Below are 144179 nucleotides of genomic sequence, written 5' to 3'. Positions count from 1 at the left end.
CAACCTGTGATTTAGTCAAGAAATACTACAAGTGGTAACAATATGTTCATGAAGAAACTAGTGCCAGCAGAGAGAAACAAGGGGAATACCACGGGCTATAAATTAGTAACAATAACATAGTTACAAAGTTGAAAAGGTTAATAAAAGACAAGAGTCCATCAAGTTCAACCTATATTCCTACTGTGTTGATCCAGAGGAAGGAAATAAAATGTTATTAAGGCAGATACCAATAGCTCCATACCAGGGGGGGGGGGGGAATCTTTCCTTACTCCAAATACTGTATGGCGATGGAAATAAATCCCTAGATTAACATCCTATCTGGAGAAATCTAGCGCCCATAATTTAATACAGTGTCAAAAGTCTCAGGACACCCTTTTGTTTCAGAAACCAAAGGGAAAACAATGTATCTGAATATAAATAATGGAAAAGGGGGTCTATTTTTAAAGCTATGTTCGGAACATGGCCGCCAACATGGTCATGTAGCATATTAAAGACAAGACCTGAATTGTCTCAGAAATTGATCACCGCAATCAAATTTCAAATATCTCTTGTGGTCAAAAAGTTATCAACACTGAAATGCGCATTAATAATCAAAACACCCCCTGTAATGCACAGCTGTTTAACCTGTTCAATGTGTTGTCCATGGTACTAAAAACAGAGCTGAAGGCACTGAATCAAAAGACAGAAATATAGCAAAAAATTGTCAGAACCCCAATGCTTCTGTTCACAGATAAAAAAAAAACAAAAAACAAGTAGTGCAACAGCAACCTACAGGTGCAAGTGCTTACCCTGCATACTTACATACTCCCCCCCCCCCCCGCATACAAACAACAAAAACCTGCTCTATAGATATTTAAAAATGAGAATCTTAGCAAACCATTTGATCAAACAGAGTGTGCCATGTCACCACGTTAAGGTAACCTGGACACTACTGTGTGCACTTGCACCTGAAGGTTGCTGTTGCACTTCTTGTTTTTTGTTGGATGCAAACGTTATGAACCTGTATGAGAACTTTCTATGTTGACAACTTTTGAACCACAAGAGATATTGCAAATCTGATTGCAGTAATCCTCTTTAACCCCTTAACTCCACGTTTGGTGTTAAGTACTAAGGCTTGTTTTTTAAATCGGACCTGTCTTGTTTCATGTTATAATAACTATGTGAAGCTTTAACTTATCCAAGTTATTCTGCGTTTGCTTTAAGTTGGCATTGTTTGGTAAAGGTCCTTTTACTGTTTAGGATGTTATAAAGCTTAGAAGTTTAGCAGCAATATTCGTGTCCAGTATTAGATGGCCTGATGCACTGGGTAAATGATCTGCAAGATTGGTGCTCGTTTACAGAGCCTAATATACAGCTCGATGATCATGTGGCAAAGTCTGAACCCGTTAGCAGCCCTTCTTTTATCAGCTGTTAGCTGCACATTTCCCATTAATTCGGGAGATGCACAACTGATAGCTGACAGGAGATGGGGTGACAATCAGTTACAGCAACAGGGACAGGGACAACGATTAGTTACAGCCACACGGGCATTAGAGCCTTAAAAAGGATGTACCATCAGGTACACGCTTTAAAATTAAACATGAATCGAACTGCGCCGGTGCCGTGGTCCCTATTTTTAACCGCGGACCGATTCCCGTGTATGGTGCCATTCTATTCATGGTTTCCAGGCGAGGTTGAAGCACTGGAGGCGGGCCTTCAGTGCTTCAACCTGACCTGCTAGAACGAAGGGGCAGATGCGTTCAGCAGCGCGCGCTCTGCCCCTTCATCTCCGCGCTCACTGCTGAAGTATCAGTGGACAAGGAGCAGAGGGTCAGAGCATGCGCTTCTAAGCTTGTCTGCCCCTTTGTTCTAGCAAACGTCTCAACAATACAAACTTATGACATTTGTCTGTAACATGTCAGAAGCTTGTTTAAATGATAGGTACCCTTTCAGCATTAAAGGGGTTATCCGGGTAACAAAAACAATATTCTAAACGATCCCAATATCACCCTATGTCTAGTAAATATGTATAACTTATCTTTAACCCCTTTTCCTTTTTTTTTTTTTTACTAGTAGTTACCCGCTCTGGAGGTCTAAAATCATCTTCTCTGTGTCTACTCTGACAATGTGCTGCTTCCTTTTCCCCACTTCTTTTGTAGACGCAGGACATGTGATCTCCTCTTTTGGGGCCGGGTTAGCTGTCTATTGACTTGGAGACATCATCTCCATGCACCTGTTCACTTCTTGTGAATGTGTTTCTTCCATAGACCTATTTGTGTCCTTGAACCTAGGTTTCTGTAATATGAAAAGTTATAGTTTTATCTCTGCTTGCTGTCAGTGAATGCAGACATATGTAACTGTCTTTGTGTCACAGCTCTGTATATTGTAAGTTTCATGGATATTCTTAGAGTCTGGATAGAACTAGAATTTTTCCTTTCACAATCAGCAAGCAGAGATCTAAACCTACACTACACCCCCAGTAAACAGATGCCCGTTTTGCAGCACATAGCTACACCATGATCGCGTCAGCTCTGCTCCTGTGTTTACTGTGCAGTAGCAATGACAGCAGTAGGCAGGAAAGAAAGCTAAGGGGGCAAGTACGTAAATGGACCAATCAGGGAGATGCATGATGGGAAATGTGGTTTCCTGGCTGCTGCCATCTTGGATATAGATTGGCTTTTAGAAAAATTAGTTACTCAAGAATGGCAGCAGCTAGAAAGACAGGAGATGGCTCAAAATACTCAGGGGCACTTGGTGAGTAAGACCGGGGCACATTTTATTTGTTAGCTCTTAGGTGGATAACCCCTTTAAGGATTTACAGGATAACCTCTTAATATACCCCAAAATAAACCTCCTGTCCCTAAATGGCATCTATCTTATATTTTATAAGTGTGCCTGTATTACACTTGTGTGCAACCGTCCCAGTCATATAATCTTTTGACACTTGGCTGCTTTGAGTTGCTTACCATGCATTAGAATTAACCTGAATTTGAGACGGCAGAGACTTGTTATGTTTACTTTCCTATCGTCTTCGGTGATCCTCCTATTGTGCGTATCCTTTGTCCTGCGATGTCCACATTCTGGTAATTCCTTCTGGTGTTGTGTACGCAGCTGTCAGATTACATTTATTAATGCTGTATCTTAGTAATAGGATGTTTCTAAAACAATGCAGCTTATTCTCTGTTAGTATGGAGTTAGTGTGGAGCTAATACACCAGCGGTACAGTATTTTTTTATAATCCTTATCACTACACTGAACAGCAACAGCTAAGTCTAATACAGTCAAACCATATCAAATTCCAAAGTGTGAATAAGCTTAGATTACAGTTGGTTAAAGAATTAAAATCTCAGGATGGTCTGGGCAATGTCCTGCCGGGAATCCTCGCAAAACATGGAATCAAGTATGGCTGGACTGCAGGCAGCAGCCTAGGGGGAGGCCTACATGACAGGATTTGGAGGGACTAGTAGTTGATTGGTTGCTGGGGTCAGGGTGGATTATCCAGGGGCACAATAATAGAGAAGGAAGGATATTGGGGACTGTAGTTGTGAGGCCAAAGGGGGATTGGTTGGAAAGGGGGAGGTGTAGGAATGGGCCATGGGGGCTGAAGGTGCAGGGAAGGAACCAAGAAGATTCTAGACTCCCTTATTAAGCAATTATGGTTTTGGCTGGTGGTTGGGGTAAAAAAAAAAGCACTTGGGTTCATGGGGCATTAGCCCATGTCATTAACAATAAAATGGTTTACACAGGTGTTAATGGGATGCAGTAAGCAAGGGGAAACTGGCTGAAGGTAAATCCTGTTTTAGGAGAAGGACCATGGGGAAACTGACAGGGTATAAGGGCTTTGAGGACCACCTAAGTCTCAAGATTGTAAAGTGGTTGATACGTTCATATGGGGGCAATTGGTAAAGGTTGGCGAACCTCATTGGTATTGTTCAAAACTTTGTTTGTATTGTTAAAGGAGAAGTCCGTCGAGGAACTAAAAATGTCAGTGACTGGGGTGGGAAACCGCTGCAGTCACTGATTGGTTGAGTGGGCTAAATCTCCACAGCCTGTGACGTTGATGCCGGGTTGTGACGTACCCAGAACTGCGAAGAAAATGACAGCTAACTGGGTCCAGGAGTTCTGACGTACAGCGCAGCACAGGCTCGGGGAGCGGTAAGCAGATTTGTTATTTCAACTTCCCCCACCTCTTGCCCATACTGATTTTTTAACCCTTGCCAGACTTCCTCTTTAACAAAATAGTGTGGTCTCTGGTCTTTACTCGAAGGGAATTGTGGGAAACTAGGTATTGAAGTAGTTCCCCCTTCACGGCATTGCGACCCCCTAATGGCAATGGCCTCTTTCAGCAGAACAATGCCTGGTCACACAGCAGAAATTGTTTAGGAATGAAGAACATGACAAGAGATCAAGAAAATGACTTGGCCTCCAACTTGGCTTCCAACAAGTCCGATTCATGGAGGCCGAACCTACCAACGTACAGGACCTGAAGGATCTGCTGCAAAACACTACATATCTACCACTCTATCCTTTATATCTAGTACTATCTGGTACATGGTCAGTGTATGTGCCCTACTTCTCTTTGAACTTGATTGCTCAAGCTCTATCTCTGTAATAGACGCCGTTACATCATACAGGATTGCTTTTCTTTTCATTTGATACCACTATTAGCTTCCTGCTCAGTTTTAACTTTGTAGCAGTCTATCAGGGAATCGATTTTCCTTTATTATTACGTTGCGGTGGACAATATGATCCTGGAGCTTTGACATTTTATCTCTTTGTGATGTGAGACCTTTTATATTTTAGATGTGACTGTGTCCCTTCCAAGCCATCAAACTATCAGTGCAGCACAAATGCCAGCACGACTGTATGCACAGGAGACTGGAATTCAGCTTCTTGTCTTGTAACGTCTAAAGCTGTTGTAGAAGCATCTCACAAGGAATAAGAAGACGTGAGACCGTGATATAATGTACATGACCCTGTAGGATCATAGGGCTTTCTTGGATATGGACCCCTCACAGTTGTTCTTTGACGGCCAATCATAAGGATAGGTCATCATCTGCAGATCCCTTACAACCACATTAAAGAGAACGGGGCAGAGGGGGTCTTTAAGTATGTTAAAGGACTAAATAAGGTTCAGGAGGGAAGTGTTTTTAGTAAAAAAACTGAGCTCAAGAACAAGAGGACACAGTGAGAGGTTAGTTGGGGGAAAGATCAGAAGCAATGTGAGAGAAAATATTATTTTACTGAAAGAGTAGTAGATACCTGGAACAAACTTCCAGCAGAGGTGGTTGGTAAATCTACAATAACAGAATTTAAACACGCCTGGGATAGACATATATCTATCCTAAGATAATAAGAAAGAAAATACTAAAAGGGCAGACTAGATGGACCCAGTGGTCTTTTTCTGCCGACAATCTTCTATGTTTCTATGAATTGTCTATTATGCCCATTGTGCCAGATCCCTACCAGTTATAAACTGATGATCTTAAGGATACACCATCATCTGAGAAGTATAGAGTTATCTCTCATGGTCCTCCCATACAAATGCATACTTGGCATACTTTTTCGCCTCCAACATCTGCCATTAGATAAGAGTTGGGAGGACCTCATACACACTAGATGGTCAACCAGTCCCACCAATTGACAGGTTTGGTCAACAAGAGTACATATTGCATCATGTATAAGTCTAGAAAGTCTCCAGAACAGTTCTATTGGAGCTAAATGAACTTCAAGCCCTGCAGACAGCCCAATGGAACCCCGGAATGTGTGGATGGTTAAGAAAAATTGGGAAAAATCCTCACAAATACTACCTTCTCCTAAGCTGCTTTGCATGTATATTGCTGTTGGATGTTACTGTTAGCATGCACAAGTGCTTGTGCATATTAAAATGGACCTGTCAGCAGTTCTTTGCTGACTAAAGTGAAGGTAGTGTACAATAAAGATCATCGCTCTGAATCAGGAGATTTAGAACTCTTGTATCAATCCGTTGCTCCAGCGCTGAGATATAAGCTTAAGAAGTTTAATGCATATTAGGTGATAAAGCCCACAGGGAATTCCCTGGGCTGCAAAAGCTGAACACTGCTGGGCTTCTGCAGCCAAGGAAATTCCCCATGTGCTTTAGCTCCTCATTTGCATAAAAGTTATAAAGCTTATATCTCAGTGCTGAAGCCACAAATTGAACTAAGAGTTATATCTTCTAATTCAGGGTGAGAAGCTCTATTGAACACTTACAAAAAAATTAAAATTATTTAAGGTGCAATGCTGCTGGCTGTAGATATAAATAAAGGATACCTGTTACTGTCTATAAAATGCTCAATTATGGTGAAATCTATGGATCATCTTGCCTCCACTTAACAAATTGAAAAATTGTGAACAACTCACCATCTTGTGAATACAGCTTTAGTTATAGACTTGTTCTCAGTATGTGCAGAAATAGAAATATTGCACTTAATATCAAGGGTATAACAAATTGAGCTAAGTCCGCTATTGATTCTGCAGCACTATTATTTTGCAGACTATACAGAGAGCTCCACAATTCTTTTGATATCGATTCATTCAGCAACATGAAAAGTCTATATGACTTAACAATGACAGCACATTACTGCGGCTTTATTAATGTATTACAGCACATGAGCTGGAAAACCATATCTGCCTCGGTCCTCCGGTGCCAGTAATTCACTATGTTGTGGTTGAAAAAAAAAAGAGAAAGTGGTGTGAGTGCTGTGAATGTTCAAAGAGCTTCCCAGTTATACTGATAGGGTCTTCTAGAATTTAGAAAAGACCAAAGTCCTTCAGCTCTTTTAAAATTCATGTATTTTATTGTAACAAATTCATAAAATCACCAACGCGTTTCGAACCAACTGGTTCTTAATCATGGTATCTTGTTTTGAATGTATGAAAAGTATGCCTGCACACTTCCTCCTCAGAGATGTCCTGCAAGAGCTTTATTTTCCTTATGGTGATGTCATTCTGAACACATACTTTTCATATATTCAGAACAAGATACCATGATTAAGAACCAGTTGGTTCGAAATGCGTCAGTATTTTATGAATTTGTTACAATAAAATACATGAATTTTAAAAGAGCTGAAGGACTTTGGTCTTTTCTCTTGTGAACACCCCAGTATCCAGGGTCTGTGGCTTCGTGCTCAACATTTACTATATGAGAAGTACCTGTATATTGGTTGGGCGCTGACCACACCATATGATTTTCTTAATCTAGAATTTAGACTGGAATGAGGAAAGTATGTGGCAAGTACACATGCAAGTTAAGGGGAAACTCAGGGCACGCTGGGAAAAATGACTAAGCACACTGTCCCAACACTCATTTCAGTAATGCCTTCATCTGGACCAGACCATCATTAAAGGAGTTGTTCACCAAATGACGACTTAGCCAACAAGTGTAGTCATTACGGCAAGCGCTCATCAGGAGTGGTTGAAGTTAAAGGAACATTTGCAGAATCCAGGAGACCTGCTCAGCTACTGGGTGCTGCAAATGATGACGGCTCAGGGGGCACCGTGTCCTGTAAGGTGGGCCACCAGGCCCCCTGATGTGGTGGGCACCAGTTACGCCCCTGATCTAAAGCCCTTGTGGTACTGTTGTCAATGTCAAGGTGTGATAAGGGAGTCAACCTCTTAACGTTGCAGAATTTTTTTTTCTCCTTTTAAGGGCTTTTACTCCTTTATGATGTTAACAAAGCTTCATGGGGGCTTGTTTATTGCAGGGCCAGTTGTACTTTTGAATAGTCTGTCAGATACAGAGATACATTGAGTGACTATGTCTCTTGTAAAACGTTACACAAGTTGCTTTCTAATTGTTAGTCCAGCAGATCAAACACAGATCGAGACCTTTTATCCTGTAAGGGAAGGGTGTACAAGTGCTTCATTCATATCCAAGTAATTCTGTGAATAGAAGCATATTGAAAGTTACTGTTTAACCTCCTGGCATCTTGCTCATCTCAACTCAACTCTATCAAACTTTCCATGTCACTAAGCGACCTCTGTTCCCTACATATATCTTATAAAGTAACCTAATGGGTCGAGTCCCTTTTAAGTACATGGTACTGGTTGCTAAGTCCTGTTGTGTAATTGCCGTGTCCTCCCTTTTCATGAGAAGCTTAGAGCTTTACTTATGTAATGCCCGTAATGCATTGTCACTTACCACCGCCCCCACTGGTCTCTGGCTTCTCCCCCCACCGGTTTCTTGACCTCTCGTGGCTCCTGGTGGGTCAGTGCTCTATTCTCTGTCCACTGATCTGTGCAATGATCTCTCCCAGCTGCCGCCATGCTTCATCTGCTGTCACCTCATGTTGTGGACTTTAGGGCTTCATGCAGCCAGTGCACACCTCCAATTATTTCTTTCCCTTTCCCCTTTCAGCAATAGATATTTAAGGGTCCTATTCCACGGGCCCATGGGGGCCCAATCAATAATGTAAACAAGCCCTAGATCGTTTACTGAGCCTATTCCACGACCCAATAATCGTTTAGCGAGGGCTGCAGGGACATCGTTACCGATGTCCTTGCAGCCCTTATTAAACACCATACATTACCTACACCTACTGCAGGTCTTCTCCTCCACTCCTTCTTCCTCCCGGTCCCACGCGCAGCACCAGCTTTGGTGCGGTCTGTCCTAGCTGACAGACTGCTCAGCCAATCACTGGCCGCATATTCATGTTTCCCAGGGTGCAATGCACCTAGGACTTCACTGCATTGAGCGCTTTCACTAGCAGCCGGCAGTGTTGTCGTTTGGTTGGTCTCCCTGAGTTCAGCAATTTGTTTCTCTTATGGCTCTACTAGGCATTGTTCCCACCTGGCCAGGATCCTAATCCACACTGATGAGGGGCAACACCCCGAAACAGCTGTATGTGGCTGGTTACCTAGCCTTGGTATATCCCTTGTCATTACACTGACTTATAGGGCCACTTAATATGGTGGATTTGGTGGTTTCCTAACAGGAGCTGCCCCTTTGGCTGGGTCCTTCCCGGAGGGATATCTGGCTAGTCCTGTGTTTTGAGACTCTTCAATGAGGCTCCACGGGCTCCTCTTTTGCATATTCATGTTTCCCAGGGGGCAATGCACCTAGGACTTCACTGTATTGAGCGCTTTCACTAGCAGCCGGCAGTGTTGTCGTTTGGCTGATCTCCCTGAGTTCAGCAATCTGTTTCTCTTAATCACTTGCCGCGGCGGTCCTGGTCATTGTTTGGCTGAGCGGTCTGTCAGCTAAGATAAGCTACACGGAAGCTGCTGCTGCGCGCGGGACTGGGAAGAAGAAGGAGCGTTGGAGAAGACCTGCAACATGTGTAGGTAATGTACGGTGTTTGTGAGATTGTTGGTCGCCTGCCGCGCATTGCTATTCCAAGCAGTGATGTGCGGTCGGTGTCGGTTGATTTTAGGTTTGCACCTAAATAAACGATCAGCCAATGACACGATCAACGGCTGATCGTTGTCTCTATTCCACAGAGCAATAATCGGCCGAATCGATTATTGCTCCGTGGAATAGGCTCCTAAGAGTGTTCTGCCTCAGGCAGACTCTATAAGAAGAGCACCGATAATAATACTGATAAATGCTGTGCATGTGTATTTGGTGAGTAAGATCAGCTTGGGAGCATTTCATTGTTTATCCCTTAGGTGGAATGCCCCTTTAAATCACTTCCTTTCCAATTATACAAATAAAAACATGTAAATAAAAAATGTAAAATGGATAAAGATATTTGGTATCACAGCATGCAGAATTGTTTAATCTATTAAAATATAACAATATTGTTCCCACACAGTGAACAGCGAAAAAGAAAAAAAGGAAGAAAAAAACGCCACAATTGCTGCTTTTTTTATATATATAATTTTTTTTTATAAGAAGTACCATAACATAGTACCATACAATACCATAACAAACTATAGATCATGTCACAAAAAATGAGCCCCCAACCAACCCTTTAGGTGGAAAAACGAAAGCAGTATGGCTCTCAAAAGGCGAGGAAGAACTCTCCTTCATTGTGACCTGGACATCCGTACATCAAAGACATTTGGTCATGAAGGGGTTAAACATATTTAAGTTTACGATATTTAATACAGCAGCTTTTCTATAATAACTCTTCCTATAGTGAGTGATACATAATTTCATTTACACAAAATATTTTCTACAGATGTAAAAAAAAAAAAAAGTTCCTAATATTACCAGAAGGTGGTGCTAGTGTTATAGAAATCTAGTTCCCTCCGATGCCAGCAGGAGGCCTCCAGCAATTCAATACCACATTTGAATGATCAGGAAAAGCAGGTTTAATTTTTCCATTTCTAAACATAACATTCATTTATAATACCAGGTTATTTTTGCTGTAAATGTTGGGCTAAGCTGTAATTTCTAGTAGAGTTTGAGAGTTCATGCTTGTTATATAGAAGATCACTGCATTTTGTCATTGCACTGGGGGTGGATGTACTACCTCTGCAGGTGGTTCAGCTTCATAGAGGCCCAGAGGGGATGGTGACCTGGTCAGGAAGCTGATTCCATACTGATTATTTGCCACTTAATGTATTTCCCCTTAGAATTCTCCTGGTCACTGCTTCCTTTCTGTCCACTTGCAAATTGGGGAAGAAAAGGCAAAAAGGCATATGCTGAGATGCCAGCTATCCCTGGCAGCTCTCATAGACAATGAATGTCCAACAGTTGGATTTACTGAACCCATTCACTTGTAATGTCCCAGAACAAATGCATATGTAGTCCTGCACTGCAGGCCCTAGGTTATGCGTTCTGTGGATGGTAAAAGTGTTTTCTGTATTTTGACCACTAGGTGTCACCCTGTATTTTTCTACCTTACAAAGCACAGCTGAAGGTATGTACGGTTTCACTTGTTTGCCACCAGCTGAAAGTTGGTTAGCTGACCTATCACTGTAGAGGGTACCTCACAGTAGTGAATCTTAGCGGATGACAATGCTTTCTGAATAATAAAGGGAATATTCTGTTACATTACTTCTAGTGAATAAGGATTGAGAAGAGTGTAAAACGCTTTGTACAGGTCACATTTATAACCATGTAAAAATTAAAGGGGTCATCCAGGATTAGAAAAACCCTGAAACAGCGCCACTCTCCTCCTTAGTGTAGTATTGCAGCTCAGTGCCACTAACGTGAATGGAGCCTAGTTATAATACCACAGACAGCCAAGGACAGGAGTGGCGCTGTTTTTGAAAGAAAGCAACTATGTGTTTTTAAATCATGGAGAACCCCTTTAACCAGACTAAATCTGCCTACATATAAAGGTGGTATAGGTAATAAGCTTTTAGTTATTAAAAGGTGTCAGCTGGTTGTGATCTTATGTTGGGATCGTACATGTATGTGTAAGATACATCATGATCTGCTAGATATCTATTTTCTACTATATCTCATATCTCTAGATCATCATCTCTATTTATCTAGCCATCAAAAAGGGCGTCTTCTCTGTGTGTTACATTTAAACAAAACATATGTTTAAAGAGGACCTATCACCCCCCGTGCCGGGGTGACAGGCTCCTGCCCCCCCGCTGGAGCACCCTATATTCATCTGATCCCGCCGGGTCCCGCTTCTGGAGGTGGTCGGGTGACTGAGATATGAGGGCCCGAAGCCCGGCGCGCGCGCTCCTCAGAGTCCGAAGCTCATAGAGAATGACGGAGCGTCGGACTCGCCTGTCATTCTCTATGAGCGTTGGACTCATCTGAGGAGTGCGCGCGCCGGGCTTCGGGCGCTGATATCTCAGTCACCCGACCGGCTCAAGAAGCGGGACCCGGCAGGATCAGGTGAGTATAGGGTGCTCCAGCGGGGGGTCGGGAGCCTGTCAGCCCGGCATGGGGGGTGACAGGTTCCCTTTAAATAGGACAAGTGCAATCTATGATAAGAAATCTGCAGATCACAGCTGACTAATACATTGGTGGAGAAAGAGTCCAAGGAAGTTCGACACCTGGGGGTATGCCCTGTGTCCTGTACTTGTTTTAGAAACAGGATGTGCAGCCCCCCCCCCCTAAATTTGCAGTACAGGCAAGGTATATCCCATGCATTCACACAAAAATACATATAACACACACATGCAGTTCCATAATCTGACATACTATACAGAGTCTCTTTACACAATTATATACAGTAACAGAGAAAGACACACACACACATTTTAAAGTGTTGATTTCCTTAATATGCTCAGAAGAAGGGTATTACAGCAGCTATGGTTTCCTTGGAGGTTTCCTCCACCGAGGGTTTTGCTGTCCTGAGTGTTAATGAGTGATGGGATGTAAGAATGTAAGAATCATAACATGTACACACACCTGGAATTCACATACAGATGTGCCCATTCTTAAAGGGGTATTCTGGTCATTTAACTTTGATGGCCTTTCTTCAGTGTCTGGTGCCATGCAGGAACCTGGCACCCCTGCTGATCAACTGTTTGCCAGAGCCATGAACATCCAGAAGCCTCAGCTTCATTCACTGTGCAGTGGTTGTGCCATGTTATTGCAACTCAGCTCCCACTCACTTCATTGACAGCACTGGAGAAGTAAACTGAGACTGTGCATGAGGGATGGCAACTTACCGTAGATATTTTCGAGAGTTATCAACAAAAGGCAAGAAGAAAGAAGAATATTCACAAGCCAAGGAATAAATGCATTTATTGGTTGTGGATGGGACTCATGTAGAAAAGGTGCCATGAAAATTCTCAATGGTCAATTTTAGGATTTCTTTGAATAGACGTTCTAAATTCTTAGTTTTTTTTCCCATTGATTAAGCAATATATGTCTCTTGGCATGTATTGTGCAGTTTAATAACAGCAAAAATATAAGAATATATATGTATATATAAATGATCCTCCATGAATTCTAATCCTATTTTATAGTCTATGGATCCAGTTTGGTTATTACATATTGATTTCAATCTCTGAAGAAGAACATTAGAATTTTTATTTGACCGTACGATATATGATCTATATAGAAGGTGCCCTTGTCATTTCACTGTCCATATGGTTCTGTTCAGTTTTAAATCAACCAATAGTCATTTCTAACAAAATACTCAACAGATGTGATACTACATTTCCATACTACATGTACCCACATTTCCAAAATCTAACTATTATTAATCCAGATATAGAACAACAAAAATAAGAAATCTGCACTATAGACACATTTACCTGGCTGGGTTTGGTTCAGGCTATGTTCACACTGCGTATGAGTCCGGACGCATTTCGTACGCCACCGTACATGTGCGGCTGAAACTACAGGCGTGGGAAAAATCGACATGAGCCGGATGCGTATGAACCACGAACATACGCCCGTAGTACAGTTATGCTTCCTAGCTTGTTTCGTAGCGATCTGAAGCAGGTCATTTACTTGGAAATCTTCGCCCAGCCCCGTAAACCACACAGAACCTTTTGGATCGAAAAATCAAGTTCAATTTGGCTGAAATAAGTACTCCGTAGTGTGCATTGTGCGGCCGTATATCGTATACTTTCAAGCGAACAAATCAACCTCAAAGCTACGTGTGTATATTCGCGGTTCGCACTACGGCCAGACTCATTCGCAGTGTGAACATAGCCTTAGAGACAACCACTTCTGAAGTTCCTCAACCATGATCTCCATGGCCTGTGAACCCTTCATACTGCAAGGATTCTAAGCTTCAACGACAGTTCAGTCTTGTACATATGTAACACAATACAACTGGTGTATATAATAATAATAATAGCAGATTCTGTAGCACAGTGTGTATATATAATTATATATACTCCATGGTATACATTTGTAGGTAACATTTTTGCTTTTATGTATTTAAACTATAATAATGCCGAACCCGAACCCGAACTTTCGGCATTTGATTAGCGGTGGCTGCTGAACGTGGATAAAGCTCTGAGGTTGTCTGGAAAACATGGATACAGCCAATGACTATATCCATGTTTTCCACATAGCCTTAGGGCTTTATCCAACTTCAGCAGCCACCGCTAATCAAATGCCGAAAGTTCAGGTTTGGATCGACTCGAGCATGCTCCAGGTTCGCTCATCTCTAATAGTGACATATCTGACTGTGAGTGTTAGATGTTTCTGGATGGGTTTGTCTGTACTAGCTGCTTCCCTATAGGAGGTAGTTTTCCTCATAGGGCAACGGCACCTAGTAGCGTCCAACCAATGCAGCAGGGTCTTATATGGGTGGTGAGATTTAAGAGCTGGGCCACCCTTTATAGAGCGATCATGGGTTCCCTTACCATACCCTATATCCTGGTTATCCTCATGCGAAGGCTTGTTGTATATTGTCATATTGAATGCCTTTTACCCATAGGTGCATATGGCTACTCTTTATCATGTCTATCTCATTTCTATCAGAATTTTGATTGCTGCTCCATATTGATAGTCCTGCCATGTTTTGCTGGTCCTTTTGGGACACCCATTCTGGTAACTGTAGGGGGGGGCGTTCTCATCTTACAATTATTACCTAATCTATGCACAGGGGGCCAATGTTCTTCATGAGATTGTCCCTTTAAAGTAGAAGGAAAATAATGCCAACCAAAATCCACTGTTCTTTTATGTGTTTGTTTTCAACCAGACGCAGCTATTTTCCGTCCGGCACCCACCTCTGTGCACTATAATTGAAAACAATCAAATTTACATTGGTTACAAATAAGAGCAGCCACTTGTTAGACCTGAAAGTTATTTTTTGCACTGACAGAGGTTCCTGTAGCATTTACTTAACGCAACACATTGTAAATTATTTCCCACTGTACAATGAATTTTATTTATTTTAAGCAGAATTTTGGAGTATTATTCTCCCTGTGTTAAATTATACAGCCTTAAAGGGACAGTGTTCTCAAAAGAATCATAGGAATAATCAAGGATTTCCTCCAGTCTATAACTGGTACAATAGAATGTGTGAATTGTCCACATGGACAATGTTAGTAGTATAGAATTTAAAGGAACAGATCCTTCTTCTTGAAGCCAGAAGCTGGATGTGGCCGGGACAGTGTGGCACTGCAAACACGTTATTAGAGGAGGTAGAGGAACTCTAACACGTTCTTAGAGGAAGTGAGGAATTATATTGTGTTACAGCTGATGACAATGAGCAAGATACCTTCAATTACATTGTAGAACCAGACAGAGGACGGTAAGGCAGTAATAATATATGGAGAACCGGGCATGGATGAAGAAAGAACCAATGTTCCTTGGCCGTCTCCAAGCATTGAGACAAAAATTCTAAAAATATTGATCCAGTACACTTTATTATATTAAGATGATCCCCCTCCATTAAAATATGGCAAGTGGAAAGCTATCAATAAGATCATAAAACATTATATACTTCCTAGACTCCCCATAAGTGATTGTCTCCAAAGTCACCCCCAAATGGGGTTGTCTTCTTCTGGACCTCTAAATCCAAAGATGAATGTTTCAGTCTGGAAATACAGATAAGAGCAGGAAAAGAACAGAGGCCACCCTACCTCTAGGTAGCAACACTCCATGCGTGTGTAGCAGCCAAAGTGCTGAAGATGTCCATAGACTCTATAGACCTGAGAGATGAAACAATAACATATATATATATATATATATATATATATATATATATATATATATATATATTTTTTTTTTTGTAATCTGTGCTGCACAGCTTCTAAAGGGGTATTCCAGTGTGTCAATTTTTTTTAAAAACGAATGTGCCACCAGGTAGATTACTCTTTGTACATTAACAGACCAGCCCCGGTGTGGGGATGCCGGTGGTATGGTCCTCATATTGAACTGTTGCCCAGTTCCCGTGCATGTCGCCAGTCTATTCCCAAGCACCGGCACGCCCCAAACACTGGGGGCAGACCTGCCGTTTGTGATGATCTGCCCTCCTCTCTGTGACGCGGTCCCTTGATTGTAATGGAGAGAGGAGAGGGTTTCGTCACACTAGGGGCTGGCAGGCCTGCCCCCAGTGCTCCGGGGTGGGGCGGTGCTAGGGAATAGACAGGCACCGCACATGAGAACTGGGCAGTGGTTTAAAAAAAGGACTGCACCACTGGCAAACCCTGCGCTGGCGCCTGTCTGTTGTACCTGTTGGTACAATGGCTTTAATAGAGTCAGGGTGATTTAAAAATAAAGCATACTTACCAGTCCCAATCCCCCACCACTGCTGTTCTGATGGTGCTGGCTTCCCACTGCTCTCTATTTCCTCTGACGTGATGACCCTACTGGAAATGTCCGCTCAGTGATTGATTAAGGTGGTTCACATCAGAGGAAGCGGGAATCGCCATTGGATTGGCAGTGTTGGGGGACCAGGGCAGGAGAGTATGATTTGTTTGTCATTTTTAAAGCTCCTAATGCTACTGCAAAAAAGTAGTCACACTGGAATACCCCTAAAAAGAATACCATTGTATTATATACATCTGTAAAACTATCAACAAAGATATAGTATACTGTTATGTATGAGCCCTCTCTTGGAGATGCTAAAACCCTACTGTTCTGTGACCTCTATATACGAATAGATGAAGTATATGGAAATCAGTAAATACAGGTATATAATATTTTAGATTTTAATACCAACCTAATATGCTATATTACATTCTATGGAAAAGCAGCCATCAGCGCACACATTGTTTAAATAAAAGTCAGTAATTCCAGTGGCTATTAAAATAATCAGCATGTTCATTATATGTGGCCCTTAGCAAAAGGAAATAGCCTGAATCACACAAACCGTCCATAAAACTGTAAAAATCAGCTGTAAAGATGTCAAATAATCATCTATATTCTTAAAGGGGTTATCCAGGTTTAGAAAACGGAAAAAACAGCATCACTGCCATCCTCAGGTTGTATGTGATATTACAGTTCAGCTTCATCCACTATAATGGAATTGAGCTGCCATATCACACTCAAACTGAGAACAGGAGAGGTGCTGTTTCTGGAAGAAAGTGACCATGATTATCTAAGACTTTAACCAATAGCAACTTTGCTTTTCTTAGAAAAAATCCAAAAAAAGGGGCAAAAAAGGCATGTGACTATAGACCAGGGATATGAAACCTTGGCCCTCCAGCTGTTGCAAAACTACAACTCCCATCATGCCTGGACAGCCAAAGCTTTAGCTCCCTATACCTGCTATAGACCTATCCTTTACAGTAAATTTGTCTTTCCTAATTTTCAGTTCTTTTCCTGCTTTGCTCTCACCAGCCAATGGCAGCTTCCAGCACCCTGCCACTTATTCAGATTGATGGCTTCAGGATCGAGAGGGATACATGAAAAGCAGTCCAGAGGAAATAACTTTAAAGATGATAGCAGACTGTACATTTTATGGTAACTCTCTTACAGCTGTGTCCCGGCAGAGGGCCGCAGACATAATTCAGCCTCTATCGGATGTTACAATTTGCCGGTTTATAGATAATGAATGCACAAGTTATACAGTCGTTATTCTAATCTAATTTCGGGGGACAGAGAATAAAAAATATAATATGCGGACAGTGTGCTGGGGCCGAGGGCTGGTAAATGAGGTTTAAAACTGATAAATGTAGGGTTACTCACATAGAGGGGGGAATCTATTCCAAGGCTACTTACTGGGTAAAATGGACATTGAAAAAGTAAATTAAAGGGGTACTCTGGTGAAAATCTTTTTCTTTCAACTGGTGTCAGAAAGTTATATAAATTTGTAATTTACTTCTATTTAAAAATCTCCAGTCTTCCGGTACTTATCAACTGCTGTATGTCCTGAAGGAAGTGGTGTATTCTTTCCAGTCTGATACAGTGCTCTCTGCTGCCACCTCTGTCCATATCAGGAACCGTCCAGAGCAGTAGCAAATCTCCATTGAAAAATATATTGAAACAGAAAACCTCTCCTGCTCTGGACAGTTCCTGACATGGACAGAGGTGGCAGCAGAGAGCATTGTATCAGACTGGAAAGAATACACCACTTCCTTCAGGACATACAGCAGTTGATAAGTACCGGAAGACTGGAGATTTTTAAAGAGAGCACTGAAAGAATACACCCCTTGAGACTTGAGTTGTTTTTTTAAATAGAAGTAATTTACAAATTTGTATAACTTTCTGACACTAATTAATGTGTGTGTGTGTGTGTGTGTGGGGGGGGGGGTTATATATATATATATATATATTTTTTTTTTTTATTATTATTATTTTTTTTTTTGCTGGAGTACCCCTTTAACAAGACTTATGACCCAGTTTTTCCTGTCCTGAAAGACCAATAAGTTTAGGCTTTGTTCACATTACAGTATGTTCATGGTATACCGCAGCACGTTAGCAACAAAAAAGCTGCACTTTTTTCCTTCACAGTAGATTTTACTGCAGAGAACTTGCGTTCCCTTCATAATGTATAATGGCCACCACCTTGGCATAAAGAGCACGGCTGCATATTAGAGATTATAAGTTATTCACAGCAGATTGATATCTTTTTATTCTTCCTGCTGTGAATAATGAATTTCCCATCATGATGACATTGTCTCTGGCAGTGACATTAAGAAAAGTGATAGCAATTGTCATTCTCTCCTCAGCTTCACTAATTTATCACGCTGTAAAAGAAGTGCGGGAGCCGGCGCTTATAATGGAGGGATTTTGTGTGCATTAAAGTCAGTACTTAGGAGCGAGAGACTAACTGGGTGCTCAGACTTATCTCACTGATGAAAGCTTTTTAGCTTCAGAGCTAAGCCTAAATAACTATATAAAGATACGTCGTAATACAGAAACCACTGAGCAGATTTCATTCTGTATGTTAAAGCAGTCCTCCAATGGGGAAGTATATATGCAAGGCTATGGTATAGACACACACACACTCACACTGGTTTGCACTCTGTGCACCAAATGGGCACAGAACATAGTAACATAGTAACATAGTAAACAAGGTTGAAAGAAGACAAGAGTCCATCAGGTTCAACCTAGGAAAATCCTACTGTGTTGATCCAGGAAGGCGAAAAACCCCTACGGGGCAGAAGACAAACGCCCCACCACAGGGAGAAACTCCCCCCCCCTCCCCCGACTGCAATGGCAACCAGAACAATCCCCGGACCAACGTATCACCAGAAATCTAATGCCCATAACTTGTAATATTATATTTTTCAAGAAAAGCATCCAGGCCTCCCTTGAACTTATTTAATGAATCAGCCATGACAACATCATGTGGCAGAGAGTTCCACAGTCTTACCGCTCGTACAGTAAAGAACCCGCGTCGATGCTGATGATGAAATCTTCTTTCCTCTAGACGTAGAGGATGCCCCCTTGTCATTGTTACAGACCTAGGAGTAAAAAGACCACTACAAAAATCTCTGTACTGTCCATTCATATATTTGTACATTGTGATCAGATCGCCCCTAAGACGTCTTTTTTCTAGCGTAAATAACCCCAAGCGTGATAACCTGTCCTGGTACTGTAACCCACCCATTCCCTTAATGACCTTTGTTGCCTTCCTCTGCACCCACTCCAGTTCAGCTGTGTCCTTCTTATATACCGGTGCCCAAAACTGTACACAGTATTCCATATGTGGTCTGACTAGTGATTTATAAAGAGGCAAAACTATGTTCTCATCTTTAGCATCTATTCCTCTTTTGATGCATCCCATTATTTTATTAGCCTTGGCAGCTGCTGCCTGGCACTGATCACTAAAGTTGAGTTTACTGTCCACCAATACCCCCAGGTCCTTTTCGGAAGTAGTTTTACCCAGTGTTTTATTATTTAGCACATAACTGTACTTATTATTTCTATGGCCCAAATGCATAACCTTACATTTATCCACATTAAACTTCATTTGCCATTTCTCCGCCCAAGCCTCTAGCTTCTCCAAATCCCTCTGTAATATGATATTATCCTCCTCTGTACTGATTACTTTACCCAGTTTAGTATCATCTGCAAAAATGGAGATTCTACTCTGTAGCCCCTCTACAAGATCATTAATAAAAATATTAAAAAGGAGTGGACCCAACACTGACCCCTGTGGTACCCCACTAGTAACTAAAACCCAATCTGAATATGTTCCATCAATGACCACCCTCTGTTTTCTATCACACAACCAGTTACTTACCCATTTGCATACGTTTTCCCCGAGTCCCAGTATCCTCATTTTGTAGATCAACCTTTCATGCGGCACAGTATCAAATGCCTTTGAAAAGTCCAGATACACAACATCCACAGCCTCCCCCAGGTCCAGTCTATAACTTACCTCTTCATAGATTAGTCTGACAGGATCGATCCCTCATAAATCCATGCTGCTGCTGCGTCATAAGATTATTTTCATTAAGATACTCCAGTATAGCATCTCTTACAATCCCCTCAAATACTTTACCTACTATAGATGTTAGACTTACGGGCCTGTAGTTTCCAGGATCACTCCTTGACCCCTTCTTGAATATTGGTACCACATTAGCTATGCGCCAGTCCTGTGGAACAATCCCTGTCGTAATAGAATCTTTAAATAATAGGAATAACGGTCTGTCCAACACAGTATTTAATTCTTGCTAAACTCTAGGATGGATACCTTCTGGGCCCGGTGACTTATGGATTTTAATGTTTTTAAGGCGTTTCCCCACTTCTTGTTGTGTTAGGCAGGTGAGATTTATGGGAGGATTAACATTATCCCTAGTCATATCGACTGTTATGGGATTCTCCTCTGTGAATACAGTAGAGAAGAATGTATTTAGTAGATTGGCCTTTTCCTCTTCCCCCTCCACCATTACACCCAGATTATTTTTGAGGGGACCAACATTTTCGGTTTTAAGTCTTTTGTTATTTATATAGGTGAAGAACATTTTGGGATTTGTTTTACTTTCTGTGGCTATCCTTCTTTCTGTTGCTATTTTTGCTTCTTTTGTTTGCGTTTTACACATTCTATTCTTCTGTCTATAGTTGCTCAATGCTTCCCCACTACCTTCTTGTTTTAGTTGTCTGAATGCTTGTTTCTTATCATTTATTGCACCCCTTACAGCTGTAGTTAACCACATTGGATTTCTCTTATTTCTACTACGTTTATTCCCATATGGTATGTGTCGTTCACACGATTTACCCAGGATGCTCTTAAATATGTCCCATTTCTCTTGTGTACTTTTATTTCTGAAGGCATTGTCCCAGTCTATGTTCCCAAGGTCCTCTCTTAGTTTTTGGAAATTAGCCTTCCTGAAATTTAATGTTTTTGTAGCCCCTCTGCTAATCATTTTATTGAAGGATAATTGAAAACTTACTATGTTATGGTCACTATTACCTAGGTGACCCCCCACCTCTATTTTTGATATTCTGTCTGGCCTATTGGTTAAGATCAGGTCCAGAAGGGCCCCCCCTCTTGTTGGTTCCTCTACTAGTTGGGAAAGGTAATTATCTTTTACTATTTCCAAAAACACGCTTCCCTTCCTGGAGCTGCAGGTTTCTGCTTTCCAGTTGATATTTGGGTAGTTAAAGTCCCCCATAATAATGACTTCCCCCTGCTTCGCTGCCGCATCTATTTGTCTTATAAGAAGATTTTCTGATTCTTCCACTATACTTGGAGGTTTATAACTCACTCCTATAAGAATTTTATTATTCTTCGTCCCTCCCCTTATTTCTACCCAAAGAGACTCCACATTATCATCACATATATCCTCCCGCAGAATAGGCTTAAGGCATGATTTAACATATAGACAGACCCCTCCCCCTTTCTTATTTTTACGGTCATTTCTGAATAGACTATAACCCTGGATATTAACAGCCCAGTCATAACTCTCATCCAGCCATGTCTTGCTTATCCCCACTATATCATATTTCTCTTCAACCATTATGAGTTCTAATTCCTCAGCTTTATTAGTGAGGCTTCGAGCATTAGTATACATACATTTAATATATTTGTCCATATTCCCTTTCCTTTTATCACTAGTGACTATTCCAACCCCTCCCGCCGCTCCACCCCCAGTTCCATAATCTAGGCCCAGCTCTCCATCTACTCTGTCTTTACTTACTATATTGTAGTTGCCCTCCCCCCCGGTCCCTAGTTTAAACACTCCTCCAACCTCTTAGCCATCTCCTCCCCCAGCACGGCTGCACCCTCCCCATTGAGATGCAGCCCGTCCCTACCGTAGAGCCTGTAACCGACCGAGAAGTCGGCCCAGTTCTCCATGAACCCAAACCCCTCTATCCTACACCAGCTCTTGAGCCATTTATTTACCTCCCTAATCTCCCGCTGTCTCTCAGGTGTGGCTCGTGGAACTGGTAATATTTCGGAAAAAATCACCTTGGAGGTCCTAGTTTTAAGCTTCCTGCCTAAGTCCCTGAAATCATTTTTAAGGACCCGCCACCTACCTCTAACTTTATCATTGGTGCCAATGTGCACCATGACTGCTGGGTCATCGCCAGCCCCTCCCAGTAATCTGTCAGCCCGATCCGCGATGTGACGAACTCGAGCGCCAGGAAGGCAACACACTGTTCGACGATCCCGGTCTTTGTGACAGATTGCCCTGTCTGTCCCCCTAATAATTGAGTCCCCCACTACCAGTACCTGCCTGGCCTGCCCTGAACTCCTGTTTCCCACCTTACTGGAGCAGACACCCCCCTGGCTTTCAGAGGCAGTGTCCTGCTGCAGCAATGCCACCCCTGAATCAACATCCCCCTCATCCGCCAATTTGGCAAACTTGTTGGGGTGTGCCAGATCAGGACTGGCCTCCCTCACACTCTTCCCTCTACCCCTTTTTCTAACTGTGACCCAACTCTAACTGTGACCCAACTAGAAGGGGGCATAGTAAATTTTTTCAACATTTTCGCCCAGATTAGCCAAAAGTAGGCTAAAAGACTATGGGGGACATTTATTAAGAACTGTGTACACCAGTCATAAATTAGGCCCCACCCTCCTTTTCCCCGGCCGAATTCACTAAGAGGTGCACACCTCTTATTGAATCTGGCTGGCCATGTGCCTGACCCTGCGCCTGGCGTACTAAGTCTACGCCAGAGGTGCAATGTTGATAAATGGGCTTTTTAGCCATCTCCACCGCATGCACCTCTTGACAATCAGGGTTGTGCAAAAAAAAAAAGTGTCAGATACAAAAAGTGTTTTTTTTATTCTAATATTTTTCTATTTTCTCACCTTTTGTACATTGTTTCAGGGGCTGCCATCTTGCCTGGGCTATTCTTAACAGCATTTAGTGACATACTTTACAGCAAGCCTCATGGACATAGATGACAATAGACACCGGCACTATACAGAGTGTGCCCTTAGGGAACTACAACCAGTAACATCCACAGTGAAGCCTCCTGGTTTCTTTGCCAGCCCACTAAACATGGGAGATCCTTGTGGAAGATTTCAAGCCATTGTGATCATAGCATCCTCAGCTGTGACGGCAGCGGACTACAGGTCCCAGCAATCACAGGTGTCGCCCCCTGCTGCAACATTTCTTGGCTGCTCCACATCTCCGACACTCCCTGCCATAGCCGCAGCAATTGTAGCCAATGCAGGTGACCCAAGAATTGGGCCATGATGTCCTCCATGAATACATTGGTGTTCATTTCCCAGCAGGGCTCCATAATAGATAAATGAGTGATATTTCACCATGGCGGGGCACTCCATTTATTGATGACTTATTAATAAATTACAGTATTCAGCTGTACAGTGTCTCATTGCTGAGAACCATGTGTTATACATGAGGTCTTTCCTCTCGTTTCCCAGTCAGTCGATGTAATTATTATTTCATATGGGTTTTTTTTGGCCTCCATAGTCATCTGGAATGGAGCAAGCTTCAAAACACTAAATGTTTCATATGCTTAAAGAAGAGAGCCGTTTCTCCTGCCTGGCGTCCTTATCTTGGTCCTGTCCCTTTAAATCATAGTTTGGCCGTTCATTAGCTGTTACTGCAGCCACAGAAGACATATTAAGGATTGAGCCCCATAAAGTATGTTTTCACTTAGAGGGATAAAGATTGATACTCTATCATTTCCGCTGCTAGATGCAATGCAGTTTAGACATGGGCATGTAGGGATTATTCTCAGCTCGTGAATTGTAATGTGCTGCAGTCTGTTGTATACAAGCAAAAAAAAAATTACCATAGAGAAGTTCTTGATTTCTTTTTTTTTTTCTTACCAAAACTTGTTGATTTATAAATTAAACCAGAGACCTGAACTCTAGAAATGGCAAAGGTTTGCTGAAACTCCATACAAATGCGGTGGTTATTAGTGACAGTATAGTTAGTAAAGTGGTAAGTTAGTGGTTGTTAGTGGTCCATATTCATAATAAATCAAAGGAATTTGACCTGGCTCTATCTGCAAACTCCTCGGTTCGATGCCCTGCAGTTTCAGAGCGGCCTGTCTGGGCGCAGAACTGAGGAGGAAGCAGAGTGCAGGAGGAGACTGGGAAAGTGGACAGGTAATGTAAACTGTTTGGGTAAAGGCTGCACAGACATCGCTAAAGATGTCCGTGCAGCCCTTGCTAAACAATTATCGGGCCGTGTAATAACGAGTTTACAGTATTTATCTGGCCATCATCAGCCCATGTATTAGGACCCTTAGGGCCCTATTCCACCGGACGATTATCGTTCAGATTATCTAAACGATAATCATTCGGTTGAAATGCAGTTAACGATTTCCGACCGAACGAGAAATCGTTGATCGCTTTATAAGACCTGGACCTATTTTTATCGTTGCTCGTTCGCAAAAACGTTCGCAAATCGTTCACATTGAATAAGACGTCGTTCGGTCGTTTGCAGTAGATACGAACGCAACAGCGAAGAAATAGTGAAGAAGAAACGATCGCAAATACGATCATAAGTAACGATTATCGTTCCATGGAAATGACTGAACAATTTCAGGTCTTTCGCAATAGCGGTCGTTTGTGATCGTTAATCGTTAACGATTATGCGAACGATAATCGTCCGGTGGAATAGGACTCTTACACTAAGCTCCAAGCTGCTTAGAAAGATAAAGAAAGGAGAGGGGAGATTACACTGCATCACATACCGCAGTAGCTACACTAATGTTACACAAAGGACAGCTGCCCTGAGATTTCTGTGCCGCAAGAGATTAGAGGGAAGGTTTGATTTACTTTTGAGAAAGAGTGAGGATCATCATGCAGGTACATAGCCCAGGCTTCCTCTCTCTCACACACACACACACACACACACACACACAGAGCACATGGTAAACCCCGCCCCTGCTTCCTGTAATTTGTCCTGGTCTAGCTGTTAGAGACAAATTTCCCTTGACAACAGCAACTCAGAACTCAGAAAGTCAGGTGCTTTTATTTAAGTTGTTTTCCAGGATTATATTATATTTAACTATGCTGTTGGGGCTGCAGGGGAGATGTCAGTAACATATACTTACCTGTCCCATTCCATCGCTGCTGCCAGGTCACCAGATGCTTTGAAATTGCTGACAGCAGCGGAGAGCAGGTGGCCCACTAACTGGCAGCATAGTAAAATATTATATAGTCCCAGACAACCCCTTTAACTAGGCAACACCTCTAGCTAAATCAGCACAGACTAGTTATGCCTAGTGTGGTAGCCCTGGGGCTGAAGATGTTATAGCAGGAGCTAGGATGTTGCGGTGCCACTGCAGCACTTGTCACAGGGCTCTCCCTGGGTACAATCACATGCCTGTTAAGGTTTTCCTATTACCCCTCCTATGGTGCGATGGTGTAAGACACAAAGATTAAGGGATAACTGCATAACAATTAACTTTACTGAACAATATCTTAAAGATACAGCACTCGTAATACATGAGTATCAGTTTGGCAGCGAGTTCCCTTTAAGGTACCTGAGAAGACTGGAATAGCAGATAGACTGGGATAAAGAATACTTAAGGTTTAGAAAGTCTCTTAGGAGTTTCTTTAGGTAGACTTGGACTTATAGCAGGGGGGCTACCTGCAGGGTTGTCTAATACAAATGGCACTTTGATCTGGCGATCCTGGCAACCTCGACTGTGATTGATTGTGATTACTTTAGATATATAGAAGAATAACCCGTACTCACGGCTATGAGTGATCTGCCAATGCTGGGTAGGTGCACAGAGTGGCAAGTCCAGTTACACAGGTCCCAGGCTTGAACAACTGGGCGGACCTCACCCCTCAACATTAGTCAGGGAAGCCGAGCAAAAGACAAGAGGGCACGTTGGCATAAAGCAAACTTCTCCATCCACTTTTAGTTGTCTCTTTGTAGACTTGTAGGACTTAAGAAAAACTGTAGAATGATAGTCTCCTTAACGTGGACAGTCCTAAGTCCTTCCTAGGCAGTAGTCACCCCCATAGAGCTTTAGCAGGCCATAGCCTGGCTTTCAGGAACTTTGGACCACAGCCTACACTCCACTACTTCAGGCATTGGCTGGATGACCAGGCCCTGGAAAATATACCCTCTGACCTGGGTAGCTGGATACTTAGCAGCAAACAGACTTGACTAGAAACTGGAAGTAATCTGAGCACATGGCCTTTTCCACCTCTACTTATAGGCCTCTAAGTAGCTTCCTATTGGTGGAGAGGAGCCTGAGGTAACTTGACATAGGATAGGCCAGAACTGGAGGGAAACTTTTGCAGGGCTGTGATAGGCCCAGAGGTAGTGAGGTAACTGGCAAATTTCCTCTCAAGCACGTACAATCTGTCACATTAAAGGGGTAGTGTGACGTTTAACATTTATTCACTAAATAACACACATTACAAAGTTATACAACTTTGTTATGTGTATTATGTAAGCAAATGGCCCCCTTCCCCGTGTTCCCCCCACCCCGGAAGTGTAGTGCATTATTCTTACTCCATTGCTGTCAACCTCGGCCGCCATCTTGGGTCGATGACATTGTCTTCGGGAGGGCGGACGGACTGCTCCAGCTATCCCTCATGCCGGCCCGTATCTGCCCCGTCATCAGCTGCTCAGCCGCGAATGGCTGAGCATAGCTGTGCTCAGCCAATCGCAGCTGAGCGGCTGATGACGTGGCAGAGGGGGACCAGCATGAGGGAAGGCTGGAGCGGTCCAGCCGGCGTCTTGAAGACGACATCGTCGACCCAAGATGGCGGCAGGGGTCGAAAGCAATTAATTAAGTATACTGCACCACACTTCCGGGGTGGGGGGGACACGGGGAAGGAGGCCATTCACTTAAATAACACACATTACAAAGTTGTATAACTTTGTAATGTGTGTTATTTAGTGAATAAATAAAACGCCGCACTACCCTTTTAAGGGTATGTTCACGCTGAGCAAAAGCAGAGGAATTTCACGGCGGATATCTCCACCGCGGAATCCCGCTTGGCTCAGTGTCACACAGTGTCTCTATGGAAGGGCTTGCGCCTCCGCTCCCGTCGCTCTCCGCTCGATAGCCTTTTGCCTGTTTTCCCCGCTTACAGCGAGAATAGGCAACTATAAACTTTATTATTTTTAAGTGTCATTAGTAGAGATGAGCAAACCTGGAGCATGCTCGAGTCCATCCGAACCTGAACTTTCGGCATTTGATTAGCGGTGGCTGCTGAACTTGGATAAAGCCCTAAGGCTATGTGAAAATCATGGATATAGTCATTGGCTGTATCCATGTTTTACAGACAACCTTAGAGCTTTATCCAAGTTCAGCAGCCCCAGCTAATCAAATACTGAATGTTCGGGTTCGGATCGACTCGAACCCGAACCCGGTTCGCTCATCTCTAGTCATTAGCCATTGGCCGATGTGCAATGTAGCGACGTGCGTCCAGTGGGCGATGATTTGTAGGCAAGTTTAAATGACAATAATGAGGGCGATCGGCCCTTCGCCTGATCGCTGTCTTTATTACACGGAACAATAATCTGAAGAATCGGCCTGTTTTACCAGATTATTGCCTCATGTAATAGGGCCCTTAGGAGGGCACTAGGTTGAATTACCTAGATAAGTGCATGGGAATATGTGAAGTGCATTGGTTAACTCTTTTACAGCGTAAGGCTATGTGCACACTACGTATGAGACCGGCCGTTCCGTGACTCCGGCCGGGTCACGGAATGGCTGATCTCTGGCTGTATCATTTCTTTCCGGCCGCGGAGCTCTGATGCGGGCGCATCAGCGTGCGCCCGCATCAGAGCTTCCCATAGCACACAGCTCACTGTGTGAACTGACAGGTCTTTCTGGGGCCGGAATTCACTGAATTCCGGCAGCAGAACACTGACGTGTCAGTTTTTTCCGGCGCCGCACAGATCCCGGCCAGAGCGTGTACGATGTGTGTACGCTCCGGCCAGGATCCCATTGCACACAAGGCTATGTTCAACTCCGCAAAACTACGGCCGTAGTTCTGCGGCGAGAACTATAGCCGTAGTTTTACGTAGTGTGAACATAGCCTAAGGCTATGTACAATAGTGTAAAATCACACACAACATAGCACAAACATATATTAAATGACAGTATAAAGTACCATAATAACACTATTAAGGCATCATCATTATTATGTCCCACTCGTACATTATCACATCGGCAAGTGGGATATGGAACAAATTTGTAATAAAAGTAAAAAAACAAAACAAAATTGAAACACAGGATGAGGAACAGCTCGTATGGGGCTTTCATTTCTCATCAGAGCCTCTCGGATGTATTCTTTGTTCCGGCAATCCTCTCAATCTTTTGCGTATTATTTTTCATTAGATGCTTAATAAAGAGAATTCTGACTCCTGAAGTCATTAGGATGTTATGTGTTAATTTCAGCAGTCGTCAAAAAAAAAAAAAATAATAATTACCGCTTTCTCCCTCGTCTACGGGATTTGATCAAGAGGCATTATAATGAATGTCAATTAAATGGGCTAGCTGTGTAACATGGAAGGAATAAATGCAATGATAATACTGTTCATCACAGTCAGGGACCAAAAGCTCATCAACATCTCTTACCAAACGTTCTGCTGGTTTTGCATCTGAATGATGAAGTTGATGTCAGAAGCTGAGCTCAATGTATTCTGGCAGCTTTAGCATGATGCTGGCGGTCTAGAAGACAGCGGCGGCAGGCTGGGAAAGCATGGAAGTGACAATAGAACATCTGCGCCTGGAAGGAGAAAATGAACTAAAGCAGGAGGATACACATATACCTGCCATTGTTAGCATCTATATGGAAATACAGCTTCTTTAATGATAGAACTCAACCATGGGTGGGCTTTGAGGTCCCCATATCCGATTTAACGCTTTGTGTTGAAAAATGAGTCATGTCAAAGATTTTGTTAAGTTCTGGGTGTTCACACCTCCCACTGATTGCTAGAATTAGAGGGGAGAAGCACTCAATTAAAGGGGTAATCTGGCGATAAAAGTTTTCTTTCAAATCAACCGGTTTCAGAAAGTTATATAGAATTATCATTTACTTCTACTTAAAAATCGTAAATGTTCCTGTAATTATCAGCTGCTGCGTGTCCTGCAGGAAGTGGTGTATTCTTTCCAGTTTGGGGCTATGTTCACACTACGTAAGTTTCCGGACGTAGTGCGTTCCGTGAATAAGCGGCCGGAGATTTACGTAGTTTGCATACAATGGAAAGTATACGATCTACGGCTGCACAGTTCACACTACGTAAGAACTTACGCCCGGATCGTACGCGGCGCCGTAAAAAATGAACCAGACCATTGTTTAAGGACGAAAATGCCGTAACTTACGCCCGTAGCGTAACATGCGGTCCCGTACGGAGTGGTGATTTCTTCATTTTTGCACTTTTATTTGCCGATCCAAAAGGTTCTGTGGGGTGTCCGGGGCTAGCCGAAGATTTCCAAGTAAAAGACCGCTGTCAGATCGCTACGTAGGGCGCTCGGGAAGCGTAAGTAGACTACGGGCGTAAGTTCGCGGACCGTACGTAGCCGGCCACAACTTACGTAAATCCCCGGCGAAAATATGCGGCCGGACATATACGTAGTGTGAACATAGCCTGACATAGTACTCTCTGCTGCCACCTCTGTCCATAACAGGAACTGCCTAGACCAGTAGCAAATTCCCATAATAAACCTCTCCTGCTATGGACAGTTCCTGACATGAACAGAGGTGGCAGCAGAGAGCATTTTTTGTTTGCTGCAGCAGATGAGCGCCATAGACATCTAGTGATTGGTTGGAGTTTCTGCACCCAGACTTTAATACAAACTTTGATAGTAACACTATTAACACAGTTTTTATTCCGGGTTGAAGTGGTGCCGATGCTGCAGACTCCGCCTCTTTGACATTTCTGCCAGTAATTAAAAACACTATTTTATGCCTTCTTAAAGGTTCTCACCTTTAGAAAAGGTAATGTTAGTGATATTATACCATCATCTGGCAGTCATTGATGCAGTTATGGCATGAGTCATGAAGGATTATAATGGGGGCTCAGGGGCCAGGCCCGTATCCATAGTGACAGACGCTGAGATCACTCCAGTGTCAGTCATTTCACTGTTTAGTTGCTGTGATCAATAACAATCTCGGCATCTAAACAGCTGTAATTTTTGGCACAGCAGCCTGATTGGCACCTCCACGATGTACAGTAATTGCGGGTTGCCAACCAAATGTCACCGCAGTCTGAGGCTTCTGCTAGGCCTCGGGGCCTGTGACTGATCTGCCGATAAGGTCGGTGCCTGTGACAGACTCTATAAGCAGAGCGCCGATGTTCGCAAATTGTTCATTGTAAATCCACATTTGTTCACTAATCTGGTGAACGATTTCAGGTTATATCTCGTTTGCAATAGTTTATCATTAATCGCTAATCGTTAAAAAATCACTTTGTCTAATAGGATCCTTAGAAGGTGAGGAGGAAGAAGACATAAAGCAGAAATCTAAATTGGGGTCGGGAAAGTGTTAAAGAAGCCTATCCCCACAGGTGCGCATCACAGTAGAGCTAGTAGGGTCAGGATGAGCAGTCCTGCAGGTCTGGTCCTAGTTGATCTCCAGACGTTTTAGGGTCCTATAACATGGGACGATTATCGTGTGAAAAATCATTATATCGAATTTAAATGATAATCGTTTTGTGTAATTGCTGGCAACAATCCAAAAATCGTTCGTGACGTTGATCGTCCATATAGATCTGACCCTAAAATCATAGTTAATCGTTCGCTAATCGCTCACTGTAATTCCACATTAGTTCGCTGTAACTCCGTATTCGTTCACTAATCGTTCAGTGTAACTCCAAATTGGTCATTCTTTTGCTAGGTTCAGATGGAATAAACGATTGTAGTAAATAACGACTATCGTTCTGTGTAATACGATGAATGATTCAGGTTAATGATAAACAATCGCTAATAGTTAATAATCACTTTGTCTAATAGGATTCTTACAAGGTGAGAAGGAAGAAGACATAAGGCAAAAATCTAAATTGGGGTCGGGAAAGGGTTAAAGAAGCCTATCCCCAAGTGTGTATCCAGGGCTTACCCAGGCAAGTGCCAGGGCCTACAGCGTCTCTAGGGGCCCAGAGAGGGAGAGGAACCCGGTGTTCTAATGTTCAACCCTGTCACTGTAGTGCAGGCTGAGCGCTGAACATAAGAAGAAACAGGAGACAAAGCAGGACCTGCACAGAGAGAGAAAAGGGTAAAGAACCTGATCACATGACCCGCAGGTCCTCAACCTTACAGTGTGGAGATCAGCCCGGCAGAGAGGAAGAGGGATAACACTGAGTTATAAGGACTGTGTGTCTGTGTGTGTCAGTAAGCATGTGTGTTTGTGTATATTAGTGGTGTCTCATGTGCATAGTGAATGGATAAGGGGCCCACTGATGCTCTGTTGCCCAAGGGCCTACAAAAACCTGGAGCTGGCCCTGTGTGTATCACACGTTCACACGTTCCACACGTTTCAGGGCCCTATTAACCCCTTAGCGACCCATGACGTATCTGGTACGTCATGGTGCCGCGGGGGGTGTTCAGAGCGGGGTCCCGTCGGGACCCCGCTCTGAACGGCGCTGATCCCGGCTGACATGTGCAGCCGGGCAGTGCCTCTATTAGCCGGCGCGGGTCCCGTTGCCGCACCGGCTAATTAAGCCTCTAAGTGCAGCTGTCAAACCTGACAGCTGCACTTAGATGCTTAGGTAAACACATCCCTGGTGTCTAGTGGGACGGATCTCCCCCCCGCGATGCGATCACGGGGGGGGGGGAGATCCGTTCTTCTGCCCGGGCCTCAGCGTCGGAGTGACTGGCTCGGCAATAGATTGCTATGGCCTGCAGCAGGCCATAGCAATCTGTGACCGATCTAATGGATCTTTGCTGTGTATATACACAGCATTGATCTCTATGAGAGATCAGTGCTTTGTATATACAAGTCCCCCAGGGGGTCTTCTAGTTACAGTAAAAATAAAAGTAAAAATGTTTTTTTATTAATAAAAAATCCCCTCCCCCATTAAAAGTTCAAATCACCCCCCTTTTCCCATTTTATAAATATAAATAAACAAACAAATAAATAAACATATTTAGTATCGTCGTTCGCGTAATCGCCCGAACTATTAATTAATCACATTCCTGATCTCGCACGGTAAACGGCGTAAGCGCAAAAAAATTCCAAAGTGCAGAATTGTGCATTTTTGGTCACATCAAATCCAGAAAAAATGTAATAAAAAGTGATCAAAAAGTCGCATATGCGCAATCAAGGTACTGATAGAAATAACGCATGATGGCGCAAAAAATGACACCTGACACAGCCCCATAGACCAAAGGATAAAAGCGCTATAAGCCTGGGAATAGAGCGATTTTAAGGAACATATATCTGTTAACAATGGTTTGAATTTTTTACAAGCCATCAGATAATATAAAAGTTATACATGTTACATATCATTGTAATCGTAACAACTTGAGGAACATGCATAACCAGTCAGTTTTACCATAGGGCGAACGGCGTAAATGCAAAACTCCCCGAAATCCAAACAAATTCCTTTTTTTTTTCAATTTGACAGCGCAAATGATTTTTTTCCAGCTTTTCAGCATATTTTATGGAAAAATAATGCCTGTCATTGCAAAGTACAATTGGTTTCGCAAAAAATAAGCGCTCATATACGTCTTTAGGTGAAAAAATGCAAGCGCTATGGACTTTTAAACATAAAGTGGAAAAAGCAAAAGTGCAAAAACAAAATTTGGCTTTGACCTTAAGGGGTTAAGGCCCTGTTAAATGAACGATTACCGGTGGTATTTGGCTGATATCGGCCGTTACAGCTGATAACTGTCTTGTATAATAGAAGACAATGATGAGCCGATAGACAACGATAGGCTGATTGTTATCTATTGATGTCTTTCAACATGTTGAAAGACAAACGACTAAGATAGCACCAATCTGCTGCCGTCGCTCCGTGGAATAGGAGCGGCGGCAGCAGACCGCTGCTATCTCCTATGTGCTGCCTGGACGATCTAGCGATCACCCGGGTAGTCCCCCCCCTCTGCTGCTCTCAGCGGCCCCTCCGGCTCTTACCCGCTTGCTCCTGACACGTGTAATAGCAGCGGCAGCAAGCAGGGAACGAGGAGCAATTCGTTCACTGGAATTCTGCATATGTTCACTAATCGTTCAGTGTAGTTCCAAAACGCTCCTTCTTTTGCTGGGATCAGATGAAGTAAACGATCGTAACTAACGACTATTAGTCTGTGTAATATGGTAAACGATTTCAGGTTAATGGTTTATCGTCAGTCGTTAATCATTAAAAATTGCTTTGTCTAATAGGACCCTCAGATGGTGCCCCCCCCCCTGTTCAGTTCCCATCTAGCTAGAATAACATACTTGTTCATATGTATACCCAATGAATCCCTTAAATTGATATTGAATCCTCCACCCATTTCTAAACTGTTGCGCTCGGCCCAGTAGACACATTGCTGTCATGATTGACTGGCCCTTTGAAGTTTAGCAGGTTCATAAACTTGTCGGGGTTCATTTCCATAAGAAGCCACCGTGCCCTTAACTCTCTGGGTTGCGGCCTTGCGGTGGCTGCTCGGAGGCAGCAATCATTTTGCACATAACAGTATCTCCTTTATGAATAATGGATGGCATCAAGGATAAATAAAGCGAAACATCTCAGTCATTCTCCTAGGGGCAGCATAAAAATCCACTTCTCTAACACAATTGCTTTATGGAAATGAAATGGCAACAGAAGCTGTGTTAATAAATGTGTTTGAGTAAGACAAGGGATTGCGGCTTATGAAGGATGATGAGAAGGGTCTATGCTCTCTCATTTTCGGCAGAGTATCCTTTGCTGGCTATTATTGCCTGTGTTTGTCAGGTCCGGTAATCTGTGACAGCTGCATATTAGAGAAGAGACCTCTCAGCTTTCTACTCATTACTCTTCTGGGTTCTGGAGGTTGGCTTCTATTAAAGGGCCTCAGCAGATAGTAAACACCAGTTATTAGTTATTGGGAAGAACAATCCGCACAGGCCAGGCGGGGTACAGCAGCATTTCCTCCCAAAATATAAAAAAAAATTACCAAGAATATAAATGCTTGAGTCGTCCTCTTCTGTCCAAACGGATCTCAGTTATTCCCTTTAGTTTCTATGGCCAGGAACATAACCATACAGAGTCAGAATAACAAAAAGACCTTTGACCTCCTGCCATGCTTGTTAGGTATCAGGTCCCCACTGTGCAGTGCTTCCATCTTGGAGATAAAATCTGCTTAAAGGGGTTGTTCACCAATTTTTTTTTTCTCTTTTAAATTAACTGGTGCCAGAAAGTGCCAGAGATTTGTAATTTACCTTTATTAAAAAAAATATATATATCAGCAAGTCTTCCGGTACTTATCAGATGCTGTATGTCATACAACTAACCAGTATCATGCATAATACCACATAAAGCATATACAAGTCAAATATCATATATATGTATATATATATATATATATATATATATATATATATATATATATATTACCGATAAATCCTGTTCTTTCCCCCTTTCTTTTGGTTTGACATTCTTCCTATTAAGCATCAGTGAATGATTTTGTATTACACAGTATCCATTCAACTTAATGGTTAAACATGTACAACAAGACCATGCTCAAAGGTAGCCGTTCACCAAAGGTAGCCATTATTTTTTTTTATATATATATATTTTTTATTACATTTTTTCACAATTCTTTTTAATACAACAACAAACATTCTTTGCAGCAGCTCTTTGCTTTGGCTCATAAAGGTGGCTCAGACCACCCACTATGATGTAGAGCACACGGAAAGTGTTACTGTAGGACCAGAATAAATTATAAGAAAAGTCCCATCGACCACATTAGTAGAAACTGAGGCCACAACTGGATTATTGTGCCGTGTAATACAGCCTTAGGTGATGCTTGGACACTTTATGTATCCATGTGCCGTGGCCAGGGGGATTGGATGCAGATGTTGTGGCAGCTAGTGGGCTCTGGTGTTTTAGGGTTACTTAGTCACAGTGGCCAGGAGTGTCAATACCCAGCCGGACACGCAGCACCGGACCTTGAAGGAACAGTAGTGTTGCCCAAGGGTGCAGTTGTGGTGCAGGAAACTGCACCGCAACTGCACTGTTGTAACTTTACTGGTGGTAACTTCAGTGCAATACAATAAAATAGCAGGACCGCTCACAGGTGCTAGTGGAGATAATAAAAATACTTTGAAGTAGAGTTCAGGTAGAAGTAAGTAGAATAAGACTTGGTGTAACAAGAGTAGTGTAGGGGCCATATAGGGACCCGTGTCTAAGTAGTACAGTACTCTGCTGGGATTATAGTGTAGATACTTGACACTTGAAAGAACAAAATCATCGTACTCACGTATATATATATATCTGCTGTATATATGACCGCCTTCTGCCTAACCAGCTCGGAGGGTGCCAGGTTTGGAAGCAAGGTCCCAGGTCTCTGTCTTTGGGCGTAGCTAACTCCTCAAGATTTCCCAAGGTAGTGGAACATTTGTAGTATACCAGAGCATGGTTCCTGTGGCTGGGCTGAGGATGGCACCTGTAAACAAGTGTTTTATTGTCTAAACTGTTATTTGTATTTCTCTGTACCAGTAATTGGCAGGCAGAGATGGGTTACATGCTTTACACTGCACACAACACACTACAGCGACATCTACTGACCGTAGTGGGAACTGCTCTAGGTAGTGTGGTAAGCTTGGAAGTTGCTAGAAGGGGGTGTGGTTATGCAGATAGGCCCCCTATATAAGGCTAGCTGTTGCAGTGTTTAGCTGAGACAAGTGAGACAAGAGACAAGCTGAGACAAGAGACAGGAGACAAGAGACCAGCTGTAGAGGGGATAACATCACCTCAGGAGATCACCACAGAGAGAGAAGCTGCTGAGGGGAACAAGGAGAAAGATCTTACACAGAGCAGCAAGAGACCAGACAGCTGGAGGTGAGAGAAAGAGAGACCTTGAGAGACAGTTTGTCAGGTGCACCCTCAGGAAAGGGGCAGCACATATACAGTCAGTGGGAATCCTAAAGACAGACACCCAGTGGAGAGACTTGGCTGTAGGAGGGAGCCGAGTTAACTTAGCCTCGGCACCCATCTTCCTGACATTCGGGGGGTAGGATTGACTAGGACCCCTGGATCCTCTGGGAACCGAAAGTTGTGGCCTAAGGCCCGGCCCAGTAACTTTGCAGGAAGCTCCCTGGCAGACAGGGAGGGGAGAAGCAGACTCAAGCACCATTGGGAGAAGTCCACAGGATCACAGTGCTCACCAGCGTCCCACACGTACTGGCAGACCAGGACCTAAGGCAGGTCGTCTCTCTTCACACCACCAGGCTCTCACAAGCACAGTAGCTCAGTCAAAGCCGCCAGTATTCACCACTGTATGCTAAAGGACTGTATAACATCTGCAAGTCTTACAGTAAAGGAGTTGTTGTTACACTGCCTCCCTCCTTGTCTCCCTGTTGTCTGGTCCACCTGCACCACACCACCATCAAGGGCCATATTACCAGGCAGCAGTATTTTGGGGTTGGCCCCGGGGGAACTACAGGTCCACACCACCGACCACCTTACACACGGGTGCAGCCCCCCTACAGAAACCGCTGCAGCAGCCACAGAAGAGAGAGAGATACCAGGGAAGCGCCAGAGAGTCCCCCTGTACCTGCAGAAGCCCTCGTGCCCACCTGTGACCGTGACAAGTTCCAGCCATCCTGCAGGTATAGCACACTCTCCCCCTGCAGCCCTCAGTGCGTCCCCTCACAGAGGAGCTCAGCGCCACGCTACCAGGAGAGACTACCAACACCATCATCCTCTCCTCATTCCCCTCACTCTCTTCCCGTTACCCCGGCTCGCTGCATAGTTCTCTTTTGGCGTCACGAACAGGATAGGCTGTGTGCCTGTCACAAAGTACCAACACCTCAGCTGTGAGAAAACTGCCCTCAAGTGTGTGCTAACCGCAAAAGAGGGGGAACACTGTACCCACAGAGACTTTGACTGTATGCTGTTTGTGAGAAAGGACTGCTAAAGTGTTTCTGGTACTGTTTTACTGAACTGTTTCCCCTGAGAGGAACTTTGCTTAAAAGAGGGGGAAGATGGAACCCATATCCCTGTGTGTGGATTTACAGATGTACAGCATGGACCTTGCTTTATTGAAAGAGACTTTACAAGCCACCATGTTTGTTTCACTGTGCCACCTTTACTGTGCTCTCAGAGACTTTGCCACTATCCTAAAGAAGAAGGATTTGTTTGCTGCGTCACAGCCGCAGTGCACCGCCCCTCAAGGGGTTAACTACAGCTCCGCTGAAGCGCGGGAAAGAGTAAGTCCCGCCTCACCTCAGAGCAGCTACGCAGCACCACAACAGCAACGGTCGCCCGCCAAGTCTCCTAGAGGTCTGCACAGACAGCGCTTCCGGAGTCCACTGTGTGCCGCCATCTTGGGTGAGTCCCAGCCTCATAGGAAAAAGAGCGCCTCCGTCCCACACAGGAAGTGGGCGGAGCCTGGACCGCCCAGAAGAGGAGGGGGTTCAGTAGCGAGCAGCATGGCGAGCAAGCAGCAACCCGAGACCGGAGTTCCCGCATCCGCCATGTCCGCCAACCCGGACGGCATGCCTGAGCCGCAGCCTGCCCCTCACTCCTCGGAGCAGGTCTGCATTAGTATGCCTCCGGATGCAGCGCTCGAGACAACAGACCCAGATGAGGCAGGGGCGCTAGAGGCTCCACAGTGCCAAGTCCCCGTCATCCCCTGGGAAGAAGGGGCCGCGATACAACCCCGGTTGATGGACGGTCGGCCACCGAGCCAGGAGGAATCCGTGATCCCCAAATGGTGCTTTGGGGACGAAGGCTGCCTGCAGCAGATCCTCACAGAGATCCGGGAAGCTAACACAGTCCAGGGGACCCAGCCCCGACAGCGGCCAAGCACCGACACCGACCAAAAGTATCGGCAGTTTTACCAGGAGAGGATGGACCGAGAGCGGGAGATCCGCCAGAGGCTGAAGGAGCCCACCGAGAAGGACGCACGCCCCTTACGGCTGCAAGGGACAGTACGTGAGTTCAGCCGGGACCGGGGGTATGGGTTTATTGAGGACAACCACGGGCCCAAGTGGTATTTTGTAAACCGGGCTTCGGTGAAACGCCCTGACCTGCCGGAACACTTGCACTCCCTGTTCCCAGGAGAACAGGTGGAGTTTACCCCCATGCTGGGACCCCGAGGGTGGTGGGCAGCGGGTGTCACCAGGGTACCGCCCCCACCTTATAGCGGCCTAGATGAGGACTGGTCAGAAGACCCCCACAGACCCTCCGTAGCCCTCCGTGAGACCCCGGAGGGCCTACGCCTGTTGCCGCTACCGCCCCCAGACACTGATGGGAGTGCTCCCAGCTCCAAAATGGCTGAACCAGCGCCTTCTCCCCCTTCAGCCCCAGCAATAGCTGCAGAAGCGGCTCCGCCTGATCCGGTCCCCGCTGTCACAGCTCCAGCGGTACCCACCGTCACCCTAGAGGTACCACCCGCAACTACAGAGGCCACCCTGGTGGTTGCACAGCCTGTGACCACCGCAACCTGGTCCACAAGCCCTCCGGGTGTCCGGGACGTCGCCACCACCACCATTGTGGAGGCGAACGCCACCTGGCATATGCACTTAGCGCCAGGAGTGAAGGTGCTCAGCGGCCCTAGCACATCCACCGGAGAGGAGAAAGCGGTGCCTGCAGGGATCTCGGCCGAGTCCTCCACCCACACACCATCTGGAGTAGCAGCAGCACAGCTACCAGCGTTTCCGCCACTCCCACCAGGTGAAGAGCGACCACCCTTAACCAGCGCTAAGGGCAGAGCCGCCATCTTGGCTCTCTACAAGTTGCAGCAGCGCTGAGTTTGACTGAGGTACTTTTACCCACTGTTGGCAGGAATGCCCTAGTTACCTCAGGAACTACAAAGAGTTAACTGTTTATTGCAACGTTTAAGAACTGTGCCTGGCAGCTGCCATGATCCAAAATATGGTTTTATAAAGTTTTATGTGTGCTGCAACGTTCAAGTAAAAGTGCCTGGTCTTAGGACCATGAAAGTATTGCATCTAAAGTGCTATTGTTTGGGGGGGGGTTATGTTTTTGTTGGGGTTTAGTGTGTTAAAAAGACACACATATGCCATGGACTGCCTTTTTTCCGTGAAACTCTAATGGACGCTACCCAGGTCAAGTGCCAAAGAGTTTTATTTGCACTACTACACTGTTATTGCAGCCATGTGTATTGCTTATTCAAGAGGACCACTCTAATATGGACGCTGTGCTAAGTGCCAATAGAGAGACTTTAAGAGTTCCCTGTTGGGCAGGAGCCCACTATGTTTACAAAATTGTTTGCACTATATTTGCCTATGTGCCTAACCAAACTTTTACACTTTTACACAGGTATGGTGCCTTTTATTTGTGTTTCCAGCTTTCATCCTCGCCCCAGCCCGTCGCCGAGGCCGGCTTATTTTTAGAGGGGGAATTATGTAGTATACCAGAGCATGGTTCCTGTGGCTGGGCTGAGGATGGCACCTGTAAACAAGTGTTTTATTGTCTAAACTGTTATTTGTATTTCTCTGTACCAGTAATTGGCAGGCAGAGATGGGTTACATGCTTTACACTGCACACAACACACTACAGCGACATCTACTGACCGTAGTGGGAACTGCTCTAGGTAGTGTGGTAAGCTTGGAAGTTGCTAGAAGGGGGTGTGGTTATGCAGATAGGCCCCCTATATAAGGCTAGCTGTTGCAGTGTTTAGCTGAGACAAGTGAGACAAGAGACAAGCTGAGACAAGAGACAGGAGACAAGAGACCAGCTGTAGAGGGGATAACATCACCTCAGGAGATCACCACAGAGAGAGAAGCTGCTGAGGGGAACAAGGAGAAAGATCTTACACAGAGCAGCAAGAGACCAGACAGCTGGAGGTGAGAGAAAGAGAGACCTTGAGAGACAGTTTGTCAGGTGCCCCCTCAGGAAAGGGGCAGCACATATACAGTCAGTGGGAATCCTAAAGACAGACACCCAGTGGAGAGACTTGGCTGTAGGAGGGAGCCGAGTTAACTTAGCCTCGGCACCCATCTTCCTGACATTCGGGGGGTAGGATTGACTAGGACCCCTGGATCCTCTGGGAACCGAAAGTTGTGGCCTAAGGCCCGGCCCAGTAACTTTGCAGGAAGCTCCCTGGCAGACAGGGAGGGGAGAAGCAGACTCAAGCACCATTGGGAGAAGTCCACAGGATCACAGTGCTCACCAGCGTCCCACACGTACTGGCAGACCAGGACCTAAGGCAGGTCGTCTCTCTTCACACCACCAGGCTCTCACAAGCACAGTAGCTCAGTCAAAGCCGCCAGTATTCACCACTGTATGCTAAAGGACTGTATAACATCTGCAAGTCTTACAGTAAAGGAGTTGTTGTTACACTGCCTCCCTCCTTGTCTCCCTGTTGTCTGGTCCACCTGCACCACACCACCATCAAGGGCCATATTACCAGGCAGCAGTATTTTGGGGTTGGCCCCGGGGGAACTACAGGTCCACACCACCGACCACCTTACACACGGGTGCAGCCCCCCTACAGAAACCGCTGCAGCAGCCACAGAAGAGAGAGAGATACCAGGGAAGCGCCAGAGAGTCCCCCTGTACCTGCAGAAGCCCTCGTGCCCACCTGTGACCGTGACAAGTTCCAGCCATCCTGCAGGTATAGCACACTCTCCCCCTGCAGCCCTCAGTGCGTCCCCTCACAGAGGAGCTCAGCGCCACGCTACCAGGAGAGACTACCAACACCATCATCCTCTCCTCATTCCCCTCACTCTCTTCCCGTTACCCCGGCTCGCTGCACATTGTCAGTAGGATACTTTGGCACGTAGCAGCTTTGTCCTACTGGGGATCAATCTCTCTTCCTTTCCTTTGGGGGGGGGGGGGGGGTGACTGTCCTGACGTTAAGAAGGATCTCAGGTGTAGACAAGGGTTTACCAAATTACAGTTACCACACTTCTAAGGGTCTAGCACTGTGTACTGTTGTCTTTAGTCTCTCTCATATCAACTAGGACTCCTAGCAATCCCAACTGGATGACCACTAACTAAACAGGACCCCCTATCCCACATAGGGCTGTATCACAGGAAGGAATATAGAGAGAGTGTGTGAGGGTAGAAGGTTTACACCTGTGATTGGTCAATACAATTTCATATTCAACTAAACCTTTACATACTGCAGCTGTACACGGGGAAAAGTGAGACACCTAGCGGCTAAAGTAGAAATCACAGCTCCTAGCTCTTGGTGTGACACCTGACAGAGGTACTTTAACCTAGGTGGTAAATAACTTAGTGAACAACCTGTACTGGGACACTACACATGCATAACACACAGGTAAGGTGATGTAGAAGATAGGCCACCGATTTAAAGGAGCCCGGCTTGGTGAAGGATCCCAGTATTCAGCATTTAACTACATATTTCACTAGAACGGAAACTGTACAACTAATTTACATGTAATATTACAAAAGCTCAATTGAGTGAGCGTCCTCCAAATAACCCTCCACAGATTGCAAACCCTTATTAATGCAGACCAGTGCCAGATCCTCTTGTATTTTTAGTGAATCACATTGTTTGGATGAATTATTAATGAAGCAGCTACATTACCGACAGCTGAAGATGGTAGAGGGTGTATATATCGGGATGTAGAGGGTCGTCACTGCCACATGGTACCTTGATACTCTGGGTGAAAATAGAAAAGTGCACATGTAGGATTGCTCATGCCTTTCAATGGGAAACAGTTCTGGGCACATTTTTAGTTTTCTGAACACTGAAATGGTCGATTAATTATTCACATGTTTTCCTTGCCGGAGATACAGCCGAGCATCCAGCAGTTCTCTTGTGTAGCTTCTTTATAGACTGACAGCAGCAGAACAATGAACATATTTACGACTGTCACCGAGCGGAGAGACTGAAAGAGACTCTACAGGCAATGACATTTTATTATTTGCTTTTATTTGAACATCTCACATTTTTGCACATAAACTGAGCCATTAAACAACTTGACATGAATAGCTAACTAGCAGGACGCCTTGTGTAAACAGCTGCCCCCTCCACTCCCTTAGTGGACTATGTCTGCATACACCATCACATCGCAGGGGTGTAGTTGTCGTGGTGCAGAGGAAGCACTCATCATTACTGTTTGATGGAGCCCAAAACTCCTTTGCTTCATATAAAGAATAGTGTAGATGGGGGCCCCATGACAGATTTTACATAGCTTCTATCACAGAACATTGTACATGCAAATGCAAGAGCACACGTGTAGCATCAAAGATGTAGTGACACTTGGTCCACAAATCACTATCAATGGTGCATGTGCAAGATCTTTATGGTGAAAGGGGTGTTGCTGAAATGCAGAAAGGCGGAGGAAACACAAAAAAGGCATTGCAGACCTAGGCCCCACACCAACGCCACCCCTGTGTATTCCCCTTACATAGTAGATTGCACTCCTGTGCTGTCAACCATTAGATGGCCCCTGTGTAGTTCACCTATAGTAGATGGCTCCCTGTGTAGGTCCACCTTTGGTAGCTGGCCCCCTGTGTAGGTCCACCTTTGGTAGATGGCCCGCTGTGTAGTCCTCCTATAGTAGATGGCCCCTTGTGTAGGTCCCCCTTTGGTAGAAGGCCCCCTGTGTAGTCCTCCTATAGTTGATGGCCCATTGTTTAGGTCCCCCTTTGGTAGATGACCCCCTGTGTAGTCCTCCTATAGTAGATGGCCCCCTGTGTAGTCTTCCTATAATAGATGGCCCCCCTCTGTTCCCCCCTTATAGTAGCCTGTGTAGGCCCCCTGATAGCAGATAGCCCCCTGTGCAGCTCCCCTAAAGTAGATGGCCCCCCATGATGGCAATAAATGGTAAAACAAAAACAAAAAACCCTCACCTTCCAACTTCAACCTTCTTCAACTACTATATGAAAAATACTATCTCCATTCTTCTTGCATCTTGGACACTGGACTCTCAGCGGCTATATTCTCTTCATTATATAAATAAAGTCACCTCAACACGTGACCGCAGCAGCCAATCACTAACCATGTGGGGAACTTTTTTTCTGTTTCGTATAGCCAAATACTATAGCCTCCTGGTACGATAAGACCATCCAAGTCCAGGTCCCTTTCTCCAAGATCGCCATAGTAGCCACAATGTGTAACTCTATGCTATGTACCTGCATTGGGTAAAGGCCTAAGTCAGTGGTTATCAACACTCATTCAATTCATCTCTTTGAAGTAGCCACTGAGGACAACAATAGTCACATAGAAAGTTGTCTTTCCCTTTCCCCTTATAGTCAATAATAATGGTGTCCTTCTTGTAGATAATAGGATACACTGCGGCATTGTTTTTTTTGTCATTGTTTTTTTTAATTTTCTGGACATGATGTTTTTCATTTAGAACAAATCTCCTAATTGGAAAAGTGATGATAAGATCAAATGTATTTTATTTCGGAACACGAATCATTCATGTAATAAAGAATCAGTAATTGCCACGAGGATGACCCGATACCAGGTCTATCATCACAGCACTAACCACACTGCCATTTAATTTCCTTATTAAATCTAATTTGGGTTTGTTATTTGCCGGTTAATGGTCAGTAATAATCAGCAGCCGCTCATTATCCTATTACTTCCCTGACACACACTGTCCTGATCTTACCCTCCTGATGCAGCAGTAAGTGGAGGGGATTGGTATGATGAAGTGAGGACAATGTATATAATTCATTTAATAAGAAGATGGAAAGATGTGGAACACACGGCAGAAAACAGTGCACACCGCCTATAAATAATATTCGCTCATCCCCCACCCTTTAAATTTTTCATTCTCTGTTTACAATGTGGTTGTAGCTCACATTCAATGCATATACCAGGCAAATTTCCTGATGCACCGAACAAATGGAAATGTATGCCATAAAGCTGCAAGTTGCTTTTTCTTCATTTTTAGAGAGTGCCAACATATTCCACAGCGCTGTACAGAGCGTGTCATCACTTACATTGGTCCCTGTTCTCACAAACTAAATTCATGGTGTACACAGGGCCGGCGTTAGGGGGGGGCAAGCAGGGCAAATGCCCAGGGCCCCCATCCCCCAGGGGCCCCCTCCCGCAGTTCCAGTGGAGAGGAGAGCACAGGCAGCGTCCTGCAGCGTCTGGGAGTGATCCCCGGCTGCTGCTATCAGGGGTCACTCAGAGGCTGCAGGACGCTGGGCTCCGTGTCTGCTCCGTGTGTGTAGCTCCCCCTCCCCCTCCCTCCAGCTCCTCTCACTGCACGTGACTTCCTGCTCTGGTGTGGAGCTGTCGGGACGATGGAGGAGAGGGCTGCCGGGTGAGGATGACAGCTTGCTGCTGCTGCTGGGAACATGAGGGGGATTCACCACTACACCCAGCATGCTAGAGGGGGTAAGTATTCTGTACATGTAGTGTGTAATGTGTATGAATGTAGGTGTATAATGCATGAATGTAGTGTGTGTTACATGTCCTGTGTATAGTGTGTGGACTGGATGGTTTGTATCTGTATAATGTGTTTTCATGGGTGTGTGAGTGTGTGTGTGTATATATATATAGCTGTGTGTGTATATATATATATAATGGTGTGTGTGTATAAGCACTGCTGACTCCAAGTGTTGAGATGAATAGACTGTATATAGGAGCTGCAGCCATTCTCCGGCCTCATCAGTCCTATGTAATTGCTGCAGCTCCTATGTATAGTGTATGATGACATCACTAAGGCAATACGGTGTATTTTATTGAGAAAAAAATAAGGTGGTACTCAGTCCTTAGGTGGTGGTCACTGTATGGTGGTAATATTGGTCTGTATATAGTGTATATAGTGTCATTATGCAGTGGTCACTGTATGCTGGTAATATTGGTCTGTATATAGTGTATATAGTGTCATTATGCAGTGGTCACTGTATGCTGGTAATATTGGTCTGTATATAGTGTATATAGTGTATATAGTGTCATTATGCAGTGGTCAGTCTATGGCGATAATATTGGTCTGTATATAGTGTATATAGTGTATATAGTGTCATTATGCAGTGGTCACTCTTTGGCATTAATATTGGTCTGTATATAGCATATATATATACACTCATTACTGCCATAGATTGACTACCACATAATGACACTATATACAGACCAATATTACCGCCATACAGTGACCACCACATAATGACTCTATATACACACTATATACAGACCAATAGTACAACCATAGAGTGATCGCCCACATAATATTGGTCTGTATATAGTGTGTATATAGAGTCATTATACAGGGGTCAGTCTATGGCAGTAATTTTGGTCTGTATATAGAGTCATTATGCAGTGGTCACTCTATGGCGGTAATATTGGTCTGTATATAGTGTCATTATGCAGTGGTCACTCTTTGGCATTAATATTGGTCTGTATATAGCGTATATATAGAGTCATTATTGCCATAGATTGACTACCACATAATGACACTATATACAGTACAGCCACAGTACAGTATATATAGTACAGCCATAGAGTGATCGCCACATAATATTGGTCTGCATACAGTGTATATAGAGTCATTATACAGGGGTCAGTCTATGGCAGTAATATTGGTCTGTATATAGTGTATATAGGGTCATTATGCAGTGGTCACTCTATGGCGGTAATATTGGTCTGTATATAGTGTATATAGGGTCATTATGCAGTGGTCACTCTATGGCGGTAATATTGGTCTGTATATAGAGTGTATATAAAGTCATTATACAGGGGTCAGCCTATGGCAATAATATTGGTCTGTATATAGCGTATATAGCGTAGAGTCATTACTGCCATAGATTGACTGCCACATAATGACTCTATATATACACTATATACACCAATAGTACAGCCATAGGGTGACAGCCACATAATATTGGTCTGTATACAGTGTATATACAGTCATTTATTATACAGTGGTCAGTCTATAGCGGTAATATTGGTCTGTATATAGTGTATATAGAGTCATTATGCGGTGGTCACTCTATGGCGGTAATATTGGTCTGTATATAGTGTATATAGAGTCATTATGCGGTGGTCACTCTATGGCGGTAATATTGGTCTGTATATAGTGTATATAGAGTAATTATGCGGTGGTCACTCTATGGCGGTAATATTGGTCTGTATATAGTGTATATAGAGTCATTATGGGGCGGTCACTTTTATGGTGGTAATATTGGCCTATATATAGTGTGTTTTCTTCAATAACGGTATGGAGGTAATATTTGGTCCTGATTATAGTGATTTTTTTAAATTTATTTTTTTAAAGCAATTCATATAAATAGTTCTTGTATTTACACCACTAGGGGCAGTCCTGGCATTTAGCGGCAGTCCTGGCATGTAGGGGCAGTCCTGGCATTTAGCGGCATTCCTGGCATTTAGCGGCAGTCCTGGCATGTAGTGGCAGTCCCAGAATGTAGCGGCGGTCCTGACATGTAGGGGCAGTCCCAGAATGTAGCGGCGGTCCTGACATGTAGGGGCAGTCCCGACATGTAGAGGCAGTCCCAGAATGTAGCGGCGGTCCTGACATGTAGGGGCAGTCCCGACATGTAGGGGCGGTCCCGACATGTAGGGGCGGTCCCGACATGTAGGGGTGGTCCCGACATGTAGGGGCGGTCCCGACATGTAGCGGCGGTCCCGGCATGTAGCGGTAGTCCTGACATGTAGCGGCATGTAAACTTCTAAACTGAGTAAGGGCCCTAATACATGGAGCGAAAATTGTCCGAATCAGGACGCTATCGCTCTGTGAGGACACTGGGGAACATAATCAGGTAGTATATATCACAGACAAGGCCTGAGGGCATCGGGGAACATGATCAGGTAGTATATATCACAGACATGGCCTGAGGACACCGGGGAACGTGATCAGGTAGTATATATCACAGACAAGGCCTGAGGGCACCGGGGAACATGATCAGGTAGTATATATCACAGACATGGCCTGAGGACACCGGGGAACGTGATCAGGTAGTATATATCACAGACATGGCCTGAGGACACCGGTGAACGTGATCAGGTAGTATATATCACAGACAAGGCCTGAGGACACCGGGGAACGTGATCAGGTAGTATATATATCTTTATTGTTTACTATATACAGCAAGGATTGCACACACATCACTAATGATATACTGTATATATATATACACATAGGGGGAGATTTATCAAACATAGTGTAAAGTGAAACTGGCTCAGTTGCCCCTAGCAACCAATCAGATTCCACCTTTCATCACTCAGATTCTAAGATGGTGGAATCTGATTGGTTGCTAGGGGCAACTGAGCCAATTCTTCTTTACACCAGTTTGATAAATCTCCTCCATAGCTTTTGCTGTAGTCGGCTCTCTAAGCGAGCTCCATTCTACCAGATTGGCGCTCACTTCTGCAGAATATCAGGCCGTGTAATACGGCCTTAAAAGTGGCCGTACACTTCCAATAATTGCTGGCTGAACAATCCTTCAGCTGACAATTATCTCTCCCATCTGGTCCCGTCCTCCCCATACATAGAAATTTGGCACATCTGAGTTTTCCTGTGTTTTCTATGAGAGGGTAAAGCCATAGCCATACAGATCTGATGGCGGCTTATCTCTCTTAGAACAAAGAGGTTGGGCATTGATTTTCCATCAAGCTTGATCCCCTATGTCCACTGGTATCATCTATCAGAGGACTGTCCAGAGAGCCCCATACACCTTACACTGATGGCCGAACCCACCAGGAGCAACAGGTACCACCAACAAAAGAGTAAAATGTATGGGGACCTTAAATTGTTGCTAAAATATTTCAGCATTTGGGGCCCCACCTTCAACTTTGCCCAGGGCCACATCTAGTCTAAAACCGGCCCTGGGTGTACATGTACGTCAAATATCACGTCCAGGAGTATGTGGTCAATGACTGACACTGGAGTTCACTGCTTTGCAGGTCATTCAGTTCTGTAGATGTTGTGGTCAGTATGTCCTCTGTATTTATGATGATGTTGGTTTAGGAGGTCGGCATGGCAGCCAGGGGCACTCTACTCTAAAGGCCTCTGTGGCTGCAATGTCATATCTACTATTACAGCCTGTAATAGAAATCTGAAATGACTGCCATCCAAACTTTACAGCTGGCACAATGCAGTCAGGCAGGGAATATTCTCCTGGCATTCACCAAACCCAGATTTATCATTCATCAGATGCCAGATAGAAAAGCAAGATTCACCACTCCTTAGGGCCAGTTCACACTAAGAAAAATCGGTGGAATTCCGTGGTGAAGCTCTCTGCTGCGGAATCCCACCTGCCTCAGCGTCCCACAGTGTCTCTATGGAAGGTCTCGTGTGCCTCCACTTCCTCCGCTAAAAAAATTGACATGTCAATTCTTTGAGCGGAGAGCGGCGGAAGCAGAGGTGCACAAGCCATCCCATAGCAACACTGTTTGAGAGTTAGACTGGCGGGATTCCGACGAATTCCAGTGAATTCCGCCGATTTTGTTTAGTGTGAACTGGCCCTTTGTCCAGTGGCGGCGTGCTTTATATCACGCTTCTGATATTTAGCATTGTGCTCTGAAATATAAGCACAGTAACTTGAAGAAATAGATGTGGCACTCACCTGATTGTAGCAAGAAACAGTAATATCTTTTTTTTTTATTGAAAAAAACCAACAGGTTACATGGTGCAGAAAAGATTGGGCAACAGCTTTTTCACACATAATGTGAGGGGTTACTGAGATATTACTGTTTTTTTGCTACAATCGGGTGAGTGCCACGTCTATTTCTTCAAGTTACTGTGCTCACATTGGACTATATTGCTTTGAGTTGAGCATCCCCGGTAGCACGGACTCGAGAGACTATGTTCCACCTTAGCACCTGAGACTACCAGCGGTACGGGAGTGCCAAGGCTTTGTCTTTTTTGTTGACGGTGCTCTGAAATATAAGGCTTGCATGCAGCTGCTCAGCCATGGAAACCAAGGCCAAGAAGACCCCGCTACTGGTTTTGTGCAAATTTTAATGCCATAAGCATAGAACACTGCAGTTATTGGGTATAAATTTAATACATTTATACACATTGAGGGTATGTATCAATTGCTCAATAACATTTGCACAATAACTTTTGTAAACCAACCCCCCTCCAAGTGAAAACTTAAAAAAAAGGCACAGCTGACGTACACTGCTCAAAAATAGCGAAAGCTGCTTAATAAATGATGCATAAAATATTACGACGTGCGCAGAACCCCTAAATATTCCAGAATAATGGTGCAGAAACAATGCTGCATGCGCCTGAACACCCGGTGACGCTGCTCTGTGACTTTACATGGTCTCCTCCTTGTGGCTGAGCAATTCCACTTACAGCTGATGGTGGAAGATCTAGGAAGGAAGCCATTTCATGAGCTGACTTTTTGCAGCAGTGATGTCCTCGGATTACAGCATCATGCTGGTATCATTGAGCTCCCTACAGCGACCCATTCTTTCAGAAATGTTTGTCAAGACAGACTTCATTATATTTCTGTGACAATGGGACTGAATGAAACTCCTCAATTTAAATACATTTGGCCATATACATTGTATGTATTATGCATTTGTGCTATTTTTGAGCCTGGTTCGCCAATTTTCCTGACAGGTGTTAGGGTGGTGTTTAGCTGCAGTAAAGTAGCAGAGAGATCTATGAGACCAAAAAAGTTCATTATACAAAGATAAAAAATGTGAGCTAGAAAAGTGGAGTGAACAAGGCGCAGATGATAAGCTCTCCCTGTTGTGTCTGTCAGGAGCCGTAAAGCTCTCATCACTGGCGTGTCGCATGTATCTGCTCGGCTATTGTGATGTACATGGAATTTGCATAGTGATCCAAACCTTCATGATTTGTATAATGCTCCCATCTTGGCGCTTACATAGCAGACTGCAGGATGTGATAGATTCAGGCTCACTCAAAAGCTGAATGACATTTCCATTTTAATGATAGAAACCAGGTGCTTGGTTGTGCAGAGACAAGCCGACATAAAGCAGCATTGTATGGGGAAAAGAGTCTGATCATCACTGAGAAGGTGCACACTCGCTGTCAGTGTATGGGGTTACTGCTGACATTAGGTGGGGGCACTGTATAGTGAACACACCCTCCACAATAACATTCTGCAGCAGCTGAGAGAAGTATTATAGTGAGTACTATTAATTATTAGGTAAATCACTATCAGCCCAGTATGCCATATATAATTACAATGTTCGGACATTGGGAGTCTAACTGTGAAGTGAATTAGTCTTAGTCACCTTTACATATGGCAGCTGGTAGCCACGCAGGGTAACTCCTCCATGTCTCCAGTACTTACCCCCTACTCTTCCCTCCTTCCTGGCTCTGTCCTCTGCCGTAATGAGAATCTCACAATTATTACATCTTTGCAGCGGATGATCTGAAGAAGCTCTTCTTTCCCTTTATTAACATTTATCCCGGAACTATAGAACATCATTGTAATTTAGTTAACGTGAAAGTCCATCTATGCTGCTTACCTTTTATCTAAATCTTGATAGCGTTGGGAGTGTGAATTTTCTGATATAGAACAGTGTTAAAGCAAATGTACTCTTTCAGGTAATATATATATTTTTTCAATATGACCTGGTCCGTTTTTCAAACCGCTGCTCGGTTCCCACCATTTGAGCCGGTTTCTCTATATGCAACTATATGTACTGGAGGCGGGCTTAGTGCCCCTAGTCAGGCTCGGACTGGCCCACAGGGGAGCAGAGGAATCCCCTGGTGGGCCCTACCCTTTGGTGTGCCTCTCTGTCTAGCAGCTTCAGGATGACATATAGTCAGTAGAGGATCATAACAGGTCCGTTTCGGGCGGTAGCCCAGGGCCCTGAGCTCCTGGGGGTGCCCATGGCCACCCAAAAAGGCTTTCACTTTTAGTAGAGTATTGTCTCCTGGCTGCAGTTCTGCCATGATTTGCTAAAAATTGCTGCTTTTTTCCCGCAGTTTTGCACAAATCAGGGCATCATAGTGCTGCCATAGTTACAGTGGGATGGGGGGCCAGGCTTAGTGAACAGCCCGGGGCCTACGTTAAAGTTAATATGCCCCTGCATATAATCCCCAGGCCCGGCTGCCTCTATCTGCTCTATGTGCTGCTGCTGCCAGTCAGGACACAGGAAGAGAGGAGGGAGAGGGCCTTCAGCCTGCACAGTGTGGCCCTGGGGCTGAAAATCTGACACAGTATGTGAGCTGTACCTGGTGCTTTCCTTTACCAGAGGTAAATATTTGTGTGTGGACATGAAGTGCGTATTATGTGGGAGTCACTGGGTGTGGTGCATGTGTGTATATTATCTATGCGTATATGTAATGTGTATTTGTTTAGATGTGTGTATTGTGCGTGTGTGTGTATTCTTGAATATAGGTAATGTGCATTTTTTTTTTATATCTGTGTATGCATTGTGCATATTTGTATATAATTTATTTGTACACATTATGTGCAGTCGCTTGTAACTCTCCCTTCCACACCCAAACCTGCTGAGGCTTCCAGGTGTGAATTAAGCAGGGAGGGAGGAGAGAGGAGACTCTCTCTCCTGCACTGATTGGCAGACCGCCAAAGAATGCACAATCCCTGAAGGTCCCCATACACCTTTAATAACAGACGGCTTAACGTTCGTTCAGCTGTCAGTTATCTCTCCAGTCCTGCGACTGTCTGCCCTATACAAAGGAACATTCGGCACGGCCTAGCAATCCTGTTTACAATGGGTAGGGTAGGGTTAAGCTGCAGCCAGAGAGCTCTGGCTGCAGCTTATCTTTCTCAGAACAAAGGAGTTGGGCAAAGTTTTTGCATTATGCCCTATCCACTGAAATAATCTGTTGATAGTTGGTCACCATATACAAATGGGTACAGCCAACGAAAGCATAAGGTGTTTGGGAATCTTTAGCTATATAATCTGGCAGAAGCTTATTTCTTCCAGAACAATAAGTTCGAGAACATTTAGTGTCATATACAGTATTTTTTTAGATGCCATATTACAATGTCTTTATGTTAGCCCCTGCTCTTTGTTATGTACTATTCATGTTTCGGAGGTTTGGCTATAGATGTGCCTATTGATATTGTATGTTGGATGATGTTCGCCAGCAGTAGACATAAGAGAATAAAGCCGAAGACTAAGAGCTTCTTATACACACTGCATATCACAATGCCGTTACCACAGAAGAATCCCGACTTCCTCATCTTTGTTCCCCGGCTCCCAGGCTATACTTATTATCTTACATTCTCCTCTAAGTGAAACATTTTGGAACAGATTTGGTTTTTTAAGTCTTTTTGATCATCTCTCTCACTATATACTTCTCATTGCTTTCCGGCTTTTCTCGCTTTCTTTCACAGCGTCAAAGTTTTTGTCAAGTAAATCAGAATTTCTGAGCAGCTAGATTTAACTATGACAATGGAAATACTTTCTTTTCAAGGCACTTGGGGGTATTCCTTCATATACTGTATGCAAGCAGCTGCTGTCCCTCCAAGGAGAGGGTGAACTAGATAGAAATGTTCTGCTTTCACATGCCCCATAAGGCCAATGTCAGCTGTAATGTGGGAACACTACCCTGAGTATTACAGCCTGGCTGCTCACACCTCCTCAGGGGGGACTACTTGAGGTAGGCAGTAGATAATACAGCTTTGCCTTGATACAATACTTTACACTTGACAAGATACTTAATACTTTAGGATCCCGATCTGCACTGCGAGTATAGAAAGCGGTACAGTCGTGCTGACTGAGTTGCGTGATGAGAAGTAGAAGCGAGAATCAGAAGAGTAGAGAGGAGGATGTTGAGAGAGTCCCAACCCAAGTAGTAGTACCAACAATCAGTGGTTTGGCTGATAAATATATAACTATAGATTACATATTTATATATATTACACAGTATGTATACATTACATCTCCATACATCTATCTTATAGCTTTATACACACACCAGACAGACCACTGCTTTTAGAGCAGAGTGCTGGTCGGCAGTGCTGCTGCTGCCCTAGGCGCTAAACCTGAAGACGCCCCATTTCTTCCCATTCCCTTTCTGGTGCTGCCCCCCTGCAGGGTGCCCCCTTAGGCGCCGGACCATGGGTGCCTAGTGGTAAATACAGCCCTGGTGGTCAGTAGCCTAGACAATGAGTTGTCAACAGTGGGAGGTAAAGAGCGGCCTATCAGGTGAAGAAAACAAGCACTGCATGTGCCCCTGCCCGCCCTCTGTGCCTATGGTCACCCATGTGCATGAGGGAATGGTAATTAACATGGTAATATTTGTGGTCAATGTGATCCCCATCTATTTTAGGCCGACTATTAGGCCACATTCTACTTTTCCTTTTAGGAAATATTTTCCTGATCCTCCTAATGGGATTTGATCCTGCTCGCACAATAGACTGCCATCAAATACAGCCGAGTGAATGCAGCTTTAGTGGTGACGCCGCTATAACTTAGTCCTTGTAATCTGCTAAAAGCCGAGCGCCACAGATCCCATTTCAGATCTTTTACGTGGCCAGTTAATTTTATCATTATCTGGATGCATTAGCGGGGATATAAGCACTGCAGTGTCGGTTGAAAGGTGTCATTACTCTATTGTGAATGCGTATATAATAAACAGCTGCTGGATATTAAGCCCTGTGCCCGCACTGCGGGGCTCTGGTCTTCATGCATAATAACATGATATTTGGCGCTAGGTGAAAAGCTGTTTGTAGCATCGAGTCAGCCTTTTTCATGTCCGCTTTTGAGCCTCACACACCATTTAGTGCCAAGTTACATCTTGAGATATATCATTCAGAGTTGCATGGTGAGATTAGCCTCTCTCCAGCTAGCAAAACTTCATTTTCCTCACCGGGTCAATGTTCTTTTCTTAGTGAATAATTCACTCATGAAATGAGTTTAGAAAAAAAAAAGACTGTAGATAAAAGTCCAAATGTATTCCCATTTCCCACCAGTTGTGATATTATGATCGTCTCATCTGCAAAGCCACTAAATGTTATTGGCCTGTGATTATTCTGTTTGGATCTTGTTTTGTGGTATCCCTTTTATGTCTGGGTCCCTATGTAGTGTCCCAAAGCAGGTGTGCCGCTACTTCCTAGCACACCCTATCATCAGGTATTTTGTATGTATGTATATGCTCTGGACTGAAGGTTGCTTTCTACTCTTATACCACTAGATGTCTCACTTTCCTGTATGTATTGCACAGCTAAATGTATAAAAATGGTTAATGTTGCACTGGTTTGCTGTTCACTGTTGTAAAATCTTTAGACTGGGTACCACACAGTACAACCTATCAAACATTTAGGTTCAACTTGTTCTGGAATCTTCTGCACCAATGGGAGACAGGCCTATACTTTAAAAGCTCCCTGAGGGTCCCTAGGTGAGTCAGTCAATCCTGAGTTAGTTTATGTATAGAGAGTCTGTACAGATTTCTGTTCTTGCAGAAGTTCACTCCAGGGCCTGGCCTGGGGGCCAGGTCCCCTGACAGGGGTTCCATGCTGTTGATTCCTTTTTAAGTACTATTTCACAAGAGTTATTCAGTGCTAAAGTAAAGGTGGGGTAACTACCTTATAGGGAAAACCTTGTTTAGGTCAGGGTTGACAATTCTTATTAATCAGGATGTTTCAAAAGCTACAGGATCATCTGCAGTGGAGCAAAGTGCGACTAAAGTTGATGTACTCCATTGATCTTTGCTTGGTTATCTTGGGGAACCTTGAGTGGCTAGCATCGCCCAGTTGTGCAACTCACTTTATACCTAAGTACCCAGTCTAAGTATTCTATGTTGTCCACAAGAGGAAAGGAATGGTATATATATATATATATATATATATATATATATATATATATATATATATGGGAACACTCAAATAACACATCCTAGCTCTGAATGAATGAAATATTCTCATTGAATACTTTGTTCTGTACAGAGTTGAATGTGCTGACAACAAATCACACAAAAATCATCAATGGAGATCAAATTTATTAACCCATGGAGGGCGGTATTTGGAGTCACACAAAATTAAAGTGGAAAAACACACTCCAGGCTGATCCATCTTTGATGTTATGTCCTTAAAACAAGTCAAAATGAAGCTCAGTACTGTGTGTGTCCTCCACGTGCCTGTATGACCTCCCTACAACACCTGGGCATGCTCCTGATGAGGTGGCAGATGGTCTTCTGAGGGATCTCCTCCCAGACCTGAGCTAACTCCTGGACAGTCTGTGGGGCAACGCGACGTTGGTGGATGGAGCGAGACATGATGTCCCAGATGTGCTAAATCGGATTCAGGTCTGGGGAACGGGCGGGCCAGTCCATAGCTTCAATGCCTTCATCTTGCAGGAACTGCTGACACACTCCAACTACATGAAGTCTAGCATTGTCCTGCATTAGGAGGAACCCAGAGCCAACGGCACCAGCATATGGTCTCACAAGGTCTGAGGATCTCATCTCGGTACCTAATGGCAGTCAGGCCACCACTGGGAGGAGAGGGCACACTGTGCTTGTTGCTCAGGGCTACCAAGGAAAGAATGGTCATCTGTCTTCTTATTATACACAAATCATATTTTATGTATTATGTATTTATTATTAAGGCTTTTGCGTATTTGTAAAAGTAATAGAGCGCTCTCTCTCTCAATGTAAATGCTGCCGAGTCTGTCTTAAAATACCAGCATCCTCATGGCTCTGTTCACTTCTATAATGAATGTCGGCTTCTCCTACCAGGGCTCTGACTGTTCTTGTGTAGAAAACTCTGTGGTTAAGTCTCATAAAATGTTTTTTCCTTGTGTTAACATCCAGCACAATAGGACATGTGCTTCATTACTTACCTCCCAGGGGAGCTTCTCTGTTTTACAAAGTATATTTAATCTCATATTTGATTTAGAATATTTAAGTAGTTCCCATTGGAAGGTTAATGAAAGCCCGGCGCTATGTGCTCTATTTACATTACAAATCAATTGCCTTTGTTGCTCGGCCTACATACTTATAAATTGCTATAGAAAATACATTACACAAGCTGTGATATGACTTCTGCACTCTGAACGAGGGTCGTATATAGCCTGTTACTGTGTATACACGAGGTTCCAATGTCGTCTCAGATTAGAAAAAAGGTCCTGCTATTCTGTAGGTTGCAGCCAAGTCTAAAGAGATGAGTTTACAGGTTGCTCTTGAAGGTCTTCATGGTGAGAGCTGAATGTATATATGATAGTGAGTTCCAGAGTATCGGGGAAGGTTGGTCAAAATCTTGAAGGTGGTTGTTTGAAGTACGAACAATGGAACAACACAGATGGAGGTCATTGGAGGATCAGAGGTTGTGTGAGGGTCGGTAGCGGGATATCTAGTCAGAGAGGACATGTTGTGGAGTACGGAGAGGACATGTTGTGGATGGTTGTCTATGTCATGGTCAACAATTTAAAACTAATTTGTTGGGCAAGGGGGAGCCAGTAAAGGGATTGGAGGGGGAAAGGCAGAGGCAAAGTGAGGGAAAAGGTGGATTATTCAGCAGCAGAGTTGAGGATAGACTGGAGAGGAGCAAGGGTGTTAGATAAAAAGAGACGAGGATCTTGCAATAGTTCAAGCAGGACGTAATGAAAGCATTTACCAGCAGTTTTGTTGAGTCAGGGTTCAGAAAAGAGTGGATTCAGCATGTGCTCTTGAGGTGGATGTGGCAGGAACGTGTGGTTTAAATGACTGCAAAATTAGGTGACCCCAAGAAGGGGGAAAGGATGATGATTTCTATTTTGTCCATGTTGAGTTTTAGAAAGTGGGAAGAGAAGAAGGAATGCCGATGTTATAACCAACCACAAGAAGGATAGTAGAAAAGAGCCCAGTAACTACAGACCAGTTAGCTTGACATAATTATAGAAACTCTTCTAAAAAGAAGATAATGGATCACCTAAAAACTTGATGGATCCAAACCAGCATGGCTTTACCAAGATCATGTCTAATCTCAATAATTTCTTTGACTATGTCACAAAAGTGCTGGATGAAGGTGGTGCCATGGATATTGCCTATCTGGTCTTCAGCAAAGCCTTTGTACAGTTCCCCATAAAGAGTTAATAGAGAAGTTAAAAGAGAAAATTGGACTTAATCCCTGAATAGTTCAGAGGAGCTGTTAATGGTATACTGTATATTCCGAGCAGAGACTGGTTACAAGTGGTGGCCACAAGGGTCTGTTCTAAGTCCTATGTTTGTAAGTGACATAGGAGAAGGTTTGGTAGGTAAGTGTGGTCTGTTAGCTACATTCCTGGATACACTAAAGCTCCTATTACATGGGGCAAATAAGAGGAGCAAACAAGTGCTGTTTCCCGCTCACTGCCATCACTATTACACGCGGGTGAGAGCCGGGGAGCCGCCGGAGCTGTAGGGTGGCTGTCCGGGTGATTGCTAGATCGTAGATCGTGATTGCAGCCCATGGAAGATGGCAGCGGTCTGCTGCCGCCGCTCCTGTTCCTTGGGGTGATGGCAGCTGGTTGTTGCTATATTAGTCGTTTGTCTTTCAACTTGTAGAAAAGACAAAAAACTGCTGATCGTTGCCTTCTATTACACGTGGCGATTATCGGCCGATACGTAATACGGCCCTTACTGTAGGTCTTGTCTCCTGGTCACATTCTGACTGCCATCCTGATGAAAGCTCTTGCCTACAATCCTGACTACATTACTACTATCTCAGCCTTACTGTTGTGGGGTCCGTGACCTTGGGATCCTCCTGCAGAATAGTCTAAAGCATCTTGCAATGGTTAAGTGAATTTTTAGACTTCACAGCCCAGTCTACTCAACGCCAAATGGACTGCGGCATTCGGGGACACCTCTGGCATGTGAACGTAACAAGATTAGCCTGTAAATTGGTGTCATAGGTCACTATGATGGTAGTGATGTACACACTAAACCCATCTTATCTGCCATTCTCCAGGGTAAATCCCTCTTCCCCTTTAAAGCTGAATCAGCATTGACTCTGAATCGATTGCAGTCATGGCAGGCAATTTTCCACTTTCTACCGCCAACTTATTTATTTATTTGTGTCTGGTACATTGCCAGCAGTTTTTATCAATCATATTTAATTTTGTTTTACGGATAAAATCCTGGTCTCTGCAGTCAGCTCTATGCTAACCGCATATTAATAGTATGCAGATCACCGGCTGCATGCGCGGTATGCTGATGGCATTCTCCTAAGAGCGGAGAGGAGAACTTAAAGTCCGTCAGCTCTGCAGCAAGTAATGAGATGTGAGTGCCGCCCGTCTTTTCTATAAGATTCTACCATTCTACAAGTGATGATAATATAAAAAGGTTAAGGTGTGTGTATTTTTTCCAGTCTGACACAGTGCTTTCTGCTGCCACCTCTGTCCATGTCAGGAACTGTCCAGAGCAGAAAAGGTTTTCTATGGGGATTTGTGTCAGTCTGGAGAGATACACCACTTCTTGCAGGACACACAGCAGCTAATAAGTACAGGAAGACTCAAATTTTTTTTAAATAGAAGTAAATTACAAACCTGTATAACTCTTCTCTAAGTGAATACTTCTGCGCTGCTGTACCAAACCTATAGACAAAAGTGGCGCTATATCTAGTGGCTCCCCCCCCCATACCATTAGTATACTGTACGTTCATTCTGTCCCTTACATTTCTGCCTTCGCATTGCATATTTTCTCTATCTGTATGCAGATTCTGTGGATATTTTACACGCCTTTACTTTGCGTTAAGTGCATCGATATAGCCCGCCGACACGCCATCGCTTCCAGCTTGTATTATTCCCTCTTAGAAGGTGAAATTATAGGGAGACAAGCAGCAATAGTCGTCACCCCTTAATGTAATCATTTGTTTGGATCTGTTCTGTTCTCTTTCCATTTACAACGGCAAATACATTAAAGCCCATTAGGACGTTCCTACGGGTTACATTTTTATGTGTGTGCTGGTACATGGCTATTAGTTTACGTAACCTGAAGTGGCTCTAAATCCTATGCAGAAGAGAGTCTGACATGTTACAAGGAAATGTAAAAAGTTTTAACTGGTGGCTGTCTGGGTGCTGAGACCCCCACTGATCTCATGCTGACTGATGACAGGCTTTCTATGAGGAGTCAGAAAGTGCGATCATCGGGGGTCTCGGCACCCAAATTGGTTTTGACATTTCTATTTGACGTCAAAAGTTTTCTGAAATGAAGGATACACACTTTATAGGCTGAGTGTATAAACTTCATTCTTTCCATGCAGACTGCCTTCTTTGTGCTTCCCCTCCTCTCTACAGCCCATGTGAGCTGCCCTCCATGTATGCTCTCCCACCTGTTCACAGCTGCTTGTACAAACTGAGAGGGGGCTGTCTGATCTTTCTCCTCTCTCCATGAGAAATAGCCAGATTAGCCAGATAAAAGACCCCCACAGAAGCAAAAGGGTAGGGCATGTCTAATGGAGACTGTTTATAAAATCAGTTCATTTAGCATTCAGGAAACAGATCAGCAATTTAGGGCCTTATATTTTGCAGGGTGAGTTATAGATTGGGGGTAAATTTAAGTTAACTTTTATTTATACTTAATAAATTTATTGTTTTAACTCACCATTTACCATATTTGGCAAGATCCCTTTATTGCACATGTAATTATGACTTTAGGGATAGCTAAATTGTGCATATTTTTTATTATTGGGAAGACTTGACATTTTTAAATAGAAGTATATGAAAAATCTATATAACTTTCTGAAACCAGTTGATTTGAAGAAAAAAAAAAAAAGATTTCCGCTGGATAACCCCTTTAAGGACCTTACTGAGGTGGTCAGTACTGTTTTGTTTTTTGGCAAAGGGGAAAGCCCCAGGATTGGGTTGAGTTATACTCAAGATATTTATAAAAAGGTTAATCACACAAAATAATCCTGATATCTATGCCCATAAAAAACATAAACCAATCTAGATATTATTACTAGTGAATATTAGATTGAAAAATGTCAGTCATGACAGACAACACATTAAAGCTGATGTCCTGTACATATCACTGGGCTGTTAGTGTCTCTCCTATTACTACTAGGGATGACCGACTATCGTATGCGATGGCTCGTACATCATCACACCAACAGGGGGCAGTGTGTCCTCCACAGCAAAAGCAGGATTTAGACACTCACCATGAGGCCTCCATACTACAATAGACAATGAATGTATTAATAAAATGCACATTTTACCGGTTATATCACACGTCACTCACCAGACACCATATACAGTATACACTGGTTTACTGTATGATACAGGATATTGAACAGCTGTGCGATGTGCTGGAAAAACATGTCAGATGCATGGAGGCCACACCTCACAGTTTCATCTGGGATCTGCTGCTAATGTCTTGGTGTCAGATACCATGGGACACCTTCAGAGGTCTTGTGGAGTCCAGGCCCCAATGGGTCCGAGCTGTGTTTGACAGCATGACAGAGATTCTTTTTAATGTAAATCATCTATCAAACACCATATACAGTATATAGTGGAGTATACAGTGGTCTATTGTATGTTAGATTGAGCAGCTTGTCTCATGAGGGTGATGCAGCTGTGATCAAGCAGTCACATAGATATGTGTGCGATGCCCTGGCCCCTGGGGGCCACTTCCGCAGTGCTGGTGTTATGAGCGGGCAATGACCGGGGCAGCTGCAGGGGTTATACTTGTCACGGTATAGGCCTGAGGGCAGCACAGCTGTAGGGCCGGTCTGTGGAATCTGCGGGTGATGATGGGCATGCGATTCTTCGCTGCACTTAGTCAGGGCACCAGTTAGTGGACACCAATGCCAGGGTTCAGTAACAGCGGTTTTATTATAGATGAGGTAACTAGTAGCAACAGTTCTGTCCGGATGCAACCGGGTATATAGCAGGCTTTGACAAATAAGGCAGGAGTGGTGCTGCATAGGCTGTGAGAATACGTGCCGGATGATGGGAGTAGGAGTATGAGAGAAATAGCGTTGCTGGGTGGATTAGCTTGAGAATAATACTTGCTGTGAATCCTTGCAGCGATGAGGAGAGATAACGGAATGACACCCAGATGAGAGAGAAGACTCCGGTCACTTGAGCAGGCAGATACAGCCGAAGACTTGAATATAGCAGAGCACCTGATCCACACTTCTAGTGGTGAAGTGGGAGCTGCAGAGAAGAAGTCCAACTCCTCTGAGGCAGGAGAGGGACGACACACACCCTCCTTGCTTGGAAGCAGGGGGAAGACCAACTTGTTAGGAGGAAGTGGGAGGTCACATGGTTGCTCCTGGCCAGAGCTAATCGGCCATTGTAGGAACCAGGGTTACAGGTCACGTGATCAGCAGCCTTGCATACCACTGTACAATGCAATAATACACAGGAATACATGAGAATACACATGAGAATGCACATTACCAGAGAATACTAGGGGAAAACCAGCAGCAGTTGCAGTGCAAACACTTACCAGAACAGGCATTGACACAGCAATAGAAATGGGCATAATAGGAGTAGTAGTCTGCATGTGCTGGGACACTGCAATAGTATGCATCCAGATGTTGTGAGTGAAATATATATTTCATCCTAGGAGCAGGAAATGTTTAGCCAGAGATTGGTCAGTGTAACCATAAAACAGAAAGGGTCAGCACTCCGTGGATTTACAAGTACTATAATCTGCTACAGATATGCCGGTATTGTAATCTGCTGTAATCTGCTGCATATATGCCTGTACTGTAATCTGCTGCAGATATGCTGGTGTGGTATCCCACCATGGGTGTTGCTCATAGTTACACACTTAGCAAAAGCCTGTACTTGTTGAAGTGATGAAGTAGTGTTAAAGTTTCGCCACAAGATGTCGCTATTGCAAGTGTATATATTTAGTTGATGCACAGCTGTAGAACTAAAAGGGTTATTGTTTATTGGTATGTCACATGGATCTGTAGACCAATGAGCGTGTTCTCTTCTTCTTTCCTATCACTTCTCCCTTTACTTTCTACCTCATCTTCCAACATCCCGGCAGAGCACAGTATTAATTGGGTTGGGACTCTCACGACATCCTCCTCTCTACTCCTCTGATTCTATACCCTCAGCACACAACTCAGTCCACACGACTGTACTACTTCTCTGCTCACTACAGATCTGGATCCTAACTTATCAAGTGTCTTATCAAGTGTGTTTTCAAGGTAAAGCTGTATGACCTGCTGTACATACACATTCTCCAAGTAAAGCAGACCTTATTTATGATCAAGAGACTCTGTGGTTTCTCACCCCGCACCAACACAGTACACAAACACTCCTTGGGTTTTCTCCTCTGTCTGTGGGTGGCAGTGCCAATAGTCCGGGTGGGTCATTGTTCTACTCCGGACCACCGTGACTACTACCCAAGGGACCCCGCAACAGCCCAGCAGGTCACTGACCACAGGGGAACAAGGTATAACCGTCCCTCAAAATAAATGCAGGTGTGCCACCATACCTGTGTGCCCAACCGGCACTGGCGTCATGACATAACCTCACTGGGCATGGCTGTATCTCGGCCAACCATCATAGAACTGGCATCACACCTTACCATCTGGCAAGTGACCGGCCGTACCTCCATCTTAACACCGCAGGCGGCTCACCACACTGGTATTGTAATCTGCTGTGGATATGTCTGTATTGTAATCTGCTGCAGATACTGTATGCCAGTCCTGTAATCTGCTGTGAATATCACAGTCCTGTAATCTGCTGTGGATATCACAGTCCTGTAATCTGTGGATATGTGAGTCCTATAATCTACTGTGGATATGCCTGTACTGTAATCTGCTGCAGATATGCTCGTGTTGTAATCTGCTGTTGATATGTCTTTGCTGTAAACTGCTGTGGATATGCCAGTCCTGTAATCATCTGTGGTTATGCTGGTCCTGTAACCTGCTGTGAATATGCCTGTACTGTAATCTGCTTTGATATGCTGGTCCTGTAATCTGCTGTGGATGGGCTGTGCAAATTTCAGTGTGGAAAAAAATTATCTTTAGGAGGTTCAAGAAGGACAACTAGTGAACCAGAGACAGGGTCATGGGTGCTTAAGGCTCATTGATGGGTAGCCCATCTGGTCCAGTCCCATAGAAGAACTACTGTAGCACAAACTACTATTGGATATGACAAAATGTTATCTCAACACATAGGGCATCACCGCTTGCTGGTTATGTGTTAGCATTAGACCTGGACCATGGAGCAATAGAAGAAGGTGGCTGATCTTTCTTTTATATCATGTAGATTATAATATACTTCTTTTCGAGTAAGTACATTAAGCTCCTATGTGACTTTCAGCCTTAAAGGGGTTATCCAGCGCTACAAAAACATGGCCACTTTCCCCCTACTGTTGTCTCCAGTTTGGGTGGAGTTTTGAAACTCAGTTCCATTGAAGTAAATGGAGCTTAATTGCAAACTGCACCTGAACTGGAGGCAACAGTAGGGGGAAAAGTGGCCATGTTTTTGTAGCGCTGGATAACTCCTTTAATTCTACCATTTTAGTTGATTATCACAAACTTTTTGGGTGGTGACCGAATTTGATCCCCTCTTTCATGAGTAAAGCTCCGATAAGTCGTCCTATCAATCCATTGTAAGCCGCTCGGTAAGGTATCAGACGTCTGAGAGAAGCGGGGTTAATCACAGAGAGATGTCAGCCTCTGCGTGATGAACGTGGCAGGCATGATGAATGGGAAGCCAATCTGTAAGATGGATGAGAAAAAAATCACTACAATCTCTGCTGTGTGTCTGCTGTACTAGAGCCCACAGCTATAGTAAGGAGAGACCATAATGAAGGAGCTCCTGTCATCTTAATGGTAGTTTTACAATGATATGATATATTAGGCTCTAATTACAGGTTTATTTGTTAAAACTGATTCCATCGAGACCTGTCCAAGTGTATATGTATATTTTACCTAGTGAGATTGAAACAAGAGAAAAGGGAAAACATTAATCTAAACTGGATAATACAGAAGAAAGGTTGAGCATTGGAAAGTGCCTGAGATCCTTGCAAGAAGGCGGAAATTATAATAAATCTTCATCAGCTCGGAGTGAGCACCTTAATATATCCGCCATGGGTGGTACTTTACCTAAGAGGGGTGTATGGATATCCTGGTTTTGGTCGTGACACCAGTGCTAACTCAGCACACAGGTGTGGTGGTATACCTGCTTTGTTTAGTGGCTGGCTATACGGATCCCCAATGGTCGGTAACCTGCTGGGGTGTGATGGGTTCCTTGGGTTCTTATCACGGTGGTCCGGAAAGGGAAGATGACCCACCCGGACTGTCGGTACCGCCACCCACAGAAAGAGGAAATAACCCAAGGATGGTGTAGACGGTGTGTAGGTGCTGGTGCAATGATCACTGAGTCCCGTTAGGATAAACAAAGTGGTTTTACTGAAAGTCTCTTAAAATAAAGAATAGCTTTCAACTAGGCGACTTTTGTGATACCGACTTGAGCTCACTGAATCTATGCTGGGAGATATTCAAGTGCTGTGGTAGAGTAGCAGGGCTGTTTCAGTTGAGTGTGGAGAAGTTTAGAGGAGCTTAGAGAAGTTGAAAGGAGATTGTCAGGAGAGTTGAGGAGTTCGTCGGGAGAGCCCCAATCCAGTGTAGTAGTGTGCTCTGCTGGAACTTGAGAGAAGAGTACTGAAGAGAAGAGGACTTGAGAAGTGAATACTTGTGCCCGTGCTTAATAAACCACCTTCTGCCCTGCAGTGTTAGGGTACCCGTTCCATAAGGGTGACACAAGCCCCAGACTATGTTATCTGGGTGAAGCTAAGTATCCGAGTGTGTCCCGGTTTCACCTGTGCTGCGAGATAGAGTATGTAGACCTTTATACGTTGCTTTGCTCTATCTGGGTCAGTTCCTCTGTCCTAGGATACCGCCCTGCACTGTTAAGAGAGGTTCTCGGCATGGGCTAGGGCGATCTCTGACTTGTTCTTCTTTAGTGACTTAACACTGCATAGTGTCTGTAGGTATAGCTTGTTGAAAGAAAGTTTCTGGGTTCCCAATACACGTGTGTCTGTTCCCACTAACTGGACTAGACTGGACTGGACTGTCCCCTAGGTGCTGTGTGTGTGTGTAGGTGTGTACAACAGGGATAGGAAGAGAAAAGAGAGTATCTCCCATTGGCTGGTAAAGATCATGTGGTACAAAAACAGTAACCCTTTAGTTTGGCTCTTTTCTGTTCCAGCATGGATGCCACCCGTGCACACAGCAAGGTCAATAAAATCATTAGGGGAATCTGGTGTAGAAAAACATGACTGGTCGCACAGTTCTGACCTCAACCCCATTGGAGACCTTTGGGCCGGGTGATCTAGAATAATGATTGTGAGCCAGGTCCTTTCATTCAACATCAGTATCTTACAAATGACTTTTTAATAAAAAAAACTTTTTATGCTTACATATTACAGATTTTACCCTTGCCCAGCCCTCATTGTCTACTTTATTTAAGAGGTCCCCAGCTAAAATGACATTGTAAAAGTTTGATGGTGTATTTACTTCTATTATTTTATGTATTTCTTTTATATTTATAGATGTTATATTTTGCATTGTTCTCATGTATGGGCTGAGGGTAATTGACCCTGGGGTCACTGCACAGGGCAAATTCACTTGAATTGAAAGACTCCCTATGGTCCCCTATTACATGTGCAGCTGTATGGGGCTTTCATTGTATTATATAGCTCTGTAGTATGGCATACTTTGGAATAGATCAGGTTTTTTCATATTGTTTCTTAGAATAAAAAAAAAATCCAGGTATTAATTTGATGGGCAATGAAAGTACATCTATATGTAATCTCATTTTCATCATTATCCAAACATAAAAGTAACACTGATGCTATTTCCTCCATAATACATCTGTATTAGGTTGCGTTCACACTACGGAATCCATGCGGAAAACTTCTTATGGATTCCAACGTTCCCTTTAATAGTCGGTTTATAGTACTGCAGTCCTTCTATGTAGCAGAACTCAGGGGTGAGTGCTGCTATCTTTGCATTTCCAATAGTTAAGACTCCAGGAAAGAGTTTCATTGTGAAGAGAGCCGTCTCCAGCATGAGCAGGACCCCCTTTTATGCATAGACCCCATAGCAGCATCATTCACATAATTTACCTTTAATGTCTATAGGACACTTATCTTTAACAGTACTAAGCAGAATAATATGAGACGTGTTGGAGATCTCCAGTGTTCTGTAGTCTTCTCTGCTTTCAAGGGGAAAAGTGATAATTATCTGTGTAATCGGTGCTAATTGCTGAGCTGGGTGATCTCCGGGCTCCATCAGACAGCTGTCATTGTGACATCACATCCATGTATACAACGTGGCCCCAAACATATTGGTGCATAATGAGATATTACTGGAGCAGAGCAAAGAACATGAATCACACCTTCATTTATCGGTAATAGACAGGTCCTCTATATCACAGCGGTAGAGAAAAGAGGAACACAGTGTACAACTGCAGGGGTGCAGCTACTGGGGTGCAGATATAGCAGACTTCTGACCCTGGGGGTCCCAAACTCTTCCACTGCATAAGACACCAGTATTATAAGTGAAGCATGGTAGGTGGCGGACCTGTTATTGATTTTGCGCTGGTGCCCAGAAATGATCCCTCCGCTGACATTTCCTAATTGCTGAGAAAGAGAATAATTATTACTTAATAATGGGAGAAAACCTTTACATTTGCATGAATCAAATCTTTAGAAGTGATTGTTACAGCACTCAGCATAGGTAGACCTGAGATCAGAAATGGAAATACCTTAGAAAAAAAATCATAGGGGAAGGTAATTTGTATTTGAAATATTTCTAGAGCTGTGCTTGCTGTCAATGAAAAGAATCCCTCCTGCTTATATCCAGGGGATGACAAAATGTTGTGTCCAGCTGACTTGTAGTGTTCATCCCAGTACAGGTTTGCCACTAAGTTTCTATTCCACCTGTCAAAAAGTACCTCTGTCAGGTATTTCTGTATGCACTTTGATGCTGGGGATTGAAGGTTGCACCACCCACTTTTCTTCCACTAGGTGTCACTAGAGCCTATGTGATGTCCCTATACACAGCTGAAGGAAAAGGGTTAACTGTGTTTAATGTTCTGTGCTAACCAATTACTGGTGCAGGCACCACAAACACACTTTCCTCCTATCACACACTTCCTTTCTTCCCCTTCTAGCACTTTCCTTACCATTAGGAGGTTAGATCCCATCACCCCTATTTAAGGCTAGTTAATTCCTTGTGGGAGGTCTTTTGTCTGGTGTATGGTGGAGGAAGCAAACAACACAGAGAGTTCCTGCTGCAGTATAAACCTGGGCCTGGCCAAGGGCGAGAGCCCTTGTCAGGAATTAGATCTTTAGATTTTTTTTATGAGAGACTTTGAGCACACAATGCACTGCTATACCCAAAGGTTGGGTAATCGTCCTCTGGGTCAACCTTGTCTTTGCCTGGGATCCTTCTTTAAAGTCAAGATAGTCTACAGAAAGTCAAGAGACTGATCCCCAGTAGGAAAAGAGCCTAAGCTCCTACTGATTTTCGCTCGACTACTGTCAGGACAGGGAGTTACAGACACAACCAGACAGTGGGCCCTAGATCTGAACCCACCCACTGTCCCTGCGTACTTGCATTGATCGCCCCTAGGTGGACAACCACGTAGACGTTCCCTACGCTGATCACGTGCACACAGAACAAACATAAAAGAATAGTTAACAAGCCGGGTCAAAACCAAAAAGGCAGCGCAGTACAAAATCAGCAGGCAAAGGGATCATCAATTAGTCAGGCAGAAGGTCAGATAACAAGTCGAGTCGAAAGAGGGGTTAGGAGAGGGGTTGGCAGGAATAGACGGGGAAGCTGGGACCAGGAGTTAACCTAAATAGCCAGCGCTGGGACTCTGCCTCAGCTCTGTTTTATGCTGACCAAGAGCCCGGTCTGGATCCTCATTGGACCGGTGCTCTGATTACCCAGGCTCCAGAGAGGCAGAGGAAACTGTCAGTCAAAGAACACCGCTCAGCTGCAACAATCAAGGCCAGTAGTGAGCAGTGTAACCCTTGCACTGCCAGAAGGCTGAAAAAAATGCGGGTGTGTCAAACAAAAGGCAAAAACAGGTCCAGTTCACACCAGGCTAGTGCAAATTCCTGACAACTACCATGGGAAGCCTCGAGGAGTTAGCTTCACCCAGTTGTTCAAGCCTGGGGCTAGTACTACCAAAACTACAAAAAAAAAAAAAGACAAATATGGTAGCAGATAGCAGAAGATAGTCAGCGGCACTCACCATGCGGTAAAAGATTCAGTCTTTATTTTCAGAAAACAAGTTTCACGGCAGATATGATAGAAGGCAGGAGTGTTCCACTAATGGCAACGGGCCATTTTGTGCATGCGCGCCTCCTCAGGCCTAGTTTTGCAAGAAGAGCTCACAGTTTTTTTAAATCGTAACTTGGATTAAGAGCATTGCTTTCATGTGACCACACAGACCTCTGACAGCAGCCCTGCTTCTTTATTCTAGCCTGTTGTACTACACTACTGCATTATGGGGATCTGCAGCTCCATCCTGTATCTACAAACTGCTGCTGTATTTCAGTTTTATGCACTTACTATACATTATACACCACATGCTGATTGCTATACTGTACAGTAACTTATAACATCACATATTCTGCTGCTTCTTATTGCTTGTTTCATCTGTTCTACATGTTATTCAGAATAAAAAAATCATTATTTTTTGGGGTGTGGAACCAATTGTCTGCATATCAGTGATTTCTTATGGGAAAATTTGCTTTGGTTCAAGAGTGATTTGGATTACAAGCACGGTCCCGGAACTAATTATGCTTGTAATCCAAGGCACCACTGTATAAGATAGGATATCTCTGTATTACAGCATGACATGATATTGCATTATATACTTCTGTATGTAATATAAAGAATATGAAGAATACCCAGCATGTTACTCTGGGTGCCGTCTTATGTCTCCCAACACACTCAGCGCTTGTATCGAACCATAATATGGCCCTAAATGTTGAGTATCTATTTTTTTCATTGCTCAGATGACCCTTCCCTCACAGAAATATTTTATCCACCGGCTGCATTAACTCCTGTTACATGTATACAGCTGATCCTTAGAAGATCATGTCCTCATTGATTTATCTCTACATGTGGCAAACACAAAGTGACACACACATCCGCACCTCATGGGGACATCTAAGCTTCAGAGATTGGTGAAAAAAAAACAACAAAAAACTCTTATCCTCATGACCCCCCAGCGGGAAGTGTGACAAAGTCAGAATTGGTTTATGGAATAATGTCATTAGTTTCCACCAGGAATAACCTGAATTGATGGAGCAGGACCTTGGTGCAGATGTGCCGGCTGCATGCATGCTAAGCAGAGAGACAGACTGTGTGGCTCAGTCGGCAGCCGATTGGCTAGTAGCAGTAGACAGTTCTTTGAGGCAAGCTCACAAAGCTAAGGCGGTGAACAGGGAAACATCAAGCCTGAAAGAACTAGCAGCGAACAGAGCAGCTTCTCACTCCGCAAGCATCACTTCTGGATACAGGCTCTGGTGGAAGTAACTCTCATCACCAAGAGGGAAGACCAGTATGACAACTTGGCCAGAGGAAGCCTTCTCCTTAGTTCTGAACAGCATCTTATCCATGGACCTAGCAGTCAAAGCTGTTTGCCTATAAAGAGAAGAACATTTAACCAAGTTTATTTGTAATTCACAGATTTTCGAGGTTCCTCCCGGTCCATGTCCCTTTGCACATGGTGAATGTTGACTCGTGAAAGGCAAAGTGCGACCACGTCACCGTAACACGTCACCTTTCCGAACATTTTAAGGAACCTAAGATAATATTACAGCTAAAAATGTCCGACCAGGAGATTGACGACTTTGATGTGGACAGCATGTCGGACACCTCAAGAATGATCCCGGGGCTCCCCCCGTATAATATGGAAGACCAGCTTTTACCTATGGAGTCTCGGAGCAGGTGGGGGTGCTGGATTTGGGCTTTGTTTGTGTCTGGAGCTAACTTTTTGGCTTTTCTTGTTAACTCAATCATCCTGGCTGTCATATTCACCATCGTCTTGACTCCGACCATCGTAGTGGTTTATTTTGGATTTAAATGCCATTCGAGGGTAAGTGCCTAAAGATTGTGTGACTTGTGTGCATGTGCTGTCTAGTCAAGAGAGGGAAGGGTTAAGAGCTTTCTTTTGTCTTGAAGTCTACAATCTGGTATTATCAGATATTAACACTATCCGTCTAATAGAAGCCATACTTTACTCACATGGTTCATGCATGAGAAAGTCGACCAAATCTGAATGATGTATTGTTCATGTGTATAATTATTCTCTGGATATGTAGTTGCACGTGAAGTTCTGACATTGGATTTGGTAAGTAAAGAATTTAGCAACGTGCATCAATCAACTTTTTTTCACAATGAAACAGTACTCACCTGTCTGGTCTCCCCACCCTGCTGAGTACTCACCTGTCTGGTCTCCCCACCCTTGCCACTGTGACGCTTACCTGGTCCCATTGTTCACCACTTTCTGGTCTTCATCTAGATCTTTTTAGCATCTATATTATGGGCTCTTTATGGGTCTTCTGAACTAAACCTGGGTCACCACTGAATTCTACGGTGATCTAAGTTCAGTTATAGGGAACTTGTCATCACTTTCTTCTTGTCTAGGGAATTAGGTTGATCCTGGCAGATTTTTCCCTCCCCACCATCCCTGATGTGTAGATCTCATCCAGTTTAGGTATAGGAAGAAATCTATCAATCAAGGTCGTCAGGGAAGGCAGAGGACACCAGGGACCACCCCAATGACTAAGGGTCAATTCACACTGAGGAATCGGCACCAAAATTCCTAGCAGAATCCCTGTCGCAGACTAGGTTTGGAATTCCACCTGCCTCAGCACCTCAATGTAAAGTATAGGTCACCCCGGCTTTCAGCGGCTCTCTGCTCAAAGAATTGACATATAAATTTTTTGAGTGGAGAGGTGCGGAGAGCGGAGGCACCCTATACCTTACATTGAGGCAGACGGAATTCTGAGCCGAGTCCGTGACAGAGATTCTGCTCGGAATATCAGTGCCGATTCCTCAGTGTGGACTGACCCTAACAGTTCAGGCAGTGTGAAAGTTTACTTTTTTATGTCAAATTACTTATTTGATTACCTATACTGCCGAGAACGGGCAATAGCAAGGAATAGCAGAGCCATATCTGCACTGTGCTGTTCATCTTTTACAGCTTTATTGGATCCTATACCCGATACTCTCTGGCACCGAGTAAAACATCTGGAATTGCTATTTAGCGATGGACAGTGCTGTGAGCAGCGAGAGACAGTGCAGCTATGCTACTGCCCGTACACAGCTACTGTGTATGGATGCAGTATAGTGACAAGTTTTTAGCAGAAATTTTTACCAAAAAGGGTACTGAATAGGCTAGTCAAATATATTACAAAAACTCATTTTGTAATTAGGAGAGTGGCCATAATGTACATGTTAGAATGGGCTCATGTTATGTCCATATGGAGTAAACCTTAGCTGATAAAGTCTTCCCGAATAGTCTTCCTGAATATACATGGTCAACACTGACAATTGATCAGATGATAATTTAGCCATTATGGGCAGTGAATAATCCTTCATATCACATAACCTGAACACATGTGTGTTAGATTCACCCTGTGGCAGGTTTACAGAGAAAGAAACAATTTTGAAGGAGCTACAGTGTCTAAGGCTATGGATGATTATATATATGTATATATATATATATATATATATATATATAGAGTGTTGATTTCTAGTCTTTATTAAATATTTCCTACCATTTAGCTGTTACTCAGAGAAACAGAAGATACAGCTATCCGAGGGACTTTGTGCTGAGATTGTAGACAGGAGGAGAGAAGCCTTGTAGGACAGCTTACATCAGTTACATGGGCTAGTAAAAAGAAAAAAAAAAAAAAAGAGGAAAACACACAAAAAGTGCAGGGGGGAATCACATGGGCTGTGTACAATATAGAGAGAAAACTCACACAACAATAGAACAATAAATCTTCTTTCACTTGCTCAGAAGGCTCTTCATGTACTCCAGCAGTATAGCCTAGCAATATACTACCATCACTTCCAATAACAATTACTGGTTAGAGAGGTGATAAGTTGGATTTAGTATTTGCAATAGGGTTCGGATTAACCTCAGTACTTGTCAGGCTCTTAATAATTTATCTACCACTTTCTCTCTGTGTTCCTTTGTGTCTCCTTATACATCCATTCTTCTATAGGAATACCTTATTAAGGTCTCGTCCCCTGAGTAAATTCGGCATGCATCGACTGCAGTAATGATGTGGTGTTCCTTTAAATTGTTTTTCCTTTTTCTCGTCTGAATATGGATGATATTCCCCTGAAATTTCACTGATTCTGATGATGATGCCAGTGACAGTAAATCAATGCACGGGGACACTGTGACAACTACAATTATCACATGTGATGGCTTAAGTGCAATGAGCCTCACGCTGCATGATGGGGGGTTATGTGTTCAGTATTCTGCTGCACATCTCACATTGTCTCTGTATGTATTCTCTATGTATTGCTCTGCAAAAGTAGTCACTCTTTGATGTTTTTGTATACATTGTATAAAGAATAGAGATGAGCGAACCGGGTTCGGGTTCGAGTCCATCCGAACCTGAACGTTCAGCATTTGATTAGTGGTGGCTGCTGAACTTGGATAAAGCTCTAAGGTTGTCTGGAAAACATGGATACAGCCAATGACTATATCCATGATTTCCACATAGCCTTAGGGCTTTATCCAAGTTCAGCAGCCACCGCTAATCAAATGCCGAACGTTCGGGTTCGGATGGACTCGAGCATGCTCCAGGTTCGCTCATCTCTAATAAAGAAGGAATACATAAGAACTAGGGCCCTATATCTGTTTACTCCCTATCTTAATTTACACCCATATGTATTAATCACTCATGTACAGTATGTGGCTATGTTCACACAACGTAAGTTCAGTATTAATCACGGACGTTGTTGTCAATATGCAACATGGCCGTGATTAATACTGAACTTACACTGTGCTGCAGCTAGAGGGAATCCCGTCCGGAGTGTATACACATATAGTATACACTCCGGCCGGGATCGCTAGCGGCGCTGCAGAGAATAGCGGCTGTAGAGAACCTGTCAGTTCACACAATAAGGCGTGCGACTCTGGCTGCACGCTTTATTGTGTGCAGTGGCGAATTGGGATGCGCCCGCATCCCAATTCATCAGAAATAATGATCACCCAGCCGGTACTGCAGTAGCCCCGGCCGGGTCACAAATCGGCTGGTGTCTTACTCCATGTAAATATGGCCTATACATATATTCACCCCCACATTATTTACCCCCCCCCCCGTATGTATACTTTGCTGTAAAACCCCTTAATAATATCAGATCCAACCCAAGGGTCCCTGAGTCTACAACTCCTCATAGTAATAACATGAGGACCAAGAAGCTTCCAATTGGCACAGTGACAAAGTCATGGAGAACTAGGGCTTAAAGTTGGTATCTAAAAACTTATCCCAGCAGCCCACAGACCATCATTAAAGGGTTTTTCCATCTGACAGAGTTAAGGGATAGCTAGGTGATCGCTGGGGTCTGATAAACCATCTACAATCATCATGGAGCATGAATGGAGAAACGGCATGACCACCTGATCCACCGCTCTTTTCTAATGGGAAATGGGTTCCTGTTCCTGAAATCTCAAGGGGCTATATTAGTCGGACCGACGCCTGTGATCAGCATATCATTTTCATCATGGGGCCATTAACAGTGTGTAGACCAGGTTGAGGAGCTGAGCCCGCTCCAGACTCAACAGCTACCACTACTTTTAGACGCTGACAGCTGTCGTCAATAGCCCAAATAGAGCAATCTCCAATACCGGCTATTTAGCCCTTTAATGCTGCGGTTATAGCTGACAGCGCCATTTACACAGTTATACCGCATGTCACTGGTGGTTCAGGGGTCAGATTGGGGGGAGCCCATCAGTTGTTATGACAGCCCAAGGCCTTTACTAGTCCTCCATGCCTGCCAGCCTACACTAGCAGATTGCCAATTAAGCAGATCAATGCAATATAGAAGTACAGTTTGATTGCTCAAAGAAGTTCCCTAGGGGGACTAAGGAAGTAAAATGATTTTTAAAAATAAAAGGGAAAAAAAAATCCCCAATTAAAAAATAAGCAAACATAGTTGTTATTGCTGAACAAGGAACTATCCAAACTGTTAAAATACAATGTTATTGGATCTTGCACAGTGAATGGCATAAATCAAAGGGGTACTCATGCAAATATTCTTTCTTTTAAATAAACTGGTGTCAGATAGTGCCAGAGATTTGTAATTTAGTTCTACCTCAAGACTTCTCTCAAGTCTTCCAGTACTTATCAGTTACTATATGTCCTGCAGGAAGTGGTGTATTCTTTCCAGTCTGACACAGAGCTCTCTGCTGCCTCCTCTGTCTATGACAAGAACTGTCCAGAATAGTAGCAAATACCCATAGAAAACCTCTCCTGCTTTCCAAAGTGGAAAGAATACACCACTTTTTGCCGGACATACAGCAGCTGAAGACTGGTACTGGAAGACTTGAAGTACTGGAAGACTTGAGATTTGATGGGTAACAAAAAGGTTAAAAAGGTATCCCATAGTTATTTCTTATCCACAAGATAGGTGATAAGTAGCAGATCAGTGGGGGTCTGACAACTGGAATCCCCGTTGATTTTGAAAACACTGGAAAATTTTGGTTCAGAATGAATGAAGTTTGGGGCACATTCACTACCGCAGGATTCCACTCGGAGTTTCCCCTCTTTTCCTCAGTGTGAACGCACTCTTAAACGGCAAGGTAACGTATATTTTCATATTAATCACGGCCTAATCACGGACATTGTTGCAAGCGCCTTATTAAGCAAGTGGTGTCCATGGGGTGTACAATTTGTTTGTTATCTTTATTGCACCTTCATCAACAGTTTTGGAGACTATGTATAAAATATATCTGCCCCATTTTACACTAAGCCCCCCCCTCCCCCCTTCACCCCTGTTGAGGTTTATCGAAACATTTTTTTTTTTACTGTTTAGAGTCAGATAGAGTGACATTCTTTTTTCTAATCTGTTTCTATTATCTTCATGGGGGCTACCATCCTGCCTGATCTGTTTTTAACAGCATTTAGTGATATTCTTTACAGCAAGCATCATAGTACAATAGACAGGAGCAACCTCTATTCACTTGTATGGGAGTCCTTTAGACATGGTCTGCGACCTGTTTAGAGATCATTTTACAAGTTGCAAGCTGAAATCTGACCATCCCCTATTGAGAATGGTCTGGTCCTGTGTTATCTATATACCAGCGTCTGTGATGATAGGGAGGATACAGCTCAGAAGGGATCTGTACAGAACAGGGAGTGTCTTCTTATTATAAGACTTAGAGGCCAAAATGAAAACTGAAGGTGTCAGGATTATTTAATAACATAGATGGCAAAATGGAGAATTTGAATAAATAAATCATAAAAATAAAAAAAAAATAAAAAAAGATTAAAATCTTTAAAGGGGTACTCCGGCGGGGGGGGGGGGGGTTCCGATCTGGCCGGGGAGGAGGTGGCTGAGGGCAATGACGTCCACTTACCTCCCCGGTTCCAGCGGCGGGTCCCGCATCGCGGCGCTCCGGTCCCCGCTGCCCAGCCGCTTCCTGGTCTCTGACGCGGGCTTAAGACATGGCGTTTCAAGTCCGCACAGCCAGTCAGTGACGGAGGTGGGATCTGCCGCTGGAACCTGCCGGAGTACCCCTTTAAACATCATTGTCTGATGATACATTCCCTTTAATTGTATTAAACGGAGAGTACACCCCTGCAGACAATAGGATTATATGTTCTTATTAAAGCTGTCTGTATTATATTAATGTTTCTTCAGAATATTTTACTCATCTAACCCGATTTGCATTCACAATCCATCCTTGTTGTTCCACGTTAATATTATGGATACATTAAATGGCTTAAATCCTCAGTAATAACAATTTGTGGTGTTTTCCCATTGTGAAAACTTCATGTATAATCCCATAGGAATTCTTTTAAAATAACAATGTTGCCAATTAAACCAGGTCAGAACAAAACCATAGGGGTCAAGCGACGTGATGTCAATCCACCCCCCCCCCCCCCCTCCCCCAGTCCCTGCGGGCTAAAGAAGTGTAAATCCTATTAACTAATCCCATTGAGGGGGAAGAAGGAATTGATGCATCTCGGCAAACCTGATCAATTGGACATTTGGACGACCGTCGTGTTATATTACGTCCTTTGGGCTTGTGTTAATGCACTGACCATCACAACACCATGAAAATCTTAGTGAAGAAGTGAATTACAGAAGGCAAAATAATGATGGTGGTCGGTAAAGCTTTCAAAAAGCTGACCATATTTCCTTTAAATTATTGGTAAAAAAAATAACAATGCATTAAAAAGACACCACAATAATGCAAATACAGCCTGCCAGGGACTTGTTTACATCAGCTGTCTCAGAAGGGAGGGGGGAGGAGGGGGAGACAAGAGAGAAAAGAAAAGCTCTCACACAGATTTTTGTGTCTTCAGCAGAAAGCAGCAGCTGAGAACTGTGGGAAAGAGACTTAATAGATAATAAGTATGGAAGGAATTGTTAGTCTCCCTCGGTGAAGATAGTGGTTAAGCATGATGGAAAATAACTGCACAACCCCTCTGTTTCGGGAGAGATAAGCCACAGCCAGAGCTCTTACCACTCCCCTCCCCATAGAGAACTAAGGAACACTGGGCCGTGCCGAATGTTCCTCTGTCTGGGGAAGATGGGGGCTGGTCTAGAGCGATAACTGATGGCCATCAGTACTTGACGGCTTATGGCAAGCTTTAAAAGGGTTATCCAGCACTACAAAAACATGGCCACTTTTCTCGCTCTCTTGTCTCCAGGTCAGGTGTGATTTGCAATTAAGCTCCATTTACTTCAATGGAACTGAGTTTCAAACCCCACCCAATCTGGAGACAAGGGTGGTGAAAAAGGGGCCATGTTTTTGTAGCGCTGGATAAGCCCTTTAAACACAAGCACAAAACTTAGCTGCCACCGCTTTAGCTATCTGATTTATCTGGAGCAAGTTATGGCAGATTCCATGTTCCTGTTCATGTTCTGATCATGATCCCCCCCCTCCCGGCGATAATAGAGTCCTCAGGTCCGGAAGGTGGAAACCTCCACTATGCACACTGCCCTGTAAGTTGGTCTAACCTCTTTAGTAGCTCCATGATAATTGCCCCTTGACCAGAGCAGTAGCTTCTCTCCACTAGAGACGTCCGACTCCACGCTAACCAGTATTAAATATCATCAACCCATAAATCAGCCCCTATCCCGAGCCAAGAGTTCTACAGAGGCCTACCCAAACATATTGCAATAATATATTAAATACACATTACACAAATAAAGACAAGGCTATCCATATCCCCCCCCCCCATCCCCCCCCCCCAAAAAAAAAGATATTTTAGAGTATAAAGTACAGTATATAAAACGTAAATCAGAACAGATAATAATGCATAATAGATATGTTAGGTAGGTTGGCCGATTCCCAGCCCGGGTTGGAGGAGGGGGTGTCTTTGGTTGCTTAATAGAATTGCTTAATTGGGTTGTTTTTGCTGCATCCAGTTTATTTAGGTCTGCATGATAAATAACCAGTGCGTACAGAACATTGTAAGTATCAAAAGGTTTATTCAGAGATGTTTGTTTGCAGCCTGAACATGTTTTCTTATTCATAGATTGGAAATGTACAAAAAAAAAAAAAAAACCTCTATGGACAATAACAATAAAAAGTCAAATTTTTCAGCAGAACATATAGAGGACTGGCTAAAGGTCCTCAGGGAAATCAGCATTCAAGTAACCATTATCCATAAGAGGAAGAGTAACAGTGATCTGTGGGATGATCTAATTGTCATAAATCTAGCACGAATAACACCAACATACATCATCAATGTAATATCATATTACAAACCCGAGAAATTGTAATGATAATTGCCCAATTTAAATGCATGAAACGATAAATTCATTTTGGCGTTTTCTTGTTTTTAGACTTTTCCTAAAGAATTCTATTACTTGAACAATTTAAAAGTATGTCTAATATCTAAGATCCCATGCTCCCCTCAGGTTGGGTGCAGTGATGAGAGGGGTTCCACACAGGTGATAGGTAGGGATGAGCGAACCCGCCGAGGTTTGGGTTCGAATGAACCTGAACTATCGGCTTCTGATTCCTGCTGTCTGCCCGCTCCGTGAAGAGGGTGGATACAACCTTGAGGACCGCCTGGAAAACTGGGATACAGCCATAGCCATAGGCTGTATCCCAGTTTTCCAGGCGGTCCTCAGGCTGTATCCACACAGGCTGAACCCCTCTCATGAAAATTCATTGTTGGCTGCACGTCTCCTGTTTACACTGACAGATGTGTGGCCGGTAATGATAGATTTTACTGCCGTACAAAAAATGTGAACAGCTGATCGCTGGGCTTTTAACGCTCGTTGACTGTTTGCTGGCTTTTTACCATAGGCGACTATTGGCTGAATGAGCGTTTGAAGAAATGCCTGTTACTGATGACTGACCTGTGTAACAGGGCCTTAGGCTATGTTCACACTACGTAAGTTTCCGGCCATAGCGCGTTCCGTGAATAAGCGGCCAGAGACTTACGTAGTTTGCGTACAATGGAAAGTATACGATGTACGGCTGCACAGTTCACACTACGTACGAACTTACGCCAGGATCGTACGCGGCGCCGTAAAAAATGAACCAGACCATTGTTTGCGGACGAAAATGCCGTAACTTACGCCCGTAGCGTTACATGCGGTCCCGTACGTAGTGGTGATTTCTTCATTTTTGCAGCTTTTTGTGCCGATCCAAAAGGTTCTGTGGGGTGTCCGGGGCTAGGCGAACAGTCAGAAAACAGGAAGTCCTGTGTTCCCCAGGCCATCTGAGCACTCACAGAGAGAAGGCAGTCATGTGACTGATGGACACATTGAGCCATGACTCTCTGTACTGGCCGGAATTCCTGGGTTTAGTCTCTTTTTTTCAACCAGTACAAGTCAGAAAATCTGCCTTCAGGAGACTGGACCTGGATCCCTGGTAAGTACAGCTTTGTGTTACAGCATGATAACAACAACAAAAATAATGAATGTTCATTGCAAACTTGCTTTATATCACATCTACTGCTGATTTAGTTTTTGAAAGTTATAACGACAGCTACACTTTAAGGCCATGAGGTCTGGCTAATCTGTCAACCAAAAAATATAAACAGTAATTTGCATATTTTTCCCTAACTGAATTACAAGCTGCCTGTGTGTCTGCAGAAGGAACCTGCTAAGTAATAAAGTCCTGCGATCACAGCAGCATTGGCGCTGATGTAAGCAGTGTATATACAAATGTGGGAGTAGTAGTGGTACCGGGAAAAGTAGGGGAGTAGTGGTAAATGTAATGAGAGCTAACAGGCTTTAAGATATCATGACTGTGACTGTGTTGCATCTCCACTGCATCTATAACATTGGTAACAATTCCCTTTAAAGAGTTTGACCAGCAGTAACCTGAAAATGTAGTATTCTGTCAGGCTGCGGGAGACACAGCAGTGCGGCATACTTACCTACCTGCCGCTGCCATTGCTTTGACATGCTGCTCCCACTGGAAATGGCCACTTAGCATAGACGCCATTGAACTATGCTGTACACTATGCAGAGTGTCCATTTCTGGTGGGAGCGGCATGTCAGTGGATGACAGTGGCAGACAGCGGGTGGCCTGGGAACAAGCAGGAGCGGGACAAGTAAGTACACCACACTGTTGTGTCCCCTGCGGCCTCGTCAGCATCGTAGATTTTAAATCTATGCCGGACAACCCCTTTAAGTGAGCTGAATATTCTAATTTGTATAATATTAAAGTCCTGTTATCACTGCAGCATGAGCACTGATATAAGCAGTATAAATATACTAAAAGAAGGGGAAATATGGGCTAACAGGCTGACGGTGACCGCAGCTCCACTGTATCCATAACACGCCCGACAATGATAACAACTTCCTTTAAGTACTAGGAAGAAGGAGAGGTCTGCATTATTAATGGCTTCCCATAAATACCGTACATCAGGCTGTGTGAGGTTTTTGTTCCTCATTTCAGCCGATAACTGATGACACACTTCACTGAACTCCGCTCGCTTAGACCTTATCATAATCTCTCATCTCACAGAGGTGACAACAAGATTTCCATGCTTGGCCATTGCTATGTGGGTCTTTAATGTACATAAATCAGAATACAACGTTCTAATGTTATCTATAGACCACAGAGATGGGCAGACATGTTGTAGAGTTATAACCTGATTGACTGTTCTGTCTTATGTATCACCCTAGTGTCATTGTATTATTATTGTATGGGTCAGGCCTGATTATTTGGTATCTCTTCTGTCCGTATGTAATCACCTCTTTGTCCAACCATACCATGATAGGAATGGTAGTTTTGCAAATGATAGAGGGCCGAAGTTTCTCAATTCTGCTGTACACAGTCGATCAAACCCCAAAGGCAGCGGCGTCATCAGACTTTAGTATAAAGCTTATGAGCGCCAGCAAGTACATCGTTTTAATATTGTTACATCAATAGAGTCCTCTTTTTTACCTGCAGTCTATTCCTGGTCACCAGCCTGAAGCACTGGGGTTGGGCCCAGTGTCCCCCAGTGTGACGTTCTGCCCTCTCCTGGTGCTGTGCGCAGGAATAAGGATGCAGTTAAAAAAAAAGGACTGCGGCACCGGCATCACCGCAACGGCAATGTAAAGATGTTAAAGGGGTTGTCCCATACAAAGGACACCTGTGATAATACCTGATTGACTGAGTATAATTATATCACCCGTGAAATACTAAGGATTACAAATTGCAACAACGGGCGTGATTTATGTAAACCATACCTTGTATGAACATAGCCTTAGGGCCCTATTCCACTGGACGATAATCGTTCGCATAATCGTTAACGATTAACAATCTCAAAAGACCGCTATTGCGAAAGACCTGAAAACGCTCACTTATTTCCATGGAACGATAATCGTTATTTATGATCATATTTGCGTTTTTTCTTCGCTATTTCTTCGCTATTGCGTTCGTATCTACTGCAAACGACCGAACGACGTCTTATGCAATGCGAACCATTTGCGAACGTTTTGCAACGATAAAATCAGGTCCAGGTCTTATAAAGCGATCAACGATTTCTCGTTCGGTCGTTAATCGTTAACTGCATTTCAACCAAACGATTATCGTTTAGATTCGAACAATTTAACGATAATCTGAACGATAATCGTCTGGTGGAATAGGGTCCTTAGGGTAGATTAACTTGTAGCTGTCCCTCCCGAGCCATTTAGGTACCATATAACGTTGTATAATGGCTTTGGATTATTTGAGTGTTTTGACCAGTTTATATTGTTTAGATGGTATTGATGAGACCTATGTGGTACTATTGGTTCAGCTTTATATGGCTGTATTATGCAGGCGGTGTGTGATGACAATGTTAGGGCACTGTATAGTGGTATTATTATAACACTTGGGAATTACAGTCTGGTTCCATATCACTCACCAGGTCCCCTGGGATAGCAGGCCTTTGCCCGGTTTATGCCACTGGATGTCCTGACACAATTTCGATGTGCGAGCTCAGACAATTTGCATGAAAGGTCATTGACTAATAAATGGCTTCCTCCGTCAAAGCTGATTTTTTTTTTTTTTTTTTTTTTTTTTTTATTGAGAACCCAGGGATGAATAAAAAGGCAAGGCCAGCTAGCTGCTGTCGTCATGGCTAAGTCCCGATGTGCAGTGAACTGAAAAAAACGTCCTTCTCTCCCCATTAAGTTATTCTTTCAAGGCATATTCATGCCATTGCTGACCTTCAGTAATCTGAATGGAGACACTTACAATACATTTACTACACGTGTAGCCCATCTAGGAGCTGATGTTACCCTAAGATGCATAGCCATGCCATCCTCCAGGGTCTATAAATACATGTTTTTGTTTTGGGCGCATACATTACATGACATACATGAGATTGTGTGTATTTCTCTGCATAATTTCTATAGCTAATTAAGAGCGGGAAATAGATCTATATAGACTTAAAGCATTTATTCTCTTTTTCCGAGATTTGTCACATGTAAAAGTTAATTGGCTACTTTGTTAGCATGTACTGTGACTAAGTGGCAATTTGTAGTCTTCTGCAGAGAAGCAACTGAACGGATGTTGGATGTAGTAAATATTAGCTAAAGTGAGAGTCGGCGTCAGTTATCGAGAAACACTGATTTGTTTTGAGCCCCACTGCCCACTGTCTGTTGTCAGGGGATTTCTGTCTCTAGTAACAGACAGAACTAGAACAATTGCAGGGACTATTGGTTTTATTTGTTTTGAGCCCCACTGCCCACTGTCTGTTGTCAGGGGATTTCTGTCTGTAGTAACAGACAGAACTAGAACAATTGCAGGGACTATTGGTTTTATTTGTTTTGAGCCCCACTGCCCACTGTCTGTTGTCAGGGGATTTCTGTCTCTAGTAACAGACAGAACTAGAACAATTGCAGGGACTGTTGGTGCAGAAGGTTAAAAAAGAGAGAACCTGTAAGTATACCTGCAAGCTAATCTAGTGTGCCTGTTGAACATCATCTACACAGTGTTTCCTAAGCCCAGTTCTCAAGGACCATCAAAAGGTCATGTTCCGAGGAGTTTTGTTCTGAGGAACATTTATCAAGACTGGTGCACTCCAATCTTTAATAAAGCCCAGTCCCCATTTACCCAGCCGGATTTACAAAGAGGCGCATGCCTCTTAGTAAAGCTGGTGGGACCTGTGCCTGTCGCTGGTGTAGATTTCTGCATGGTTTACACCTGTCTAAAGGCACGGGAGGAGGCTACGATTAGAAAAACAGACTTGGCCACTAGGTGTCTCACTTCTCTGTAATCTCTCTCCCACTGCATGTTGTCAGGGGATTTCTGTCTCAAGTAACCAACAAATTGCAGGAAGTGGGACAGGGCTCAGCACGTGAACTGTGTCTGAGGGAGAAGGGAGAGCCTTTATACTTTACCTGCAAGCCAAGCTAAATCATCAGTGTTCTCCAATTCCAGTCCTCAAGGAATATCAAAAGATCTTGTTTTGAGGCGGTGATTGGCTGAGTGGCCTGTCAGTGCAGAGACCGGAACAGAAGGCAGAGCTGCAACTGCAGAGACCGGGGAAGGCCCGAGGACACCTGGAAATGTGGTAAGGTAAGTAAATAATTTATTATTTTGCACAGACATCGCTAAGGATGTCTGTGCAGCCCTTGCTGCCTGATAACCGGCCTAGCAGATCAGAGATCGTTAACACTTTATGATTGGGCTGTGTAATGGGACCCTTACTTCTTTTCACTAACCACCCATAAAGGTATGGGCAGCTGTGCCATGTACCGGTTTCCCCTCTTGCTTTATGAGTGCTGCAGTGTAATTTTCACTTTTTTGTCATGTGGTTGGTACCCCACCTATTGAGTAGAGTGAAGTTGTGCAAAAATGTTGTGACTTGTACAATAAATGTCTCTAAAAAGACACGCCACTCTAGCTTAAAGCATTTGTGACACTTAAAGGATGATCTCAAAGTAGCTTTTCAACTGAAAACTAAAAAAAATATGGACATATTTTCTTTTTTGTATGAATGTTGGCGATGTAATATCAAAGAAGTGCTCAGAAGTGTTCCCTTAAGAATTAGTATGAGTTTACCGTCAAAGTCTGAAGTTCAGTCTGTGCAGGTCAATACACTTAGAGGAAAATCAATTCTTCTTCATCTACCAAGACAAATAATACTTCAGCTTAAATACTGCACTTGGCAGTTTACATTGGCTTTTAATTATTTAGCGTGTTTTCTGCTAACAAAACCATTAGAAGTTGCTTCCCAAAAACTTTTTTTTGGAAAGGTGACCAAAATGTCTTTTAAATCTTCCTGAACGGAGTGGTCTGCTTCAGATTGTCCTTTATTTGCCATAAAGAGCCTCTTGGATGTTTCACTGCTGCAGCGCCTCCGGAGCGGAAGTAAAGCATTACACAGTTCCTACTGAAGCAAATAGGCTGTCCCTTTATAGACGGACATGCTCCTCCAGAGCAAAGAACACATTTTGTAGCCACAATCCACTTTAGTGTTGAACGAGGATCACCACTAGTAAACCATAACTATTGGTTTATAAATTACCCATGCACCTGCACTATAGAGGATGAGATGGCCGCTCACTTTACCATGACGAAGAAAAGTTATTATTAATATTGTTCTTGGCTCATTAATCTTTTCATCCCTTCCTAATGTCCCATGCATAAAGCAGAGCCATGTGCCTATAGATTGTATAGCACTATATGGAGGCCACACTAATCTTTAGTATTACGTCATATGGCCTTCAAATGTTCTCATAACTTGCATAGTGGGGTTCTGCATGGACAAAGTTATTCACCCCTAAATGTAAATAATCATTTATGGGAATTTGTAGAGAAGACCGGGCACTCACCAAGTAGTTCTGCTAATTTATTGTAGTCCAATATGCATCAGATACGGACACGTTTTGGCATGGCCTTCAGCAGTTTAGTCCTTAGAACTTAGAACAAAGCTTATGAAGGCCATGCTTGGCCGAAACGTGTCCTTATTATAATCTGATGCATATTGCTCTACAATAAATGAGCAGAACTAACTCGAGCTCACTGACCCTCTGAAGTGCCGTCTGGCGTCATCATACATGGTAAATCTGGTGAAACTTTTCACACTTTTTCTAGTGGATTTATATTAACAACTTCCATATAAAATATGAATGTATAGATAGGGCTATATAGGCATTGTGGGGGTGTACAGAGTTGTAATATGCCTATGTATGAGGCCTTACATCTCAGTGCACTACCTTCTTTATCTTTACACTCAATTGCCTTATTTCATTTCCGCTCTCCAGCATCCAGATCTTTCTACTATACGGGTAGTTTCATATACATGTAATTTTGGATCCATATATTCCTCCACATTAGAGACGCAAGCTATGGCGGACTAGAACCAAAAGCATTGAAGATCTCTATGGTGGTTTCGGTTCAGGTCAACAGATCCATGGTTGGGCCATGACTTGAGTCTGGATAAAAAATGCTGCTGATAGTAGCCTACAGGAGTAACCCAGGGATCGCTTACTGACACTTCTAATGGTCCGTTTACATTGGACGATAAATCGCTCAATCCATCGGTAAACGATTTTGAATGGACAATTTTTTTTTCAACATTATACATTTAGACGAAGAGAGGAATCTTGTGGAAGAGTCGTCTTTGTTATCACGAAACAACCCACACAGCAGGGGAAATAGCTGAAAATCCGTTGACATGAAAAGATCTAGGAGCGATCGAGACACGATCAACGATGATTTGTGAGCATACTGAAAGACCACCGATTTATCGGTTGTCATTTGATCGTTAAGAGCATTTATACGGGCAAATTATCGCTACTATTGCAAATTTATTAACGATAATCGGCCCTCTGTAAACAGACCATAAGGCTCCTGGGTTTGAATTACAAAGCTATGGGACATTTGTGAAGTTTAGATACTAGGAATAGAATGGGATGAATCAGTCTTTACCCAAATGATAAGTAATTAGTAATATAATGGGGGGCTTGGACAAACAATCCTGTGGTTGGATTAATGCCGTGATTATACGGTGCTAGAGCCGCCGCTGTGTGACTGAGACGGAGATTACAGCCGCTAATGTGGTTAATGAAACAAATGATGAGAGTGCTGCAGCCGGGCATTATTACTATATCGCCTTGTATTTCCCGTCCTTTATATATAATCTTCCTGCATTATGTGGCACTCCGCTGCCATATATACAGTAGCTGCCCTGAGTTTTTGTGGGAAGTATTAGTGAAGTTTGCAATAGTATTCTTGTCATCAAAAAACAGAGCCTGAATGGAAATTTGGTGAATTCTAACAGATCTAACAGAAATCATTGTGGTGTTTAAGTCTGCATTTAAAGGGGAAGTCCGATGGATTATAAAATCCGTCAGCCAGCAGGGGGAGGGGGGAAGTTGGTCACAAGTACAAACTTACCTCTTCCCGTGCCCACAGTGAATGGTGGGACGGCCGTGGGACCCCCACCAGAAGGCATTTTTCCCCAAGTTGTGATAGGCCTCTCTTCCCACTCTGTGTCTATGTGAGCAAGATGGCCCCATAGACATACATTATGTGGCTATTGTGGTCAAATAACACAGGGCCTGGAGAGAATGTGCTAACAGGGTTTTTATGTCTTATCATTAGTGTTAACTTGCTGAACTGTTCAGATTCCGGTTCTTTGAACCGGAATGCTCAGCATTTGATTACTAATGGCTGGAGAAGCTGGAAGTTGGCAGCCCTAGGGTGGCATCCAAGTTTTTTAGACACCTGGAGTCAATTGCCGAGCATTCAGGTTCTAAGAATTGCAGAAGCCATACAGTTAGGCAAGCCTGCTCAACACTACTTTTCAGTTTAACGTCTCCAAAATGAGTTCCGGAAGCATGATCTCAATAAGTAATACTACTGAGCCATTTTGATAGACTCCCCAAGGACACTCACTACCCACTCAGTCCCACTTGAAAAAAAAATCATCATTAGACAACCCCTTTAATGGGATGACTGTCCCCACTCATCAGTGCCTAAGGGCCCTATTACACAAGCAGATTATCTGACAATTCATTTTAAGTCAAAGTCAGGAATGGATTTGAAAAGAGGAGAAATCTCAGTCTTAGCTTATTACCCGTTCTCTGTTTATAGTCCATTCCTGGCTTTGGCTTAAAAAAATCTGTCAGATAATCTGTTGGTGCAATAGGGTCCTAAGGGTACTGGTCCTGACACACAGGAAATACCTCCTCACTGGTAGATGCAGGTCCCTGTTGTGACCACGATAGACTGAGTGGGCCTTTTCGCTATGTTGAGAAGTACACCAGGAGGTGTTGGTCACTGGGGTCTGGCAGGTAAATATAGCTTTTGAAAAAAATCTTTTTTACATTCTAACTATAGATAACCTCTTTATTAACAAAATTCTATCTGACTGCAGCGGCCACTAGGGGGAGCTCATTTCTACACCTTGTTAGGGTGGTATTACACGGGCCGATGGGGGCCCGATAATAACTGTAAACGAGCGCCGATCTGCTAGATCGGCGCTCGTTTACTGGGCCTATTACACGGCCCGATAATCGTTTAACAAGGGCTGCAGGGACATAGTTACCAATGTCCTTGCAGCCCTTGTTTAAACTTTATACATTACCTATCCAGACTGCAGGGCTCCTCTTGCTCTGTGCTTCTCCCTGTGTCCCGCACGCTCCAGCTTCAGAACAGCCTGTCTCAGCTAACAGGCCGCTTAGCCAATCACTGGCCGCTGTGGTCTCGGCTTGTGATTGGCTAAGTGGCCTGTCAGCTCAGACAGGCCGCTCTAAAGCTGGAGTGCGCGGGACCCGGGGAGAAGCACAGAGCAAGAGGAGCCCTGCAGCCTGGATAGGTAATGTATTCTTTACTAATTGTCAGCGCCGGCCGCGCACTGCTATTACACGTAGCAATGTGCGGTCGGCGCCCGACGATTATAGGTCAAAGCCTATATCAATGATCAGCCGATGACAATGATCATCGGCTGATTGTTGTCTTTATTACACGGAACGATAATCGGCCAGATAGGACCGATTCGGACGATTATCGTTCCGTGTAATAGTACCCTTAGTCATTGAACGCAATCTAAATACTTGTGCAACAAGCTACTCCAAGTTTGACTCTCAGCAACTTTCTTAGAAGATTTCCCTTCTCTTCTAGGAATTTAATAGATCCCCCCATTTTAGGACCCCCCCCCTCCCCCCAGTATTGTTTTCCATCAGGCTAATTCTGCTATAAGGGGACAATGTGCTGTTATTAAACGTGATGGTTCACGCTGATGTATTTGTTGCACAGCATGCTACAGTGGAAACAATTGATCCCCTTGCTACCTAAACGCTCCCCTGTGTATGGTGTTCTGATAGACCGCCAGTGAATGTGATTATATATTCATCTAACAAATGTGCTAATCGGACTGAAATTGCCTGATGGACCTTTTTTTCGGAGCACTCATGATAATATTTATTAGTCTGGGGAGCAGCCGGCCCCACATCCAATTATAAAGTGCACAATCTCGGCCGCTGCCTGTCCGTCATGGAGCTTCATCAAGGTCCCTGACAAATCCTAATTAATGGTGGGCAGTGACCTCTCGCCTCCAGCATATCAATATTTAAAGATATAAAATAACAATGAGGGCTCCGGCTCCGAGCCGTCCATCACTTTATTCCCTGCATCACACAGCGACCGGCTACTGGGATAAAGTTACTACAATTTGTCGCTTCACCAGATGAAAGGCCGTAAATCAGGGGCAATTAATATTTTATTACTATTCATTTATATGCTACTTTTTTTTTTATCTTCGGAATAACTAGCTTTAGGTGTTTAGTTAAATACTTGAATACTAAGTGATGATAATGTAGATGGCATTTACAGTAACATAAGCGTATTTAACACCGCAGCCCCGGAACGTTATCTCATTAGTATCAGTCAGATCTGTTGTATTATAGATAGGGTAAGAACATAAAGTATCCTTTGTTCAATTTAAATGGGTACTCCCTTTCACATTAACTGGTGTAGGAAAAAAAATAATACAGATTTGTAAATTACTTTAATTTAAGTTTTCCAGTACTTATCATCTGCTGTATGCCTTGCACGGAGTGGTGTTTTCTTTCCAGTCTGACACAGTGATGTCTGCTGCCACCTCTGTCCATGTCAGGAACTGTCCAAAGCAGTGGTAAATCCCTATATAAAACCTCTCCTGCTCTGGAGGAGGGGGAGGAGAAGGGATCTCTAGAGGATATATTCAGAAAAGCTTACACGTGACGATTATCGATCGAAAAATCGTTAGATCGTTTGGATTTAAACACTAGTTGTTTCCTGTAATAGCAGATAACGATTAAACGACCAACGATTTGATAAAATTCTGACCTATTTTTATCGTTTGAGCGTTCGCAAATCGTTCACACATTGTTCGGTGTAATAAGAAGTCATAACAGAATCGTACTCAATAGCGACGACAAAGCGACCGCAAGAACGATCATAAGTAACGATCATTGTTCCGTGTAATTGGGCAAATGATTTTGTCGTTTGCCATAGCGGTCGTTTAAGATTGTTTATCGTTAATCGTTAGTTTCCAAAAAATTGCTTGGTGTAATAGTACCCTTAATAACTCACTCCACAGCTTACACTCATTGATATTGCTATGTAATGTCAGTCCTTTACTCCAGCTTTTGAGAGGAACTATAGAGATATAGGTGGTTATCATAGAGGTTAGTCTTCAAGAACAAGATATTTTGGAGGCTATGAGTTATTTTTTGTCACCTGACACCAATTACATACTCACAAGTAGTGAGAGACACTTACCTGTTCTCTCCTTTACATCTTTGACAAGCACTTGCAAGGGCATACATACTCCAGGGCAGCTTCAGCTTATATTCAGGTTGGTACAAAAGTTTTAGAACACCTTTTTATTTCAGAATCGAAAGGGGAAATGACCAATCTGAATACCCCAGCAAGTAATGGGTATTTAGCCTATGTAACATCTTAAAGGCTACCATATTGATTTACGGGCAATTTTTTCCAATGGGAAGGTGGGCATGTAGCATATCTAAGAGATTGTTTACGAACTCATTTGCTGCAATCAGGTTTGCACTGTCTAGTCTAGGTTGGCACTGTCTAGTCTAGGTTTGCACTGCTTAAGCATTAGTCTGTAAATGTGCTCTCTCAATGTCAATGGCCTGACATTCTATTTATACCGCGCCGTGCTCACTTCCAGCAGTGTTGGCTCTCATCACAGGCAGCTGACTTTATACTGTTTTACTAGGACTCCCACAAGCTCATATTAAAGACATAAAGCTGGAGAGCTGCCAGATGGGCACACACATCAGCTTCTACAGCATTGTCATTGTAGCTTGATTGTTGGCAGCTTTTTACTTTATCTAACTTGAAGTTCTCTTTCATTCATACATACTGTATGCAGTTTCACTATTTATATGGATCTTACAGGCTGGGACACATCTAGCATATTCTACCAAGGTAGTTTTCTCTAGTGCTGGTCAGTAATGTATGATCCTTCTATGGGGGGCCATAATATACCATAATTACTGACTATTTTAAGGCTATGGTCACACACAGTATTTTTGCTCAGTATTTTGCCCAGTATTTTGCAACCATAACCAGCAGTGGATTGAAAACACAGAGGGGGGCATTTATTAAGTCCGGCGTTTTTTACGCCGGACTTAAAAATGCCCCCGCAACTCCGGCGCTACGGAGATTTATGTAAAGGCGGACTGCCTCTACATAAATCCCGTGCGCACCGCCGAAAACCTACGCCAGCTGAGGACTGGAGTAGGTTTTCGGCGTATATTTGGGCGGAACGGATGGTAAATCGCGTGGACTCTGAGTCCGCGCCCTCCGTTCCGCCCACTACACGCCCGATTTCCGCCCCCTTGCGTACTCGGCGGAAAGTGCCGATTTGCGAATATTTTATTCGCAAATCGGCCATTTGCGTAAAAAAAAATACGCAAATCGGCACTTTCCGACGAAAATCATCCATTCGCAGGATGATACATGTGGCCCAGAAAGGCTATGTTCTCACACTGTTGAAATTGAGAGTATGGCCGCCATTTAATGGCAAATAATTGCCGTTAAACAACGGCTGTGGTTTTAAAATAACGGTAATTATGCCATTAATTGATGGCCATACTCTTAATTTTAACACTGTGTGAACATAGCCTTTCTGTGTTTTCAATCCACTGCTGGTTTTGGTTGCAAAATACTGTGTGTGAACCCAGTCTGAGGATGCAATTTAGGCTGGGTTCACAATCCGTTTTTGCAAAAAATTTATGCATTTGTGATGCACACAAATGCATCTGTTTTTTTTTGTTGCCAAAATCGATGAGAAAAACGGATTGAAAAAACGCAGTATGAACCCAGTCTTATTCATTATCTGGTGTCATTATAGGAATAATATTTGTGCATTGTATGATTGAATCGCTTGAGCAACAATAGGGGGGAGCATTGATAGCAGACACCTAAGGCACCTAATCTATGGCTGGCCTTGATAAAGATACATAGCAATAGGGGGTGCTAAGGAAGAAGTTATACTAAGGGCACTGGTGACTGAAGTAGCCATGAAGACACGAGCATTGTAAGTGGCAAATGTTAGCTGGGGTCTGACTATTACACTTGCATTAGGGCCCAGAAGATTTAATGGGGTTTTCCCATGAAAACACTTATCATCTATTCGTGAATATGTAATAGGTGCTCCTGTAACTCTTTAGAGTAAAGAATGGTTCCGTTAAACTCCATGGGTCTCACAAAGCGCTGAGTACATCGCTTGGCTATTTTCATCAGGCCCATAAAGCTGAATGGAGTCACAGAAACTACTGCTCCATTCAATCATGGGGGACACAGCAATCCAGTCTTTGGTTTTTTTTTTATCAGTGGGGGCTTTAGCTCTGACCTTCCCGTTGCTTAATCCCATTAGTAGTAACGTCCAATGTTGCCCTGGGTTGTTTGGTAGTTTAATTTCACCCCTGTGGAATGAGGGTACTGAGGATGAAAATGCCATGCTCTGAATCATCTCTATGTACACACTAAACTCTTAGTAAAGTAAAAAGTTTAGGTCAACAGAAACCAGGCATCTGCCATTAGAGTCCAATAAAATTACTCCCTGTAATAGATTTAGTAGTTTGATTTCACCCCTGTGGAATGAGGGTACTGAGGATAAAAATGCCCTGCTCTGAATCATCTCTATGTACACACTAAACTCTTAGTAAAATAAAAAGTTTAGGTTAACAGAAACCAGACATCTTCCATTAGGGTCCAATGAAATTACTCCTTGTAATAGATTGCTTTAATTAGTTTGTTTATTAAAACCATTACAAGACTTGGTGTTTGTGCTGGAGGTCTTTGCTTAATTCCATAATGCAATGCATCTCTCATAACTATAATTATGATGTCTCAATATTGTTCCTCACTCGATGAGCTTGCAGCTGTAATGTGGAAAATTGTAGTAAGAAGAGTAATGAATAACTCTCATGTACATGGATTCTGTACAGTAACACTGAGATGTGAAGGATATAATGCAGACATGAAGCCATGCATACACCATGTTCAAGGTCAGTCCTCATTGTGGCTGCTCAGTGCTGGTACAGTAAAGAAGAGGTCAGGTCTCCTGTCAATAACACAATGGGACATACATGGATTTGTAAGGAGTAAGGACTTGCTTTGAGTTCTCTTCACCCCGAGAGGAACATTAATCTCAATTAAGCAGAGCTAATCTATGTAGACATTTTATTTTCACAATTAAGCGGTTGATGGAGAAGCCGGACCCGGGAAAGGTTGCAGTGGGAATTAGATTTTACCTCCTAATATATTGTCCTAGAGGCACAAAAGGGTTGATATTTGCAGCTGATCCCCATTTACCTGCTATACCAAAAACAACTACCATATGCGCTCATTCTGGATGAGAGAAGCTATTTTTTTACATCCAGGATTTTTAAAGGGGTTTTGCCACCAAGGACGCCTATCCCTAATCCCTAGGAGAATAGCATGACATTGTGTGGGGTCTGACTGCTAGGACCTCCTAAACCAAACATATCAAATGCATAGGATAGGGGCTAAGTGTATGATTGCAGGGGTCTGACTGATGGGCTCTGTTCCCACTAAGCCAGTGATGGGGAACTTATAGCACTCCAGCTGTTGGAAAACTACAATTCCTATCATACCTATATGTCAGGCCCTGGTGCAAGAGGTCAACTTGAGCCCCTGCTCTTGACCAAGTGACACCACGCCAATCTAAACCTGCATACCTGCATATTCCCCCCAACCCTTCACCATACTGCCCCATTTAGAAGTAGATCTAGCTATATACACATGCAGACTTTATAAGTTATTATAGTGCAGTTACATCCAGTAACTTACAGGGAACGTCTTCTCTGCTGCTGATGTTTTTCCCATTCGAAGTTCTTCACTTTTCGTTTTCTTCTCCATCTGGCCCGGCCATCATGAAAACTTCTAAAACCATGACTTTTCTTGACAGGGTCTGCCAGATAAAGTTTTTAGGCCGTTGCTCCAGCATCATCCTCATCTTTATACAAACTCCCCTTATGTATTGCTTTACACAGTATTTGAGACCCCTCTGTGCCCCCATATAAGCAGTAATGCTCAATATGGGTCTCCAAATAGTAGTCAAGCCACCTCTGTGCCCCCATATAGTTTTACGCTCCCTCTGTGCTTCCATAGCACAGGTCTTCTCTGTGTATCTGTATAATATAGGCTGGTTTCTATGCCCCATATAGCAGCCTGTGTTTTACCCATATAGTAGATAGGTCCCCTCTGTGCATCCCCCTAGTAGGTAGACCCCTGGCAATAACTATGGTAGGTAATGTTTCCCTATATATTAATCCCACTGTGGTAAGTGCCCACCCCTGTAGTAATCCACCTCCACCAAGCTACCGCCGTGTGTATTGCCCTTCATACTCACCTGGCTCTGCAGTCCCCAGACATTCCTTCTTCCTCCCCAGAGAGCTGAAGGCCAGGCAAAGCCAACCACCATCCACCGGAGGACCACGAACTAAGGGGACGGGTCAGGTAGAATTTGGGAGCTGGCCCACCACACACACAGAAGAGCCTGCTGCGACCCCTATAGCTACGCCACTTGGAGTTGTAGTTGTGCAACAGCTACTGCACTAAGCTTTGCACTCTGGAAATGATAGCGTTAAAAACACCAATAAGTTTGACAGGCACTGCTGCTTGATGTCCCCTTCCTACTGGGAGCCGGCCAATGTCCGGTCGGCATACGCAGATCTGTACTTAAACGTTAATTTCTGTGAAACGTCACTAGATGTTTCCAAATCACTGATAGAACGGGCAGCCTGAGAATGGGCAGGGGAGTGGGACAGGTAAGTATACATTACTAACATGTCGCCCCGCAGCCCTGGCAAGATCCGCAATTATCAAATAATCCTCATTAGCGTTTTTAGCTTTGTAACTCCTTACTTTCCAGAGTTCTCATCTTAAAGGGAATACTGCCGCTGGGACCACTCACAATCTTAAAGTGTCACTGTCGTTTAATATTTTTTTGCAGAAATCAATAGTACAGGCAATTTTAAGAAACTTTTTAATTGGGTTTATTAGCTGAAAAGGGCAGTTTGAAGCTCTTCCCCTTGTCTTCATGGTTCTCTTATGGAGAGGGGAGAAGTGGAGGGAGATGAGGCACCAAAACAGGACAACAAAGAGTTAATTTACAACTACATCACTGGCTATCTCCATTGACAGTAAGAACTGACCTCTCTGACCTCTAAATACCACTTTCACACAGGTCCCGCTGTGTAATCCTTTGTTCTCTGCTCTCTGCTGCCGACTAATCTCCAGATCAGTAGTGATCATGGCAATAGTTTTCAGATGCATAAGTGGAGTTGAGGGGCCCAACTCCCATGTGATGTAATTGTGAGGTATGACAGGTTGTCAAGGCAGCCTGAACCTTTACTTATGCTCCAGTGCCTGCGATAACAGATCTTCTCATTGTGGCTGCCAATGGCAGGCTGTACCAGTAGAATGCCAATTACATAGATCAATGCAATGCATATGCAAAAAACCAAAACATATTTAAGTGTAATTGCCCGATCTTTTAAAATATCGTGGTGTCCATATAATATGCTAAAAGGTTTAATTTGACAATTAGGCCAAAATTGAAAATTATGGGTCTTTTTTGTATCACATAATACAACAGTTAGATAAGTAATGCAAAGCAATAAAAAAACAAAACAACAAACCCCCCCCCCCTCACATCTATTGTAGCATAGGGATAGTTGTAACTGATATATACCCCCATACCCAATCAGTTGGAGTGATCATAATGATAATTAACCAATGTAAATGCAGGAAAAGGTCAATGATATTGTTTATTGATGTTCATAATCGATCATGCTGCTAAATGTCACCATTATTGGTGGCATGATTTCTACATACTGCTTGTAGAGACATTCATAATAGCTATTGCTGACTAGCAGGGGTCCCCATGTGAGCTGTCGCTAGACAAAATAAGGTGTTTTTTTTGCCATTTAAAGTGGAATCTCCATGGCAGTATACATTGAAATAATGAAAACTTTTCAGATCCTTGACAATCAATTGCTGCTTAGTGTTGGCTTTAAAAATCATTGGGGGAGATTTATCAAACATGGTTTAAAATGAAACCGGCTCAGTTGCCCCTAGCAACCAATCAGATTCCACCTTTCATTCCTCACAGACTCTTTGGAAAATAAAAGGTGGAATCTGATTGGTTGCTAGGGGCAACTAAGCCAGTTTCACTCTACACCATGTTTGATAAATCTCCCTCATTGTGTACAATGGGACCTTAAAGGGGTTGAACATATACTAATAAATAAAGTTATTTTACTACCTTTTTTGTGGTCTTTTATGCTTTTATTTTTCTGATAAAAACGGTTTGCACTATTCTCTCCTTCCTAAACTTCCTGTTTGGTGTACGTCACTGTAACTTACTTCTTATTCCTGCTATACATTCCAGCTTGGATTTCAGCTAACGATATCTCCCTCCCACTGTGTGTCATTGTGTAGTTGGTGGATTATAGTTAAGAAGGTGTAGTGAGAAGGAGATATAGCTGACTGAAATCCCAATTAGACTGTGCAGCAGAAACAGGAAATCTATTGGATGGACTTCATGGAGAATGTTTCACAATGGAGACAAAGGAACAGGCAGTGAAGGAAAGCATAAAAGGTTGTATAATAATATATATGTTTATTAAAGGGGAATTCTGTGCAAACTTAAAAGTGATACTTAATAGATATGAGCAACCATATTCATTCGAGCTCTCTATTTGCTCGAGTATGGGGGTACTCAAAAATACTTGATACTCGTCCGAGAAAGGTGTGGTGTCCCAGTAAAAATTATAGTCTCTTCCCTGCATCTTTGACAGCTCTGTCCGTGTCAGGAACTGTCCAGAGCAGGAGAAGTTTTCTATGGGGAGTTGCTGTTGCTCTGGACAGTTCCTGACACGGACTGAGGTGGCAGCAGAGAGCACTGTGTCAGACTGGAAAGAATCCACCACTTCCTGCAAGACATACAGCAGCTGATAAGTACTGGAAGATTTTTAAATAGAAGTATTTTACGAATCTATATAACTTTTTGACTTAAGTTGATAATTTTTTTCCCCCCAGAGTACCCCTTTAATTCCATGAGAATCTCACGTGTAAAGCTATTTTCATAGTGTCATAGTTTGCCTGACAGTTTCTCAATCGGAGAGGATGGCGGATATTACACCTCACGCCCTCGGCTATAAGTAATTAGGAGCCACTTTTCTACGTGTTTGTTTTTGTCTTTAGAACCCGCAGAGGAATTGTTAATGCGGATAATAGCCTTGTGTTTTTTTTTGTTTTTTTTAAATTTGATAAGAAAACCCAGATATAAAACATGTCTTCGTGTCTTTTCATATAATTTGTTTTTCTCATTTCATCTTCTTCCTCCTTGGGTAGACATGATTCCCTATGGAAATTAGGGGGAGGAACATGAATGGAAAGATGAAATCACAAAGAGCATTTTCGTCAGTCCCTGTCAATTGTTATCTTTAATTACAGGAGTAACTCCCCTGCTTCTTGCTGACAGCGAGCTCTACCTAACAATTACATTGTGACAGGCCGCTCACCACAACAGCTACACGGAGGGAAGCTTGATGTGTGCGTCTGAGTGCGATGCTGACGGCTTCCCTTTGTGTGTCTCTCCTGAGCTTGTCAGCGCCGCTGATAGACTAAATACTAACAGCCAGAGCTCTTTTCATCTTTTTCTTCATCATTGTAAAATCACTACCCCCTGCTATATAGAACAGGGGCTCGGCTGTGTAAATTTGCATCACAATGACTTGCAGAAAGCTTCATAGAGGAACATCATCACTGACAGATGGGAAGAATACGTAACTGGCAAAATCTAAAGTCAACTTTTATCCGGAGTTTGTTGTACAGTATTTGTATCTTTAAAGGGGTACTATAAAGAATTTTTTTTCAATGAACCGGTGGCAGAAATTTACACAGAACTGTAAATAACTTCTATTTATAAAACCCAAGGCTTTCAGTACTTATCAGCTGCTGCATGCCCTGCAGGAAGTGGTGTATTCCTTCCAGTCTGACACAGTGCTCTCTGCTGCCACCTCTGTCCATGTGTGGTGACCCGGTTATACGGCAGTACATCACAGGTGTGATGTTGATACCTGTTTTATGTATGGCCGGTTTGTACTGTTCCCCAATGGTCGGTAACATGCCAGGCTGTGATGGGTCCAATACAGAATGCTTTGGCAGCAGACAACTTATCCTGTTATACAGGCTTGTGTTTACTGGATCTTTGCTGGGAGATACTTGAAAGTGCTGATATAATAGAGGTAGATGTAGTGGTACTTGTGTAGCTTAGAGTTGAACAGTGAAGAGAAGAGGAGAGGAGTTTGTCAAGGGAGTTCCAACCAAAGGTAGTTCTGTGCTCTGCTGGAACCTTAAAGAGAATACTTGAGAGATACTTGTGCCCGTGTTAAGACTATGTCTGACCACCTTTTTCCCTACAGTGTCAGGGTATCCATCCTACTAGAGTGACACAAGTCCTAGTCTTGGTTACCTTGTTGTAGTTAAGTGTCCGAAATTATCTGGTGTCACCCGCGTTGTAAGTACGTAGACCTTCGTTACGGTTGCTTTGCTCTATCCGGGTGAGTTCCTTTGTAGCTAGGATACTACCCTGCACTTTTCAGAAATGTCCTTGGCGTGGGCTGGGTTATTCCCTGACTTGTCCTCCTGGTAGCGTCTAGCACTAAATAGTTAGAATAGTAGATAGACTGAAGAAGTGGAGTGTCTAGTCGCTCCATATACGTGTATCTTGTCCCACTAACACACTAGACCACCCCAAACTGACTTCCTGTCCACACAGGGCTAACTAACTACTTCCACAGGGGCTGTGTGTGTGTGTGAAGAGCAGGGATAGGTAAAAGAGAGAGCGGTATCTCGATTGGACAGACCAAACCAGGTGGCAACCCTTCATTTACTACAGCTGTGCAATATATACAGGTTCACATACAAAATACTGGCATCTAGTTGTGAAACCATACAGTGCTACCTTCATCACCACTGAAGAGACAACTTTGCGACAGGTGCCTAAAGCACTAAACTGTGGGACACCACACATGTCAGGAACTGTCCAGAGCAGGACAGGTTTTTTTATGAGGATTTGCTTACTGCAGTAAAAATGATAGTCTCTTACCTGCATCTTTGACAGCTCTGTCTGTGTCAGGAACTGTCCAGAGCAGGAGCGGTTTTCTATGGGGATTTGCTACTGCTCTGGACAGTTCCTGACATGGGCAGAGGTGGCAGCAGAGAGCACTGTGTCAGACTGGAAGAACACACCACTTCCTGCAGGACTTACAGCAGCTGATAGGTACTGTAATCTTTGAGTTTACAAATCTGTATAACTTTTTGACACCAGTTGATATTAAAAACTTTTTTCATTTACCTCCGGCGTACCCCTTTGGATTTGTTGATGGATATAATCGCAACCTATGTGGTTGTAAACATAGAAGATAAATTGTATATAGATTCTGAAATGTGGTACACATGAATATTCCCAAAATACTGTCTTGTAGCATATAATACAATAGCGTGAAGCTGTAGTATGAAGGCCCAGAATCTCATAATATTCCATACAGCACAGTTCTTGTATAAAGTCTATTGGAGCCTTAACCACAAGTGTGCACATAGCCTAAGGATAATGTGTGGCCATTGGGATGTTGGCTGTATATTGCACTGATCCGTTTCGGGTTCAGGATGGTATTACGCTTTAGGTTATATAAACATTTCACGGTGAGAGAACATGGATTGTACTCAGGCGAAGGTTATTTTTATTCTCCAGACACAATGAGAGGAAACACCTATTTAGAGTGTGCTGAAGGAGGAAATCCACATTATGCTGCTAAATAAAGTCACACAGCTAAAAATAAAGACTAAGGAGGAGATTTATCAAACATGGTGTAAAGTGAAACTGGCTCAGTTGTCCCTAGCAACCAATCAGATTCCACCTTTCATTCCTCACAGACTCTTTGGAAAATGAAAGGTGGAATCTGATTGGTTGCTAGGGGCAACTGAGCCAGTTTCACTTTACACCATTTTGATAAATCTCCCCCTAAATGTTTGGGGTAAAAATTTGGTGCCAAGCACCTTCCTGATGGGAACTGAAAAGTTTTGCACTATATATACATATATATATATATATATATATATATATATATATATATATATATACAACATATTGTGCAGTGCTGTACAAAAACTGTCATCGCTCGCATTGTTCCATTGTTCCTGGGCCTTATAATCTAAATTCCAAATGAACCTGGTTATTAATCTGTTTGGCTTTTGAGTGTAGGAAGGACCCCAAGCAAACATGGGAGAACGAACATACATATAAATGTTGGTTTTGCCCTTGGTTGAATAGAAAACCAGGGCCCCAGTACTGTAAGGGCCTGTTCACACTGGGCAAAACAGGCCGGGTGAGGCTGTAGGTGCAATACTGCCTCTGGCCACAAGAGAGGTTGACGAGGTTCAAAAACCAATGGCTTCTTGCTCTGTCAGCCATATTGCCGCAGCATTTAATTGTAAGAATTCAGCATGAACGCTTACAGTTAGGGCCCTATGACACCAAATGATTATAGGCCGATTAACTTTCATGTAATAGCGCATGTTAAAAGACCACGATCAGCCGACACACACAATGTAAGCTGATGGTGGTCTTCAAGACAACAACTGTTTGCTTCTTGGCGCTCTGTCTAGTAGGAATGGCAGCAGTAGACCACCACTGACTTCAATGGGCAGCCCGAACGGTCTAAGGATCATCACCCTTCACCATATACCCCGCGGGCCCCTATGTGCACGTAGTAACACAGGCAGCTAGTGGGGAATGATTAGGAAGCGAGCACTGAACTGACAGGTCGGCCCTCGCTTCCTCTTCAATTTTGTGTCATGTAATATGGCCCTTAAAGGGCCAGGGGCCTGTGGGCCCCCTTAGCACACAGGTCCCATAGCAGTGGCACGGTATAGTAGCCATTTTTTTTTTTTTTTTTTTTTTTTTTTAAATTTCCATCAGGGTTTTTCATTGCATTTCTTTACAATTACAACCATATATTAACCAATGATTATTTCTAATTTGAACCTTTTTTTATCAGGAAACCTGCACTATTATAGGAGCCAGAAAGGGCGCCTCTCATGGTCAGTGCCTGGCATTGCAGCCTTGCCCCATTTAAGGCACATAGACGCATAAACACTGCATGTGCTCCGATATATTAATGTGGAAAATAAGGGGAAAGCAAAATAAACAATATAGACAATGGGAGGGAGTCTGGACAACATCTTAAAAGGAAGAAAATTGTTTGCCCATATAATCAATAGAGCAAGAGCGGAGAAAGTAGAAATTGTATGCAAGGTCCTGAAAAGTGACAGTGCTATTTATATGCCTTCTTTTATTTCGATCCATCAGATATAATAATCAGTTTTGGAGCTGTCTCTTGTAGCGTACCTTTTGATTTAGCACAGTCTGAAATTTCTGCAAATAGTTCTGGTATTGATCCATAGTTAGGCCGGCATTGTGTTTTATCCAGGAGCCATGGAGCACTATTAAGCTTGTAGAAGCTGCGGTTTGGTACACACAGTGGGTCATTAATACTTGCTTATATGTGCAGGATTAGGATGACAGATGGCGATGACGCCTGTAATGAAGGTCAAGTAACACTTACAATTCTATCAATAAAAGCCCCTAAAACACTAGGGTTTCATTATATAATTACCTGGCACCTTAGAATATCGTTGCTTGAGCACTATAGAAGCGGCCATGAAGTTTTGTATCTTTTGCACCTGGACCTATTAATTAGTTCTTTAGTGAAAGTCCACGATTTTATGGAGTAATATGGTATCATCTGTGGTTGGACACTATGGGGGGATTTATCAAGACCGTCGTTCTCGTACACCCGTCTTAAATTAGGCCACGCTCCCTCGCCTGCCCATCGGGTGATTGGAGGATACGGCAGGTGTACGCCAGGGAGAAGGGGCGAATCTGATCCTTCTCCCTGGTGTACGCCCTGGCCTTAACCTTCATAAGTTTCCCCCTATGTTTCTATTGAGTTGGGCTATTCCATAGGGTTGACGTCATAGTTATAAACCCATAAGGTTGGCATCACTAAAATGGAGCTGTTATCCTGCCATTATGCCATTTCTGCAGCTATGTCCACACTGCGTTCTTTTTATGTGAAGAACGGCCGCTGATTGCAATGGAATCAGCATCTGTTCTTTACTGCAGGGGCTGCATTGCATTGAAGTCAATGCAATGCCATCCTCTGTGTTCACACATTGTTTTTTTAACGCCCGTTCTTTAAAACAGGAGTTAAAATAATGTACTTGCCTATTATTTCTGGACGTTGTTCACCGAACTGTTCAATAATAGCTGTTTTCATAATGTAAAGTCGGCCGGCAGCTGCACTTTACATTGAAGGGAAGGGTGCCCGCAAGTTAATTGTAAAAAAACAACATTCCTTCAGCCGATACAGAGGTATGGAACGTCCTGAATGCTGCCCAGCGGCCGGCAGTTTAACAGCATAGCAGCGGACGCTGTTAAACATTGTGTGAACATAGCCTTATATAGCTTATTCAGCCATTGCAAAGAAGCATGGTGAAAACCAAAAGGTTCACAATTACAAGGAGGAGCCATCACCAGAATTAAGTAGTTATATTGTGACTGAATTTACTTTATAGTTAAAATAAATCTCACTGATTTCTTGCCTCCAAAATAGAATTGCTTGTATTTCCCAATTTACGCCTTTCTCCTGGAGAAGCACATTGTCATCAGAGCATAGATTCGAGAAGACTAAATCCTTTTTTTTTTTATATTTCCTACTAAATATCCTGTATAGAAGGCTTTTATCCAGCAGAGAAATCACCAGGTGGATGAAGAAATGGGAACAATGTGCTCATTATACTAATTACCCCATATAACACTGTTCTCTGAATTCTCCAAAACCCAACCCAACTTTTCCCAGCAGGTTTCTAGCAGATAAATATGTTAGGTAAAGCACTCATAATTACTATAGTATTCTGCTGCTTTCTGATCCGACTGTAGCCCCAGTGGAGTCTACACGATTCTCCGACTCCTTGGAAAATTGTGAAATAGGCTTTTCTGTTAATTAAGCGACTGAGATCCATATATTCTGTGCAGCAGATGGAGCGCTAAAGTCTGAGATGGGCAAAGTAACATAAACCATATTGTACAATGTAGTCTGAACAGTAGCTGCTGCCTGAATTACTGGATTGGGAGATCATTTTGAGGGTCCATCCTCATCTATATAGAACATGTACAGTCACTTCTAATTGCATCATCAATATGATCTGATTGGTATCATCCTTTAGAGGAGGAGTCCGGCGCTGGACCAAAACATGGGAGCATAAAAAAGTAGTCATATTCACCTGTCCCAGTGCCAGGCAGAGCCGCGCACTGCTCCTGGACCCCTGTCTTCTTAGCTCCCTACCAGCTACATCACGACCCGGTTGATGGATGCCCTGCTGAACAAGTCCGTGAATGGGGCGGGTCACTGCAGTCACTGATTGGCTGACCGGGATAAATCCCACCCATCTGTGACATTAAACCCGGGTTTTGACATACCCAGAACAATGGAAAAGATGACAGCTGGCGGGGTTCGGAGCTCTGTGATGTGGCACAGCGCGGGTTTGGGCAGCGGTAAGCATATTGGATTTTTTATTTTCCCCCCACCCCCTTGCCCGTAGTGATTTTTTTGCCCCGTGCTAGACTTCTCCTTTAAGGGCCCTTTACACGGGTTGTATTGCTTCTGTGGCTGATAATCATCCTGTGTGAAAGTGACACTGATCAGCCGAGGATGGGGAAAACAACCAGTCCACGACTGATCTTGTCTGTAGAGCAGGCTTTAACCCCTTAAAGACAGAGCCCAAAATGGCCTTAAGGACCGCGCCAATTTTTAGTTTTGCGTTTTCGTTTTTTTCCTCCTAGCCTTCTAAGAGCTATAACTCTTTTATTTTTCCATCTCCAGGGCCTGTTTTTTCAGGAACAGGTGTACTTTCTAATGGCTCCCTTCAATCCAATGACAGAACCCCCAAAATACCATTTTTGGGGTCAATTTAGGACAAAAAAATGCAATTTCCTAAAGTTTGGGGGGCTCCGTGTTTACATAATGCACTTTGCGATAAAGCGGACATTTTATCTTTACTCTATAGATCAGTCTAAATACAAAAGCTATGCATGTTTACAAAATGTTTTACAATTTTTATCAACAGTAAAACTTTTCTTTTGCAAATAGGTATATTTAAAATGTTCCTATTGTGACTCTTATAGCGCTTTTATTTTTTTTACCTATGGGTCTGTATGAGGCATCAGTTTTTGCTCCATGATCTCTAGTTTTTATTAGTATCACATGGGAGGAAGAAGCACCCAGACTGCCTGCTCGTAACCCATGTACATCACCCCTGACTGTCCTCTCACCCCTGCTGCCTTCTCAATCATGCCCGCTGCCCTCTCACCCCCACCTATTGCCCTCACACCCTCGCTGCCTTATCACTCACAACCCGCTGTCCACTCACATGTACATGGGACATGTAAGAAAAACTCAAGGGGGAGGGGGGGGGGGCGGCTGGGAATTAAAACCTGGGGGCTTATATATATTTTTTTTTTATTCCATGAGCGGAATCCCCCTTTAAATTCCTGCTCTACATTCTTTCGCCTGGTCTGTGTAGCTATAGTGCGTTGGAGTCACATAAGGAAACTTCTTGGTTGTTAGGAAAACTTTTAGAGTACATGTATTAGCAATATAGGATGCCTTTTTAAATGAGGTCAGGGTTATTGTCCTTCTACGATGTCCAGCTGTTTAGCGACCTGTGTGTTTTATACGGTTAAGAAAAGGCAGAACAGTGAAGTTAATGTGAAGTTAATTCCAGCCGTCCGCACAGTTAGGAGACCATATAAAACAACAGGGTCAGAAATGGAAAAAAAAAAAAGTTTCATTTTTGGGACCCTAACTCTCTAAAAGAGCATAGTCTGGCCGGAAGGAGAGAGAAGAGTCTCGGTAGAAATGTCATTATGCTGTTGTCACAGCAGCCGGCATTGTTATGTTGCCTTGGAGAACCATTTGTGCGCCTTTCGATGCATTTGTGTTCTATTCACTGTAATTGGACATCTTTTAAGTGGCCCATTAAATGGAAATGGACGCCTTCTGTGAGTAAGAGCTGGTCTATGGAAATGGCCTTTGAGAAGCTCTTTGTACAAGAGTTTCTGGGCCAAAACAATCCTTGTAAATCCAGCAGAGTACCGTGCGCAACTGCATTATAACAAACACATGGGGACAATGTCAAGATGGAGAGGAGCGCGCTGGCTTCATTATGGAACTAAACATATAATGAACTAAATGTTTTGCTAATTTTTCTTTCATTCCTTCTTCCTGAAACATGCAAAAAATAAAAAAACACAGGGAGGGAGGCTTGTATCACAAAGCAATAATTTGCATATTTATATTGCTGTGTATTTTGGCTCTAAGCGAGAAATGCTCAGTTTTCAGTGGTAATTGCTCAATTCACACTTGTTTAATGTGTAGCTTAGGAATATTTTAGGCACAGCAACCCATGAAGAGAGTGTGGCAGAGGCTCAGTGAGGTGCCTGGATGACGGAGGTGGCAGTCCTCGGGTGTCATGGTGTGTCCCCTCCCTAGAGGTTAATCAACAAGCCACTCTGCTCCCCAAGGCACTCTCTCTCTATCTCTCTCTCTCTCTCTCTCTTACTATACACAGTATAAATGATGACAGTGACTTCTATCCAGTGACATCTTCTCTGATCAAAGTCACTTTTCTTTTTCTTTTCCATTCAGAGTCACAACTCTTCCCTGCAGGACCTGCAAGAAAAATATTTTAGGTTCCTTGATCCAGCACATATAGTAGGTGGGTCCCCTTTGTGCCCCAATATAGTATTAAGGCTCCTATAGTCATCAATTAATTAAGACCACCTGTGCTTCCATATAATAGTAAGGTGCAGGTAGGTCTCCAGTAGATAGAATCCCACAACCCCCCTCCCCTGATAGTAGGTAGTATTCTCCTGGAAGTTAGCCTCCCAATAGAACATATCCTTTTTGTAGGTAATCCCCCTGTAGATAGTCTCCTATGTAGGTAGCCCCCCTGTAGGTAGACCTCCAGTAGCCCTCCCCATATAGGCATTCCCCCTGTAGGGAATCCCCAAGAAGGCAACAGTGTTCCGGAGTGGGAAGTTGAACCACCCGGACTGTTGGTACCGCCACCCACAGAATGGGGAAAATCATCCAAGAATGGTGTAGCCTGTGTGTATAGGTGCTGGTGCAATGATCACTCAGTCCCAGTAGAATAAATAAAGTGGTTTTACTGAAAGTCTCTGGCAATACAGAATAGCTTCTGTGATACAGACTTGAGGTCACTGAATCTGTGCTGGGAGATACTCAAGTGCTGAGTAAGAGTAGCAGTGCTTTTTCAGTTGAGTGCTGAGAAGAGTAGAGGAGTTTAGAGAAGTTAAGAGGAGTTTGTAAGGAGAGTAGAGAAGTTTGTTGTGAGAGCCCCAACCCAGTGTAGTAGTGTGTTCTGCTAGAACTTGAGAGAAGAGTACTGAAGAGAAGAAGACTTCGAGAAGTGAATACTTGTGCCCGTGTTTAATAAACCACCCTCTGCCCTGCAGTGTTGGGGTACCCATCCTATGAGGGTGACACAAGCCCCAGACTATGTTACCTGGGCAAAACTAAGTGTCCGAGGGTGTCCCGGTTTCACTTGTGCTGCGAGATAGAGTACGTAGACCTTGCTTTGCTCTATTCTGGTCAGTTCCTCTGTCCTAGGATACCGCCCTGCACTGTTAAGAGAGGTTCTCAGCATGGGCTGGGGTGATCTCTGACTTGTCCTCCTTTAGTTGCTTAAGACTGCAAAGTGTCTGTAGGTATAGCTTATGGAAAGAAAATCTCTGGGTTCTCCATACACGTGTGTCTGTCCACTACCACAGCTGGTCTGATAAGGAACCTGGCAGAGCCAGGCCCTGGCTAGGTACAGCAGGGATGCCTGATCTGTGTGTGTCCTACTCCTCAGAGAATCAGAGGGAAGCTAACTGGCTGGCTGACACTACACTTCCTCTCCCCATGTGACTACTTCATACAGGGTGTGTAAGAGGAAGGAGGATAGGGATAGCAGAAGGAAAAGAGCATCTCCCATTGGTTCACTGAATCTTATAACAAAACAGTAACCCTATAGTGACTACAGCTGTTCAATACATACAGAGTTATGAACACTGACATCTGGTGGTGAAACTTACATACAACTTCATCACCACCTTACTTTAGAAGATAAGTCTTTTGCGACAGGTGTAAGGGTAGAAACACCCATAGTGGGACACCACAAGCTGCCCCCTATGTAGACATCCCCCTGTAGGTAGTCCTCCAGTAGCGCCCCTCCATATAGGCATTCCCCCTGTAGGTAATGCCCCAGGAGACATTCCCCAAGTAGGCATCCCTCCTGTAGGTAATTCCTCAGTACGCACCCCCCTGTTGGTAAACCTTTGAAAGGCACACTCCAATGTAGGCACTCCTCTATAGGACACATAGTAGACAGCCCCGGTGTAGACATTCATCTGTAAGTAATCCCCACGAAGGCAGCCCCCCCCCCCATGTAGACATTTCCCTGTAGGTAACCCTTGGTAGTCTCCCCATCTAGGTGTCCTCCTGTAGGTAATCCACCAGTAGGCAACTCCTCTATGTAGGCATCCTCCCTATAGGTAATAGCAGGAGGCACTGCCTTAGACCACCACTTTAGGTGGCCTCATGGAAGAAGCGTCGCTGGACCTCTCACTTCTTAGACTGGCAAAGTAATCAGGGTGTTGACTACCCTTATCGATAATGATAGTAATAGGAGTCCCTTGGGCACTCCCAGTGTAAAGCCGATGCAAGTTTTTTGTCTTTTTGTTTTTGAGGTGCAAAATAGCTAGATACTAGGTTAACGTGAAAGCAGTAAACTGCACGGGTCTCTTTACTTTACAGAACTAGATAAAGAATTCCATATTCAATATTGAGTCTTTTAACAAGGTTCCAGTCAGGCTTTGCTGACGCAGGTTTCCCAATTTACAAATTTCTGTTTTTTTCCTCCAATCCTTGAGATTAGCGCCCAATTTATCATTTGCGACTTTTTAAAAAGTCGCACAAACAGGTGCAGGCCTATGTCTGGTCAGTACCAGGTGAATATGATTGCGCAATTTGTGCGACTTTTTACTTCGATACATTGACTATGGCAGTGCTACATTTTAATAAATCAGTCACAAGATATTGGAACAAAATACACACCAATCCCTCATTAGAATAGTTGTACATATTAGACTCCATAGTAAATATCCCCCATAGTGTAAATTATAGATGGCCATATTGCTGCCCGACACTGCTAATCGCTTGTGAAAAAGTTACTGCCTGCTGCCCGTCTATGGGGCTGGGAGAATCGAGTGTTCAATCAGAAAAAAAGTTGCATGTTGAAGGTCCAATTGTGCAGCGATCCCGGGACACCATGGTGCTGGTCAGCACTGGCAGATCAGATGATGGGGGACATAGTAGGTAAAAATTTTACTCAGTTTGACGCTGGATGGATCTGATGAAGAGGTTGTCCTTGAAACGCATCACCCTGAATAAAACTCTGTATTTTTACCTACTATGTCTTCCATCAACTGTGATGCGGTAACCTGCCAGTGCCGACCAGCGTCTTGGTGTCCCAGGAACCCTGAATAATTGTACCTTCAACGTGCAACTTTCTTCTGATAGGTCTTTATAACATGTCAAAAATTTTATATAGTGCCGGTCATGCTTTAAAGATCGTAAACGATATACCAATCACTATTGCCACAATGCACATGGACTAGCAAAAATGCACTTGAAGAGCAACGCTCTAAAGGGGCCACTGGGTACTGCCCTAATGCCAGGTCAGTCTGTCCCGATGCAATGTAACAATGTAGTCATGTGGTGTCTTAAGTCTGCTATGTCGCATAAAAAAACATTTAGTTCTTTTTATACCCAAAGTGGATCGGTGAGCAGGCATCCTCTCTATTGTAAGGACAGAATTGACTGCGTCCCCTAAGTGAATACAACTCTATTTCATGGTAATAACAGAGCCGGAATCGTCGCTTTAATCTGAACATGGAGCCTCGGAGTCTATTAATGAGAAATGTAGATTGTATAGCCAGGAGACTTCATCCATTGGCAATTATACTATGCAAAACAGGTAAACATGTCAATGTAGCCTCTTGGTGAAGCAAGCGGAAAATCGGCACATGTGATATCATTTACATATACATATGTTGTTTGCTTTTCTATTACTGATCTTCAATTACAGCCTGTTGTTACTTATGCTGAAATGCATTGAGAATACTGCTAGCCCCCTTATAGCCCCTGCTGGTTCAGAGTATGAAGCTTGGCTTGCTCGGGTGCATCCCAAAGAATACAATGCATCCATCATGCACTTTCTAGTAGGAGAGTCCTGGCATGCACCAGACCATTATATGCTTGCATTCTATTAAATTATAATGGTGTTTTTTTCCTTTACAGGTGTAAATGGCCCCTCAATTCTGCTAGCAGCAAACAACATCAAATTGGGTTCATAATGGGGCATTTGGTTCAAAATGAACTAAATGGTTTCGCAAATTTCTCTTTTTATTTTCCCTCTCGGAAACATACATAAACAGGAATGCTTCTATTAGAAGGCAATCTTTTGCATATTCATATTGCAATGCAGTTAGGCTGTAAGCAAAGGGCTGTTCTGTTTTCACAAATCCAGAATTTCTGTTCTATTTAGCTTAAAGGGGTTGTCCCATGAAAAAATATTGTTAGTACTTCTAGAGTATGTGGGGAAAATTAAATTAATTAAATTTAATTAATTAATTTAAAAAAAAAATTCTGTTATAAGATATCATAAGAATTTAGGTAAATAAGACCCCATAGGAGTATTAGTAGTATTTGTGGCATCTTTGGAGCGATGTGTGAGGGACTTCTTTGTAGTAGGCTCAGTGGAGGGAGACAGGAGAAGTTAGCTGTGTTAACTAGGGAGTTACCAAAGCCCAGACTGCAGTGCACTCTGGGAAAAAAAAGCAAATTCTTGGTCACATGATCACACGGGGGCCTGCCAGTAGTAGTAGTATTAGTGACATCTATGGAGCTATGTGTGAGGTACTACTTTGTAGTAGGTTCAGTGAAAGGAGGCAGGAGAAGTTAGCTGTGTTAATTAGTGAGTTACCAAGGCCCAGACTGTAGTGCACTCTGGGAAAAAAGCAGCTTCCCATCATGTGTGCCACATGATCACACAGCGCCTGCCCACAGAAAGTGAAGAGGCCAGAGCTGCAGGGAGATGAATAGGCTACAAGGTTATAATTTTCACTGGAGAGCCGTTGCTTTCACGTGAATAAGTCTAAAATAGAGGTTTGTACAATATTAGTATTCTAGATACTTGATGAGGGTTGCTTTACACGTACCGGATTTGCAGTGAAATCCGCTGCGAATCCTGGTACAGTGAAGTTGAATAGGGTTACATACCAGATGCAAAATTTTAATTCCGCTGCCAGTATGTAACCCAGCTCCTTTAACCCCCTGCGCCAATCAGTGCATGGCAGCACTGATTGGCTGATGGGGACCGACAGGAGGCGGTAGCCTCACACGCAGCCGCCGCGCCGAACAGGTAATGGGGCCGGGTTACATACCGGCAGCGGAATGAAAATTCTGCTGTGGGTATGTAACCCCATTAAGCTTTACACTACATGGATTCGCAGCGGATTTTGCTTCAAACTTGCAGCATAAAATCCACTGTGAATCCAGTATGTGTGAAGGAACCCTTAAAGGGATATTTCTTATTCCAAAAGTTTTCCTCTATCCACAGGATATGGAATATCAAGATGATCAGTGGGGGTCTGACTGCGGGGACCCCTACTGATCCCAAGAATAAAAGTTGTCAAAAAATAAAAATTGTCATTGAAAGGCCAGCATTTCATGAAAGGGGTTTTCCACAGGATAGGGAACAAGTAAGAGATTCTCTGGAGAGCCACCGGAGTGGTGTACTCTGCTCTCTCCATTGGCTCCATAGGGAATGAATAGAGTTGCGGGTCACATGCTGGCCTCTTGCTCTATTTAAAACAAAGTAGCCGGAGGCCGATCTGGAGATCGCAGGTCGGACCCCCCCCACAATCTCTTATGAACCACTATCCTGTGGTTCAGAAAAAAACTTGGCTGATGCATTATGAGGGCACATTGTATATCCATCTCATCTGAAAGCATAAAGGTTACGCTCACATTGGAAGTTCTGGTAACATGTATTGGTGCAGTAATCGGATGCGCGCTATTGGAAATAAACAAATAGTGGCACCCGTACAAACACGTTCGCTACAGACTGGTGCTGTGGATGTCATCTCTCATTATTTCATCAATTTTTCTTATAATACTGGAAAATTATATTTTTATTAGGCATCAGCTGTATCATTTGTTCATCAGCAAACACAACCTGACAATGAAATCCAAAGCAGAGGATAACCGGAGGAGCGATCGCATTATATTACAGTTTTATAGGTTCTTTTCAACTAAAAGTTTAAAGACACATGTCATGCAAAACTATGAAAAAATGTAGATGTTTAAACCCCAGCCCCAGGAACGTTCCAGAAATGCTCAAGAAGAGCCTCAAAACATCACATTAATCTGCTCTCCTTGTAGCCCAAGCCAAGGCCTACCTAGGGTTGTATAAGATCAAGACTGGCACCTGCAAGGAGTTTCACTGTGTACACAGCTCTGCCCTGGCCTGGGGGACATCTATCTTTTATGGCCTTCAAGAAGAAAACCAATGTCACTTCAACTAGTAGTCTACGAGGGTAATGATTTGTCAAAGACCTCTTAGCAGTCTGAAACCGTAATGAACGCTGGCCAAGTTTGGATATTTTCTACCGCCGGGAGCCAACCAGCTTACCTTAGGGAATTTAACATCTCAGGAACTAGGTCAGGACCCTTACTGGCTCTCATGGGTTAATGCTCCATCAGCTGCACCGCCTGTTGCTATATCCGGTCTTGTTCTTTCCACTTCTGCTGTCTCGGCACCAGTTTGACATCAAGAACATCTGAAGGTGTCATCGGCTAGGCACTGGATGTAAATGTACCCAAAGGAAAATTATAGGGACTAATGTGATGAAGTGGTAGCAGACCCACCTGGGTTGTTGGTACCGCCACTCACAGAAAGGGGAAATAACCAAAGTACATGGTGGTGTGTGAGTGCAGGTGCTGACAGATTTGACCAGAGTCCTGTGCGTTTAGGAAAAATATAATACTTTACTGAAGGATGATTCAAGTGGAGCAGTACATACTAACAGTAGTGCAAATCTTGACACAGAACGTTGGTGCTGACACGGAGATAACCAGCAGGGCCGGTTTTAGACAAAATGTGGCCCTGGGCAAAGTTGAAGGTGGGGCCCCAAATGCTAAAACATTGTAGCAGCAATTTAAGGTCCCGATACTTTTTTGTCAGCGGTTGGCGCGCTGCTTGAGGTGGGGTGATCTTCTGTGACCTTAAATAAGACCACTCTGTGCCCTATATAGTAGATAGGTCCCTCTGTGCCTCCATAGTACATATAGTCGGTATCCCTCTGTAGGTAATTCTTCTGGTAGTTACCTCCACCACCCAGTATGTAGCATCCACCAATATAGGAGGCATCTCACTGTAGGTTTTACACCTGTTAGCTAGCCCCCTGATAGTTGCCCCCTCAGCAGATAGCAGCTCCCCTGATAGTTACCCCCCCCCCCAGCACATAGCATCTCCCCTGTTCCCCCCCCCCCCCCCCAGCACATAGCATCTCCACTGATAGTTGCCCCCTCAGCAGATAGCATCTCCACTGATAGTTAAATGCCCCCCCCCCCCGCCCCCAGCACATAGCATCTCCTAGGGCTGGGGTGATGTGGGCAAAAAATAAAATCTCATTTTTTCTTTTCTCGATTTTTTAAATTTATTTTTTGATGGGTGTAGTAGTATAGGCATAGTGGATAAGGGGTGTAGCAATAGTAGAAGCATATAAGATGAGGGGTGTAGTAGTAGATAAGGGGAGTAGCAGTTTTGGGAGTAGTAGTAGTATCAGGAGTGAAGGTAATAATAGCAATGGTAGTAGAGCAGTATTGGGGGTAGTAGTAGAGCAGTATTGGGGGTAGTAGTAGAGCAGTATTGGGGGTAGTAGTAGAGCAGTATTGGGGTAGTAGTAGAGCAGTATTAGGAGTAGTATTGGGGGTAGTAGTAGGGCAGTATGGGGGTAGTAGTATAGCAGTATTGGGGGTAGTAGTAGAGCAGTATTGGGGGTAGTAGTAGAGCAGTATTAGGAGTAGTATTGGGGGTAGTAGTAGGGCAGTATTGGGGTAGTAGTAGAGCAGTATTGGGGGTAGTAGTAGAGCAGTATTAGGAGTAGTAGTAGGGCAGTATTGGGAGTAGTAGTAGAGCAGTATTAGGAGTAGTATTGGGGTAGTAGTAGGGCAGTATTTGTGGTAGTAGTAGAGCAGTATTGGGAGTAGTATTGGGGGTAGTAGTAGGGCAGTATTGGGGGGCAGTATTTGGAGTAGTATTGGGGGTAATAGTAGGGCACTATTGGGGGTAGTAGTAGGGCAGTATTAGGAGTAGTATTGGGGTAGTAGTAAGGCACTATTGGGGGTAGTAGTAGAGCAGTATTAGGAGTAGTATTGATGGTGGTAGTAGTAGGGCACTATTGGGGGTAGTAGAGCAGTATTAGGAGTAGTATTGATGGTGGTAGTAGTAGGGCACTATTGGGGGTAGTAGTAGGGCAGTATTAGGAGTAGTATTGGGGGTAGTAGTAGGGCCCTATTGGGGGTAATAGTAGAGCAGTATTAGGAGTAGTATTCGGAGTAGAAGAGCAGTATTAGGAGTAGTATTGGGGGTAATAGTAGGGCACTATTGGGGGTAGTAGTAGGGCAGTATTAGGAGTAGTATTGGGGGTAAAAGTAGGGCACTATTGGGGGTAGTAGTAGAGCAGTATTAGGAGTAGTATTGGGGGTAATAGTAGGGCACTATTGGGGGTAGTAGTAGGGCAGTATTAGGAGTAGTATTGGGGGTAATAGTAGGGCACTATTGGGGGTAGTAGTAGAGCAGTATTAGGAGTAGTATTGATGGTGGTAGTAGTAGGGCACTATTGGGGGTAGTAGTAGAGCAGTATTAGGAGTAGTATTGGGGGTAATAGTAGGGCACTATTGGGGGTAGTAGTAGGGCAGTATTAGGAGTAGTATTGGGGGTAATAGTAGGGCACTATTGGGGGTAGTAGTAGGGCAGTATTAAGAGTAGTATTGGGGGTAGTAGTAGGGCACTATTGGGGGTAATAGTAGAGCAGTATTAGGAGTAGTATTCGGAGTAGTAGAGCAGTATTAGGAGTAGTATTGGGGGTAATAGTAGGGCACTATTGGGGGTAGTAGTAGGGCAGTATTAGGAGTAGTATTGGGGGTAATAGTAGGGCACTATTGGGGGTAGTAGTAGAGCAGTATTAGGAGTAGTATTGATGGTGGTAGTAGTAGGGCACTATTGGGGGTAGTAGTAGAGCAATATTAGGAGTAGTATTGGGGGTAATAGTAGAGCAGTATTAGGAGTAGTATTGGGGTAGTAGTAGGGCACTATTGGGGGTAGTAGTAGAGCAGTATTAGGAGTAGTATTGGGGGTAATAGTAGAGCAGTATTAGGAGTAGTATTGGGGTAGTAGTAGAGCAGAGGAGAGATATGGGGGTACTTTATCATACAGGATACTGTGTGATTCAGCACCCACCTCCATCATGTACTGCTCAGGGCCTGGTGCCCATAGATACAGAGGGAGGAGGGCCCTGAACAGTATATGGTGGAAGGGGGGACTGCATCATACAAGATCCCCTGCCCCCTTCCTGTATACTGTTCGCTAGGCTAGTATATGGGGAGGGGGTTACTGTTTTATAAAGACACCCGAGGCTCCGCCCACCCGCGGCCGTAAGCACCGCCCCCTGGCCGCAAGTCCCGCCCCCAGTCTCCGTGACCCTCTAACCCCCCCCCCCCCCCCTCTATTTCTTTACCTGGGCTTGCCGTTCCTCCTCCTCTGTAGGGCACAGGCAGCTCTGCAGGAGGGGCGCTCCGTCCTCACAGCTCAGCTCCTTCGTTCATTAGTGGAGCAGGGGAGCTGCTTGTGCTGCTCTGCTTCCTGCTCCACTAATGAAGGAAGGAGCTAGGGGGCCCCTGGGGGATGGGGGCCCTGGGCAAGTGCCTACTTTGCCCCCCCCTAACGCCGGCCCTGATAACCAGTACTTATAAAAGTAGTACTGTAGGTGCTTTGTAGAGAGAGAAAAGAAGAGAGGAGTTGCCAGACGAGCCCTGTCCAAAGTAGTTAATGTGCTCTGCCAGAACAGGTGTAGATAAAGAAGAGTTAAGAAGATACTCATACTCACGAATGCCAATAGTGGCTCTATACCACCTTATGTCTCCTAATCGCGAGGCACCTGTCCTAGGAGGCCTTCCCCTTGGCTGGGTCCTTCCCGGAGCGATATCTGGCTAGTCCTGTGTTTTGAGACTCTTCAATGAGGCTCCGCGGGCTCCTCTTTTGCATAATATGTTTCTCAGGGGGCAATGCACCTAGGACTTTACTGCATTGAGCGCTTTCACTAGCAGCCGGCAGTGTGGTCGTTTGGCTGGTCTCCCTGAATTCAGCAATCTGTTTCTCTTATGGCTCTACTAGGCATTGCTCCCACCTAGCCAGAATCCTGCTCCACACTGATGAGGGGCAACACCCCAAAACAGCTGTATGTGGATGGTTACCTAGCCTTGGTTTATCCCTTGTCTTTACACTGACTTATAGGGCCACTTAATATGGTGGATTTGGTGGTTTCCTAACAGGAGCTGCCCCTTGGCTGGGTCCTTCCCAGAGGGATATCTGGCTAGTCCTGTGTTTTGAGACTCTTCAATGAGGCTCCACGGGCTCCTCTTTTGCATATTCATGTTTCCCAGGGGAAATGCACCTAGGACTTCACTGCATTGAGCGCTTTCACTAGCAGCCGGCAGTGTTGTCATTTGGCTGGTCTCCCTGAGTTCAGCAATCTGTTTCTCTTATGGCTCTACTAGGCATTGCTCCCACCTAGCCAAAATCCTTCTCCACACTGATGAGGGGCAACACCCCGAAACAGCTGTATGTGGATGGTTATCTAGGCTTGGTTTATCCCTTGTCATTACACTGACTTATAGGGCCACTTAATATGGTGGATTTGGTGGTTTCCTAACAGGAGATGCCCCTTGGCTGGGTCCTTCCCGGAGGGATATCTGGCTAGTCCTGTGTTTTGAGACTCTTCAATGAGGCTCCACGGGCTCCTCTTTTGCATATTCATCTAACCTAGGAGGGTAATATGAGCCCCAGTCATCGGTTATCTGGGTGTAGCAGACTTCTGAGGTTACCAAGTCGTCCTGTGCTGCGCAGAAGGATACGTAGACCTTGCACGGTAGCTTTGTCCTACTGGGGTCAGTTCCTCTTGCTTCAGGATACTGCCCTGCACTCTTTAGAGAGGTTCCTGGCATGGGCAAGGGTTATTCCTTGGTGGCTTCTCTCCTCTAAGTAGAGCTTAGCACTGCATAGTTGCTTTAGTTACGTGCATAAAGAAAGTCTTTTGTGTTTGTCAGGGATCCTGGCCAAAGCCAGGCCCTGGCTTAACTTCTACAGAGACTAGTTTGGTTTGCTTCCTCTCACACTGAATACTAAGTCTGAACTGAACTCACTTCCTCCACCAAGCTAACTCCACCTACAGGGGCGAAAACTAAACCCTGCTGTGAGTGAGTGGTGAGGCTGAGTGTGTGCGAGAGAGAGAGAGAAAGAGAAGAAAAGTGATAGGTTAAGAGAGAACAAGCGCCTCCGATTGGTCAACAATATAACACATGGTACAAAACAATTAATCTTTAGTACTTCAGCTGTGCAACATATAAGCCAAAACAGTAGTGACACCTAGTGGGAAAAACACAGTACTACATCTCCCACTCTTGCGAACCTGAGGCGATGGCTTACTAAGGTGCCATAGACAGCACAGGAATGATACGTTCTATCTCAACTCCAGCTGGGAGACAGGAAGAGAATCAATGGCACTGGAATACATCTTAAGTCATAGTAATATAACCATATGCTGTTATGATTCCACAGTGCAGGAGAACACCCTGTCTGGGATAATCCTGCATTGACAATATGTTTATATAACATTCAGCATATTTGCACTTTATTGGTCAAAAGTAAAGTTTAAAGAAACATATTGTCACATAAGCCATTTGTCCGATGTCATACATGTGTTGATTCAACAACTGGAGATCTCCATCATAATGACAACTTTATATTACAACCAACAATGGCTTAAAGCCATCCTCAGGGCTCCATCAGTATGTCTGCACCAATGCTACAGGACAGGATTTAATGATTAAGCCAGTGGCGGAGTAAGATGTATAGTTTGTGACTAGTAAAGCTTCAGGATCTCGTCCACGTAAGTATCAGATGTAATGGTGGTCAGGTAGTAACAATAACAGGCTCTGGGAGTGCAAGCTGTGAAGTCACATAGGACTCATCTGTCATCCCTGTTAAAGGGGAAGCTCCACAAGTGACCTGGTGAGTATAGGATTTTTCTATACTACAGCCTGAGCAAAAGAATCCTAGAATATCCATAAGAGGGTTTGCCTTTCAAAATCTCAATCAACAGTAGATGTGATATAAAGCAAGTTTGCAATATACATTTACTATTTTTTGTTGTAGTTATTATGCTGTAAAACAAAGCTGTACTTACCAGAAATCCAGGTCCAGGTTTCTGACTTGAGCTGGTTGAAGAAAACAGACAAAACAGAGGAACTGAATCCAGGCCAGAGAGTCACGGCTCAATGTGTCCATCAATCACATGACTGCCTTCTCTCTGTGAGCGCTCTGATGGCCTGGGATACACTGGACTTCCTGTTTTCTGACTGTTTCCTGTTTTTTGAGAAAAAAAAGTCAGAAAACAGGAAGTGCCGTGTTTTCCATGATAACTAAAAAATAAATAATGAATGTAAATGGCAAACTTGCTTTATGTCACATCTACTGTTAATTTAGATTTTGAAAGTTATAGCGACAGTGACACTTTAAAACAGCATAGCTGCATTTTTTCCCCCATAAATAGCACCACTATTGTCCTCAGTTTGTGTATGGTATTGCAGCTCATTTCCATTGAAGTGAGTATAACCAAGTTGTAATGCCACATACAACCTGAGTACAGGTGTGGCACTGTTTTGGGAAGAAAACAGCTATGTTTCTCTAATCTCGGATAACCTCTTCAAGTGTAATACCCCTTTAGGTGTTACACCTTGCAGTCGACAATTAAAAAGGTATTGCACTCAAACATAACTTTTGATATGTTGCTGACCATGGTGAGCCTAACAATTCCTTCCATACTTGTTATTATCTATTCAGTCTCATTCTCCCAGTTCTGAGCTGCTGCTTTCTGCTGAAAACACAAAAATCTGTGCCTGAGCCTTTCTCTGTCTCCCCCTCCTCCCCCCTGAGACAGCTGATGTAAACAAGTCCCTGACTGGCTTTATCTGCAACATTGTAGCTTCTGTGTAATGCTGAGAGGGTTATTCTGAGGTCAAGTTGCTGATGAGCTCACTATGATTAACCCTCCTAGCATTATTAAGAAGTTACAAAGTTGCAGCCAAAGCCTGACAGGGACTTGTTTATGTCAGCCACCTTAGAAGGGGGGAGGAGGGGGACACGGAGAGAAAAGCTCACACACAGTTTTTTGTATTTTCACCAGAAAGCAGCAGCTCAGAACAGGGGGAAGGAGACTAAATACATAATAACTAGTATGGAAGGAATTGTTAGTCTCACCGTGGGCAGCAACATATCAAAAGTTATGTTTGAGCGGAATACCCCTTTTAAGTTGTTGAGAAAATAAAACAAAAGTATAGTAAAAAGACGCAATATTTTTGTTTCTATTATACAAGAAAAATCCCTTAAAGTGAATTTTATGAGCTGCTACCAATGAAACTGGATGGTCCAGATGGCTGACTTTGTGGCCACTGTTTACACCCCATTAATTCTGTGTAGTGCCATTCATTATGATAGCTGGAATAATGGCGCGGCTTGTGTATTAGCTGCCTGCGCATCATCAGGAACCCATTTTACATCCTAATTTCCTTTCCATAGAAATATATGATCCTCGGAGTAATTTAATTACAGACGGACAGTTTAGAAATATGCCGTATGTGCTTCATTAGCCGGAAATATCAAGTATTCTAATTTCATTTCTTTGCTGTTCAGAGAAGATAATTGAAGAAATGTAAGCCATATAAATGATGCCAGCAGCCATTATTTCACTTGCAGTAGCTAAAGCAAAACTCTGATTAGCTATAGCCGCATCAGGGGGAGTGTCATGCTAGAGTGTACGGCATTCTGAATTATGGGGGGTCCACCAACCTGTGGGTTTCCAGCTGATGCAAAACTATAACTCCTGCCGTCCTGGGGAGCCTAAAAAAATTAATAAAAGAGGGACAGTCTCTTGGTGAACAAGTATGGCTTTAGCATGTGGTCACCCGTTTGGATGTGAAAGGATGGAGTGTCAGAAACTCTTTAAAGGGGTAAAAATAGTCTTTCAATCAACTGATTCAGAAAGTTATTTAGATTTGTAAATTACGTCTATTTAAAAATATCAAGTCTTCCAGTACTTATCAGCTGCTGTATGCCCTGCAGGAAGTGGTGTATTCTTTAAAATCTGACATAGTGCTCTCTGCTGCCACCTCTGTCCATGACAGAAACAAACCCCCATAGAAAACCTCCACTACTCTGCATAATTCCTGTTACAGACAGGACCATATCAGACTGGAAAGAATACACCACTTTTTTCCTGGACATACAGCAGCTGATAAGTACTGGAAGATTTGAGATGTTTGAATAGAAGTACTTTACAAATTAGTATAACTTTCTAACATCAATTGATTTGAAAACATTTTGTTCCTCCCCTTTAACTTCACTCTAGCCCATACATAAACTCTCAAAAGGTACTTCCTCACTTTGGTGCTGCAATGCCTTCTGTGGGGTGCAGGTTACTGAAGAAATGCAGGTGGGTTAGCCCCAAACTAAATATCTAAAGGATCCTAGGGTAGCTATGTGGCCCATGTGCAACTTATTCCCGCAATCTATTTTTATTTTCTTGTTTTTCTCCTCTCAGATACCATGAGGACTCTGCACGAGCAGTTTAGCACCAAGTGATTGAGAGTTTGTAGGACACCACCATTCATTTGGAGCTGTATACATTTCTATAAAAAGATCTCCCCCTGGTGGTGACTGCCACTGAGCAGAATTTACCATATTACTAGAGACTGGAAACTGGAGCATGCCCACGTCCGATCGTATATGTACATATATATATATATATATATATATATATATATATATATATATATATCCTGGATATAAATAGCCTGTATTCTTAGCTATAGGAGATATGAAGTACACATTACATGCCACGCAGGGTTCTCACCTCCGCCATGCTATGAAGGAAGGTATTCAGCTTCTTCATTATCACTGGCGGATTATATACTAACACTTAGGTGATTTGTCACGACTCTCACATACAATAAACTGTGAAAATAATTCTACTTGTCTGCTCCCTAACACCAAACATCCGCACAGTCGATATAATGTGAGAGAAGGAGCTATTTTTAATTTGGAAATGGCTTTTTTGTATTGAAATAGACAGCTAAGACTGTGTATCTGAAGAGGGCTCTATTGTAGAGCAGCTGAGGGTGTATTCTAATGTTCTGGAGCAGCTAAGGTGCCGCCTGTCAGTAATACTGCTGCTGTGAACGAGACGTTAAAGTCATGTGACTCCGATGGCAAAGACACCATGCGTGGACTTAAAGTGTCACTGTCATTATAACTTTCAAAATCTAAATCAGCAGTAGATGTGATATAAAGCAAGTTTGCAATTTATGTTCATTATTTTTTTTTTTTAGCTATCATGGAGAACACGGCACTTCCTGTTTAAAAACAAAACAGTAAACAGTCAGAAAACAGGAAGTCCTGTGTATCCCAGGCCATATGAGCACTCACAGAGAGAAGGCAGTCATGTGACTGATGGACACAATTAGCCGTGACTCTCTGTACTGGCTGCAATTCCTGGGTTTAGTCTGTTTTTTACAACCAGTACAAGTCAGAAAATCTGCCTTCAGGAGACTGGACCTGGATTTCTGGTAAGTTCAGCTTTGTTTTACAGCATCATAACAACAACAAAAAATAATGAATGTAAATTGCAAACTTGCTTTACTTCACATCTACTATTGATTTAGATTTTTAAAGTTATAAATCCAGTGACACTTTATACCATGAATACGGAGGGATGGATTCCCTATTGGCAAAATGAATCCATCATTGCCTTCAAGGGTGCCTGCCTGAGTTGATGGGAGGAGTGTATAGGGTTATAGGGTCTAATCCAGCCTTCTTTACCCCTAATAAATCACATCTGGCAGTAATGCTGTGTTCCCACATTCACAGTTTTGTTGAATTTTGGTCCTTAAGTAACTGGAGCCTAATCATTTATGGGGGCTCTGTAATTCTGTCTAAGCTTTACCATGGGATCAGTATTACCAGGCTTAATTGCAGGTGTCCTAAACATTCTGATGAAGCCCGGTAATACTGATCGCATATACTGAATACTGAAGCGGGACCCACCGCGATTAGGTACGTATAAGGTGCTCTAGCGGGGGGTCGGGAGCCTGTCACCCCGGCACGGGGGGTGACAGGTCCTCTTTAATCAAAACTTTCAATGTCTCTACGACATGATGGTTATGCTTTAAGGGAAGCTTATTGCATATGTATTTAAACAACTTCTATTGACTTTTATCGGACCCATATTAATTGATTGTAGTTGTTGGTATTCTCTTGTTTTTTTTAATTTTGCCCAGACTATGATGGAAGCTTCCCCCGATTAGTCCTCCTAGAATCCTGCCATGTGGACACCTTTGGATCCTCCATTCGGTGGCACGTCTCGCCCTCTCACCCTCTGATATAACACATGACCTTCTCTTAGGCTACTTACAAGCGGGAAGGGCACAAAATAAAGTTTCCTTGCAAAGTCATAGCAAAGTTAAACTCAGCAATTTGCCACTTTATTATTATATATACCAAATAATAAAAAAAAATCTGTTGATGTTTAATGGTCCTTTACATAGATTGCGGAGGGATTCAGTTATAATAGCTGCTCATAAAAAGTAATAGACTGTTATATTCTTGGAGCAGTCAATTCCCAGCATTAGGGGAAACAAACAGGATGCTTCATCACGAATGAAATCAGCAGCTCTCCGGCAGCCCTGCGAGTGATTTGTGATAATGTAATAAGTGCCGCCATAGTTCCCTATAGACGCATTAACATATAAAGAACACGCTATAAAGAGTCCAGGGGGGGAGCGGATGGTAATGGACCTTTGCTCTCAATAATCTTTTCTGTGTCTTTGTTATAATTTCAAGCAACACATTTTACAACCACGGATAAAAGAATTTATTGGTCCCTCAATGGCCGATACCGTACAATATACCTCTCATTTTTTCAGAAATCAGTAGTAAATCTGTATATATGTAACCATGTAATGGAGTATTCCCTGGCCTGGGTTTCATCTTGCTTATCTTCTCGTAGCCATTTGATAATTTACCATTTACAGATATGGCGGTCGCCAACATAATAAGTGGCATGCTACTCATTCTTTGTGATAGGTGTAGCATGCCACAGAATACATATACAGTAGCAGAGACTTAGCCATGGCCAGACTGTAGGCGCTGAGTAATGATGCATACAGGACTATATGCATTGCCTTTTACTTTATAAAAGTGTACTTTGGAGAATGTATTTTTTAATCACCTGGTGTCAGAAAGTTATACGGATTTGTAAATTACTTCTATTTGAAAATCTCAAGTCTTCCAGTACTTATCAGCTGCTGTATGCCCTGTAGGAAGTGGTGTATTTTTTTCCAGGCTGACACAGTGCTCTCTACTGCTACCTCTGTCCATGTCAGGAACTGCCCAGAGCAACAGCAAATCCTCATGGAAAACCTCTCCTGGATTGGACAGTTCCTTCTTTAGACAGAGGGGGCAGCAGAGAGCACTGTGACAACTCCACTTCCTACAGCAGCTGGTAAGTACTAAAAAACGTAAGATTTTTAAATAGACATAATTTATGAGTCTGTATAACTTTTTACACTTTCTGAAATACCCTGTTAACATTTTCTGGGCTTGGTGCCATGCCTAGAGAACTATATGCATCTTGTCTTGATGTTGAGCTGTCACACTGCAGATAGATAGTCTATCTCCTATCTATCTATCTATCTATCTATCTATCTATCTATCTATCTCCTATCTATCTATCTATCTATCTATCTATCTATCTATCTATCTATCTATCTATCTATCATCTCCTATCTATCTCCTATCTATCTATCTATCTATCTATCTATCTATCTATCTATCTATCTATCTATCATCTATCTATCTCCTATCTATCTCCTATCTATCTATCTATCTATCTATCTATCTATCTATCTATCTATCTCCTATCTGCCTATCTATCTATCTATTTATCTATTTGTTATCTATCTATCTATCTATCTATCTATCTATCTATCTATCTATCTCCTATCTATCCATCCCATATCTATCTATCTATCTATCTATCTCCTATCTATCTATCTATCTATCTATCTATCTATCTATCTATCTATCTATCGCTCCTAGTATTCCTGAGCCCTTTGTAGCACATTGGGGCCGGTAGTGACAGCCAGACTGTATGCAGCAGAAGGACTAACAGTACATCTAGGATTTATTGCCTGTTATTTGGTGGTCCTGTTTGCAGGTGATACCACATATATCTTTCCTTTCTATTTGCAGCAATGTCAGTTTCCTGTTTTTCATCTTCCTTTCTCTTATGTTTCCTCAGATTTATTTCCACTATCACCTTGGCTTTCTGTTTAATACATAATTTTATTTTTCACTAGAAGTTTTGAATTTGTATCCAAACTCTAGCTAAACTTCAGTGTGTGCAATGTGTGCAGTGTGTGCAATCCTATAGCTATACTATCCTATAGACGCCACTTGTTAGCCCTGCCCCTCCATGACCTGACTCCATTAGAATCAATGGAACCCTATCATAGAGGGGCGGGGGTTTCCTCCCACTATGGGTAGGTCGGCCCGCCTCCAGTGCTTCAGCCTGGGCCTGGTGGTACAGTCACTTTAAAGTAAAACTTCCTATAAAAACATAATTTTAGAACCAGATCCTATTGAAAAGATACTCTATTCAAAGAGGTTGGCCACTTTATAGTAAAAGAGTGCTGTCCTGCTCTGTGGTGAATCTGTCCATAAGAAGGCCGACATGGAGGAGCATGTGACCATGCCCAGCCCCCACTGTCCTCCATAGGCATATACAGGCTCAGTCGTGGACACTGGGGCAGAGCAAGGCCACAAGTGCCTCCATGTCGGCCATCTTATGGACAGACTCACCACAGAGCAGGGCAGCACAGCCTGGAGAAGGGGAGTATGATTTAGCTCTATGAGGTACACAGGGAGCTGCTGTGAGTACACCTACTAATATTGTACACTGGACAATTTTACTATAAAGTGGCCAACCCTTTTAGAAGTTCTTTCAGATGTGGCGATTTATTTGTGCTGTCAGTTTTCTTTTAACCTGGCTCACATCCCTGCAGCTGAAAACGATAACGTCTAAAGACCCAATCAGCCAAGTATCGAGCTCTTTTCCTGTCTTTGGCAAATCGGTGTCACTTTTACATAGGCCGAATGTCAGCTGCAGGAGTGTTTCTAGCAATATTCCTGGCCTAATCGGTCCATGTAAAAGCCCTTAATGCATGATACCAATCAGATCATATTGATGATGCAATTAGAAGTGACTGTACATGTTCTGTATGAATGGAGGATGGACCCTCAAAATCATCTCCCAATCCAATAATTCAGGCAGCAGCTTCTACTGTTCAGACTACATTGTACAATATGATTAATGTTACTTTGCCCATCTCAGAATTGGACAGTTTTAGTAAATCAGGGCCTAAAGGAGTGTGATGAAAATCCTGTTCATCATATAATATGCTTATTAAAGGGTATAAATACATGTAAATTACTTCTATTTAAAAATCTTAAGCCTTCCAGTACTTATCAGCTGCCGTATGTCCTGCAGGAAGTGGTGTATTCTTTTGTCTGACACTGCGCTCTCTGCTGCCATCTCTGTCCATGACAGGAACTTTCCAGAGCAGGAAAGGTTTTCTATAGGGATTTGCTGCTGCTCTGGACAGTTCCTGACCTGGACAGAGGTGGCAGTAGAGAGCACTGTGTCAGACCGGAGAGAAAACACCACTTTCTATCCAGTCGGCAGGGTCACCTTTATTGTCTGAATTGTTAAATTTCCTGTTTTTAAATTAACATTTTTTCACACAATAATTTCATCAGCATATACTGTACCATGAATATCAGTATTGCTATTATTAGTAATAAAAAGTACATTCGACATAAATAGTCTATAGGTTCAAACTGATTATTAAGGTATTAAAGAATGAACATGGTTACCATGACGACCTTAAAAGCGGGCCTTTGAGTCGTCTAAGCCCTTGAACTCTTTAATGATGCACATTATATTACTCCTCAGACAGGACAAACTTCCAGTAAGCCGGGGCGGCCCAGGATCTCCGAGCAATCAGCAGGTAGTGTTCAACCATTAACACTTCAAATAAACGCTTCCCTAACAGCCTGGAGAACAAGAGCCCCGAGGACATGAAGCAGCTGTTATAACCTTGACTTTCTCTAATTCGAGGGAAGATCTTCATAATAGTGGTGATGGTAGTTCTAGAGTTATTTGCATTATCTAACTAAATAGAAAGACGCGGTAACATTTGCTGAATGCAAAAAGCCAGCTGGAGTGAGGAGCACACAATTGTTACCTGGAGAACACACTACCCTGTTCCTCAGGAGAACGTCCGCCATTGATGTTCTCTAACCCTTGTTATAGTGTTTGAACAATGCAAAAAAACTATTATAAAAGAAAAAACATCACGGAAAGCACAGGTATCGCTCGTAATAAGCCACTCCATAATGCAAGCTTCATATGGGCCTTTGAGAGTCTCGCCCAACTCCCTAAGTGACAGTAGATGGCGTCTTTTGTTCTTTCCGTATCTAAGCAATATTAATCAGCAAACAGTAGACACCAGGTAGCCTCAGACCAGGGCCAGCTCCAGGTTTTTGCGGGCCCTTGGGTGACAGCCTCAGGGGGCCTCTCATCCATCCACTATGCACAATCACTTTAGGCACCACTAACATACACAAACACAGTATTGACACAGACACTGACTGATACTAGCACTGACTGACCAACACTGACTGACTGATCGACCGTCACTGACTGACTGACACAGACACTAAATGACTGACTTAGACACTAAATGCTTGACAAAGACGCACAGCACTTACAGCTCAGTCTTCTCCCTCTTCCTCTCTGTCGGGCTGGTCTCCACACTGCAAGGTTAAAGGGGAACTCCAGGTAGAGGATAAAAAAAATGAAACTTCTTCAGAAGCATAAAGCATTACTTACCTATCTATACAAGTTTTGAAACTACCAAAAATCCATTTGTTTGTTTGTGGTGGTGGTGGTGGGGGGTTGCTCTGTTTTGTGGTTCTATTCTTCCTGGTTTGGCATTTCCCAGAATGCAATGCTTTCCCTCATGTGACCATCACAGCCCCCACCCATTACAATCAGTGATATTAGTACAGCAGCTGCTTCTGGCCGGTCAGAGATGGTGAATCAGTCAGGGGATTGGGTTATCCAGCCCCGCCTCCTGTGACATTACACCCTGCCCCCTGTCTGTATCATCAGCCTGTCCTCAGAAAACACACACAATGTGAGACAGAGGCATGGAAGATTTGTCTCCTAAGGTGGGATAGCAGCAGGAGCAGGAGACAATGTGAATTGGCACAGGGGCCATTTTTTTCACTTCCTGGATTTCTATCAGTTACCAGTGTGGCAGAACCGCACAGATACAGTAATACATTGTATAGACACATCTATATAACTTTAATGTACTTTTAATAGAAAATAAGTTTTTCTTATCCGGAATTCCCCTTTAAGGACCTTCCAGTCATGTGATAAGGTCCTTCACCCTTTTCTCTCTCTGTGCAGGACACTGACAGGTCCTGCTCCGTCTCCTGTGTCTTCTGATGTTTAGTCCGCTCACCCAACACTACAGTGAGCAGGCTGAACATTGGAACCCTGGACCCCTCTCCCTCTCTGGGCCCCTAGAGGTGCTGTGAGTAAGCACTGTACTGATGCCGGCCCTGCCTCAGACTATGGATGTTCCCACAGTTCTTTCAGTTTTTTTTTTTAATGCAAAAATGGCACACAAAGCTCTTATAAATGGTCCAAAAGCCATGGCCACAGAATAATAGACAGTGTGGTATCTCAGGTCAGACTTTCAGGGCACATTTGACATTCATATGTTTTCCTGGACTCCCTAGGGCTGCATCCAATTTCTTCATCCACTGGTAATTAAATGCCACACAATGGGACTTGAGCATGCTCGGGTTGCACTCATATCTAGTAGGCGCCTCTTCATATATTCTTGGCTGATTGGGATTTTTTGCCATCAGGAATACGTATTCCCCAAGAGACAGTGGTCCCAGCAGTCTGCAGGTTGGTGCTACTGGAGTCTATGAGGCACATGCCCCATTGGCCCTGTCTATAATCCGGTCCTGTATAGTATAGAAAGTCACTGGAAGGTTAAAGGATTTTCTCAAAGCCTTTTCTACAAACAACAATATAAACAGAACTATTGGAAGTGAAAAGGAATACAAAAGCTCTACAGCCTGTTCCTAAAATAATTGAACAAGTGATAGGTAAAATACGGAGCGCTTACTTTGTTATTGTGGCACTGCCATCAGAAAACACAGGGCAATGTCACTTTTACAATCTGTTACACAATAAGGACCCGGTGACCTCGCTGTTGATACTGATCAGGCTCAGCAGTCATTGTACACGTTCCCGGCACAATCTGCTCTCTGGCTCTCTTAGCACTTTCATCTTCTGGGCTTTTAGATGTAATGACTAAAATACAGCACGGAAAAACTTCATTCCATCATCTGACAGTGGGGCCCGGTATTTGTGTCCCTCCTCGGATAATACAAAGCCCAGTCATCTGTGAGACTTGGGACCATTACAGGCAATTTTGTGATGGAATCAAATGAAAGAAAGAGCTTCTTGTTTTCTGAGAGATGATAAACTCATTTCTGCCCTGATGAAAATAGTTGGATGACTCCTCTCATTGATGTTTTATTGGTCTGTATGGAGATGGGACTATGGCTGGACATGCGGGTGACAGCCGTGATTCTAGACCCATCACACCTTTTAATTCTGATCTAGTTATCTGTCATCATTCTTCCTGCTCCTATTCCATTTCTTCCTGTACAAATCCCTACAATAGTACATTCTTTAGACTGTAGACTGGGTGCTTATTTAGGCTTGTGAGATATCCCTTCGGGAAGCACCCAGCCAAGGGATGGCTCCTGTAGGGAAACCACTAAACCCACCATATTAAGTGGCCCTATAGGTCAATGTAATGTCAAGGGAAAAACCAAGGCCGGGTATCCATCCACATACAGCTGTTTCGGGGTGTTGCCCCTCATCAGTGTGGAGCATGATTCTGGCTAGGTGGGACCAATGCCTAGTAGAGCCATAAGAGAAACAGATCTCTGATCTCAGGGAGACCAGCCAAACAATAACACTGCCGGCTGCTAGTGAAACGCTCAATGCATTAAATCCTAGGTGCATTGCCCCCTGGGAAACATCAATATGCAAAAGAAGAGCCTATGGAGCCTCACTGAAGAGTCTCGAAACACAGGACTAGCCAAGGGGGGCTCCTGTAGGGAAACCACCAAAACCACCATAATTGGCCCTATAAGTCAATGTAATGACAAGGGAAAAATCAAGGCCAGGTATCCATCCACATACAGCTGTTTCGGGGTGTTGCCCCTCATCAGTGTGGAGCCCCGGAGGGATATCTGGCTAGTCCTGTGTTTCGAGACTCTTCAGTGAGGCTCTACGGGCTTTTCTTTTACATATTCATGTTTCCCAGGGGGCAATGCACCTAGGATTTCACATTATTATTATTATTATTATTATTATTATTATTTCACTAACAGTTGGCAGTGTTATCTTTGGCTGGTCTCCCTGAGATCAGCGAACTGTTTCTCTTATTTAGGCTTGTATAATTTATACATAGAAAGATAACCCTGGACTCAAACAACTCTTGCAGACTGGGGGTCCTAGCATTAAACAATGCACACAAACTAGTAATATTGGGAAAGTTCTGCAACTTTTTGGAAAAGGATGTTGAAGTACATTGCCAAACAGTGAAATACTTTTTTTTAAGGAGGACTCAGTGGGTGACTGTGCCAATCATGTTTGGGTTGCACATACAAGCGTTTAAGGGTACATCTAAAGGCTCTATTACACAAAGCGATTATTGGCTGTATTTGGCCGATTATTGACCATTATGACTGATTATCACTTTTTGTAATAAAATGATGTCGGATGATCGTTGTCTTTCATTGTCTTTTAGCATGTTGACATGGAGAGCAACGATCTGCTGCTGTCGCCCCCTGTAACAGGAGCAGCAGCAGCAGGCCGCCTCTATCACCTATGGACTTCCACGCAGCTCCTTGCGGCCCCCCTTCACTTACCTGCTTGCTGTCGACATGTGTAAGGGCCTGTTCACACAGAGTAAAATAGTGGAATTCTGTGGCGGAATCCCACCAGCCTCAGGGAGAAGCGAGAGGGGCTGCAGCTGGTGGAAGGTAGCGATGGTCTGCTGCCACTACTCCTATTACATGGGGCGACAGCCAAAAGACTGTTGCTATTGTTATCATTTTAATTCAGCCTGTTCAAAGACAGCTGACATTGTGCATGTTTGGTCCATTAGAGTCAAAAGGCTCTCTCTGGGTATACCCCATAATTTTAGCAAATATCCATATACCTACGTGTAGCTTAAGGCCATGTTCACATGTTCATCCCGGCCGCTACTGCAGTACTGGCCACATGATCTTTTCGGCCACAGGGTTCTGATGCGGGCGCATCCGTGCGCGCCTGCATCATAACTCTCCACTGCACACTATGGAGCAAGCGGCCTCGCCCCACAGTGTGCACTGGCAGGGTTTTCTGAAGCCGCTATTCACTGAATAGCGGCCGCAGAAAACTGACATGTCAGTTGTTTGCAGCGCCACTAGGGATCGCGGCTGGAGCATATACCATGTATATACGGGATCCCATAGTAATGTATATACAGTCACGAAATTTTACGAAAATATATGTTGTGTGAGCATAGCCTAAATGTTATGTGAGCGCAGCCTAATGTGCCATATACAGTAACTGAAAGATTTGCGGATGGCCTCTTATGTGGGTGAATACTACTGTTTAGTTTTGAGTGGATCTGTCAACCTGTTCAGATTCTGCAACGTTCTCCAAACCCAAACGTTTAGCATTTGAAGTTAGATTTAGCCCTCCGGAGTCCTGGAAAACATGGATACAGCCATAGGCCAGGTTCACACACTGTAAAAAAACCCAGCCGTGTCGCAGAATGGCCGGTGTCAGTGAAGATCATCCTGGCCGGTACTGCAGTACTTAATTTCTATTGGGATGCGGGTGCATTTGTGTGTGCCCGCATCCCAATTCACCATTGGCCGCACTTTCTTTTGTGTGAACTGACAGTTCTGTGCAGCTGCTATTCAATGAATAGCGGCAGCACAAAAATGAAATGTCAGTTTTCTGTGCGGCTGCTTGCAATCCTGGCCGGAGCGTATACTATATGTATACACTCTGGACGGGATTCCATTTATTTTCAATGCAAAGTATCTTTTTAATTAATCACGGCCGTTGTTGCAAATTACGTTGTGTGAACATAGCCATAGGCTGTATTCAAGTTTTACTTGCAGCCCTAGGGCATCCAACTTCTGCAGCCACAGGGGAATGAAATAGTGTTTGGGTATCATTAGTAGTATCATTGTTTTTATAGTATTGTTGTATTATACTGTATTATCGTTGTATGTACCTATTAGAGATGAGCGAACCCCGAGCACACTTCCCTCCAAAATGTCTTTGTTCTAATTCAATTACTGCCGCTCTCTTGGCCAGGCAGTGCTCTCTGCTGCTTACGTAACATTACGGACGCCCACGTTCATGACAATGTGTATAAATGACAGGAATATGATATTTTTCAGTTGGCAAAGTAATTAACTTTTATATTTCATGTTCCCGATGAGATGAATGAAAGTGAGTATCACCGTCTAGAGACACTTTACACATTCATAGCTGCAGGGAAAACGTGAGTGTATTCAAGTTCACAGCCTCGACTTGCCTCCCTGATGTTACAGCACTGACATCATGAAACGTGACCGGCGTCTTAGTATAGAAGGACAGAGACATATTATTCACATACAAAGATAATGAGAGGTGGGCTGGTTTATATTAGCATGCAGGGGTATAGGGTGTATAGGCTGTAAGGGCACAAAGGCAACAACTGTTCACAGGCCCTGGTGTCTGAGGGGCCCTAAAGGTCTGATGCCAGATAACAAGACAGCAGAAAATCCAGTTTTTTAAAAATTATTTATTTAGAAAAAGAAAAGCGTGGGGTCCCCCGATTTTTGATAAAAGAGAGTCATAAACAAACCAAACAGCAGCAGCCTAGTATTACTAGTGAGTTGGCCCTTCCCACCTTAAAGGGGTCGGACACTTTTTAGTAAAATTGTTTAGTGTATAGTATTAGAAAGTGTACTCACTGTATATACTGGCTGCAAATTGCAACAACGGCCGTGATTAATACTTACCTCACGTTGTGTGAACATGGCCTAAAACTGTATAAATAACACAAACATATGTTGAACAAGTCACTAGCTGGACAACACCCAATCATAGGCCCTGCATCCCAGTGGGACACTGAGTAAGCATGAATAAGCAATACCAGAATTTTAGGAATTTCACTTTAAACTATTTTTGAATCACACAACGGAACTTACTCAATTGAATTCTGGTGAATGTAATAACTGCAGTTGTGGAAATCTTCCATCTGCTGAGCTTAGCAGACAGAAAAAGTGGGTGTATTACAACAACAAGGATGTGTTGTACATATCCAGAGATGACGGCACCAGAACAGATGTTTTATCCTTCCCCCCCCCCCCACTTTGTATGAAAACAAGAAAAATTCCTTTGCAATGGATGTGATAATAAATTGTCACTTAGGAACAGTGGGAGACGCAGAAAGGTTGGTCTGTGATAGTTCAAAGAGGAGCCGACCTTTAAAAAAGCTCTTACAGACTGGGATATGAATGCCGCGCTGGTGGTGTAATTTTTCGCACGGCTGCCCACAGGACTCGTTCCCTTACTGCCTCTCTGTAGAGGAGGGAGAGGCCTTTTTATTCATGGCCTCCATTTACTGACCTTGACAAATCTCCTTAATCAGTGTTACAACTATGCCGAGATCCATATTTAGTGGAGAATATGTTACGCCATCATGCATCCACAAGTTTAGTTTCGGCAGTAAACAGCGCAGTGAAATACCAACATAATTTTGGAAAGAGCCCGTCCTGGTGACAGGGGAAGCAGGAAAAGTATTTCAGGCGGGCACAAGTCACCTTGATGGTTCTGTAAACATCTCAGCTACAAGTCTATTTCCAGTGGGATTCTCAGATTATCAGTTAAAGGGGCATTCCAGGAAAAAATAACTTAAGATTAACTTAAAAGTAGGAGATTGTAGGGGGTCTGACCTCTGAACCCTGACAATCTCCGTATCGGGCCCTGGCTTCTGTATTAAGAATAGAGTTGCAGGTACAGTATGTGACCAGCACGGGCTTGATATGGAGATCGGACCCCCTGTGATCTCCTACTTTTCCCCTATCCTGTGGAAAGGGAAAAGTTGATTTTCCTGGAATAACCCTTTAAAGGGGTACTCCGGCGCAGCCATATTTTTCAGATCTGGCCAGGGACAGGGTGGTTATGGGCGGCGGAGGTCACTTACCTCCCCGGTTCCAGTGTCAGGTCCTGGATCGCGACCCCCCATACCCCCGTCCCGCAGCTGTTTCTGGGTCTGAGCTGCCGCACAAGACATGACGTCTCAAGGCAGCTCAGCCATTCAGTGGCCGAGGCGGGACTCTGATACGGTTGCCGGATGGTTGAGCTGCCTTGAGACGTCACGTCTTGCGCTGCAGCTCAGACCAGGAAGCGCCCACGGGACGGGGGGTATGGGGCGCCGTGATCCGGGACCCGGCACTGGAACTGGGGAGGTAAGTGACCTCTGCCACCTATAACCACCCCCTCCCCGGCCAGATCTGAAAAATACGGCCACGCCGGAGTACCCCTTTAAGATAGTTTTACTTTTATGAAGCCCAGAGCTGTAAATTAAAGCTTCTGGGCCCCAATGTAAAGTCTGTAAGAAGCAAGAGGAGTCAGGTGGGTGTGGTGAAATAAATACATTTTGCGACAGGTATGCTTTACAGTATAACAGCAATTTAAATTTTTATTGTAGAAATCAATAGTAGAAGCGATTTTTAGAAACACTATGAGGTTTTATTAGGCAAAGAAGCCTTTTTTTCTGTACTCAAAAACCTGTTTCCCAGCCCCCCCCCAACACTTCTTATCATAGCATTATCAGGCAAAGTCAGATTCATTACAGAGGAGCACGGGTTTGCTGAGTCCCATTATAACCTATGGAAGTGGAAGGGGTTGAGGGGGATGAGTGAGCAGTGGGAGGACAGAGCCAGCTTGTGCAGTTTAAGGGTATATTCACACGGACAAGCTCGCAGCGAGATTGTCGCTGCGAGCCCGGCAGGTCCTGGCAGTTCCCATACACTACATACTTGCTGCGGTCTAAACGACCGCAGCGAGTATGTAATTATACCGCCTTTAACCCCTTCTGCTCCCCCGCTGTAAGCATACTTTACCTGTCCTTGCTGCACGGGTCCGGCGTCCTGCTCTCCTGTCCGGCCAATCAGTGTGTTGCCCAGCCACAGCCACTGATTGGCCGGGCGGGAGAGCAGGACGCCGGACCCGTGCAGCAAGGACAGGTAAAGTATGCTTACAGTGGGGGAGCAGAAGGGGTTAAGGGCGGTATAATTACATACTCGCTGCGGTCGTTTAGACCGCAGCAAGTATGTAGTGTATGGGAACTGCCAGGACCTGCCGGGCTCGCAGCGAGAATCTCGCTGCAAGCCCGTCCGTGTGAATATACCCTTAGACTGTCTGGGCACATACAACTCTGGATTCAGAGGTCAGAAAGGTCAGTGCTTATCTGGGAGCTTTGTGAGAGAAGATTGCAGGATGTATTATTTTGCAGAGCTGTTTGTCTCCTGTCCGTGCTCATTCATCCCCTTGACCATTCCCCTCTCCAAAGAGCATAATGGACAAAGAAATCCTGCTTCTTAAGTGAGGGGGGGGGGGGTAGGAAAACAGCTTTTTGAGTACAGAAGGAAACTCTTTTGCTTAATTAAACCTATTACAGAGTTTCTTAAAATCGCTTTATTGATACTTTTTGATCTTTGAAAAATTACATTTTAAGTGATATCTTATCTATGCTAATAAGACGGAGCACATGGAAAAGGATGGCGCTGTTTTTTTTTTTTTAAATAATGTACAGATACTGAAGGTGAAAACTGGCGTATAATAACATGTTGATTTCTGTGTTTCTCTTGTGTTGTACCCAGGTCCTACATTCTGATGCCTCCTACTGCAGGACCCTTCTAGATGACAACAGCTCCTCGGCTCTCATCATCCTGGGCTTTGTTATGATGTCTCCACTCATCGTACTGGCCATGGCGGTGTACTGCGGCCTCGCCAGACGCCTACGTCTCTTCATGCTATTCCAGCCTTACACCAGAGCTCTCTACAAGGGGGTCCGATGGAGGTGGTATGATGAGGGCGGGCTGTGCAGCTGTGTGAGGGAATGGAATAATCATGTGAAGGCTTGGGTATAAAGGCTTAGCAGACTGTTGCTTCTCATTTTCATCTACAAGGATGGTCCATGGAAGCCGGAGGAGCCCAGCCTGAAGATACAAGTGAACTTTTGGTCTAGCGGGAACTGATACAATACATTGAAGCTAAAGCTGTAGTTTGCTGGAAAACCAGCCCCACGCCCATTGTAACCTAAAAGTGTGATACTCTCATATTGTTGTACATTCTATAAAATAGAATATACCTATTTATTTAATTTCTATTTCCAGTAAAACAGCTGGTGAATACATTGTATACATATATATATATAATTATACAGTTACACTCATTTACTAAGGTGGCATATAGTGATGTATTCACCATTGTTCTTAGGTAGGAGACCATTTCTAAGCCGGCCATGACAAATATTTAGCTGTTATTGTGAGACGGGCCGACTATCGCCATGGTTGGGAAGCGACGTGTTGCAAATCACTGCCTTATAATATAGGACCCGTTTAATCTACTGTATTATAAAGACGTTCATTTTGGCATGCCTATGGTAATAAAATGTAAACCTTAAAGGGGTTGTCATGCTCTGTCCCTATATATGCTTTGATATTTTATGCCCTATTGCAGCCCCTTTAAAGAGGGTACTCCGGTAAAAAAAAAAAAACATTTTTCAAATCAACTGGTATCAGAAAGTTATACGATAAATTACTTCTATTTAAAAATAAATCACCAGCTGTTGTATGTCCTACAGGAAGTGATGTATTCTCTCCAGTCTTACACAGTGCTCTCTGCTGCCACCTCTGTCTGAGACAGGAACTGTCCAGAGCAGCAGCAAATCCCCATAGAATATAAGACTGACAAATAGGAGACTGTTAAAATGCATTATGTGCAGTTTGTGGGTAAGATATATGGTACAACAAAAATACCCTTTCTATACAGGTTCATATAAGCAAGAGTAACCAAGTGTTCTACCTTGATATCCAACTATAAAAGGCCTCTAAAGGGATTATCCTATTTTCTTCTCGTTAAAGGGAACCTGTTACCCCCTGTGCCGGGGGGGGGGGGGGGGGGGGGGAAGGCCGCCTGGCCTCCAGCTAGAGCCCCTATACTTACCCCATCTGGCCAAGTCCCGCTTCTGGAGCCAGTCCCGAGACAGAGATATCCTTGTCTGAACCCTGCTGAGATGAGTCCAACGCCCATAGAGAATGAATGGAGCCATTCATTCTCTATGGGCGTTAGACTCATCTCAGCAGCACACGCGCCGGGCTTCAGACAAAGAAATCTCCATCCCGGGACCGGCTCCAGAAGCGGGACTTGGCCAGATGGGGTAAGTATAAGAGGCTCTAGCTAGGGGTTGGGTGGCCTTCACCCCGGCACAGGGGGTGACAGGTTCCCTTTAAAAACAGGAGATCCACCAAATAGGGAGTTACCCTGACTTTGTGGTTCTTTGCTTTAAAAGGGGGGTGGGTGGTAAGCAGGAGACCCCCATCTATGATGTTTATATTTCTTAAAGGGCATAATCTTAATGAGTTTAACATTATAGCAGTCTACTACGTACCCTGAAGACACCCATTTCTAAGACTTATCAGGCGAGATTTATCAAACATGGTGTAAAGTGAAACTGGCTCAGTTGCCCCTAGCAACCAATCAGATTCCACCTTTCATTCCTCACAGACTCTTTAGAAAATGAAAGGTGGAATCTGATTGGTTGCTAGGGGCAACTGAGCCAGTTTCATTTTACACCATGTTTGATAAATCTCCACCTTATCATCTTTATTCTGAATTTATTCTGTAAGTAGTGATTGTATAGTCATTCCTGGTGTTAGATTCTACATTGTATAAAACCAGATCTCTCCTTTTTTCACTGTTATTATTATTATAAGGTATGTTATGCTGTAGCTTGCGGTAAAAGCACACAGAAGTAGCACAAATTTGCAATGTAATATTTTATTAAAGTGAAACAAGCACTGAGAATGTACACTGTATTCTCGTCATTGTATGTCCGTATTATTTGTGATTGCAAATGGGAGGGCGGCTAAAGAGATTAACGTGTTGTTAAAGAAAACAGCTGAGGGATAATCATTGGATAAAATAATTGGGCTTTATATCCTACTCTCGTAATATCTTAAAATAAGAAGGTGCTACCCTATCATCTGAAGTGCAAGGTGGTTATTACATGCTTGTGGCTAAGGGTGTGTTTACACGGACAGATTTACCATTGCAATTATTGCAGCCAAAGCCAGGAACACACTATAAACAGGGAACAGGTCATGAAGAAAATACAGAAATTTCTCCTCTTTTCAAATGCAGTCCTGGCTTTGTTTTAACCAATTGCAACGGGTCTCAGTTTCTCACTCAGTTTGTCGGTGTCTCATAGCAGCTGCAGTTGGGCCTACTTATCCAATAATTGCAAAAAAAAACAAAAAAAAAAAACAAAAAAAAACTTCTGTACTCATCTACTCCTGATCCCCTGCTGGTCCCTGCAGCTCCTGTTTGGCTCCTTCCAGTTGCCCAATGCTGTTCGGCACAGGACCTGTCCGATCAGCTAATTATTGGCTCCAGCCCTGAGGTCCAGGTCCAGCCCTGAGCTTTTGACTTAGAAGCAAACAGAATAGGCCAGTGTCAGGGAAACATAAGGAGCCAAACAGGAGCTGTGGTGGACTGGGGAGTAGATAAGTATAGTTTTTTATGTAACCAGCAATATGGCTTTAAATGGCTATACTCTACTTAGGACTTCTTATAAGCAGGCTCCCCAGGCTTGCTTCTGGGGCTCCTGACATCCTGAAGTCCTGCTCAGCCAATCAGTACGCTGCCCCACCACAGCCACACAGTGCGCTGCCCCGCCTCATTCACTGATTGGCAGAGCGAGACATGAGGATGCCAAGAGCCCCCGAAGCAAGCTGGAGCGTCAACTGGTAATGTGTATACCATAATATAGGGGGGGGGGGGGGGTTTACATACTCGCCGCAGGATAAAAAATTCTGCTACGAGTATGTAATCCTATTGCTATGTGATAGCACCCTTAAAGAAAAACAGACTCTTCCTTGAACAACACCGATGAACAAACTCAACAAACTTTTGGCACCATAGCAGAAAAATGTGACCACATGGATATTAGAGAATAAGTATTAAAGAGAGATAAACTTAAGCTAATGGGTGCAATGCATGTTCTTACAATCCACATCAGAGCTGTATATATATATATATATATATATATATATATATATATATATACTGTATATATCTATATATATCAGCTTTTGTGTCCTCAACCTTCTAACTGAAGTGCCCATCAATGCAATACTTAAGTACATGGAAACTCTATAACGGTACCTGCTGAGCTATTTACAGCTAAAGAATGTATTTATAAGAAGCTTTCAGGTACCTGCATACTACTACTGAGAAAGGACTGCCATAAATAGCTGCAGGTCAATGTGACAGCATAGCGAGTCATTCCCTCTCTGTTCCTACCGTATATTCACACTGGGAGACAATAGCTTGAGAACAGATGACAAGGTGCCAGTTAGAGCTTTTTACAGCTTTCCCTCTCTGGTGCGATGAACTAGAAACTGAACCTGCTTCCAGATAAGATGCAATATTACACACTTCATTCTACGAAAGGAAGAAATGGTAATAAAGTATCGTACTGTTTTTGAAATTCCTTATCTATGAAGAGCAGAAGAAGAAGAAAGTTCTCGAGTCCGAGTCCCCCATCTGAGAGCCCCCTGCCGGAGGCTCAGCCACTTCTCATTCTCTCCATTTCATGGGACAAGACCAAAGCTGAGACTGGCAGGACTGGTCTAGAAAATTACAGCACAGTATATCACATACTCTTCATTACTATGAAACAATGAGCAGACTTGCACTGTGCTGAGCAGATTTTTTGCACAGTACATTATTGCAGATGGATGGGTTACTGGTGCTTATAGTTTTTGTAAGGTTCTATTTGAGTAGACATGAAAGAAATACCAGGATTTATGTCATTTATACTATTGATAGCATGTAGCGTGAGAAGGGGTTACTGATGCACTGATTTCATAAGGAGCTATGAGCAGAAAGGGAATAAACAGCAGCAGAGTTAATGTTAATGGAAGCCTTGATTTACCTTGCATGGACAATGCAGAACAATGCAGGTACATTGCCCATGGAGCAGTGGCTCAGCCCTGTTCACATTTGTTGAGGCTGCTGCTAGTGACAGAATATTTGAAACAACAGGTGCAGTGTTCCACAACCCTGCTTTTCTGCTGTGTATTGTGTATTATGTGTAGTATTGCACAATCCTTCTCTTTTTTAAGCATCATCAGGGTGATAAGTGTGATCAAAGGTATGTACTGCATTTACTGTCCTGTCCTCTATTCCGCAGGTTTCTAGTCACTTAAGAGTTAAGTGTGTACATGACTTTCAGCATGTATTATGTCCTGCCACCTGCTTGTGGAGCTGGTCTATCGGTCCCTTCCCTAACTCTCTGACCTATCAGAGCCTTGCCAAACATCTCCCGATGTCTGTCAGCCTATCACTAACCAGTTACCTCAGGCACCTCTCCACAAATAGGGAACTACCCAGAACTACCCATGTGCTCAGAACAGTTTAGTCAGGGAGTGTAGAGGATCAAGCTGTTTTCCTTTGTTCCTGACTGCATAAGTATGCAGTGCTAACTCACCAAAGGTGTGTCAAGTCCTGTGTTCCATAGTGTTCAAGTCTAGTCAGGGGTTGGAGAAGCTGTGTTTTCTTGCCGAAGTGCCCTCCTGCTTTTGTTGCGTTCTACTGGCAAAAGCCACAGCTCAGCTCATACTATTGACGCACTAATGCCAAGTACTACTGAACCTGCTGCTTCATGGCCGTATGATAGATTATTGACCCTGTACTGGTTTTCTCGCTCTAAAGTTTTGGCTATGGTTTCCACCAAACGGCCCAAACTCTCGCAAAGCCGAAGGCAGCCCACACGATACAAAAGGGTGGCGACCTCTGCCCTATAGCTACACCATTGATTATGAACAATACAAAGCAATGATAAAACCAATACAATAGGAAAAAATAAGTGGACACAGAAGGTTGTCCATAAGGATGGTTGTTTTACATGTTTGTTTTCCTAAATTAAAAAAACTGGTTAACTTATTACAAAAAAAAAAAAGTGTGCACATTGTACTAAAATCAGGTAGGTCCAAATATTTATGTGATATTGCATAACTCTTGGCTTTGGGATTTTATTGTGGTCAAACAATTATCTAACAAATGAGGAATACATTGTCCTTTAAGGGCTTTTTTTTTTAGCTTTATAAAGCTTTAATCACAAAAACAGCGATGGATCCACTTGACAATTTGTTTCCTAAGAAAATAACAATTCATGGGAGGTTTTGGGCTTGGGAAGGCAAAGAAAAACAAGGTCTAGCGGTGACAGCTGCAGACCAGTCTGGATTACACCACACATTTTTACAGGCATTGTCTGTTTTTACCTCCATAGGTTGGAACCTCCTGAGAAGCCCAGAGTATATGAAACTTTTTATTTTATTTTACTCTTTGACATATTTTAGTTTCCATAAATTTTACAAACCTGGACACATGACTAGTTGGGGGTGACAGACCCCTCACATACATCGTTACATTAATCACATCTTCATTTACAAACTTTACATAATTTTACTTTTTTTTTATATAAATGCAAATCCTCCCCCCCCCCCAGTGCAGAGAGCAAGACAAAGAAAATCCTCATTTTTATATTTGTCATATATTCTTACTACTTTTTTCCAACCCCTAACATTTACCACTTCTGGTGCCATGCCTTTCTGTAGTTTTGCCGAAGAGCACCTTATTTAACCTTTTTTCCCCCCCATCTATCTTTATTTGAGTGTCCTCCCCTATTATACCCAACCATGGTACCTTTATCTCTAGTTCTTTTTTTAAACTTCTCCTGCACTCTTCTCCAATAATCGTGCAAAGCTGGAAAACCTATAGCATATGTACGGAATTCGCACTTTCCTCTCCACATCTGGCACAACTTGCTGGTTCTCTTTTTCAGATTTTTTAAGCGTGTAACATCTACTATGTACAATATCAAACTGGACTATTTGGTGGTTTTGATTTGTTGATACACAGTCTACGTTACTCAATATCCTCTCCCATTGGTTGTCAGATACTTGCCCTAAACCTCTCTCCCATTTTTCCGTACTCCTCAGTGTTAAATCTGTCTGTTCTTTATCTCTCAATTTTTATATAACTTTGACAGGCCTTTTCTCTGATTTAAACCATTAAGTCATTATTAGCTGAACCACCACTGGCATTGGTTTAATTTTAAACATATTTTCATCCGTTTTAAGATACGCCTGATTTAATCTTCTATATTCATACCACTTCTTGTCCATCAACTCGTTCTCCATTTTTAACCTCTGCCAGGTTTTTAATACTCTTTCTGAAAATGCATATTTTACCGTAATAATCCTGGCAGCCTTCAATTTTCTTGATTTCATTAATTTTTTTTAAATTTCTATTAACCTATTATTGTTCCATAGAGGTGTAATTTCTAGAGACCTGTCAATAAATAGTAGCTCTTGCAACCTTTGGCAATTTTTCACCATCGTTCTAACGGAAGGATATGATTTCTATTTTCCTTCTTACCCTGATTCTGGACTTCTATAATGTTGTTAATTAGTTCTGTCATGCCTGTGCCTGTTCGGAACTCGTCGCAGTCCTTGGCTCATGGGTATATGACCCAGGATGCATCTTTAGCCATGTTCTGTATTTTGATTCTATGTTTTATTTGCACTAGCCTGAACAATGTCTGAACAGAGCTCTACTCCTACTGCTTTGGTGACTGATTTCTTACCACACCCATCTCTTCCCTGCTACGTTCCATCTGGCCACTTTACAGTTTTGCCTAGGTGATTGACATCTTGTCTTTCCACTTACTCTCTGCTTTGTCAGTTTGTGTTTTGTGTGTTTGGTCCAATCACATACTGGACCAAGTCGCTGGACTGGACTCGTAATCTTCTATTTAACATCCCCCAGTTCCCATAATGCTCGGTGGCTATTAGTCTTTCTTGAAAGCATGCTAATCGTACCCCTTGTATCTTTATTCTTTTTCTGCTATACCTGGTTTCCTGAGTTCAGCTTTTGTACCTTTAACCTTGCTACTTGGATCTTGCTTTTGTTGTGTGTTGCTAGTTTGCTTTGACCTCAGGCTGTACGTCTACCCTTTTTGTACCCTTTCCATCTTATCTTGTTCTGTGTTTCATGTTATGGCAGGTTAGGGACTGTCGCCCAGTTGTCCTCTGTGGCCTAGGGCTGTCTAAGGCAAACAGGCAGGGACCGTGGGCAACGACAAGTTCAGGGTCACTGTCTGTGGTCACCCCGTTTCTTCCTTGGCCGAACCCTACCTGCAGTTGTGACAGTGTTCTTGCTATCATTTCTACCAAATACTTTAATGCCACTTTAACAACCTCAAGAAACATTGAAATTGAGATGGTTGAAATGGTAAAGTGACAGAAATGTAAACCAGTAGCTGTGTTGCGCAAAACTCTGCTAAGGTTTCCACTAAACGGCTTAAACTCTCCAAAAGCTGAATGCAGCTCACAAGGTACAAAAGTTTGGCTCTGCCCTATAGCTACATTGACTAACACCAAGTATACAGAAACATTTCAATGATAAAAATGTAAGTTTTCAACATACAATAAGAAAAGTAGACACAGAAGGTTGTGCATAATGATGGCTGTATTACGCATTTGTTTTCCTAAGAAAAACTGGTAAACTTATTAATTTTTTTTAAGTCTCCACATTGTATTGAAATCAGGAATATGTAAATATTTTTCTGACATTGCATAACTCTTGGCTTTGGGATTTTATTGTGGTCAAACAATTATCTTACAAATGAGGAATATGTTGTTTTAGGGCTGTTTTTAGCTTTATGAAGATTTAATCACAAAAACAGCAATGGATCCACTTGAGAACTTGATTCTTAAGAAAATAACTTCAATTCATGGGAGGTTTTGGACTTGGGAAGGCAAAGAAAAACCCCTAAATCCGTGGGCTCCCTTTATAACACTTATTACACCACACTTCTTTTTTACAAGCAATGTCTGTTTTTACCTCCATAGGTTGCAACTCTTCCTGATAAGCCCAGAAAAGGTGAACCTTATACATCTTTAGAGTGTCCCTGTTGTTCCAAAATTTTTCCAAAAAACTGCACGTTTTGGTTAGAGTAATCCTTCAAAGTAGTGACAAGGTAATTTAAGAGCTGGTACTGAGCACCTAAGAATCCCCCCTTCCTCATGATGCAAAGCCATTTCTCATTCTTTTCAGTTCAGGAAGTTGTCCAGAACTGGGCCTTTTGCCTGTAGTGCACACATAGTTACTTCCTTTCCCTTACTTCTTTGGCAACTATTACTATACTTGCAACACTCCTGGCCATTAATCGGCATGTGTAAAAGGCTCTTTAGATTGATGGACAGTTGCCATTGCCACTCATCTCCATTCCCTGGCATTCTGTGTTCTGTGTAATCTGGATGTCAGAGGGCTAGTCTAATCACACCCTGGACTGGGAATTTGACATCTCCTAAGAAGATTAAAACATCTTTCTGGTTTATGGTTATGGTTTCTATTAAAACCTATGTGTTCCTATGGTTACAGACTACAAACAAACCCTGTGTAGTCTGACCCTACTTTTATACATTTTGCTATACATCTTTCAAATTAATTGGAAACATGCTGGGGTGAAGGAGGGGGATACTGCAGTGTTGAGGAGATACATTGGATAGATAATAAATTATAAAAAAAAAATTATCAAGACTATTTTAAAAAGTTGATTGTTGGTTGTTTTTTTAACTTTAGGTGCATTAGTGCAAAAAAAAGAAAATGCATATTAAGGTACATTTCATAATTCTGGGGTTCAGCTTGAAAGTCAAAGACTTGATGTTAGAGAAATATTTTCACTGTGCTATGACCAGGGGCGGAACTACCGCCGTAGCAGCCGTAGCGGCTGCTACGGGGCCCCTAACATCAGCGGGCCCGTGGCCTTGGCCCCCCGAAGATGAACGCTTGCAACACCCGGCGGCCGAGCGGGCCTCCCGGGTTTTCAGTGTTCTGACTGACAGCGCGAGAAGCCATAGGCTTCCCGCTCTGTCAATCATTCTTGTGACCGCAAGCAAGCATTCTGCTTGCGATCACAAGAGTGTCCCACCAGCTCTTTGGTGAAGTCCCGGCAGCGTCATCGCTGAGCACTCAGTGTGCGCCGCCGCGGCTGGGACTTCCGGTACTAAGAACACAAACCGAAAGTCCCAGCCGCCGCGGCGCACACTGAGCGCTCAGCGATGACGCTGCCGGGACTTCACCAGAGGGCTGCTCATCGGGCGGAGGCAGAGAGAAGAGGAGACCGGCGACCGACGGGGGAGCGTGGGGTTAGGTGAGTTATGTGTTTGTTTGTTTTTTTAATCAGAGGAGCAACACTGCGGGCTATGTGGGGAAGGGGATGCACAATACTGGGGGCTATGTGGGGAAGGGGATGCACAACACTGCGGGCTATGTGGGGGAGGGGATGCACAATACTGGGGGCTATGTGGGGAAGGGGATGCACAATACTGGGGGCTATGTGGGGAAGGGGATGCACAATACTGGGGGCTATGTGGGGGCTGGGGATGCACAATACTGGGGGCTATGTGGGGAAGGGGATGCACAATACTGGGGGCTATGTGGGGAAGGGGATGCACAATACTGGGGGCTATGTGGGGGCTGGGGATGCACAATACTGGGGGCTATGTGGGGGCTGGGGATGCACAATACTGGGGGCTATGTGGGGGAGGGGATGCACAATACTGGGGGCTATGTGGGGAAGGGGATGCACAATACTGGGGGCTATGTGGGGAAGGGGATGCACAATACTGGGGGCTATGTGGGGAAGGGGATGCACAATACTGGGGGCTAAGGATGGACAACACTGGGGGCTATATGGGGGATGCACAATACTGGGGGCTATGTGGGGGCTGGGGATGCACAATACTGGGGGCTATGTGGGGGCTGGGGATGCACAATACTGGGGGCTATGTGGGGAAGGGGATGCAC

The 144179-nt window shown here is 43.5% G+C and overlaps 1 protein-coding gene across 1 annotated transcript; it reads left to right on the top strand.

Moving 5' to 3' along the window:
* Positions 1-69332: 69332 nt before the first annotated feature.
* TMEM88B (transmembrane protein 88B) lies at positions 69333-135130 on the top strand. Its single transcript, XM_069947711.1, has 2 exons — positions 69333-70114; positions 133898-135130. The coding sequence occupies exons 1-2, from the start codon at positions 69845-69847 to the stop codon at positions 134165-134167; spliced, it is 540 nt and encodes a 179-aa protein (XP_069803812.1). The 5' UTR covers positions 69333-69844; the 3' UTR covers positions 134168-135130.
* Positions 135131-144179: the final 9049 nt, after the last annotated feature.

Source organism: Dendropsophus ebraccatus, chromosome 12 (genome assembly GCF_027789765.1).
Source record: "Dendropsophus ebraccatus isolate aDenEbr1 chromosome 12, aDenEbr1.pat, whole genome shotgun sequence".
NCBI lineage: Eukaryota > Metazoa > Chordata > Amphibia > Anura > Hylidae > Dendropsophus > Dendropsophus ebraccatus.
The sequence above is the reverse complement of the archived record's forward strand: the minus strand, read 5'-3'. Positions and strand labels throughout refer to the sequence as shown.

Bases quoted from the DNA above. Each gene is read 5' to 3' on its own strand.
- TMEM88B (XM_069947711.1), top strand. From the start codon at position 69,845: ATGTCCGACCAGGAGATTGACGACTTTGATGTGGACAGCATGTCGGAC. The intron at 70,115-133,897 runs GTAAGTGCCTAA...TGTTGTACCCAG, and splicing joins GATTTAAATGCCATTCGAGG to GTCCTACATTCTGATGCCTC.